Source organism: Pinus tabuliformis, chromosome 9 (genome assembly GCF_031772625.1).
Source record: "Pinus tabuliformis cultivar Carrire ecotype Pingquan chromosome 9, CPIR1, whole genome shotgun sequence".
Classification (NCBI taxonomy): domain Eukaryota; kingdom Viridiplantae; phylum Streptophyta; class Pinopsida; order Pinales; family Pinaceae; genus Pinus; species Pinus tabuliformis.
The window spans coordinates 1,834,541,906-1,834,686,084 of record NC_142307.1 but is presented as its reverse complement, the minus strand read 5'-3'; the positions used below and the strand labels follow the sequence as shown (position 1 = coordinate 1,834,686,084).

General features: G+C 37.1%; 2 protein-coding genes and 2 pseudogenes across 5 annotated transcripts; 2 read left to right on the top strand and 2 right to left on the bottom strand.

The window, feature by feature from the left end:
- The first annotated feature begins 6,005 nt into the window (after positions 1-6,005).
- Positions 6,006-11,438, top strand: LOC149156128 (protein NDL1-like). 4 transcript variants are annotated; one of them, XM_089441654.1, is made up of 7 exons: positions 6,006-6,351; positions 6,645-6,744; positions 7,795-7,872; positions 7,981-8,037; positions 8,166-8,221; positions 9,641-9,736; positions 9,834-11,438. In XM_089441654.1, exons 3-6 carry the CDS (start codon positions 7,798-7,800, stop codon positions 9,708-9,710), a joined length of 258 nt encoding a protein of 85 aa, XP_089297780.1. In that variant the 5' UTR covers positions 6,006-6,351; positions 6,645-6,744; positions 7,795-7,797; the 3' UTR covers positions 9,711-9,736; positions 9,834-11,438. The 4 variants fall into 4 exon arrangements, with proteins under 4 accessions (XP_089297780.1, XP_089297777.1, XP_089297779.1 ...); XM_089441651.1 differs by having other exon boundaries at positions 7,654-7,872; XM_089441653.1 differs by lacking the exons at positions 9,641-9,736; positions 9,834-11,438 and adding an exon at positions 8,692-9,158 and having other exon boundaries at positions 7,654-7,872.
- A 13,033-nt stretch (positions 11,439-24,471) lies between these two features.
- On the top strand, positions 24,472-88,791 carry LOC149156127 (poly(A)-specific ribonuclease PARN-like). Its single transcript, XM_089444651.1, has 5 exons — positions 24,472-24,532; positions 87,265-87,395; positions 87,513-87,627; positions 87,793-88,030; positions 88,131-88,791. Exons 1-5 carry the CDS (start codon positions 24,472-24,474, stop codon positions 88,789-88,791), a joined length of 1,206 nt encoding a protein of 401 aa, XP_089300777.1.
- Positions 88,792-103,561: 14,770 nt separating this feature from the next.
- On the bottom strand, positions 103,562-112,833 carry LOC149156126 (CDP-diacylglycerol--glycerol-3-phosphate 3-phosphatidyltransferase 2-like; annotated as a pseudogene).
- Positions 112,834-116,185: 3,352 nt separating this feature from the next.
- LOC149156125 (WAT1-related protein At5g07050-like) lies at positions 116,186-124,544 on the bottom strand (annotated as a pseudogene).
- Between the last annotated feature and the right edge of the window lie 19,635 nt (positions 124,545-144,179).

Below are 144,179 nucleotides of genomic sequence, written 5' to 3'. Positions count from 1 at the left end.
TATTACAGGTCGTAATTTCCGAACTAGATGATTCGAAAGTACATAGATACATCAGAGGCAATATCGAGCTCCTACAAAGTGAAAAAAGATGTGTAGATTTTTTTAAATTTTTGCTTAAGCTTGGTTTGAAAATTTATTTTGAAGGAATTAAAAGGGCATAGTAGAAAATTATTATCGGTAACTGATGCCCCGAGGAAAGAAAATGTAAACACCTAGTAAGCAACCTGAAAGCTCTAGCATGACTCATGAAGAAGAGGAAGAAATGCTACATGATATATCAAAATTGCAAGACTAGGTGCAAAAAATGTCACTCTCACAAAAGCTAGTAGAAGCTAAGATGGATGATTTGAAGAGAGACATGGCAGATTTGAAGACAGATTTGACAAATTTTCTACAAGAAATACTTACTAATGGTGAAAAGGTAGTAAAGGAAACACATGATGCGAACAAAAGAAATGTTAATCATGATTTCATAGACTCTAATGTGGGATCGAAGACCCATCATATTCCAAAAATCGATATGAGGAAGTTTGATGGCAAGGATCCCGCAACATGGATATTACAGATGGAGCAATTTTTCGATCTCAATAATGTGAAAAACACACAAAAGGTACGTATTGCAAATTTATATTTGGAACCAAATCAGTTTGTATGGTATCAATGGCTTTTATCTCGTAAACAAATTATCACTTGGGCAATTTTTACGGAAGAATTGACAGCACATTATGAGGATACAAAAAGAAACACTTTTTTAGCCAATTGATAAGTCTCAAACAAAAGGGTTCAATAATGGAGCACATTGAGGAGTTCCAAAAATTGAACATAAAGGTAAAAAATATTCGAAAGGAGCATAGGATTGATGTGTTCATAGGGACTTTAAAGGATAATATCCAACATGATGTTCACCTTTGGGAACCTAATTCATTAGAGAAGGCATTCAGGTTAGCAAGAAAAATGGAAAGCAAAATTATGGCAACTAGGAAGCATACCACTCACAACTATAAAGATGGAAGTGTTGTTGCCCCTAGTCTTCCACAACCTATAAGGTTGACACCACAACAATTGGAAGAAAAAAGAGCAAAAGGGCTTTGTTATACAGTTGTGCTAGCAAATACACTAAAGGTCATAAGTGTGATGAGAAGAAATTATTCTACATAGATTGTGAAGAGGAAGAAGAAAAGGAGCAAGAAAGGTCAAAAGAAGAGGATATACTCTAGGAACAAAACCTAGATAAAGAAGAAATGAATCCGACCATATATTGTAATGCATTGGAGGGAATTACCACTCCTCAAACCATCAAGATAGAAGGACAAATCAAGAAGAAAAAGTTAATAGTGTTGTTTGATTCAGGAAGTACCCACAATTTTATTCATTGTAAGGTATCAAAAGAATTGAATTGCTTCTTATATCCAGCATTAGAGTGTCAAGTGATGATTGCAAATGGAGAAACAATAAATTTCTCTGGAAAGTGCCATAATATCAAGCTATCCATGGGAGAATATGTATTGACTAGCCCAATGCTTTCCATTCCAATGAGAGGTGTTGATGTTGTACTAGGAGTCCAATGGCTACAATCCTTAGGTACAATAGCTTTTAATTTTCAAGAACATTTCATGAAATTTTCTGTGGAAGGAAAGGAATTTGAATTAAGGGGTATTGTAGGGAAACCGGGAAAGATAATTAGCTCTAACTGTATGAAAAAGCTTCTAAAAAAGGAACAAAGAGGTGTAATTGCACAATTATGTTCGCTAGATGTTTCCAAATTGGAATCATCTATTTCTCCAGATCTCCAAAAAGTCTTGGATAGTCATTCCAAGGTATTTGAGATTACCAAAGGTCTCCCACCTATTCATGATCATGATCATGCTATTCATCTGATTCCAGGAAGTGTTCCTCCAAAAATTAAGCTGTATAGATATCCCTATGCCCAAAAGAGTGAAATTGAACGTATGGTTGTAGAAATGCTAGAGGTTGGTATAATTCAACTGAGTCAAAGTTCTTTCTCTGCTCCAGTAGTATTGGTGCACAAGAAGGATGGATCATGGCGCATGTGTTCGGATTATAGGGAGCTCAACAAGCTCACTATTAAAGATAAGTTTCCCATTCTTGTCATTGATGAATTACTAGATGAATTGCATGGATCAATTTACTTCACCAAGTTGGATCTTCGTTCAGGATATCATCAAATTAGAATGAAGACTGAAGACATTCCAAAAACAACATTTAGAACTCATGAGGGTCATTATGAATTTGTGGTCATGCCTTTTGGCCTCACCAATGCACCTTCAACATTTCAAGGTTTGATGAATTCAATTTTCAAACCATTCCTTAGAAAATTTGTGTTAGTATTTTTTGATGATATACTAATTTACAACAAGTCTTGGAAGGATCATGTTGAACATGTTGACATGGTGCTACAACTATTGGAGGAGAAACAATTATCTGCAAAAAGATCCAAATGTTTCTTTGGAGTACAAGAGGTGGAATATCTGGGTCATATTGTATCTCATGAAGGAGTTAAGGTAGACCCTAGCAAAATTAAATCCATTAAGGAATGGAAAATCCCCACATTCATAAAGCATCTGCGAGGATTTCTCGGGTTGACAGGGTATTATCGCAAGTTTGTTAAGAATTATGGGAGAATAACAATACCTCTAACAACATTATTGAAGAAAGATGCATTTTCATGGACTCCAGAAGCAACAAAGGCCTTAATACATCTTAAAGAGGCAATGTGCCAAGCACCGGTCTTAGCTACACCGGACTTCACAAAAACCTTTATTGTGGAATATGATGATTCAAGAAATGGAATTGGTGCTTTTTAATGCAAGATGAAAGACCCATTGCTTTTGAAATTCGTCCAATCAAGGGAAAGTTTTTACACAAAGCTATTTATGAGAAGGAAATGTTGGCAATGCAACATGCACTTAAGAAATGGTAACCCTACCTAATGGGAAGACACTTCAAGGTAAAAACGGATCATGATAGCCTTAAATACATTTTAGAACAAAGATTATCCTCTGAAGAGCAACAAAAGGGGTCACAAAGATGTTGGGTTATGACTTTGAAATCATCTACAAAAAAGGGAAGCAAAATGTGGTGGCAGATGCACTCTCAAGAAAGGATGAGGATGTGGAAGCATTGTTGTGCGCCATTTCTATTATCCAACCAGATTGGATAAATGAAGCAAGGGAGGAATGGAAGAATGACGAAGAAGTGTGGGCACTTATTCGAAAGCTACAACAAGATTATAGTACATCTAATACAATTAGCTGGAAAAATGATTCATTATGGTACAAAGATTGCTTATACCTCTGTAAGAATTCCTAGCTAAAAAAAAAGATTCTTATGGAATTGTACACTTCTCCCTTAGGAGGGCACTCAGGATTTTTAAAAACTTACCACAGGGTTAAGAGGGAATTTTTTTGGGATGGCCTTAAATCAGATACTCAAAAATTTGTGGCAGAATGTTTGGTTTTCCAACAAAATAAATTTGAAACAATTAAGACACCGGGTCTATTACAACCTTTATCCATTCCAAGCCAATGTTGGGAGGAGGTTTCAATGGATTTTATCACAGGTTTACCCAAGTATGAGGGAAAGAGTGTCATCATGGTGGTACTTGACAGACTTACCAAGTATGAAAACTTTTGTGCATTATCACATCCATTTAAAGCCAATATAGTTTCTACTGCATTTATGGAAACAATTCAAAAGCTACATGGAAACCCAAAGATTATTGTAAGTGACAGAGATCCCATTTTCACTGGAAATTTTTGGACATAATTATTTTCTTGTCTTCGTACTCAGTTAGCTCATAGCTCATCTTATCATCCTCAATCTGAAGGGAAAACTGAGATAGTAAACAAATGTTTCGAAGGATATCTTCGTTGCTTTGTATCTGATAAACAGATACAATGGGTCAAATGGTTGCCTCTGGCTGAATGATGGTATAACACTTCCTTCCATAAAGCAAAAAAAATGACCCCATTTATGGCACTTTATGGGTATTAGCCACCATCCATCACATCATATTTAAGAGAAAATTCTAAGGTTCAAGCAATGGAACATCACATCGAACATCAACAACAAGTCCTCCAACTCTTAAAGGATAACCTCGTGTTGGCATAGAATAGAATGAAACAACAGGCAGATCAACATCGCAGTGAAAGAAGTTTTGATGTAGGTGATTGGGTATTCCTACGGCTACAACCATATAAGAAAATGTCCCTCAAGCAAGATAAGAAGGATAATAAATTATCACCAAAGTATTATTGTCCGTACAAGTTGTTGCAAAATATTGGACTATGGCATACAAATTGGAGCTTCCTGCAACTTCTTGATTGCACCCAGTTTTCCATGTTTCATGTTTAGAGAAGGTTATAGGTGACAAGCTCCTAGTTCAAACAATATTTCCAAAACTTGACGAGGAAGGAAAAATTATATTGGAACCGGAAGCAGTCACAGAAACAAGAACTCGACAACTACGAAATCGATCAATTTTGGAGTATCTTATCAAGTGGAAGAACTTATCCATTGAAGATTCCATATGGGAGGATGTGAATTTTATATAGAAGCATCCAGAACTACTCAAGCATTGAGGACAACACTTTTTTGAAGGAGAGGGGCATGTTGGGTCCCTATAATACTAGTGATTACCCCATTAGTATTGTAGTTGTACCCCTTATTAATATTGTTGTGCCCTATTGTCCCCATATTGTTATTACCGTGCCCCATAGAATCCCTCTATTATTATTTTTGTGGCTTTATATTATTATTGTTAGGTCGGCTGGGTTATATTGTGACTCCTTAGACTCCTATATATAGAAAGGAGGTTTTGTCATTTGAATCATCCAAGAATTGTTCATTTATGAATGTAAAGGAGGTTGCCCCCTTGAAGAGGCTGAATTTTAAGGTGTTGATCTATCTTTTCTATCTTTTTCTTGAGCTGGTTTCATAATAGTTAACAACTAAATTAGAATATGAGGCCTTAACTGTAGCCAATGGGGATGTATATAATAAATGGTGGTATCAATCATTTTGGAAATGGAAAGCTCCTTTAAATATTAGGGTTTTATTGTGTTAATATTTTGTGAATGGTGATCACTATGTTATGTTACATCATTGCAGGTATCATCTATGATTTATTGTGCCACAAACACACATGGAATGATTTATGATATTAGCATATTGTTTTGTACAATATTTCAATGATTTGTTTTTCACTTTTTATATATTTTAATTTCAATTTCTTAACATTTTAGGCAGAGTACCCTATGTCAGAGACACCTACATCCCATATGGCATTGCATAGAATTTGGGGGTTTCTTCCACATTTCCCTCAGATGTATTTCCCAGAGTGTAAAAAAATCAAGCAAGGTATTTCTTAGTACATGGAATGACCCATATCCTAAATCAAACTTAATAATGAAATGATGTGATAATTCATGGTCAATGGATCCATCCATGTTAAACATGATAAACAAGAATTTGTGAATATGCACACAAACTTGTGTAAGCCAAGATTAGACATTACTACCTTGAGAACTTAAGCTATTCCACCATTAAGAAGAAAAAGAAGATCATCATTCCAAATATTAATATTTTTGAAATACATTACCTTTGTCTAGATTAAGTCAAGAATCTCTAAAAAGATTATGCATCTTGTTTAGGAAGTTTGTGAAAATTTTGAATTTGTTTAAGAGGTATGAGGAAGGATTCTAGAGAATCTATTGCAGTTCCCAACCTGATACCAACATGGAAATCATCTTACTCTTCATGACACGTTTAATCAAGGTTAATTTTACGGGCGAATAATAGCCCAAAGGCGAAATTTAAGGCTTTTTATATTTTAATGGGGCGAATTTTTAAATAAAATAATAATTTTTTTTTTATATAATTAGCCCATATTTTATTTAAAAATTAATTTATTTTTTTATTTTAGCCCAGGGCGGATAAACTAACCGAATCGAATTTGATAAAAATCGCCCCATTTTGATATTTGCGGAATCGTATTTGATCAAAATCGCCCCATTTTGATATTTGCTCCTGGTTTGGGAGAGCAAAATCGCCATTTTTGATTTACAGTTTGGGTTTTCTGGTTTGGGAGTGGTTTGTGAGGGTCGATTTGGTCCTGGGAGTGGTTTGTGAGGGTCGATTTGGTCCTGGGATGTTAGATTTGTTTTGAAATGGAGGGCGGAGCTTAATTTGTTTTCAAATGGAGGGCGGCTCCCTGTTTTGACGGATTCAGCCCGCTGTTTTGGTGTAACGGATTCAGCCCGCTGTTTTGGTGTATATGGCTCCAGCGGCTCTGTTTCTGTGGATGTCGAAATGATTCCTTGGGGTGGGCAGGTAAATGCACTGTGCAGGTTTTTCATTGAGATAAAAATGCCCTGCTAATTGGATCTCAGTTTGCATTCACCTTTCATATTCGGTTCTGTAGAGATTATGTACAGGCATTGAGGAAAATTGCGAGACATTGTGCTGGGTGTCCTAAATTTTGTCTGTGAATGCCTTTTATGGGTTTGGCTTTGTTGTGTGTCAGACCAGCATTGCCACTTGGGGGTTTCTTTTAACTTTTGAACAGTTTTGCCTGCAAATGTGTCTTGGCTTACATTATTGTAATGGTGTGACTTTGAATGCAGGAGCATGTTGTGCAGACTAGCCATGGGCCAATCTCTATTTTTGTATGCGGAGACCAGGAGAAGCCTGCCCTTGTTACTTATTCGGATGTTGCCTTGAACTGTGAGTTTCATCTCTGTATCTTATTGACATGATTCTTAGCGTCTTGCAGATTGATTACGTCAGTCATTTCACGCAAAGGCAATGTTTGCGCAATTTGCATGATGGTTGTGCTTTGCTGGTAGCCCTGTATAAGTTATTGAGCCCACTGTGGGCATTTGTCATGGTAGCTTCTATTCTATTATTTGAGATAATCTGAAGCAATGATGAAATTTCCATATGTTCTGTTGCATTCGAAAAAATGACTCTGTAAACAGGGATCATCATTTGTATATTGGTGATCAACTTACGATCTCGATACATTTCCATGCCCACCATCTCTATGCCGATTTCAGGTTTGATTAATTCCTCAAATTTCCTATCATGGTGGACATGGAGTGAATCTTAGACTATATTGTATTTGTTCAATCAGCATGCTCAAAATCACTTTGTAGTTTGCCCTGATAGCATCCTGGTGTAGCAAACTCTTGATGACACCTCATTTTCGCAAGTGTCTCTTGCATTTTTTTCCATTTATGAAATCATTTGCTTTTATTGATTACCGCCCTCTTGGTGTTTCCTTTTCTCTTCAACGATACTGTTAATGCATTCAGACATGCAATGTGCATTCTGGGCTAATGAGTGAAATTATTGAACTTACTTCTTTAAAGCAGTATTTCACACCAACAAGTTTTACTAATCTGGCAAGCAATGAGTGGAAATATGTTGATGGGCTGATGCCATTTCTGTGGTTATTGTAACATCTTCTTTTTCTTCCACAGCAATACATTACATTGATGGAATAAGAATTTTGAAGTTTTGTAAATTAATGAAATCAATTGATTGACAGAACCTTGTGATTAACCGTGTAATTTGTATACTAAATTATTTGTCGTTACTAACTGGTCCGGCATCTATTTGTTTCTTGAACAGACATGTCATGCTTTCAAGGGTTGTTCTTCTTCCCTGAGGCTGCTTCGTTATTCTTTCACAATTTCTGTATCTATCATATTGATGCACCTGGACATTAGCCTCATGATAGATATTAGCCTCATGCTGATCGTGTTTTTGCAGGTGATGATGAATTTGCTTTACTTTTATGGCATGTGTGGAATTGTCAAAGAAAGTTTACTTCAACGGTATTTTAGCCAGGTAATTTAAATAATCCACTGCTTTCGTTTCTTTTTTCATGGGGTTTCCAACCCTGTTTTCATTCTGATTATTCTGTTTACACTGTTGGAACCATTGTGGGTATGGCAGGAAGTGCGCTGCAATATACAAGGCTTGGAGTCTGATATTGTGCAGGCTTGCAGAAGGGTAAGCATCCTTTGCACTGAAATATGTACTTTATGGAATTGGGGTTCAAGGTATCTGACTGTGTGGATTTCATCTTATTTACCCTTTGTTGTGGAATACTCTCTAAATTCCGATGGTTGTGTACACAGCCGCTGGATGAGAGGCAGAGCAGTAATGTTATGCGCTTTATGCAAGTGATGAGTCGGTAAGTTTCAAATTTGTGAAATAATTTCTTATGTTTTGAGAAGCAGTTTTAGGTTTGAAATTGTTGATCGAATTCCCATTGGAGATTTCTCCATATTCTACCAACTTCCTGTAGAAGAGGCTTGAGAATTTTCTGTCAATTCATTGATGGTTTGCCTTCAGTGAATGCTAGGTGTCCCTGTGAATAACGTGTGTTTTGTTTTTTCATTTTTCTTCTTGCCTTAGAAGAAAATCATCTACTTTTTCATATTGAAAATAAAAAAATATACATTACATATATTTCACCTGAAGTTTATAAAAAAACAACATCATATAAGCTGTCCATTGGTCTGAATAAAACTAGTAAAAGATATGTCTCCAAGGTAGCACCTTCCATCAAAAAGTTGATACCATGAGCTCCCTGGCCCATCACACCTGTTTTTTGATAGACAATCTGCAACTTGGTTCTAATCCCTCGTCGCATGCTGGCAGGAGCAAGACTGAAAGTGAGTCTTGAGGCCCGTATCAATCCAGCATTCCAGTGTTTCAATGAGATAATACGCCATAATCAAAGAGAAGATCCACAAGGAGAGGCGGTTAAGAAATCATGGCTTCAACTAGACACAATGTTGTGAAAAGTTAAAGACTTGTGGAGGGTAAGAAGACAAATTGCACTGTTGCTAAAGAATTAGTAAAGCTTTTGGCGCACAATGAAGATGTGCAGTACATTATAAGTTTTACTATTGCAGATCATATTGGTCCTCAAATTAGAAGTTTGATTAGTTCTTGTAAGATTTGGACTAGGATTCTCTAACAGAACAAGGATTCTCTATTCTAGGAAATGACTGTATGCATTTTAAATGATTGGTTGTGTATATCACTGTTTATACGATACGTATTAAGGATGTGCAAGATCAATTTGGAGCAGTTGATGATAGAATTGATCCTAAAGTTCGTAGTGCCACTGTTCCAATGGTTGAAAAAAATGTTTCAGCCATTTGTGACCAGTGTGAATGCCACTGATAAAGTGGCTAACTTTTTGGTGGAATGTTACTGCAGAAAGAACATTGCTGGAACAGATTCACTTAAAAGAGTGTATACCGAGCACTTACACTGAAATCACTAAGAAGAAAGGGAAGAAGTCTGCATAGAAAAGTTTAAAGGAAACTTCACAAAAAACCCTTGAAAAATGATGTTGTATCAAGCAGGGCCATTATTGCAGAGATTGTGTCAAGGCCCATTACCATAGTAAATATATATTATTTAGAACTATGTTGTAATTTTTGTCAGGGTTCATGTTTAGGTTCAACTATCACTGGCTACCCTATTCTGGAAGAGCTTTTGCTCTCCTGAAGACATCTTGATCTAACTCTTCATTCTTTGTTTTCACCTCCATAAAAAATCTCTAGTGGATTCATAAATTTTCCTTTTATTGTGACAGACTATTTTATGTGGTATTGTTGGCATACCTCCTTCAAATGGTGTTATTCCTGAATCTCCAATGCACATGAAAGGCTTAGCTACCCTCAAACATCAGGTACTAATATATTGGAATTATCAATTGCAGCTTCTCAGGGAAAAGACACAATTCAAACATTTTATAGACGAGTAACTTACAATTACTTTTGTTACAGTTGGTGCTTAGCAAGTTAGTGACAACAATCTGGAAAAGTATGCAGAAAAATTCAACCTTAGGGCAATTATACAGAAACATGCAAGAAGCCTGCGATCAAGGTCTCCAAGAATGTCACCAAGACCAGTTTCTACAAAATATCTTCAAGTATTCTTCAATGTGTTCAATAGGTAGCCCAAAGGATCTTCACAAATCTTCAACAATGATTTCAATCAAGGAGGTCTGCAACGGTTCTCCAAAGAATGTCTTCAGTTAGGCTACCCCTAGAAGTCTCCAAGGTATGCTTTAAGCCTGCTCCAATCTCAAAGAACTGTTCTTCGACCCTTCTCTAAGACTTGTTCTTCTATTTTGTTCTAAAGTGTCACAAAGGCAGCTCAATACAAATTATCCAAAGGTCTGTCAATGGCCACAGATCCATCCAACTGGTGTCACCAAGTTGTTCTAACTGATGTCATAGGTCTGAAATAATTGCCACAGGTCTATACTAGTTCGAGTTGCTAGGAGGCTACAAAATCTAATTTTTCTGGAGCAGAATGTATCTTTATGCAAGGTCGAGCAATCCTTCACATAAATGATGCCAAACCACTGTTACAAAATTTTGACCTCCAAACAGGTCCAAAGGATGTGCTACTTCATGTCTTAGATGCTACTACAAGTCTGCAATGAAATCACTGTAGGTCTCCAATAAGATCTCCACAGAACCACAAGAGTGAACCCACTGTAGGTTTGCAACAAATATGGCTCAGGTTCGAGCCTCCACAAGGGACTGTTCACAGGTTTGTGATATAGTCCAAGCTCCACAACAACTAATCCGAGCTTCTTCGGGTGACTGCCCACAGGTTTGATCTCTCCTCGAGTGACTGTTCACTAGTCCGAGCCTTTCACAGGGTCTGTCCACAATTCCAAACCCTCCACAGGTGATTGATTACAGTTCCGAGCTCCTACAGAACTGTAACTCAGGGTCTTCTTAAATCAGTAATCCAATCTTCTAACAGGTGTCTAGACAGAGATATATCAAAAAAATCCAAAGTCTGCAACAAAACGCTCACAGGTCCGAGGTCTGTTCCAAGTCTGATCCTACACAGATTTATTACAGGATTGTGTTGGAGGTCTGAGCTTTACTAGCCACAAGTCCGAGATTTTATGCCTAAACAGAATTATCCTTTTTTCCTCCTCGGCCTAAACAACAGTCTCCTTGTTCTCCTCCGCCTTCTGTCTTCTTCTGTACTTCGTATGCCTGAATTCTTGCCTGAATTGTTGATCAAAATGAATTGTTAAGACTTGTATTTATAGTGATTTCGTCTAGACATGAAGGGACACGTCTCATGGTTTATACGCCGGCTTACACAGGTAGTTATAGGTTGGCTAGGGTGACTAATATATTATATTATTTTAAAAATTCAATTTCTCCCAATCTAGAAGGAGTTAGAGGGTGTGTAATAGCTCGTTGGAAAGGGCTTGACCTCCTCTACACTCCTATGCCAATTCCACCCTTAGATAAGGTCATTTGATCATCAATAAAATAATATTTGTGAAACTGTCATCATTATTTCATGTCCCAACCATTTATGCAGGCACTTAAGGAATTGAAAGAGACCACAATTCAGTTGGCCGCAAGTACTGGGAATATGGATGCCTAGTTGATGAATCAATTTTTAATGTTGACAAGGACGTGGATGGCCTGCTTCCTGTTGAGGTGAAAGAACAACAATTGAGTAATTTGTTGCAATCTCTGATGGCGGTTGGCTGCCTTGCAGTAATGCCCATGATTAGAAAGATCCCAACTTCTGTGCTTTGGGGTTACTTTGCCTTCATAAACTTGTGTTATTGGTCTGTTTTCCCATCGGGAAAATCAATAATGCAAGGTCAAATCAGTTGTGAATGATTGATGGCATAATGAAAAGGCGAACCTTTACTCAAAAAAATAATAATAGATCATTTTTTATAAATGTAGCTTTAGAATGATCTTGCTTTGAAGTAGAGACTAAAATCAAGGAAATGATAGGAAGCCTACAATGCTGGATTAGTGCTTAGTTCAAATAAGCATGACAACGAGAGGCCTTTTGAACATGATTGTGAGGTTATTGTTGATTCAAATATTTTTTCAGCAGAAAAATAAAGCATGGAGTGAACATTTAGTGCACAAATATCCCCTGTTTTAATGGATGACTAAAACCAGGAGGCCTTACAACCATATATGTAAAGTCAAGTCAATGGTTCTACATGGTTCAATCATTTAATATACTCAAAACTTTAGCCCAAAAATTAATACAATATAAGTCTGCTCTAGAATACAACAGAAGCAAAATAGATCACATATATGCCCTTCCCACACTCATTTCTTCTGCTAATTTTGGAAACTGACTACCATTTCAGTTCTGGGCATTTTTGTGGTATTGATGTTTGGCCCAACGGATACCAGCCGAAGTCCCTTCCTTCACCATTTTGGCCCCAGCAGACGCCGCACATTTCATCTTCTTGTTAGTTGTTATAATCTGCTAATCTGGTCAAGACCACAGACTTGTTTTTCTGTGCTGTGTCCTGGTCGTTGTATGAATAATCCCACTGCTTAGGCCCATGTAAGCCCAAATGAATTTCTACGCTCATTGGAAGCCATTAATGCAATCAAATACTGTTCACACAGCGCTTCAATATTTCTAAAATAGTTAAATTGATGTTCACTAGAAGTGTAACAGAGGAACTGAAACTATGAACAGGTTGGACAATCATTGTTGATTCAAATATAACAAAAGATATAATTAATGTTTCTAGAGTAGAAGATACATTTGAGTGGAATTGTCCTTAGCTCAATTGTAATCGCAGCGCTATGTCTTTATTTAAATTCAGTGACTGCAAAAAAATATAATGGGTGTGGATGGTTTCTAAGGTTGAAAAGGAGATGTCAATATGGTGTAATAGATGGTTATCATCAAGGGGGATAAGTTAGTGCTGGTGAAATCCCTACTTGAAGCCATCCCTGTGAGCAAATGCAGACCCCAATGGTTTATCATCCTCCACCTGCCTTGGTAATGGTCTTATTTTTGAGTTTGGGTGTTTCATTTTATCTAATTTTCCTCTCCCTTTATTTATTTGTCTTGTCATGTCCCAACCATTTATGCATGCACTTAAGGAATTGAAAGAGAGTACTTTGAGACATTTGAGAAGGAAAGGGCCACTGAACTAGGTTTCTTTGGTTTTTAGTGCATTTGTTTGCATTCTATATTTGTAGAGATTACATCTCAAATTAAACTTTGAGTTGGGCTCATGCTCTAGCCATCAAAGCATTTGAATGCTGGGGGTTTTACACCCCTTTAAAGTTTTGCAGCGATCTTTTGATTAGATCTTCAATGTAAGACTTCACGGAAGTCAAAAACTGGCAGGCAGAAAAAGTCCTGCATGCTGTACTGACAATGAGATGTCTAGGGTAGTTTAAAATAACTTCTTGTTTCTTTTGAATAAATCTTCTTGTAATACTAGAGAGGCCACTCAGTTTTGGTGATATTCTCAGTGCTTTGTTTAGTTATGTGAATTCGTTAGATGCAAAACAAGTATTGGTTAATTTCATGAAAACCAATCTGCAGAATTGGAAATGTAAGCATATGTGCATGAATGTAGTAGAGAAAGGGGTACTGTTCTAATTGAAGTGGGAGTGAAAGAGACCTTTTGAAAATGTTATTGTTTCAAGCAGTTGGAACGGTATCAGTAGGAATCAATATGTAGAAATTAAACAGAATAAATGGGAATCAAGGCGAATCAAGCATTGTATTGCATATCAAATCTAATAAATTACCAATGATTCTACAGCTCTGGTTAAGTACTCAATAGTGCTTCCAAGGTTGCAGAACTTCAATCTACAGTCATAGATATTGAATGGGTGTTTGCAGTTATATTGTTCCTCTGCCAAGAACTCTGCTCTTTTGGACCTCAATTCCCCTCAAATAAAAAAGTTCTGTTTAATTGGAACTTATTTACATCCTAACATGCAGGTCGATTGCCCACGAGGCTTTGGATTGACGGTGAATGGGTGCGATGTTAAGGCACTCCTTGCGATAGGTCATCGGTTCAAATCCCCCGTGGGTACTTAGGTTAGTCTAAACTAGAAAAAAAACATGCAGGTCGATTTCTCCAAGAGAATGTACCTGGGCAACAAATGATATCCAAGTTGAAATCTTAACAATGGAATTAACTAATTATTTTCAATCGATTTCCTTCATTGTTGCTAGTTGATTTTTCCTGGGATTATCGACATCTCATTTATTGGGTTCACCTCACCCTGATTTGAACTTCTTTCATTTGAATCAACTTCATCTCTGGTTAGAACATTTTTTGATTGATTTCATTTTCCAACAAATGTGGTATTTAAGTTACTTTCTTCTTGCAAGTCGATTTTACCGTTATTAGTACACTGCTAGTAGATTTGTTTGACATGATCATTTTCTTCAATTTCAGGGTCGACTAGCTTAATGATAGTGTCCTTTTGCTTCAGCTCATGTTCATTCATCAGTTCTCAATTGATTCTCTCTGTGTTCAAAATGGATTCAAGTAGCTTAGGAATTACATCGATTTCCATGTTCATTCATCAGTTCTCAACTGATTCTCTCTGTGTTCAATGGATTCAAGTAGCTTGGAAATCACATCAATTTCCTTTTATATTGTATTAAAATGTACAGGAATGTCATAGTGGAATTGCTTTCCACAACAATACTTCTTTGTAACTATGGACTTTATCTCAACTCAACTGGATTTCATTTCTAACAAGAGATTTCCTTAATAAATTCCTCTTGACAAATTTTTCTGTTATAAAACTTTGCAAAAGCATACCCTTGGTATAGCTCACTACACAAGAAAATTCATATTTGAAGCATAATTCTTATACTTGCAACTTTCATTTCTCTGTATAGACTTTCTAGAAAATAAATTGCGTGTAAAGAGTCTATATTCCACTCTTGGATTCATTTTGTTCGAGAGTTATGTGAAGGACTAACGAACCTAGTAGTCACAGGACGAAACAAACCCTGAGGCATTAAAAATTTGTACATGGGTCCACATTTGCTCCCGTTATGGTCCTTACAGAGAGTGCATTGAAGGTAGGTATGTTGCAGTTGGTAGAATATGACGAATGTGCTCCCTTCATGTTCTCTAAGACGACAACTTACAATTATTTGACAATTTCCTCATCCAAATGATTTTGAATGAGTAATTTCATCTAAATTTAACTGATTTTCAAACTGGGATTTAGTCTTCTTAATTTAACAGATTTTCAAACTGAGATTTAGTCAGTGTTATTGAGGAGTGAAATAGAAACTGATTTTCTCTTGCAGAGAATAACAAGGATTGGTGTGAGCTTATACTCTGCCTTATAGACCTTCAAATACAAATAAGCTCCTGTATCCCTATTTCAATCACATAATTTAAATGAATATAATGTCATTTTATTAGAAAAATGCAATGAGTATGAAATAGATCATTAGAATGGCCACTGTAGCCCAGGCTGGTGAGAACTTGAGTATTTTATATCTGACTAAACACATGCACATGAAAAGAAACATCACCTGACACAGACATGAACAGGATAGAATCTAGATATTAGAATTTTGGGGAAAAACAATTGCGCCTTAATAGAGAGCTTCTTATCCTACACCACACATTTCACTCTTTCAAGGTGGAGTTACAAACTGAACATGCAATGACTGAGCTGCATGGTCACCAAAGTTGTAACACACCCAAAAAAACAATGCTTCATATCGGCTTCTCAATTATGTGTGTTTAGCATTAGTGATATAGTCTCTTCTGAACTTTTATTTCAAGTAGAAATTTGATTAAATTTCAGAAGTGCAAGAAATCACAGAAAACCCTCCGGCAGTAAATTGATAGGAGAAATGAGAAATCTTCAAAAAAACCTGGAAGCTGTCCTGTTCATATTGTCCTGGACTTTTCAGCCAAGTTAATATATCTGTAAAGAATACTATTTTATCCTAAGAAAAGATTGACACTTTGTTTATCACCAGATGAAAATAAATTAGAAGCAAAACATTAGGTTGGTGACAAATCCAAAACAAGTTGCAAGACTGTAACCCAATCTGCAAAACATCAAAAAACTGATTGTCCCAGAGTGGGATGCACTATGGGAAGCTGTGCTGTCCCATCTTTTACTAGTGTCAGCTTCATAGCACCTGCTTCCATTTCCAGCAGCTCTGTCTTTAAGAGAGCATCGGCCTCTATCTTGATAGTGTTGTCATCAAGAGATTTGTAGCTGATTTCCATTTTTAATCTTTATGGCAGCTGTTTATAGTCCTGTAGGACTGAAAGTATGGATGTTGCAAAGCTTCATTAGCTGTTATTCTTTTATTTCCATCCACTTGTAACATTTGTTTCAGCAAATCCACACCTTCTAGACACCCAACATTTTTAACAAATCTTGTGAGGGATGGGAAAGGCTTTCCCGGATTTGGAAATATGATATCCAACTGCTCCTTTACAGATTTCCCACGAAATAGCGGCTCACCGATGAACAATTCTGCCGACATGTTATTTGTTGCTTTTTTCTAGACTAGCTCTCACAAAGCATTTGAGTTGTTCCTGTTCCTGGTTGGTTTTTTTATAATTTTATAGACAAGTTCCATGTCGTGGAAATGTGAAAAAAGATAGTGATATTGCCACCATGTGGCTCTTATCATATATGGTTTTATACTTCTTCAAAAAATTCTCTAAGAGTTCACAATGCTAAAATTCACTAGGACTTTACAAAGTTTTATTATTTAGTGAAAGACTTGCCAAGTTCTTACAAGATTTTATAATTGAGTAAAATATTCGCCATGCCTGGTGAGAGATTCGCCAGAAAATTATATATACATATTATATTATTGATAAAATCGCCTTCCATTTTTCCTATATACCATGGAGATTCGCCCAATTATTATATTTATAAATTTGGGGGGGGTTCTTAAAATTTTCCCTGCGTTTAATATATGCTCACTTGTATATCCATTGATGCAGTAGAAAATATTATATCCATCTACAATAATATTCTCAACAATATATGCAACATGAGAGTACTCTAATTGGAACTATTATTCAATTTTTTTCAATTACAAGGTGTGAAACCCTTATAGTTGGTCATAAATTCTAGTGCTAGAACATTGCAATATCATTGCATCATTCAGTGACACTGAGACCATGGAAACTTATGCAATGAAGGGCTCAGTAGGTACTTTTTAAGCTAAAGCTTTTGTGGGTTGTTTCTATTTATTATAAATTCCGATACTTGTAGGCCTTCTACTGTACACAAGAAAAACATATATCCCATTCCTAGAGTCTTTGTACAACATCGTTGTTATCACCAAAAAAATGATCATCTAGCCTCATTTACTAGATGGATCGAAGTACACCATGTAAGGCCAATTTTACCATAGTAAAATTTCTTTCACTGTGAGAAATTACTTAATAAACCAAATTTGTTAAGTAATTTATAATTAAACCAATGAAGAATAATTAAATAAATCACTATTTATTTGATTTTTTCTAAGAATAATTAATTAAATTAATGATTAATTAATATTCTTTTTCATATTTGACCCAGTTATGAAAAATAAAGAGATAAATTATTAATTATCTTATTTTTCTCTAGGAATAAATAATTAATCACTAATTAATTATTATTCCTTTTCAAGTTTGACTAAATCCCTTGGGAATAATTAAATAAATAATTATTTTTTATTATTCCTTAACCATATTTCTTGAGATGATAAATAAATCATTTATTTATTTATTATTCTTAAATAAAAGTTTAAATATTTTTTCCCTCCTAATCAAATATAATAAAATATTCCAAGTAGTTATTCCCAGAATGGGGCTAATAATATTTTATTATTGGTCATTATTTGAGGATAACTCAATATTTTGTTATAAATAGAAGGGTTTTCCATTCATTATTCACTTTTGATAATAATCATAGTAGATAAAGGCCTAAGAGGGGTGAGCAAAGTGGTCAACCAACCCAACATACAACTCTTAGCAAAACCCAGAGACAGATATGGAAAAATCTCGAAAAACCCTAAAAATCGCTGGTACTGACCTGATTCCAGGGAGATTGCACTTTTTGGGCTGAAAAGTGCGCTCTGGACCTTCAGATCACACTTTTGGGCTAGAAAAGTGTGATTTATGCTCCTTGATTCCCAGTTGGCAAGTCACAGAAAATACCATAGGGTTAAAAAGCTAATAAACAACATTAATAGACTGAAAAAAGAAGAAACCCTAAACTAAAAACTGAAGGTCACCTAGGTTTTTGGATTAGAAGTAAAAACCCATTGGAGTTGCAACAGTGCAAATAATCAAAAGTGAATAATGAATGGAAACCCCTTCTATTTATAACAAAATATTGAGTTATCCTCGAATAATGAGCAATAATAAAATATTATTAAGCCCATTAACCACTTGGAATATTTTATTATATTTGATTAGGAGGGAAAAAGTATTTAAACTTTCATTTAGAAATAATAAATAAATAAATGATTTATTTATCATCTCAAGAAATATGGTTAAGGAATAATAAACAAATAATGATTTATTTAATTATTACTGAGGGATTTAGTAAAACTTTAAAATTAATAATAATTAATTAGTGATTAATTAATTATTCCTAGATAAAAATAAGATAATTGATATTTTATCTGTTTGTTTTTCAGAACTAGGTCAAATATGACAAGGAATATTAATTAATCAATGGTTTAATTAATTATTTTTAGAAGAAAATTAAATAAATAGTGATTTATTTTTTTATTCTTCATGGGTTTAATTATAAATTACTTCAGAAATGTGGTTTATTAAGTAATTTCTCACAGTGAAAGCAATTTTACTATGGTAAAACTGGTCTTACATGGTGTACTTCAATCCATCTAGTAAATTAGGCTAGATGATCAATTTTTTGGTAATAAAAATTGTTATGGCTATCATATTATAAATCTATTGGGATACTACAAAACAACCATAATACCATAATGGTCCATAATGACATGATATGTCATATCATTAGGAATTTGTGGCATCTAAAAAGAAAACAATGTGCAAAAATTGTTATATTAATGGTGGAACATTGCATAAATATATGCAAATAAATTGTATTAACACAAGTGGTACATTCATATATCTATAAAGTTAGCCTAAACCCCATATCTGAAAACCTAGGTGAAAACCTCTCACTCCTAAAAATATTTGGGTTTAAAATAGATATGTTAGTGAATCTCCTCTAATATCAAGATATATCCAAAATTATGCATCATTGGAATGAATGCAACTTGGTTGTGGAGTATTGTTGTGCAAATGATATCTGAAATGTTAAATTTTCTATGTTTTTCATGAACATTAAATGAATTAAGATTTTTTTTGTAGTCTTTCTTTTATGTTTAAATATAGAAAATAGTCTGGCAAAAATTTGTTTCACTGTTATTTCGTAATCAAACAATTTTTCTTCCTTTTGATTGCAACAAAGAAAACAACCAGTTTGAATTTTACTTTACTCAGAAAAATTTAATATTGTAGTTAGCAACATCATGGAATATTATAGTGTAATATTATTGTTTCCTTATAGTGGAATATTATAAAGGAATGTATTTTTCATTGTCTGTTGAAGTACTATGCTTTATATAAGGAATTGATCACGCTACCTTTCTTAATCTCAATATATAGAAATTTTGGATTTAAAAGAGTATCCTTTCACTACAACCAAAATATGAATTACAATATTACATAAAAAGAATAAATGTCTCTTTGTTTACTAGGCAAAGGGCGTGTTGCCAAGTACTCATGCCTTCATTGTATTGACAATAAAGCATAATCCATTCCTTCCCAGTTTGAACTAACAATTTTTTACTTGGTTGATATTTGTCCAATAGGTTGATGGGGAGTTCCTAGACTGACTATAGAGGATGGATATAGCCAATAAGTCGTGTTGTCTAACGTGTCAGGCATATTGTGTGAGAGCTCCAACAACGATCTAACCTAAAAATGAGCCAACATTGATGAGTGTTGGATTGACCAGTGGGACTAGGAGGATTGTTGCAGAGAAAATTCTCGTATAGTCTCTACCCTTAGGTAAGTTACTTGAGAAGGTAAGGGCTATGTCACTATGCTTATCCTAATCTATTCCCTCTATAGTATGAAAAGCCACTTGTCATATCTTGATTTCCTTTCCTACAACTTGACAGAGGAGATAAAAAATTGTGGCATGTAAGATTTGAAGGTTCGTTGTCTGAGTTACTCATAAGCCATTCCACTTGGGGCAAATAATAATAAGTTTGTTTCATAGAATACTTTCCTCTCGAGTTATTTTTTCAACAGAAGATACATTTTTTTCATTTGTATAGTTTCAGTTAAAATGAGCCTAAAGGTTACATTTTTTTCATTTGCATGGTTGTGGTTAGTCTATGATGGAAATGGATTTCATTATCAATGAAAACTGCAATATTGGAGCATAAATTGTAGCTTTCATTATAATAATTTTTTTTTGACATATATGATTACTTTTTAGGTAAAACGAGAATACTTATGAGAAATTTAGGAAAACATTTAATTTATTTTTTTTATGTTGTGGGGTCGGGTTGATAGGAGGATGAGGCACCCAACAAAATTCCTCCAATTCCAAACAGAGGTGCAATAAATCCTCTAGCGCCCAATAGACTTGCACAAACTAAAAAATCACAAAATTGCCAAGAAAACAATATGAAGGAACAACAAATAAGTAGCAAATTCATGCAAATGCAATGAATTCCAGTGAACAAACCTGTAAGAATTCCTTCAACGCAACAATGTGCCTGCCACAACAATGCCAAAATAAAATTTGACAGAAAATCAGTGCAAAAACTTTGCAACAGGCTCACGACCCACATATATATAGTAAGGTTTTTGGTCGAAATTTTTTTTAGGCTAAATTTTTCTTAGGCTAATTTTTTTTTTTTTTAATCAAAAAACCTAGTGGTCAGATCTACCCCCCACCATTGACCAAAAATCCATTGCATGTTATTCAAAGATTTTTTTAACTTTAACGTCCATAATTTTGGCTGAAAGTTAAATTTAAATGTTCAGCTGAAAAAAAAAAGACTAGCTCGGCCATAAAAGTTGCATAGTTCAGCCAGAGAAAATATAGTTTGGCCGAAAAGGTGAAATCACAAAATTTTCATGAGAAATTATAAAAAAAGTGTAACCTAGCTTCACATTTTCACCCTAGAGTCACTCAATGAATGTAATCATTGTATCTCTCACTCTTGCAATCCCTCTTACACTTCAATAGTAATGTTGTTGTACTCAAACTCATTACTCTTTCTTCTTTGCACAGTCTCTTAGTATCTCAGTTACTCCCTCTCACATATTCACAGTATCAACAACATTACCAATTGTTGAACCATGTAATTATACGCCATTAAATATTCCATGATCCTTTTCTTTTACCATGGGTATCAAACCATAGTATTAACCCATGGTTTTGTGCATTTACTAAGTCTCATTCTGAAATATTTCCAACACAATGAGAAATATATTTTCATACACATCATTGATTTTCTCCCTTGTTCCATTTATTGTATGTTCCCTTCTATCTTTATTCTTTTACATTTCCCTTGTGTATGACCTGAGCTAAGGACCTTAGGTTTTCTCATATGCCACTAGCTCTTGGGTTGATCAGTTTCTTTCGTGACCAATCACTATGACGAACAACTTAAACATATTCCACATTAGAAGGTTTGGCTTACAATTATTTTACAATTTATCAGTACACTGATATGCCTATAGCTCTTAGGGTTGGTCACCTTAACTTCACATGACCATGAATTGTAATTATTGGTTTATCATACCGAGCATCGAAAGTTTTTCATTATGTGCTTCTTTTCCAACTTTTTGAGAACTAAGACCCCTTAACCCTATAAGCACCACGATTTAGCTTCACATGTGCTCCCATTGTGACCTAGAGCTATGCCTTATCAGATATTGGAACAACCATATAGAATAAAAACAAACCTATTTAGTAGCTCTAATAGCCTGCAACCTAATATGGCCAACCTCACCACATCACCTACCACAGTACTTGCCACATCATTTATTGTAGCCAATCAGGACTTGCCACATGTTACTCACCATTGGTCTAGTCAGTCTTCCAAATATTTCAGAAACAGATGCCATGTGTCATCCTTCATTGTTTCCATGTCACGATCTTCGCCACCTATCATCAACGTGGATTCACATCATATTGGATCAGGTACATTTCTTGTGTTGATTACCAAGAATATTTAATCTTGATGTGGATTTGGGTTATTGGATATAGGAAATATCAATCGTTGCATCCATCACACCCATGGCTATCCATAATGTTTGCACATATTGTGAACCTATTGTAGCGGCCACAACAACCCTTCAAAAATTTTCTCATGCTTTGATTTTGGAGCCTTCCTTTCTGTTGACAAGAGGTTACATTTGACTGTCATCAAGTATTCATGATTTGATCAAGAATTATTCTTTTATCTATTCTTGTGTTTTCTTGATTTATTAATTATATGATCTTTCTAAGTCACAAGATAACCTCCTGACTTGGCCTTACCATAGTTATGGGCTTGCCTCCGTAAACTACGCAATCCATGAGGACAAGCCAACCTTGAGGATTGGAATTGCGTAATTCAGACTAGAAGTTTGGCCTTGAGCTCATAAACTATGTAGTCATGGAAGACAACCCAACACCGAGCCCATAAATTACGCAATTCATCACTAAGCTCATAAACCACGCATTGCATGAGTGAGAAAGTTTCCCAACTCCCCATAGTTGTGCAATATTTCCCAACAGTGTGCATGGCGAGTTTCCCGAAAAATGGAAGTGCTAAAAATAGAAGTTCTATTTTTATCAATTCAGGATGGATTCTTATTTTAGTCAGTCCCTAGACTAAACATAGGAAGTAAAATTCGAATTTGATACAACAGTAATTTGAAAATTAATTAATTAATTCATCTTGAGTTAATTAGTTAAGGGAATTTAATCTTGAATTCTGTGTGAGGACATGCAACAGTTTCTCCATTAATTGAGGAATTTAACCTCCAGTTAAAGAGATAAGGATGAATTGTAATATTGAGTTGTAATTAGTTGACTTAGTTTAACTTAGTCAAGTCTAGTTAGATTAATTTAATAGTTTGTTAAATTAATGAGAGTTCAGTTAATTAATGCTTGCATGCATGTAACTACTCTAATTTAGATAATTGAAGATTCACTCATGGATAACTCATGCATGTCAGTTTAGTCAAAGACCCAGTTGAGATCAGATGGAGGGACAGTGTACTATCAATTGCTAGGATATTCCTTGGTGAATATTCCTTGCATGCAGAAGGAATATTATTCCTTATGGATTGTGCAATTGGATCTGAGGTTATAGTGAGTGTGATGAGGCTAATTCACACATGTGATATCATTGGACCCCAATCAAAACTGCGCAGGGAAATAGGAGGCTTGGAGGGCTTGAGGAAGATATATTCTATGTCTATTGAGTCTATGAGTTGTATTGTTTGAGTGCAAAGAGATCATGATAGCTTGAGAGCTAATTCCTTTTGTAACTTCAACAAGATTTCCACTTGTATGATAATACAAAGTTGGGGTTTTAGGCTGGTGCTTTCCCCAGTGATATATCTTTTGTTTTATGGTTGATTACTTCTCATTCTCAGTTATATCTGTTCATTCTTGATGATGCTCATATATGTTTCAGCTTCCACAAAGTTTATGGTAAAAGTAGATCAAGTATTATGCTTTAGGACATTGCATATATCAGGTTGATCTACAGGTGAAAATTCTACAAAGCTTATGCACTTAATTCACAATGATCCATCCAAAATTAGTCAGGTATATGTTTTTACTTTCTATATCTTTTAGATGTTCTTGTTTTCTACACTTCCATAGGGTAGATCCACACTTCCCTTCACCAATTTTCACATTTCCTAGTTGGGCATTGCGCAATCTAAAAGATCAAGCTAAGGATTGGCCTCTAAGACTACATAGTGCATAGTAAAGGCTGGGCCAACTATGAATTTCACAGTTTCAAGGCTTAGTCTGTCCCATGGAAACTTATATTGCACAATGCGCAGTCTCTCCCAGTCACTTCCTAGGCTGGATTATGCATTGCGCAATCTCAAGCCTCAAGTTACACCTTGGCTGTGCCCCCTCACCTGCCCAAGAAAATTGCACAATTTTTCTCACTAATTCATCTGTTTACTACCTGATATTGTTGTGAAGATATATTTGCAAAAGGCTAATGTTTGCTTTCCATGAGTATCTTTTCTGTCCCACAAGCACCATAGTTGTTGAGCACTTCTCTCCAACAGTCACTGTTACCATGGCACCCAAGAGAACTACTTCAAAAGATACCACTGAGAGAAGTATCAGGGAAGCAGTTGAGAAAACACCAATAAACTTGCCAGTATACTCAGACACTCAACTATATGTAGAAAAAGACTTAGATCTTACATGAAACAAAGTAAATGAAGCTTTCTTGGCAAAGGATTTTGCAGCAGATCTAGAGAACTGGTAGGTATACATTAATGTCCAGAGATCGGGGCTACATAGGGTTGCATGCAGATATCCAAACTTCCCATGTGAATCACATATTGATGTGAATACCATGACTTTGAGCAGTGCTAGCAGCCGAAGGCTTGCAACTTTTCTGGAAGCATATTACTTAGGTATGTACCATTTTCTTGAGCCAGAAACATGCATGGATTTACTCTTCTATGCCACAAAAAACTATGTGGTCATAAGGGATGTTTTTAAGAGTCAGGTGAAGGAGACATCAAAGTTTCGACAAGCACCCACCAACACATATAAGACAAGGTCTCTCAGGAGGGCCTATCAGTTGCTAATCATCTTAGCCCGCAAAATCCATAGTCAGCAGAGCACATAGACCTTTCTGAAAGGGTGGGCAGTCCTTCTGAACCGGGTTGTGAACAATGGGAAGCCACTCAACTGGTCATATTTGTTGGCTCAACATTTAGAATCCATGTAAGCAACACCCTAAATCCCCCCAAGGGAGGGAAAGAGATATTTTATATGTCTATAATTTACTAGAAGAAATTTGTGCACATAACACATTTCCAAGTATGAAATGGGCCTGGTCACTTCGAGATCCTGTCATGCACATCCACTGGAAGCTACTCTCATATTGCAGCCATCAAGGATTTATGGAGAAGCTAACTGGCCACTTCCTCATTCCGTTATACAAGATGATCTTTGCGGAAGAACCACCTTGCATGTCGCATGCAGAAATGGAGGCAATATCAAAGATCGTAGATTGGATTGCCTAACCGGATGGCACCTTCCTTAGAGTGTTTGGTGAAGAGAGCCGCCACATGTTTTGCCAAGGTATGCCACTGAAAAGCTCATCATGAAATAAGTATTATATCATCTCACCACAGGGTTATCGAATTCTTTGCACAGGAAGAAGAAAGCACCCTGGCCAACTATTCCTATGCAAATTAGATTGTACGAGATAATGAACCTGAAAGTTGCGAATATTGAAGGAAAGGTGATAGAGAAGTTTGCATTTGGTACCCAAGACCTTAATCCATATGATCCGCGTAGTGTTTGCAAGAACCATTATGTGAGAATTCATTTTCAGTGGCTCATCAGGGCATTTCATTGGCAAGAGGAGGATCCATGGAGGAATTGCTATAATGCCTCCAAGACCCGTGAGTTCGTCAATTTTGCAAGGACTTCACAAGTCACTCCACATAAGGCAACAACTCCAAGAGTAGTGACAGCAGAAGGGAGCAACCCCGTTTAGGATAAGGGGAAGAGAGGTTTCTCACATTCCAAGGGGAGAAAGAACCCGCAAGATGAAAGCAGATCTAGCTATTATGAAAGTAGATTTAGAAATTGAGGGAACAAGGAAATAAAGGATGCAGAGAGAATGACAGAGGAAGAGAGAAGAGAAGCAGAGAATATTGGAAGAATAAAATCACAAGAAAGAACAAGAAGAGAAGAAGAAGCAAGAAGAAGAATAAAGGAAACACACAATCACAGAAGAAACAAAGTGAAAACAAGTTGAAGAGCAAGAACAGAATGGACAACCAACAAAGGAGGAGGGCGGAAAAATGCAGGATCAAGAGCTTAATTCTCAAAAAATTGAAAATTTGATAGATATTGATGACACAAAGGCAAAATGAGAGCCACAAAATTAGGATGTCGACCTGATGCCTAGCACACTATAGGTAACTATTCAGTCTCCACCACCTATGCTGGCATAGTTAGCTCCAAGTGAGGAAGGGGAACTTGTTCTTGTCGAAGATGATCCTGTTATGGACATGTACAATCTATCATACAATGAACTCTAGAATAATATCGTACAAGTGCATAAGAAACATTTTTCCGATGATCTCACATCTCCTACTTTTATGACAAAAAGGGTAATTGATGGCCGAGAATAAGAAAATGGCAAATAACTTGCAGGATGTTAGGCAAGAGGTTGAATAGCTCTGTGCATTAGCTCAAAATGCAGCTTTCACACAACTCCACTTGGAGGAAATGAAATAGTGATACTTAATGAAGTATCGGCACTAGGAGAGACCATGTGAGATCTTTGTGAGGAGGTTGTTACTGTGCATAAGGAACTTGTCTGTGTGCTTTGCTTGTAACAATAGTGTAAAGACTTTGTCAGAAGTCTTAGAAATGTGCAGGTTTCAATCACTACCGCTCATGAATGGACAATGTGATACAAAGGGGAACCACTTGACTTGGGTAACAAAATGAAGCCACAAGCAGAGCTAAAGATAGAAATAGTGTGGATGTTGATCCAGAACAATAAAGAACTCGCCTCATTCATTGGTAACATTCAGGCCTTGTATGCATGAATATACAACAATCTAGATTCCTTGGGGAAGATCCACAAGATCTCGTTATTTGGGTCACTCACTGAATCCAAACCCAAGAACCAGGTTAGGAAGGAGATAAAACAATACTTGGAGCAACTCAAACAAATTGCCACCAAGGAGGACTTGGAGGTGAATACATAGAGCATGCACAACTACATTGGTGGCCTTGTCCAAGTGTGAACAATGTTGATCATGCTTTGGAAGGAAGTAGAAATTGGTTCCAAATCTTTATACCTGGATGCCATGGACGTGTTATCACTCAGGTTTTCCCCAAAGTTGTAAGAAAGGGAAGGATGTCGAGGTAACCACAAATGAATATTTTAGATACAAAATCTAGCCAATCTGTATCCAGAGAGGGCTCTCTCTTTTTGATTTAGCTTTGTTTTTTTTTAAGGTGTTAGGCTAGTTATGAAGTTCAAGGGTTTTGTTTGGGTTTGGGTGGTGAGATTCAATAGAACATAGGGGTAAAACAGAATAGTTCAGTCCATTGGGCATGATGGAGTCAAAGAAGATGGCTTTCTGGATTTGGATTCTTAATAAAGGATGGCTTCATAGAGCAAGGTAGTCAAACAAGGAACAAATGAAGGATTGAAACAGATGGAATGGGCTCAAATGGGTGAAGGGCAGTTAAGAATCCTTCAACATATTGAAAGAGGGAAAATGGATGATTACTGATAAGGAGCAGTTAAGAATTCCTTAGCAAATAAACAACATGAAAGAATCAGGAAATAGGAGCAATTAAGATTTCACTGCTTATTCTAATTCTGAAGAAAACACAGAGAACAATAAAGACTGAAAACAGAGTGCAATCAAGCATATTCTGAAATTAACCTTTTTCTTTATCATTCAGATTATGAAACACAGATGATATAGTAAACCAGAAAACTGTAAAACACAAGATATAGGGGACTTATTGATCCGGAGGTTGATTCAAGAATTTTGTGACAAGTCCTCTGCTTCAATTCTTCATCTAGTAGGCCAAACAAGAGTTGATTCCAACAGTTCTTTATTCCAAAATTTCAGTATTACAGCACAGTCTAAGAAATCCACACACCACACACCACCCCAATACTCCAATGGAGGGGGTATTTATACAACAAAATATGTACAACAAATATCTCATCACAACGATGAGATAATACTTAGGTTTAACAAATAAGAGTTTACAAGTAAAATAGAAACAACTAACTGATGTTGTGCTAGACATAGGCCTTTAGGGTTCGGCTTGCAGCTGTCTTCTGTAGTAACTCTGTGTTGACTGCCTATCTTAAATGTGATCTTTAATTCTGATTTGCTACATTTAATTCTGAACTGCCACATTTTGTCATCTCTTATACAATTGAATGCTCGTCTAATACTTTTTAATGTTGCTCTGACACTTTTTAATGCTGAACTGATACCTGCTCACCGCTGTATGGAAAAATAGAACTACTAACGTGTCTCTTGATTACCTTTCCTCTGGAAAATCATGTCTCGAAAGTTCCACTGGTTAGGGTAACAACTATCCCTACATATCTTTACTTCTTTCTTCTGCAAGCCCGAAAGTCCTTCTGTTTGGTTTAAATTGTATTAGAGAAGAAGACTGTTGTAAATGGAAAGTTGGTTGAGGCTGCGAGCTCGTTGTTGGAGTCTTTCTGGTCAGGAGGTGGCTGAGAAGCTGGAGCCAATGAACTTGGTCGATTTTTTTTGCAGGAGAGCGCGGGGCGCTGTATGCAGAAAAACATAGCAAAAATGGCGTTTTTTCGATTTTATTTGGACAAAATGGACTTTGGCAGGATTTTTTTGATTTAATGGGTGAATGACGTAAGCAGTACGGATGACATCAGCAAGAGTACGGGGGCATATGACGTGGCCGGTGATGTCAGCACTAGACGAAGGACGTCAGCAGATGACATCAACGGGAGGGGTGCTAAGCGGTTTTGCCCCGCACCGCTTTTGGGGCTGGGCGATTTCAAGCTGGGGAGGAGCGATCATAGTGGGAGTGCGACACGTGTCCTTGGTACGACAGTAAAACCACTGGCCGATTGTGCGTTAACACTTGGCGGTTAAGGGGGGTGTGATACAGTTGTGGACCGTTGGATGTGAGGGCGCTGATCTGACAGCAGACGGGCAGGGAAAAGGCGAGAGGTTAACTCTGCGGGCCCAATACAATTAACATTAATAAATCATATCGGGCACAGTTTAATTAGGTCGCAGGCTAGGTTATAAATTAACCTGGATGGTTAATAAATCCCATTGTTTGCGCGGCGAGGAGGTTTAGGTTATTAATAAATTTCAAATAAATCTATTAATCCCTGTTTTATGTATAGCGAATATGGTTATAGTTTAACCGGGGCAGGGATATATAAAAATCGGGGTTTTTACAATATATTTATATAGTATGGGATGGGAATAAGTGTATGGGAATTATATAATACATGTTAGCAATTAATATGAATTTGAATTGAGCGCTAAGTTATAAAAATACTTTAACTTTTGTAGTTTAAACTTAGGCTAGAGTTGAAAAGGGTTTTAATGGAGAATTTTTATGAAACGGAAGAAGTGGCTTGTGAGTGATATTAAGCGGATCTCAACACCTTTGGGGGAGTTTAGTGAATGATTGAGGGAAAAGTATGAAGGGGAGTTAGTTATGAAACCTTGCCTCACTTGAGCTGCTTCAAGTGTAATATCCGCCTTGTACTTGTGATAGAAGTGAAAGTTAACACTTTTTTAGAAATATTATCCATCACAAGTCTCATTCTCCAACACTAATCTACCTACCCTGCCTACTTTGCCTAACATTTTTTCCTTGTTTCTTTGGGTGCACTTGGACTAGCAAAATCTCATCAACTTTTCTCTTCTTTTCATGGTACGCCTGCTTAAGTCTGCACTTATTACTTCCAAGGGCTCAGATTTAACTATTGAGCTCCTTTGCTTCTCTACCTATCTACTAATCTACCAAGATTAAACAGTCTGGTCAGATTTTATTCTCTATCTCTAAAACATGAAATTCAAACATGAACTGGCCAAGATTAAGCTATTTAGCCATTCATCAATTGTGGCATAAAGTTTGACAAGCTGCACATAATTCTTATTACATAAAATGAAAAGTAGTGACCTTTTGGACTTGCACACTTTCCTGGTCTTTCATTGTTTGGGGTTCATTTCTTCTCATTTTTTCTTTTGACCATTTTATTCTTTTTACCCTTTGATTTTTATTTTAGGGTATACCCTCTTTACATTTTTTATATTTTTTTATTTTTTGATAATATGGAAAACCTTTGCAACAAGGAAAGGGATGAACATATTACAGAGCTCAACCAGTGAATCATGAAATATGACACCTATTGGTATAGGAGTATAACAGTGGTTCCACTTGGGGATGGCTTTCCGTAGTGGAAAGTCAAGAGCAGTAGGTCATATAGCCTTCTGAATAACTCTAACTTTGCTCTGCAATTTCCTTTTTCTGGTTGCTTTATTTGTATATATGACAACACACTTTGTGAAGCTTAGGGCCTTCTCTTCGGGCTTCAACTGTAGCAAGTTGCTATCCAATTCAAACTGTGACATTATTAAGGATATAGTATGTACATGTTAGAGTCAAAATTCATCAAAAAATTGAATCAAAGTAATGTTTCAGCATTCGACCATTCAGTGGTCCTTCTTCTGTTTCTGTGCCATCCAGGCTCTTCAGAAAGTAAGTATTGTTCCCTTGCAATGCTTGGATGATAAATGGCCCTTTCCACAGGAAGTCAAACTTCCCATGTTTTCCTTTGTCTTCTCTCCTGGAATCCCACCTTAGAACTTTGTCTCCAAGGTAGAAGTCTTCTGCTTTGGTCCTTTTATCAAATATTTTCTTGAGTTTTTCTTGTAACACTTGGGATCTTTGGTGCACTTCTTCTTTGGTCTGCTGCAAATGGATGGTCTAATTTATTTTCCTTTGAATTCCATTGGGTTCCACCTGAACTTCTTGCAATAATTTCATTATAGGAACTCCTAAAGATGAAGGAAACACAACCTCCATGCCATAAACTAACTCATAAGGGCTAGTTCCAATAGATCTCTTTGTAGTAAGTTTGTCTGCCCATAGTGCATTTGTAAGCTTTTTGTGCCAATTTTTCTTGTTCTCTTCTAATAATTTATTAATAATATTAATCAGGATTTTATTGGAAGACTCAGATAGACCATTACCTTGAAGGTAATAGGCTTTGGAATGGCCTAAAGTGATATGGTATTTGTTATAGAAATGTATCATTTTCTTGTATTTGAAGATAGCAGCATTATCGGTTATGATCTTTTTAGGACAGCCAAACCTAGACAAGATGTTGGTTTCTAAGAATCGTATAATCACTGTATCATTGGCTTGTCTAGAAGGAATGGCTTCTATCCATTTGGTGAAATAGTCTGTGGCAATAAGAATCCATTTATGTTGGCTAGAAGAGGGAGGGTGTATTTCTCCAATGAAGTCCAAACCCCATTGTTGAAAAGGCTTTTCAGTGGCAATTAGTCTCAAGGGTAAGGGTACCAGTTTCCTTTTGCCTTTAAAAATTTGGCATTTGTGGCAAGCAATGAAAAACTTGCTTACATCAGCGAACAAGGTTGGCCAGTAAAATCCAGCCCTTAGGATTTTGCCTGCAGTTGATTTTCAGTAAAGGTGTCCACCGTAGTCCCCTGCATGAAATTTTTTGAGAACTTTGTCAGCTTCTTCTTTTATCAAACAATTCAATAGAATACCTTCATGATTTTTCCAAAAAATAGCATTATCTAAAACATAAAATTGTGAAGCTTTCATCTTTAAAAGCCTTTTCTTTGTTCTGGATAACCCTGGAGGAGCTTGCAGGTTTAATAATACATGAATTATATCAGCATACCAAGGTGATTCTAAGAATGTCTGGCTGATGTGTGGAGTCGCCATCTCTTGTTCATTATCCAGTTCATTAATATCCAGGGCTTGAAAGTTTGTTTCAGTCATGAGTTTAGCCAATCCGTGTCCCTTTATAAGCTTTGTAGGTTTTATCTCAATGTCATACTCCAGTATTTTAGCTATCCATTTACCTCGTTTGCCTTCAATTCCATCTTGAGTGAGGATATATTTGACAAAAGCATTTGGTACATAAGCTACTACACGGGAGTACAATATATAGACTCTGAAGTCTTGAATAGCTTTCACAAGTGCAAAAGCCTGTTTTTCCATGATTTTGTAATTCAGAGGTGCATCTCTAAGTGCTTTACTGAAAAAAGGCTATGGGTTTTTCACATCCTTGATCATCTTTTTGCAGTAAAACAGCTACTATAGTGTGTTCTGATGCAAATGAGAAAATTATGAAGTCTTTGTCAAACTTTGAACTTGTGAGGACTGGTGTTCTGGTCAAAGCTATTTTAATTTCTTCGAATGTTTGTTTGGCTTCTACTGTCCATTTAACCTTTGAATCCTTTTTTAAGATTTTGTTCAGCAATCTTGCTAGTTCAGCCAAATTAGATATGAACCTTCTCAAAAATTTAATCTTCCCTAAGAAAGCTTGAAGTTCTTTGACATTTCTGGGGTGGGGTATTTGTAGAATAGCTTCTATTCTAGCAAGATCAATTCTAATGCCATCTTTGGAGATGATATGGCCTAACAGTTTGCCTTCTTCTAGACCAAACAAAGACTTTTTAGGATTTAATGAGATACCATACTTTCTGCATTTTAAAAACACTTGTCTCAAATGATCTAAATGTTGTTGATATGATCTAGAAAACACAGTGAGGTCATCTAGATATACAACCAGAAAATCATGAATTTCTTTTGCAAAAGCTATGTCCATTGCTCGTTGAAAGGTTGCCCCTGCATTCTTAAGTCCAAATGACATTTTAACATATTTGAATGTACCCCATGGTGTTGTAAATGTAGTCTTTTCTTGGTCATCAAGATGAACCAAAATCTGGTTAAAACCTGAAAACCCATCCAAAAGTGAAATCCTAGAAGCACCTACTACCCTTTGTAAAATATGATCCATCTTAGGTAAAGGGTAGTTGTCTTTCAAAGAAACCTTTTTTACATTTCTTAAGTCAACACATAATCTGATTTCTCCTATTTTCTTCCTGGTAGGCACTAAATTAGACACCCACTCTGAAAATCTGATTGGAGCAATTATCCCTGCATCATTCATTCATTTGATTTATTTTTCAATTAAAGGAAGCAGTACAGGGTTGATTCTTCTGAGCTTTTGTTTGAATGGTTTTTTATTTTCCTTGAAGGGTATGGTATGTTGAATTACAGAGGTGTCATAAGATCTCAGGTTTTCATAGCTCCAGGCAAAAACATCCTATAATTCTTTGATCAGTTCAACATACTTAAGTTTTTGATCAGGTGGCAAAGATTTGGACAATTTTACCATTTTTGGATTCTCTTCAATTCCTATGTTGAAGTCTTCAATGTCTGCTTTTGGAGGTTCCATCTGAGGTTTCTTTGGAATATCATTGAAATAAAAGAGATCTTCCAAAGGAGTTAATCCTTTGGTCAAATGATTTTCCATCAAATTGATAATTTTAGATTCTCCTTCAATAATATCATCAACATATGTTTCTTTAAGATCCTGTATTTCCTTTTTGGTTAATTTCGTTGGATGAAGCATATGAGATGCATTTTCTACTGAAATGTTTGTTTCTATCTGATTTGTTGGATCAAATTCACTAACTGTATCTCCATCTACGTTAGTGCTGGAAAATTCCTCTTCTAGGGTTAAAAAATTGTTGATCTGATTATCACTGTCAAACACTTGCCAGTTCTTTACATTATCAGGTATGGCTGGCCTGTGTCTAATTTCTGCTCTGAATTGATGATTTGGTTCAAATGGTAATTTACAAGTATTGGCAAACATTGCTAGGCTATGAGCTTGCAAGTTATCTTTTCTCGGGATTTTGGCAAGCTGAGTTTCCAGAAATGTGTTGAGGATCTCTATAGTTGTTCCTCTGTACTCTCTCAATCTTGATCATTTCTTAAGAACTTCCCTTTTATCTATTGAATGATTAAATCAGAATCTCCCAGGACTGACACTCTAGTTTCTCCCAATTTCTTGACCAGTTTAAGACCTAAGCAGAGCTTCATATTCAGCCATATTATTAGTGCACCTAAAGTTCAACCTGTAGGCCTGGCCTTCAGCATGATTGTTTTCAAGATTGTGCACCCAAACTCCTGCTACTGCTCCTAATTTGTTCACAGAACCATCAAATTCTAAGTACCAAAGGATTTCATGTTCATACTTAGTATTTAGAGTTTCAGGGATCTGTTCAATAGGGAAATCTGGTTTTTCAGTTTCTTCTGGGTTATCTGCTGTTTCATGATTTTCAGAAATTTCTTGGATTCGGACACTAGACTTTTCATTTGCAATTTTTGTTTCATCTGCTAGAGCTTTTATTGAGTGTGGGGGATCATTTTCAACATTGTAAAGGATATAAGAATCCATATCTGAATGTACTGAGTAGATAGGGAAATTTTGAGGTTTCCCTTGACTACTTACTACATACTTCATTAAGGTTTCTCTGTATAGTCTCCTGGGTTGACCAAACATTGAAATAGTAGTGTAAGACATGTCTAACTATAGAAATCCTTGAAGCTTTGCGCCCCAAGATCTAGACAATAACATACCATACTTTGGTGGAATATCAGCTATGTTGTAAATAATACTGAGAGGGGGGGGTGAATCAGTATTATCAAATTCTTTTCAATATACCTTCCAGATTTATAATTAATTTTATTCTTCAAATGTTGACCATTAATTTATATGTCAGAACCATATAATAATGAACAGGAACAACGAAAACAGACAGTCACACCAAACAACACCAAATATAAGGTGGAAACCCAATGTGGGTGAAAACCACCCGCTGCAATATGTCTCTATATTCTTTCATTTAGAAACTTCTTTTTACAATGATTTGTACTGGTGTAGTCCTTTACTAGCACGTAGGCTACAACCTGCATAGAGCTACAACCCTCTCTCATTTTCTAGACTCTCCTGGAAGGGAGCTACAACCCCCTTAGCTCTTGTACTAGCTGAGCTACTAGTACGTAGGTGTTCACCTACTAAAGGCTTCAACCTTATCTTTTCTTCCAGGGACCACGTTTCATGAATTTTCAGACTGGATCCATGAACATCAAACAAACATCAAATACATGTGCATCAACCAATCTCCTTTCCATAATCAACTATTGAATCTACCACTAGCTTCTCAAAATGCAGTAACCAGAAAACAATACCAGTGACCAGACACCAATTCTGAACCCAGAACACTGCAGTAATAGAAAAAAGCAGCTAAAATAAGTTTCAAGAAAAGTCTGCAACTTCACCAATAGAAATATGTGGATATCTGCACTTTGTCTGTATCGAGCCTAGGGACCTCCGCACCTGCACCTATCTCTGGACTGCGCACCTCTGCACTTGAACCCGTTTTTGGACGCTGCACCTCCACACTGAACCTGTGTCTGAACTGCACACCTTCACACCTACACCCGTCTCTGAACTACGTACCTCCGCACCTGAACCTGTGCCTAAAATGCGTACCTCCACACTTGAACTCGTCTCTAGACTGCGTACCTCCGCACCTGAACCCATGCCTGAACTGCGTACCTCCGCACCTGAACCCGTGCCTGAACTGCGTACCTCCGTACCTAAAATTGTCTCTGGACTGCATACCTCCGCACCTGAACTCGTCTCTGGACTGCGTACCTCCACACCTAAACTTGTGTCTGGACTGTGTACCTCCGCACCTGCACTGTGGTTCGCCTTTGGACCTCCGAATTGAGCCAAATTATCAGTCCTCCAATATGTCCCAGACTGTCAGATCCACAGATCTGATCATGCGTCAAAGTAGATCTTCCTTCTAGTGCTCAGGTCTCTCCTTGATTTAGCTATCACTCTCCAACCGATCACCAGAATTTTAGATCTTGATTTTCTTTAGATATTTCACATTCAAGAGTGCCCAGCCAAATGATCTCCTTTCCTTTTTATAGACTAGCCCTTACTCAAACCATGGTCCAAAACCATAGAATTCCAATACAAGGGACCCAAAACTTGGGTTCAATACTTTAGAAGCAAAACCATGGACCAAAACCATAGGATCAAAAATGACGGACTAAATACCATGGATCACCCGTAAGATTTCCCACGTGCATGTGATTTTCTCTGCATTAAAGTCTGTGAACTTTAGGTCCGCACCTTTTGTTCGGAACACCTGGGAACATGTCCGCACCTTTTGAACGGTGCACTTGCGGACCCGGCCTAAGGCCGCATCTTTGTGAACAAGAACATGCGGGCCTTTCATTTTCTATATTCTTTGTAGACTGATCATCAACTTTTTTCTACTGCCTTGCTGTAGTATGATCTGTCATCTGTGTGAGTTGCCATCAAGGACAATACTTGTATCATAGTGTCAACAATCTCCCCCTTTGGACTTGATGGCAACAACACCAAATCACTCTCCCCCTTTGACACCAAGGGCAAAGGGCGAACCAAGATATTCTCTTTCCTTGATAACCATCCCACTGACTACACTCCCCCTGAGAACCTGTTGATACCTCTTCTTCTGCTGAAGTGTGCTGAACATGCTCCCCCTGACTGTAAGCAAGGTCTGCAAAAAGATGTTCTACAAGAAAGAACATGACTTCATACATGATAAGAGACCTTCCTATCACCTAAGACTCGTACATACAACTTCGAATCAAGTGGCAATACATAGTAAGCACATTACATTATCCATCCCAGGCATAGTGGGGCAACCAAGATAGGTCGTTACATGACCTTGACAAAAGAAATATAAGACATAGAGACAAAACATTAGTAGCATTATTCAGATCAACATCCATGTTCTTCTTCTGTACTTGCTCCTCCAAGATCTTCTACCATAATGCCAACAATGCATATTTAGAAGAATATATGCTCCCCCTGAACTTGTGCCAGTTGATCTCTGACCAATCCATGTATGCGTATACCCCATATGAAATTCGTGTACAACAGACAAGATTCAACAGCAAGATGATGCATCAACTACTCCCAGCTTTTGTCTAAGGTATTCAAATGTTTCCCTGGGCAGTGGTTTGGTGAGTATATTAGCAACTTGTTCCTTAGAGGGAACATACTCCAACTTGACCTTTTGTTCAAGCACTTGTTCCTGAAGAAAATGATATTTGATAGGTATATGCTTGGTCTTTGAATGCATGACTGGGTTCTTTGAAATGCTGATTGCACTTGTATTGTCACATAGGATGGAGATAGGTGGAGTACAAGTGATTTGAAAATCCTGCAAAGTTTGCATCATCCAAAGAAGTTGTGTGCAACAAGATGCAGCAGCCACATACTCTGCTTCAGCTGTAGATAATGCTATTGAGCTATGTTTCTTGTTGAACCAACATACTAATTTGGAACCCATAAAGGATGCACCACCGCTAGTTCTTTTTCTGTCATCCACGCTTCCAGCCCAATCTGCATCTGTATAAGCATGAAGTGTGAGATCTGTATCTCTAGGATACCATAAGCCATAATTTTGAGTTCCTTGAAGGTACTTGAAGATTCTCTTAACTGCCTGAAGATGAGTTTCCTTTTGATTTTCCTGAAATATTCCAACTATTCCCACTGCATGCATGACGTCTGGTCGGGTACCTGTCAAATAAAGCAGACTTCCAATCATGGATCTATAGGTTGGTTGATGCACTGCTGCTGATTCATCATTTTCACTGAGGCTGCATCCTGTAACCATAGGGGTACATACTGGTTTTGAATCTTCCATGACATATTTCTTCAAGATCTGCCTGAGGTACTTGGTTTGAGATAAAAAGATATCGCCTTCATTTTGTTGGATTTGTAGACCAAGAAAATATGTCAGTTCTCCAAGCAATGACATTTCGAATTATTTCTGCATTACCAAGGCAAAGTTTTGACTCATAGCTTCTTCATTGCTGCCAAAGATAATATCATCTACATACACAACAAGTATTAGCAATTTTTCATTTTCAACTTTTATATAAAGATTGCTATCTGCTGACCCTTTTGAAAAACCTTGTTGATCAAGGTATTTGTCCAAATGATAGTACCAAGCCCTTGGAGCCTGTTTAAGACCATAGAGAGCCTTTTTTAGTCTACATACAAGATTTGGATCATTTCGAAGGATGAAACCATCTGGTTGCTCAATGTACACTTCTTCTTCTAAGTCTCCATTCAGAAAGGCTGATTTCACATCCATTTGAAATACTTTGAATTTTTGGAAGCTAGAGAGAGCAAGGAACATTCTGATGGCCTCAAGTCTAGCAACGGGAGCAAATGTTTCTTCAAAGTCAATTCCTTCTTATTGAGCATACCCTTTACAAACCAGTCTGGCTTTATTTCTAATAACTTCCCCATTTTCATTCAACTTGTTTTTGAATATCCATTTTGTCCCTATGACATTCTTATCTTTTGGTCTATGAACCAACTCCCAAGTGTTATTTTTCTCGATCTGCTCAAGTTCTTCATCCATTGCCTTGACCCAACATTCATCTTTGCATGCCTCTCTTACATTTTGTGGCTTAGTGGAGGAGAGTAATGCCAAGTAGCTTGAAGCTTCTGCAATTGTTCTTCTTGTTTGTATACTAGCCTCTTTCTGCCCCAAAATTTGAGATTCTGGATGATTCTTCTGAACGTACCTGGATGGAGTCTTTTCTTCTATCCTTATCTGTTCTTCTGGCACCTCATGGGTTTCTTCTTCATCATGAATCTGATTTGATGTTGAAGGATAGTCCTCTTCATCTTCGAAATTTTTGGAATTTACTTGCCTAGGAATGTTTCCTTCTTCATCAACTACTACATCAATGCTGTCAAAAATTCTTCCAAGTCTTTTATTGTAACACTTATATGCTTTGCTATGGGGAGAATAACCAAGGAGAATGCCTTCATCTCCTCTAGGTTCAAACTTGCCAAGATTTTCATCATTATTTTTAATATAGCATTTGCTTCCAAAAATTTTGAAATGTTTTACTGTAGGAGTCTTACCATACCAGAGCTCATGAGGAGTTTGAGTGTTGTTCACCCTGACATTTGTCTTGTTGAGAATAACAACTGCAGCAAATGTAGCTTTTCCCCAGAAAGTTGCGAGAGTTCCAGACTCATCCATCATAGCACGAGCCATTTGTTGAACTCTTCTATTCATCCTTTCCACTACTCCATTTTGCTGAGGAGTCCTTGCAGTAGAGAATTCCCTTCTTATTCCATTTTCTTCACAAAAATTGAAAAATTCATTTGGGGTAAACTCCCCACCTCTATCAAACCTGAGGCATTTAATTTTGTGATCTGATTCGTTTTCAACCAAGGCTTTAAAAGATTTGAACTTTTCGAAGGCTTCATCTTTGTGCTTCATAAGTCCTATCCAACACATCTTGGAAACTTCGTCAATGAATAATATAAAGTATTCTTCTCCTCGAAGTGACCTTTTCCTAGATGGACCACATACATTAGTATGGACTAGTTCAAGCGGCCTACTAGCTGATCCTTCCTTCTTAGGGAAGTTATTTCTGGTTCGCTTACCAAACTGACATGATTTGCATATTGTATTGTCTCAAATTTTGATGTTTGGAAGACCACGAACTGCCTGATATTTGCATGCTTTCTTTATCTGTGAGAAGCTTAGATGCCCCAATCTTCTGTGCCATAGCCAGTGTTCATCATTCTTGCTTAGATAGCATTGATGTTGTCCTTCTTTGAATATGTATAAATTATTTGGATTTCTTATGCCTTTGATCACTGTTTTTCCTGTATCAAGATCACGAACACTACATCCATTTGATTGAAATCTTACCTCAGTTCCTGTTGTGCCCTACAACAACCCCCCATTTCATATCATCTGTATTTATAAACAATCAACATATGAAATGGGTCCCTTTTAAAAAATTAATTGGTATTAATGAATTTGTTCGAAAAAGGTATGATAATCAAATGTGTTTGTGAATTGAAGCCTTTTTCGAATAACAATGTTCCCAAAATAAAACAATCTTTTGTTATTGCGATAAAGCGATCGCAAGATCGCATATCGCAATAACAAGAGAGATGCATTTAAATGACACTTCGGTCTTTGCCGATGCAATATCGCTATCGGCGATCAACGGTATTCAATGCATACACAAAAAGAGCACATATCTTATACCCCGATGCGACGCTATATCGGCGATCGGCTATCGGCACTGCCTCTTGTGGGAAAACGCTTTAAGTTATAAACCCCGACCCGATGCGATATCGCTATCGGCCGTCGGCGGTATCCCATGCACTCTCATAAGGCGCTCAGGTCTTTCCCCGATGCGATGCGATATCGCTATCGGAAGTCGGCAAATCACTTAATATGCATCTGGTAATGTGTTCACACGCTAGTCCGATGCGATGTCGCAATCGGCGTTCGCCAGGACTACTTTCAAACGATAGTGTAACTCTTTCCCCCGATGCGATGCGATATTGTTCATCGGTAATCGACATTCTCAAAAAGTAATTGCTTTGAGCCTTAAAATTATATTTAAATCCGGTTGATAAAGCGCAGATTTCAAAATGTCGTTAAATGCAGGGATAAGGTAATGCATGCGTGTTTAATAACTTTGCCCCTTCGATTAACGAATACTTGCGTCTAAAGCATTATCATATCTGTTGCACGCGTTAGGAGGTCATTCAACTGAATAACAGTGTAAAGGTCATTTAATGGGTAGCAGGCCTTAAAAACACCATTAATGCATATGCGATCTCTTACCAGTGATTGGATCCGTAGCCACTTTTTGAAAATTAATATCACCACACTTCAAGTGATATATATCTTTCCCATTATGCTTTGTCTTCATTATTTCTCGTGTTACGATTTCTCTTGCATTTGTGTAGAGTTCGTTTGTTGAGAAAAGCCTGAACATGATGGGGAAGAAAAATAAGAGGACTGCTGGTTCCACTGCAACACCTGTTGCAGGTCAAGCTGCTACAATTTCGAAGAAAGGCCTAATCTCGGACACTACGTGCACTGGTCTTGCTAGGACCACATGGCAGGGCACATATAATCTGTTGGAGGCCGAGCAACCACAAAAGACAGTGAGAAAGGCTAGTGTAGATGTACTAAGGAAGTCTGATGCAACTCTCAAAGACTTGGCCGACTCCTTTTTACACAGAATAGCGGCCAGAGAGCAGGTTCTCCCTTACACAGATGTGGTGCGCTGGGCAATTGAAGAAATCCCCATCACTGATAGAACTTTTCATACAAGGGATGGAAGGATTTTCGGGTCATTCAAGCCTGATGACCTGAGGCGAATGTATCATCTGCCTGAACCGGAGCTAGTCTATAACAGAGCCTTCGTGGAGAAATTCGCAAAAGAAAATGAATCACCATCTGAACCCCTCCGAGATTGGAGGCAGAACCCAGCCAAACACAAGCATGAAAGTTCGGGTAAGTACTCCAACGTTTCTTTGGCTTCTCCCTATTGCTATGCGGGGATTATGATGTGTAGATTGTGGGGATTACATGACTCCGTTAATATCAATATTGACATGGTTCCCCTAATGGAAGCGGCTGTCAATAGTATAATTATGGATTGGGCCACTATTCTTTCTGATAAGTTGGTCGTAGCTGTTCGTGAATTTAGAGCCAAAACTATAGTCACCGAAAGGAAAATCCCGCCATTTTATTATACTTCTTACATTATGGATACGTTGTGTTTTAATTCTGAGTTTCCTGTCCTCGATTGGAGATGGACCACCCAAGATCCAACACCCATTCATTTATACCATCAGAAATTGTGGAAGTCCTCTTACAAGGACCATTTGTACCAAATTTGTAATGGTTTCATGGTGCCCATTTACTATTCTATTTATGACAAACCCATTCCCAGAATTTCCTATGAAGCTTCTTTTGACTTACCAGCCGTAGCGAGTTGGTTCGGGGAAGAGCATTTCACCTATATCAGAGTTTTTGGGAGTAAGGCTAGGCCACATGTCCTCCCTTTATATATCCCAGACAAGCTGTTAGCCCGGGAAATCTGCTACCAGATTATGGCCGAGAGTGTCACACAAACTCTCAAAGAGGAGAAGAAGAAAGGTTGGCCCTCTTTTCCTTTAAGAATTGGGGTTTTTACTCTGCTTAATTACAAGCATGCAGAAAAAGAAGCGACAAAACTCCAAACTTTATCCCTGGCCACTATCCCAAACAGACTCTATGATCCAAAGAAAACTGCCTACACTGCCCTAGAACAAGCAAAATTAACAAAAGTTGATCATCAAGAGGATATGTTTGATGACCTGTTCGCAGGTGCCGATACAATAAGCCAAACCAAACAGCTTGCCAGAATGAAATACAATGATGAGGCGTTGACTGAGTTTAATAAACTTAGGGAGCAGAGGTTGCAAACTCTGCCTCTAGATTTATTATCCACAACCCCAGCGTCTTCCTCAAGCGAGCCTGGTCGGCAACAGATACATCCACCTCCTGTTACAACTAAAGAACAGGATAAACAACAGGAGGAAAGGCAGAAGAAGCTGCAGGCTGAGAAGCAAAGAAAAGAGCAAGCAGAGAGGCAGCAAAAGGCACAGAAGGAAGAAGAGCAGAGGAAGAAGAAGGAAGAAGAGAAACTAAAGAAAGAACTAGCAGATAGGCAGAAAAAGGAATTGGAGGAGCAGCAGCGGAAAACGCAGGAGGAGCAGCAGCGGAAAATGCAAGAGGAGCAACAGCGAAAAGCACTTGAAGAACAACAGAAGTTAGAACAAGAAAAAGAACGGAGCAAAGCCCATACAGAGCAACATAAGCAAACCTCCACCGATCCTGAATTGATTAAACAATGGAACCAATTCGATTCCATTATCAGTGGTAAGGAAGGCTCCAAAGACACAGACACCTCTAAAACAAGCGATGCGCCCGATACCACTTCTTCTCAGGTTCTAGGAGGAACCAGCGGCCCACCCATTTCACAGGATGTCGAGGTAATCAATAAGGACCCTTCCGATCAAATTGTTCTCCAGGTGGAAGAAATTCCTCCCTTGGATATTTTCTACAGCCCAAAGCATAGAGCCGTTATTAAGCGCTCTAAGAGAAGACGAAGGCTTGATCAACCTTCTATCTTTCCTGAGCAAACAGTCACGGGCAATATGGTCTGGAAGGAGGATTTGGATCCCTCCGATGATCTAACAAAACTGTCTCAATTCGCGGGAGCTTATTCTGCAGCAACTATCGACAAAGCATCGGAGGTAAGTCTTCTGTTGAAGACTAAGGACCATGAAATATATGCATTACAGGCAGAGGTAATTGAAGCGAAAAAAAAAGTAGCACAGGTGGAAGAGCAGTTATTGGCTCAACAACAGGAAAACAATTTGTTAACCCATCAACTGCAAATTGAAAGACAAAGGATAAACCAAAGTGAAACTCTGAAGGCAAAAGAATTGTCGGAGGCATTGTCACAGTTGAAAGCATCAAATGAGCTGATGATGAAATCGAAAGATGAGCGAATAGCGCATTACTGTCTCAGATCAGACTTCTATGTCAACAACTTGCTAAGGCTGAGCCATTATGCGAAATATCTACAACAGTGTGTGAGCAAATAGAGAAGGCCAGAAATGAGCTAGATCAGGCCGAAGAAGTCATATCCGATTATCTTGAGTGGCAAGACACTGAAGAAGGGAAAGCGGCGAATTTGTCCCGAATTCATGAAGCGTACAAGGACATACTCTTCACGGAATGGAACACTCAGGTAATGAAAGCAGAAAGGGCGGCTTCCAGGTGTAAAATAATTGCCAGCAATATGATCGACCTAGTCAATGATACACTTTATTTGGCAAACATGATCTCCAAGTGCACACCTGGAAGCATAACAACAGCAGATATGCTTGAACAAACAAGTTATCATGGCTTGGAGGAACAGAGGAAGTTAATTACCGGAGTAAATACTTTAACCTATGAAGCATATTGGCTCTTTCTAGTCAAGCCACATACTCAAAGGTCTGCTCTCAAGTGTTTAACAGATGCCCTCGGATGCCTGATCCCCGACATTCAGGATGCTACATATGATGCCCAAATAACTTCGCGTCTCAACACTCCACCAGAAGTAGAGCCAATGCTGGCGATATGTCAGCTAAGGAGTAAAGGCAAAGAACCCACCGAATGAAGCATTGCCGCCAACTACCAGATCGCCAAGAAAGATGGAAAAAACATTTATTGATGCCAATTTAATAGCTTTTCAGTTGTTTAGATATTTAGATTAGTATAGTATTTATAGACCCTTTCATTGTTTTGGAAGGGGTCGTAAAATTTTGTAATAGACTTAAAGGCTGAAGTTTGCACTATTGTGCTTCAGTCTATATTCTTTTGTGAAACTCGACCAACGGTTCTTAATTTTGATTAGAAGGTTGTTTTACACAATTGCGCACGACTGTCTGTTGTTTGGAATGCTTTCTGATTTGAAGGAAGGACTGCGACATAGTGATTAATATACTGGATTGATCGAGCAGCTTACATGGTACTATTATCTGTATCTGTGTTCTTTCTTATTATATGAATTACTGTGTTATTATCTTTGCTATTGTTGAATGCATGTATGCGATATAACAACGAATCTTCATTTCGTTTCACTATTGAATGTTTTGGTGATTTGTTATCTCTTTCACCCATGCATGTATCAATGATATAAATGATTAAGTGTAGTAATTCGCTATAATCGCTCTGCATAACTAATTATGTAGAGCAATTTTAAATGGTTTAAAGATCTATGCTTAAGTGTTAGAGTCATCTATATGCCTGCCTTAAAGCACAGATCATCAAACGCTACGCTTTACCAAGTGATAAGTCCCGGGATTAGATTATAGTTATTACATTTCGCTTATAGTTTAGCTGTTCGCTTATTACCATCTTATGTCATAAGTCACTCATCCATCCCGTTTACTTATAATTCTTGGGAAACTGGTCCCATTATCCCCAGTCAGAACCACTATTCCAAACGGAAAAGGAGCTGCACTAAGGTCCGGACCGGGTGGTTTCCCCAATGTTGTTGCAACGATTTTCGGGGCATCAACAGTTCCTTGATCGCACATCTGATTGACACTCAATAGATTATCCTTTAAGCCATCGACATACATGAAATTTCCAGCTTTGACCTTTTCCTTTAACTGAACAGAATCTTTACCTTTTATGAGAGCAGGGGTGTCATTTCCAAACGAGACCTTCTTCTCCTTCTCTAAGGCACTATATGAGTGAAGTTTTTCTTTATCACCCGTCATATGTTTCAAACATCCACTGTCGATGTACCATTGATTTTCTTGCCCTTCCGCATATAAAGCTATACCACATCTCTCTGGTTGTGGTTCCTTCATTCTCCATGTTTTGGCACTTGAGGCTTGCTCCTTCTGAGTCGTCTGCCGAAACCTGCTCCTGCATTCAGAATCTTCATGACTGAAATTGTTACAAATAGAACATTATATTTCATTTTCAAGAGCATAAAATTTATTGTAGGTTCTTTTCACGATCCCATTCATACTCCTCTGTTTTTGAGCTTCTCTAGTCATGATTGTCTTATAGGCAACACATTGAGCTGCTTTGTGGCCAAAGTTATGAGAAGAGAAACATTGGCCATTGAAGAAACTCATGTGATTATCAAATCTACCAATCAAATTATTGTAGTTTCTATTGACATCCATTCTTGAGGAAAATTGAGAAGGTTTTACCTGAGGCTGGTTGTAGCTTCTGTTTGTCCTTAAAGTAGATTTCCCCCGATTTACCGGGTAGTCTTTGTTCATTCTTGAGGTAAATTGTCCCTGATTTACCTGGTGATTTCCATTGGGTCTTTGTTCACTTCTCCTTGCCGCATCAAGATAACTTTTGGAGGTAGATGGTTTCTGCGCTTGGGTTGTTTCTTCATTATATCCCAGACCTGTCTTGATTAGTGGAGAAGGTTTCACATTGATAATCTCATCTAGAGTTTCAGATCCTTTAACAAATCTAAGATTAAGAGCTTTTGTTTTCTCAATCTCTTTTCTAAGACCCACAATTTCACATTCTAACTTTTCATGATGTTTTTCCCTTTCAGCCAGTTGGAATTGCAAAGTATCAATAATCATATTTTTCTCTTCTAAACAAATTTTGAGTTTAGAAATCTCTTCATACAGACCTTCTTCATCTATAGCATCCATGAAATAATCATCTTCAAAAGCCATTAAAAGTCTATAATTATTACCTTGTTCATCTTCGTCACTATCTGAAAGTCCATCACTGTCTTCATGAGTGTAATAGCTTTTCTTATTTACATTTTGTTTCTTGTTCCATCTAATAGGTTCCTTACCTTTGTCAAGCTTATCTTTATGAGGACACTTTGCAACATAGTGACTGACTCTTCCACAAGCAAAGAATTTGAAAGCTAACTTACGTTTGAATCTTTGAGCACCCCGTTGAAGGTTCTTGACAAAATTTGATTCTTCCTCTTCTTCTGATATATGTCCTGACTCATATTAATCTCCTTTGCCTGAAGCCTTGAATGCAACTTCTCTCCTATCCGATGGTCCTCCTTTCCTCATTTCGTAAGCAGTTAAAATTCCATGCAATTGTGACATGGTAAGGTTTTGTAGATTCTGTTTTTCTTCTATAGCAGAAACTTTTGATTCAAACTTAGAGGACAAAGATCTTAGAACCTTTTCAACCACAACAATCTCTTTTATTTCTTCACCCAAGTTTTTCATACAATTAACAATCTCGTCTATACGTAGGAAATAGTTATCCACACTTTCATCATTGTACATTCTGAGATTTTCATACTAAATCCTGAGGGTTTGAAGTTTTGCTCGTTTTACTTGTTCATCTCCTTCATAGCTCAGAACGATCTTATCCCATATTTCTTTTGTGGATTTGTACTGCATAACCTTTATGAATTTTGATTGAGATAGACATCCTAATAGAGTATTGATAGCCTTTGCATTTGTTTCATATTGCTTCTTACCGGTCGGATCTATAGGAGTTGCTGAAGGAAAAGTGTATCCTGTATCTATGATATCCCAGACTTCTGTACCTAGAGATTGAAGATAGGATGTGACTCTTACCTTCCAATAGATGAAGTTGGTCCCATCAAAAATTGGTGGCCTGATTGATGCTTCTCTCTCGTAGTTGCTCATGATGAGAGATCTTCCTTCAAGCGATCAAGCTTCTTCTGAAGGACCTGCTCTGATACCAATTGTTGGAAATAATACTAAGAGGGGGGGTGAATCAGTATTATCAAATTCTTTTCTATATACCTTCCAGATTTATAATTAATTTTATTCTTCAGATGTTGACCATTAATTTATATGTCAGAACCATATAATAATGAACAGGAACAAGGAAAATAGACAGTCACACCAAAGAACACTAGATATAAGGTGGAAACCCAATGTGGGTGAAAACCACCTGCTGCAATATGTCTCTATCTTCTTTCAATTAGAAACTTCTTTTTCCAATGATTTGTACTGGTGCAGTCCTTTACCAGTATGCAGGCTGCAACCTACAGATAACTACAACCCTCTCTAGTTTTCCAGACTCTCTTGGAAGGGAGCTACAACCCCCTTAGCTCTTGTACTAGCTAAGCTACTAGTACGTAGGTGTTCACCTACTAAAGGCTTCAACCTTCTCTTTTCTTCCAGGGACCACGTTTCATAAATTTTCAGACTGGATCCATGAACATCAAACAAACATCAAATACATGTGCATCAACCAATCTCCTTTCCACAATCAACTACTGAATCTACCACTAGCTTCTCAGAATGCAGTAACCAGAAAACAATACCAGTGACCAGACACCAATTCTGAACCCAGAACACTGCAGTAATAGACAAAAGCAGCTAAAATAAGTTTCAAGAAAAGTCCGCAACTTCACCAATAGAAATCTGTGGATATCCGCACTTTGTCTGTATCGAGCCTGCGGACCTCCGCACCTGCACCTGTCTCTGGACTGCGCACCTCCGCACCTGAACCCGTTTCTAAACAGCGCACCTCCGCACTGAACCCGTGTCTGAACTGCACACCTCCGCACCTGCACCCGTCTCTGAACTGCATACCTCCGCACCTGAACCCTTGCCTGAACTGCATACCTTCGCACCTAAACTCGTCTCTGGACTGCATACCTCCGCACCTGAACCCGTGCCTGAACTGCGTACCTCCACATCTGAACTCGTCTCTGGACTGCGTACCTCCGCACCTAAACTCGTCTCTAGACTGCGTACCTCCACACCTGAACTCGTTTCTGGATTGCGTACCTCCACACCTACACTGTGGTTCGCCTACGGACCTCCGAATCAAGGATAATTTTAGGGGCGAATGTTCGCCCTTTGGCGAAATTAAGGGGTTTTAAATTTTTAGTGGGCGAATATTTTGTATCATAGTACATTTTTACAAATCACCTCAAATAGCCCACCTTATTTTAAGGGAGAGGGTAAAAAAGGTAAATTTAGCCCTTGAAATTAGGACTTACAACTTTCCATTCGCCCATTGTCAAGAATAGGTTTTATTTAAGTGAATCCATTCGCCCATTTTCAAGAATAGGTTTTATTTAAGTGAATCCTATGGGTCAAATACCATATTTATAAAAGAGGTATGGTAAATTAATAAAAATATAAATAAATGAGAGGTATGGTAAATAAATAAAACATTTTTTATATTTACTCCATAAGTCACCTTATATACATGTAAGGGTGTAAACAAATAAAAATATAAGTAAAGTGGAGGTATGGTAAATAAATAAAACGTCTTTTTATACTTACTCAAAAGGTATGGTAAATAAATAAAAATATAAATAAACTAGACGTATCGTAAATAAATAAAACCTCTTTTTATATTTAGTCCATAACCCTCGTTCTATTTATGAAGGCTCAAGAAAGAGGTTTTATTTAAGTGAATCCTATGGGCCAAATACCATATTTGTAAAAGAGGTATGGTAAATTAATAAAAATATAAATAAATGAGAGGTATGGTAAACAAATAAAATATTTTTTTATATTTACTCCATAAGTCACCTTATATATATGAACACTCAAAAAATGGGTTATATTTAGGTGAAACCTATGGCCAAAATACTATGGGACAAATACCATGGACTAGATTGTTATTAATACCATGCAAAATACCATTATTAACCCTAATATTAGAATTAATAAAAATAAAAATGGCACATGGTATTGACCCATGGTATTCACCAAAATGGCACATGGTATTGACCCATGGTATTCACCTAAAATGTAGCCTATTTAAATGGGGGAATTAAACCAGCATGTAGCCTATGCTAAGATTCACTAGGACTTTACAAAGTTTTATTATTTAGTGAAAGACTCGCCAAGATCTTACAAGATTTTATAATTGAGTAAAATTTTCGCCATGCCTGGTGAGAGATTCGCTAAAAAATTATATATACATATTATATTATTGATAAAATCGCCTTCCATTTTTCCTATATACCATGGAGATTCGCCCATTTATTATATTTATAAATTTAGGGGGGGTTCTTAACATTTTCCCTGCTCCGAATTGAGCCAAATTATCAGTCCTCCAATATGTCCCAAACTGTCAGATCCGCAAATCTGATCATGTGTCAAAGTATATCTTCCTTCTAGTGCTCAGGTCTCTCCTTGATTTAGCTATCACTCTCCAACCGATCACCAGAATTTTAGATCTTGATTTTCTTTAGATATTTCACATTCAAGAGTGCCCAGCCAAATGATATCCTTTCCTTTTTATAGACTAGCCCTTACTCAAACCATGGTCCAAAACCATAGAATTCCAATACAAGGGACCCAAAACTTGGGTTCAATACTTTAGAAGAAAAACCACAGACCAAAACCATAGGATCAAAGATGTCGGACTAAATACCATGGATCACCCGTAAGATTTCCCACGTGCGTGCGCTTTTCTCTGCATGAAAATCTGTGAACTTTAGGTCCGCACCTTTTGTTTGGAACACTTGCGAACATGTCCACACCTTTTGAACGGTGCACCTGCAGACCCAGCCTAAGGCCGCATCTTTGTGAACAAGAACCCACGAGCCTTTCATTTTCTACATTCTTTGTAGACTGATCATCAACTTTTTGCTACTGCCTTGCTGCACTATGATCTGTCATTTGTGTGAGTTGCCATCAAGGACAATACTTGTATCATAATGACAACAAGCTACTACGATGTCCATTAAGATGGTTTTGGCGGGATATTGGGCTAGTGACACACATAAATCTTTGATTAAACCCAAACATTTGACCTGACTTGAATCAAAAGAAAAAAGGTCTTTATATGGCATGGTGATGTCAAGGTCCAGTTTCTCCATTACAGATTTAGGCATTAAGCTATGGGAGGCATCAAAATCAAACATGGCATTATGAAGTATTTTATCATGTATCTTTAAACCTACATAGAAAGGAGGAACTTCTCCCTCTACTGTTTTTCCATTTACTTTAGGGCCAAATATCAATTTAGGCTGGTCATCAAAAACATTTACTGAATCTTCGTTCGCAGAGATTTTAAGTGATCTACTGATTTGACTTCTGTAGACATCATGTTTAGCTAATTCTGATAAGGGAACAACTATCTTTAGTTTGCCTACTTCTGTCTCAAGATTGAAAAGTTTTTCAAACTGAGTTCTTGTATTTCAGACAGCTGGATTTTCTGCATTTCTCTCCTCTTCAGGCGTCGGATTATGGGCTGAAGTTTTTTCCAAATCAAGTTCTAGAGGCTCTCCTACTTTTTCTTTAGTAGGAGTATAAGTGTAAGGTTGTCTGTTAGGTGGTTGATTTTCTGATACATCTTCAACAATTGGGTCATCAGGGTTAGGAGCTGTTATAGAAAAAATATGTACAGGGGGGCACTAATCTTTCCTTTGTTAGTTTGCTTGGTATCTTTCTATTTACTGGTTTCAGGGACATCTATTCTTCTGCTCCTCAGATTGAATTGTTTGTGGACTTCGTAAATGGTTGTATCATATCCCTCCCTAAAGTCAAGTGATTCACCTGACTGAGTTTGGAATTGTTCAAGGATGTGAGCTTCCTGATCCTCTGGGGTCAAGAAAACTTGTTGTTCATTGTTGAGTCCCATCAGATTAATTTGAGTGTCTTCTGTTGGTTCATCAGAAGTTGATGCTTCAACATAATTTTCTTGAAATGGGGGCCTAATATTTTGGTCAAGTCCTGTCTTTCCAGTGTTAGAATTTTGGTTCTTCCTGAAATTTGGATTTCTCCCAGTATTGCTTGGTTGACCATCCCAAGGGGATTTTCTCTCGATTGTTTCTACTCTATCTCCAAGTCTATCCATTCCTTTAATGATAGCATCTAATTTCTGCTCAAAGGCAAAAGTTTCTTCTTTGAAAGGTGTCCTTCTTTCAGCTCTGGCTCTAGATTGCTTAGATATCAGGTTGGCCTCAACACTGACAGCAATACTTTGCATCTCTTCTAAGTTTCGAGGAGCTCTTTCCCTAAGTTGGTATGTCATATCATAATAAAATGCATTAGGGAATTTAATCAAGGCCAAATCTGGAGGAGGTCTGAGATTTTGAGGAATAGCATTGTAAACATTATTGAATCTGGTACAGTAATCTTAGACAGTTTCTTGTGTGCCTCTTCTTAGGTTTTCATATTCTGATAAAATATGGAGAGCATCTTTCTTCTTTTCCCATCTATTCAAGAAGGTATAATAAAGTGCTTATGGGTCATTGATACTATTTGCAAGGAGGGCTCTAAACCAGGTTCTGACATCTCCAATTAAACTTTGAACAAATACTTTCATTCTAACATCATCATCATCAATCTCATAAATTTCAAAATAGTTGGTCATTTTATTAGTATGTTGTTGAGCTGTGTAAGTGCCAGTACCTTCAAAAGAAGGGATTTTACTTTGGTGGTCTTGGGGCAGAGCCCCTGGATTGGCAGGTAAGTTTAGGGGAGTATATCAGTTTTCCATGGTTGCAGAAATAGATGTGACAACTAGAGGAGTAGGGATAACAATGGGAATGTGTGTTGAAGATGGAAGAGTGGAAAGTGTGGTTTGAGGTGCTAATGGTGAACTTGGAGAAGTTTTAGTAATTATAGAAAGGTTTTGTATTCTTCCATAGGTAAGCTCAGATTGAATGGAGTTCTGCAAATGTTTGTCAAGATGTGAACTAGCAGAATTTTCTTGGCTCTCTTGTCTTCTAAGAATCCTAGGAATCGGATTGGGATTTTCAAACACAGGTGGAGGATTAGGATCAGGATTCGATCTGGAGTAATGAATCTTTTTTGAGGCTAGTTTCTAGGTGTGTTTTTGGTTTTTTCTTAAAATAGTTTTGACAATACAACTTTAACAGTCTTTTCTAGGAGTTTTTTAGATGTGGAAGTTTTGAACTTTCCTAAAGACTTATTCAAAAAAATGAACTGATCAAGTATTTGAAACCAAATGTTCAATCTATAAAATAGACCGGAGATAGACTGAAGCAACATTCATTTACTTATGTGATTGCAAAGCAAAAGCATTTCAAAGGCTACCTGGCTAACTTCAGGCTCCGTCTGTAGCTTATGAAATAAACAATAGTAACAAACAATTATTCAGGTCCCCAGTGGAGTCGCCAATGATGTTATCACTCAATTTTTCCCCAAAGTTGTAAGAAAGGGAAGGATCCTGAGGTAACCACAGACCAATCTTTTAGATACAGAATCTAGCCAATCTGTATCCAAAGAGGGCTCTCTCTTTTTGATTTAGCTTTGTTTTTTTTTTAAGGTGTTAGGCTAGTTATGAAGTTCAAGGGTTTTGTTTGGATTTGGGTGGTGAGATTCAATAGAACAGAGGGGTAAAACAGAATAGTTCAATGCATTGGGCATGATGGAGTCAAAGAACATGGCTCTCTGGATCTGGCTTCTTAACAGAGGACGGATTCACAGAGCAAGGTAGTCAAACAGGGAACAAATGAAGGATTGAAACAAATGGAATGGGCTCAAATGGGTGAAGGGCAGTTAAGAATCCTTCAACATATTGAAAGAGGGAAAATGGATGATTACTGATAAGGAGCAGTTAAGAATTACTTAGCAAATAATCAACATGAAAGAATCAGGAAACAGGAGCAATTAAGATTTCACTGCTTATTCTAATTCTGAAGAAAACACAGAGAACAATAAATACCGAAAACATAATGTAATCGATCATATTCTGAAATTAACCTTTTTCTTTATCATTCAGATTATGAAACACAGATGATATAGTAAACTAGAAAACTGTAAAACACAAGATATAGGGGACTTATTGATCCGGAGGTTGATTCAAGAATTCTGTGACAAGTCCTCTGCTTCAATTCTTCATCCAGTAGGCCAAACAAGAGTTGATTCCAACAGTTCTTTATTCCAAAATTTTAGTATTACAACATAGTCTAGGAAATCCACACACCACACACCACCCCAATACTCTAATGGAGGGGGTATTTATACAACAAAATATGTACAAAAAATATCTCATCACAGCTATGAGATAATACTTAGGTTTAACAAATAAGAGTTTACAAGTAAAATAGAAACATCTAACTGATGTTGTGCTGGAGGTAGGCCTTTAGGGTCTAGCACATGATTTGATTAATCAGTTAATTAGAAACATTCAATTTGTTCAACATAGACTTCTTCTTTGAGCTCTCCATTAAGAAAGGTAGATTTGACATCCTTTTGATATACTTTGATTTTTTATAGCATTAAAGAGATAATAACACTTTGATTTCCTCAATTTTGGAAACTATAGAAAGTCTCCTCGAAATCCACACCTTCCACTTGAGCATATCCTTTACAGACAAGTCTTTATTTTTTCCTAATGACCTAAACATCCACATTTAGTTTGTTCTTGAAAACCCATTTGGTACATATCACATTCATTTCCTTAAGTCTTGGTACCAACTTCCAAGTCTGGTTCTTTTCAATTTTATATATTTCCTCATCCATGTCCCTAATCCAATACTAATATTGACTAGCTTGATCAAAATCCTTAGGTTCTATTGTGGGAAAAAAAGAAAAATTGGCATGTCTAGGAGAGATTATAATATTCCTACTTGTCTTAAATCTTACTTCTTTATTTCCTAACATTTGACTTTCAGGACGATGTTTTTATATATCCTTAATATAATTTTAGTAAGTTGTAAATCAGCTTTGTCATCTTATTCTTCATGGTCCTCATGCTCTCCCTCTTCATCTTCTTCTTCATCTTCAAATTGATAGTTGATTGGAATATTTTTGGGTTGTTGTTGTTCTTTATGTATTGAAGCCTCATCAATCTTTACATCAATGCATTCAAAAATCTTACAGGGCCTCTTATTATAGAATTTGTATCCTTTGCTTCTAGAAGAATAGCCAAACAATATTCCTTTCATTTACTCTTGGTCAAAATTTCCAAGATTATTTTCATTCTTCTTAATATAACATCTGCTTCCGAAAATTTTGAACTCATTTATGGAATCTGGTCTACCATACCATAACTCATAAGGGGTTTTATTACTCTTTGTTCTTAAATGTGACTTATTTAGAATATTGACTATTGTTTGGACAAATTATCCCCAAAATCTATGTGACACTTTTTCTTCATCAAGTATTTCCTTGGCGAGATCTTGGATTGTCCTATTCATCCTCTTAATAATACTATTTTGTTATGGAGTCCTTGCAACCGAAAAATACCTCTTTATCCCATTCTTCTCAAAGAAAAAATAAAATTCATATTACGTAAATTCTCCTCCTCGGTATAATATTAGGCATTTTATCTTCAAATCCATCTCATTCTTTAATTGTTCTTTAAATATTTTAAATTTCTCCAATGCTTCATATTTTTCTTTATGTGTACCAACCTAGGTCATCCTAGTAAACTCATTAATTAAGAGCATGAAGTAGCTCTCACCTCTTGGGGACTATTTTCTAGTGAGACCACAAAGATCTGTATGAATAATTTCTAGAGGCCTTAATGTAGAATACTCTTTTTTTAACAATACTCAAGTTTTCTTCTCGAATTGGCACTACTTACAAATTTTGTTATGTTGTTTTGATATTCAGGGGAAATTTCTTACTACCACCTTTTTTTGAGTTTTGCTAAATGATCAAAGATGATGTGTTCTAGTTGCTTATGACATAACCATATTTCATCCTCCTTTTGTATATGATAACTTTCTTTGCTACCCTCTATTACATAGACATTGCTTGGAGTCCTAACTACTTTCACTATAGTTTTTCCTATATGTGCCTCTTTTACTACACAACAATCTGACTTGAATATGACTTTATGTCCTTGATCACAAATCTCATTGACACTTAGAAGATTATGCTTAATACCATCTACATATAACACAATCTAAGTGTTGGTCTTTCCCTTTTCCAAAACCACTATGAATTTTACCCATTATTCTTGTTGGTGCATTATTACCAAAAGTGACATTACCACCTTTGTCTTCATTTAGAGATATAAACTTTCTTTTGTCACCTATCATGTGCTTTTAACAACCACTATCAATGTGTCAATGGTTCCCTTGGTTTTGTGCATATATTGTGAATTCATACTCTTCTACATACATACGATTTTTCCTCCATACTTTGGTGAGTTCTTCTTTGTCATGCTTATAAGGACTGGCCTATTTTTCTTCTGTATTCATTTTCCTTACGTCCAAAATTTTTGCATTTGTAGCACTCAATTTCATCGAAGAGAGGATAAAATGAATTGTTCCTACAAACAATATTCACATAAGGACTTCTAGACCTAGACTTTAAGAACTTACCAGATCTAACATTTATATTCCTGATATATGTATATGATTTACAATTAACAAAATTATGAAAAAATTAATAACATGAAAAACAATAGCCATAAAATAGATCAGAGTACCTTGGTGTGAAAAAAATCATTGGAATGTTTAAACTTTGTGACTTGCTTTCCCTATGGACTCGAGGAGGTTTCGGCTTATGCTTCTTACACTCTCTATAATTATTCATGGGGCTAATATAAGCCTATTTTTGTTGGAAATTTACTTTATTCCTTTGTTAATTAAACTATTTCCTTGGATCTTTGAGTACATTGACACAAATTTTGGATTCCTCTGATTCTATTTTGTTAGAGTTTGATTCTCCTTTAACTGCTTCATGAGTTTCTATATATCCAAGTCCCGTTTAAATGGTTGGTGATCTGTGCTTGCTAAGGATGTCATCTAATGTTTTAGATTCCTTAGCAAACTTTAGATTTAGATATATTTGAGCCTTTGTTTTCTCTAGATATTTCCTTAGAGAAACAACCTTTGGTTCTAGTCTTTCACAAATTTTCTCTCTCTATTTTATCTAATTCATCATGATGTCCTCTATTCTCTTAGCTTCTTCTAGCTCAGTTTTCAAGAAAATTGCTGCATCATCATTAGTATTATATTTCTTCTCATTGGCTTGTAGCCATTCTTTCTTATTTTTGTTCCTTCTTCTTAGTTTGTCTATCTCATCTAAGGCACTGAGCAATTATGCTCCCATTTCTACCTCTACCTCACATTCTTCATCTTCTAGATTAGTCCTTTCTCAATATGAATTCGGATTCTCAAGATCCATGAGAAGTTTTTCATCTTGATTTTTTTAAGGATTATATTCATAGTCTTCATGATCCATTGATGAACTATTATCTTATTTTGAGTAAAAACTTTTCTTTTTAAGATATTTTCCTTTACTGTTTCTCATATACTTCTTCTTTTCTTGTCCTTCTTTTTCTTCTTTATTGGTATCTCTATAAGGACACTTAGTAGAAAAATGACCTATTCTACCACAAGTAAGCATTTAAATGGTAACTTAACTTTATATTTCTCAAAGCCTTTTCTTCAACTTCCTCACAAAGTTTGCTTCCTCTTCATCTAAGTAATGGCTAGAGCAATCATTATCTCCATGTCCTTTTGAATGATTTGTGGCTTTGAAGGCTACTCATTTTAGCTATGGTTGTACATTTTTTATCCTTATTGCATAGGTAGTGAGAATAACATGAAGTCCATCCATAGTTAACTTGTCTAGGTCATGTAACTCCTCTATTGTAGAGACCTTTGCATCAAATCTAGAGGGAAGAGATCTCAACACCTTCTGTACCACAACAACTTCTTCAACATTTTTTCCAAGGCATTTAATGGTGTTCGCAACCTAATTTACTCTAAGAAAGAAACTAGTTATATTCTCATCCTCATTCATTCTCAAATTTTGTCATCTCCTCATAACTAATTGGTAGTTTATTCCACATTCCTTTTTCTATGTCAAAATGTATAACTTTAAAAAATTATGATTCTACAAGGAAACATATGATAACATTAATTTTCTTAGCATCATTTAGGGAATCCTTCTTACTAGCTTCGTCAATTGGAGGGGTTGAATTTGAGTTGTAACTATCAACCACAATTTGCCAAATATCTGTAAAAGATACATTATATAGGCTCTCATTTAGACTTTCCAAAAGTAAACTTTGTCCCATTGAACAAAGGGAGTATAAGAGAAAGAGAACCATCTTGACTAAACCATTTTCCTTACAATAACTTCCTTCCAATTGTAGGAACCTAGCTTTGATACCAATTGTTAAATACTAAGAGGGAGGTGAATGGGTGAATCAATATTCTTATTTCTTTGTACTATTTACTTCTTGATTCACTCATTCACCCCCATCTTAGTATTTAACAATTGGTATATATATATTCCTTTTACTATCTTAAAATTAGTAGTTAATAATAATAAACACATACAACAGACTAGAATTAATGTGGAAACCCATATGGGAGAAAACCACAAAATATTTTCTTCTTTAGATGATGATTGCAGGAACCAAACTATAGTTACAAGTTTTGCAAGCACCCACTTGAAGGAGACACCTATACCCTTTCAAATTTGTAGGTTGCAAGCTGTTGGAGACACCAATCCCTAATGTTTTGTAGGAAACCACCTATAAGGAACTCCAATCCCCTCTTGATCTTTGATTTAGATAATGTTTGTTACAATCTAATTTTCTGTTCTTCTTTTTTCTCTTTCTTTGCCTCCTCGATAATCACTCCAACTATTACAGTCACTCAACACATATAATTGTTGTATCTCTCACTCTTGTAGTTCCTCATACACTTTTATAGTAATTTTGGTAGACTCAAACTCACTGCTCTCTCTTCTTTGCACAATCTCTTAATATCTCAGTTGCTCCCTCTCACATATCCACAAGATAAAAAAATTTACCAAATTTTTAATCATGTACTTATATAAAATGAAACTTTCCACAAACTTGTTCTTTTACCATGGGTTTCAACCCATAGTATCAACCCATGGTTTTTTGCATTGACTAAGTCTCATTCTACAATCTTTCCAGCACAATGAGAAATATATTTTCACACACAACATCACTTTTCTTCTCTATTCTATTGACTATATCTTCCATTCTATCTTTGCGCTTTTACATTTCCCATGTATACGACCTCAACTCAGGACCTTGGGTATGACCAGTGTTATGACTAGCAACTAATCATTTGGCTTGCATTTCTTTTATAATTTGTTGATACACCAATATGCCCATATAAATCTTAGGGTTGGGCACCTTAACCTCATGCGACCATGTGCTATAATCATTGACTGATCATACTAGGCATCAAAAGTTTTTCAATTTGTGTTTCTTTTATAACTTGCTGAGAAGTGAGACCACTTAACCCTATAAGATCCATGACTTAGCTTCACATGACCTTCCATCGTGACCTAGAACTACACCATATCACATATCAAAAGAACTATATATACCAAAAAAAACTATTTAGGAGCTCCAATAGCCTATGACCCAATATAGCCCACCTTACCACTTCACCTACCATTGTACTTTCCACATCATCTATTGTAGCCAATTAGGACTTGCCATGTGTCACTCTATTGGGTCCCTATAACACTAGTGATTACCCCATTACTATTGTAGTTGCATCCCTTATTAATATTTTTGTGCCCCTATTATCCCCATATTGTTATTACTCTGCCCCATAGAATCCCTCTATTGTTATTTTTGTGGCTTTACATTATTATTGTTAGGTCGGCTAGGTTATATTGTGACTCCTTAGACTCCTATATATAGAAAGGAGGTTTTGTCATTTGAATCATCCAAGAATTGTTCATTTATGTAATGTAAAGGAGGTTTCCCCCTCGAAGAGGCTGAATTCTAAGGCGTCAATCTATCTTTTCTATCTTTTCTTGAGCTGGTTTCATAACATTTGGTATCAGAGCTTTGGATTCTAGGGTTTTGATGCTCCAAACCAGTCATTGTGGAATTTGCGCTATAACTTTTTTTTCTGCAATGTTTCAGAAGCTAAAAAAAAAACCCATTTGAGAAGACATCGTGCTGAATCTCGGATCCAAATTTCAGAGATTTTCGCACTATATTTTAGAGATATGATCTGAGGAAGTTGGTATTTTTGCAGACTCCTGAATTACATTCCAAACAGGTCACCTGGGGAAAATCGTCATAACTTTCTCTCTGAACATTGGATTGAAATTTCGTAAGAAGTTACAAAAATAGGACAGACTTTAGTTTCTTGTAGATATTATTTAGAGCCAAAGGTTGAAACAGTGACTCGTGGCACGTCCTACAATTTTGCTCTACTGAACTAGTCTATAATCAAGTCATTGTGGGAGATTTCGCATAACTCTTCCTTGGAGAATCCAATTTGGGTCAGACTGGTGGCATTGGAAAGAGGACACAGAGGGCTACTATAGATCGCAATTTCAGAACTGAATGATAATAAAGTACAAAGATACGTTAGAGGCAATATCGAGCTCCTACAAAGTGAAAAAAAGTGTGTAGATTTTTTTAAATTTTTGCTTAAGCTTGGTTTGAAAATTTATTTTGAAGGAATTCAAAGAGAATTATTATCGGTAACTGATGCCCCGAGGAAAGAAAATTCAAACACCTAGTAAGCAACCTGAAAGCCCTAGCATGACTCATGAAGAAGAGGAAGAAATGCTACATGATATATCAAAATTACAAGAACAAGTGCAACAAATGTCACTCTCACAAAAGCTAACAGAAGATAAGATAAATGGTGTGGAATCTAAGATAAAGGGCGTGGAAACTAAGATGGATGATTTGAAGATAGATTTGAAGACAGATTTGAAGAGAGACATGGTAGATTTGAAGACAGACATGGCAAATTTGAAGACAGATTTGACAAATTTTCTACAAGAAATACTTACTAATGGTGAAAAGGTAGTAAAGGAACTCATGATGCGAACAAAAGAAATGTTAATCATGATTTCTTAGACTCTAAATCGATATGAGTAATTTTGATGGCAAGGATCCCACAACATGGATATTACAGATGGAGCAATTTTTCGATCTCAATAATGTGCAAAACACACAAAAGGTACATATTGCAACTTTATATTTGGAACCAAATCAGAATGAAGATTGAAGACATTCCAGAAACAGCATTTAGAACTCATGAGGGTCATTATGAATTTTTGGTCATGCCTTTTGGCCTTACCAATGCACCTTCAACATTTCAAGGTTTGATGAATTCCATTTTCAAACCATTCATTAGAAAATTTGTGTTAGTATTTTTTGATGATATACTAATCTACAGCAAGTCTTGGAAGGATCATGTTGAACATGTTGACAGGGTGCTACAACTATTGGAGGAGAAACAACTATATGCAAAAAGATCCAAATGTTTCTTTGGAGTACAAGAGGTGGAATATCTGGGTCATATTGTATCTCATGAAGGAGTTAAGGTAGACCCTAGCAAAATTAAAGCCATTAAGGAATGGAAAATCCCCACATCCATAAAGCATCTGCGAGGATTTCTCGGGTTGACAGGGTATTATCGCAAGTTTGTTAAGAATTATGGGAGAATAGCAGCACCTCTAACAACATTATTGAAGAAAGATGCATTTTCATGGACTCTAGAAGCAACAAAGGCCTTCGAACATCTTAAAGAGGCAGTGTGCCAAGCACCGGTCTTAGCTACACCGGACTTCACAAAAACCTTTATTGTGGAATGTGATGCTTCAGGAAATGGAATTGGTGTTGTTTTAATGCAAGATGAAAGACCCATTGCTTTTTAAAGTCGTCCAATCAAGGGAAAGTTTTTACCCAAAGCTATTTATGAGAAGGAAATGTTGGCAATACTCCATGCACTTAAGAAATGGCGACCCTACCTAATGGGAAGACACTTCAAGGTAAAAACGGATCATGATAGCCTTAAATACTTTTTAGAACAAAGATTATCCTCTGAAGAGCAACAAAAGTGGGTCACAAAGATGTTGGGTTATGACTTTGAAATCATCTACAAAAAAGGGAAGCAAAATGTGGTGGCAGATGCACTCTCAAGAAAGGATGAGGATGTGGAAGCATTATTGTGCGCCATTTCTATTATCCAACTAGATTGGATAAACGAAGCAAGGGAGGAATGGAAGAATGATGAAGAAGTGTGGGCACTTATTCGAAAGTTACAACAAGATTCCAGTACATCCTATACATTTAGCTGGAAAAATGATTCTTTATGGTACAAAGATCACTTATACCTCTGTAAGAATTCCCAACTAAAATAGAAGATCGTTATGGAATTGCACACTTCTCCCTTAGGAGGGCACTCAGGATTTTTAAAACTTACCACAAGGTTAAGAAGGAATTTTTTTGGGATGGCCTTAAATTGGATATTCAAAAATTTGTGGCGGAATGTTTGGTTTGCCAACAAAATAAAGTTGAAACAATTAAGACACCGGGTCTATTACAACCTTTATCCATTCCAAGCCAATGTTGGGAGGAGGTTTCAATGGATTTTATCATAGGTTTACCCAAGTCTGAGGGAAAGAGTGTCATCATGGTGGTAGTTGACAGACTTACCAAGTATGCACACTTTTGTGCATTATCACATCCATTTAAAGCCAGTACAGTTTCTACTGCATTTATGGAAACAATTCAAAAGCTACATGGAAACCCAAAGATTATTGTAAGTGACAGAGATCCCATTTTCACTGGAAATTTTTGGACATAATTATTTTCTTGTCTTGGTACTCAGTTAGCTCATAGCTCATCTTATCATCCTCAATCTGATGGGCAAAGTGAGATAGTAAACAAATGTTTGGAAGGATATCTTCGTTGCTTTGTATTTGATAAACAGACACAATGGGTCAAATGGTTACCTCTGGCTGAATGGTGGTATAACACTTCCTTCCATACAGCAACAAAAATGACCCCATTTATGGCACTTTATGGATATCAGCCACCATCCATCACATCATATTTAAGAGACAATTCTAAGGTTGAAGCAGTGGAACATCACATCAAACATCAACAACAAGTCCTCCAACTCTTAAAGGATAACCTCGTGTTGGCACAGAATAGAATGAAACAATAAGCAGATCAACATCGCAATGAAAGAAGTTTTGATGTAGGTGATTGGGTATTCCTACGGCTACAACCATATAAGAAAATGTCCCTCAAGCACGCTAAGAAGGATAATAAATTATCACAAAAGTATTATGGTCCGTACAAGGTGTTGCAAAAGATTGGTACTATGGCATACAAATTGGAGCTTCCTGCAGCTTCTTGATTGCACCCAGTTTTCCATGTTTCATGTTTAAAGAAGGTTATAGGTGACAAGCTCCTAGTTCAAACAATATTGCTAGAACTTGACGAGGAAGGGAAAATTATATTGGAACCTAAAGCAGTCAAAGAAAAAAGAACTCGATAGCTACGAAATCGATCAATTTCAGAGTATCTCATTAAGTGGAAGAACTAACCACTGAAGATTCCACATGGGAGGATGACAATTTTATACAGAAGCATCCAGAACTACTCAAGCGTTGAGGACAACACTTTTTTGAAGGAGAGGGGCATGTTGGGTCCCTATAATACTAGTGATTACCCCATTACTATTGTAGTTGCATCCCTTATTAATATTTTTGTGCGCTTATTATCCCCATATTGTTATTACTGTGCCCCATAGAATCCCTCTATTGTTATTTTTGTGGCTTTATATTATTATTGTTAGGTCGGCTGGGTTATATTGTGACTCCTTAGACTCCTATATATAGAAAGGAGGTTTTGTCATTTGAATCATCCAAGAATTGTTCATTTATGTAATGTAAAGGAGGTTGCCCCCTCGAAGAGGCTGAATTCTAAGGCATTGATCTATCTTTTCTATCCTTTCTTGAGCTGGTTTCATAACAAACTCGCCATTGTCAAAAATAATTTATGTTAATAATAGCAACAAGAAATTCAAATTTAATTTGTCCTTGAATTAAATTGTGGATTAAATCGAAATTATATTCTCATTGTAACTTGTAATAGTTAACTAAGTTAATTTGACTAAGTTGGAAGTATATCTAGAGTCATGTAGAGTGATTCCTAAATTTTAGGGGCCCAGGTTGAGTTCTTTTGGGTTGTAATTAATTTATTCAGTCTAATTGAGTTAAGGTCAGTTAAGCTAGTTCTAACTGTTGGAGGAACTAGTAGAGGTCTAGTAGTGAAGTAGAACACCAGTGCATCACCAGTACCACTACAGTTAACTGAATATCCACTCATAAATAACTCATACATGTTAGTTTAGAGGAAGACCCAGTTGAGATTAGAGTTCAGGGACAATGTACTATCAGTTGTATAATTTTCTGAGTTGCACAGATGGTGCATGCAATCAGTTGAGTACCTATGTTTGGATTGCGCTATTATGGAGAGTGGATTTCCCAATTAAATATGAGCTAATTACCTCAAGAATTGTGCAAGGAAGGAGGGGCTTGGAAAGTAGCAGAATTGGCTAATTGTTAGCTTGAGGTAGGTTGCGAGGCAAAGAGTTAGATTGTACTAGTGTGAGAATTATTCAGGAAGAATAAGCATTGTATTTTATTCTCAGATCTTATGGTTAATGTAATATAGATAGTCAGGGATTTTAGCAGTTTCTTTCCCCAAATAAATATTGTGTTATGTGAGAATGCAATTCTTCATTTTCTGCTTAGTGTTTTCATCAATCAATTTTGCTTTATGCTGAAGAGTAGAGTAGATTCTTGTCTTGTGTTTTAGAAAATCACATAAGTTGTTGAATCTACAGTAAAAATATACATGGTATCAGAGCTGAAGACAATATAGAAGAGGAGAATTTGAGTTTGTTGTGCAGGTGAAAATCGAATTTGCATGTTCATACTTTAGAGTCAACAATATGTCGTTCTACAACCTCAGACTTGTCAAGTATGCCATGGAGGGAAGCTCAATTTGCATAGCTTGGAAGGACATCATGGAGGTAGTGCTGGAAGAAAATGGCCTCAAGGAATTCATAGATCATGACATTCCTAAGCCTCCAGCATTTGATGCTAAAGATATGGATGAATGGAGAAAGTGTGTAGCAAAATCGAGAAGGATTATCGTCGAAGGAGTTCAAGACCACATTGTCTCGAGTCTCCACAATAAGAACACTCCATACTCAATGTGGAAGGAATTGACAGACCTGTTTCAAAATGGCAGTGACCACAAGAAGCTAGCACTAAAGGACAAACTCTAAAAGACAAAGATGGAGAATGGAAACTCAATTACGAAGTACTTGACCAAGTTCATCCATTGTCGGGATGAGCTTGGAAGTGTCAGGATTACCGTTTCCGAAGATGATATGGTGAGCTTAGCTCTTCTATGACTTCCCAAGAGATGGCACAATTACCAGGACTCTGTTAATGGGAGGGAGAAGCTACTAAATTGGGAGCGATTGTGGTCAGATTTGGTATAGGAAGATATTTGAAGGAACACCAGAGACGAATACTCATCAAACATTGATGATGAGGAGAATTGTGCCTCAGCGCGTAAGGAAAAGAAAGGAAAGGGGAAGGCATCCCATTCCAAATTAGATTTTTTTCAGGGTGACAAGAAGAAGGACATGTCGAAATTCAAGTGCTTTCAATGTCACGAGCTGGGAAATTTTTCCATAAAGTGTCCGCTCAAGAAGGTCAGTAAGAATCCCTCAGAAGGAGCATTAAGTGAGGCTCTTGCCTCACAATTTGTACTGGACTTTACCCTCATTGCATGTATGTTGTCATCTATGATGGGTAGTGTATGGTACTTGGACAGTAGAGTGTCTTTCCATATGACTGGTAACAAATAGATATTTAGTAACTTAGAGGAGAAGAATCTCCATATGAATATCGAGATGGGTGATGATGGGAGGTATAGTGTTACCGGGCTTGGTACAGTTACTTTTCATAGGGAGTCGCGTTCTCCCCTCACTTTGTGAGATGTTATGTATGTTCCTGGTTTTAAGAAGAACCTGGTATATGTTTCCATTCTGGAGGATAGAGGCTATGATGTGATCTTTAGTAATGGAAAGGGGTTCCTTCAACACATAGCCATAGGACAAGTGAAGAGGATAGGTGTTCAAGTGAAGGATCTATACAAGTTGGAGGTAGAATATTGTGTTGCCTTTAGCACGAAAGCAGAGAAGGTCCAGAGTTGAGACATTGGTGAATTGTGGCACAAGGGGTTGGATCACTTGCATCATGGCGCTTTGAAAATCATGCAGCAAATTTATACCAGTCTTCCCAAGGGTACACTTCAGTAGGCTGACACATGCAAAGGGTGTACATTGGGAAAGTACACCAAAACTTCCTTTCATGACAAAGACAGTCTAGCACAGGTGATCCTTAATTGAGTCCACTCAGATGTGTGTGGATTATTCTCGACAGTATCCATGGCCATACAAAGGTATTATGTTATATTTGTTGATGATTTTTCTCGTAATTGTTGGATCTTATTCATGTAGAAGAAAGATCAAAATTTTGCAAAGTTTTGTGAATTTAAAGCATTGGTCAAGAAACATATTGGTAGAAAAGTTAAGGCTCTCAGGAATGATAACGGCAGAGAGTATGTGTCCAATGAGTTTAAAAACTTATGTGCGGCAGAATGAATTTAACGAGAGTTGATAACACCTCATAACCCAAAACAAAATGGGGTGGCTAAAAGGAAAAACAAAAGCATAGTAGGTCTAGCACAGGCAATGTTGCATGATCAAGGCCTACCACTACACTTGTGGGCCAAGGCATGCAACACAACTATTTATTTGCAGAACAAAATCCCTCATCAAATTCTTGGGATGAGTACATTGGAAGAGGATTTTTCAGGGAAGAAACCAGATGTGGTCACTTCAGGATTTTTGGTGCATAAGTCTACTTCCATGTAAGCAAAGATGCACGGAAGAAGCTTGAGCCAAAAACAGAGTTGGGGATAAGCGTGGGGTACACCAATACACCTCACAACTATCAGGTGTACCTGCCAACCAACAGGATAACAGTGGTTCACATGGATGTAAAATTTGATGAAGAGAAGGCCATGAGATGTTCCCTCGAGAGGGAGCTTCAGCTACATTCGGTTGAGGAGATTTTAGCTCCTAAAGAGGAACCTCAGATTGATGTGGAGCAGCCACATGCAGAGGATTGGGGAGTGGAGACACCCACTCATGCATAGACTTCTGGACATGGGAGAAAGCGTGCCAGAGAGGCTGATAGGTCATTTCATGACACTAGAGAGAAAGTGGGAGCACCCACATCACAGCACAGATAGAGGAGGTCACTAGAGAGGTACACTGGATACATGGCTCTGTTGATGCCCCAAAAATCGTTGTATCAACATTGGGGATAACCACCCGGTCTGGACCTTAGTACAACTCCTTTTCCATTTGGAATGGTGGCTCCGACTGGGGATAATGGGACCAATTTCCCAATAATGGATAAACGGGATGAATGAATGATTGGTTGACTAATCTAATGATAAGCGAATAACTTAATCTATCGGTGAAATAAAAGAACTACTACTAATCCCGGGAACTATTGTATTTTTTAAAGTGTAGCACTTGATGATCTATGTTTATAAACAGGCATGTAGATGACTCTATTCAATAAACATGGACTTTTATTCATTCAGGAATTACTCTGCTTAAATCGTTAAACAAAGGATTAGCGCAATATTGCTACACTTTATACCTCATCGATACATATATGATCAAAGGAAGAGCATCGCGTAAACATCCAATAGTGGAAGGAATAGAGAAATGTTGTTAAAACACATACATATATTCGATAATAGCAAAGGCAATCAAATAACAATTCATATGAAAAGAATGAATTCAGACATAGATAATAGTACCATATGAGCTGCTAAACACTCCCAATATCAATCGCTATTTGAGATTCTTCTTCCAACGCAGAAATATTTTCAAACAAAGACAGTAGTGCACATTTGCATAAAAGCTTCCTTGTCAAAATTAGAATAACTGGTCCAGTTTTATAAAAGAATATGGCTGAAGCACAATAGTGCAACTTCAGTCCTTAAGTCAAGCACAAAACTTTACGACCCTTTCTAAAAACATGAAAGGGTCTATAAATACTTAATTAAGCTAACTATCTATGAAACTGAAATCCTACTTAATTGGTATCAATTAATTTTGATCATAATTTCCTCAGCAATCTGGCAGTCGGCGGCATGACTCATCAAGTAGGCTGTTTGCCTTTGAATCTGAGCTGACTTATCGCAAGCATCGGCTCCACTTCGGGTGGTCTGTTGAGGCGAGAGCTAAGCTAGGCAGCATAGGTGGCATCCTGAATATCGGGGATAATATACCCGATTGCATCTGTAAGGCACTTGAGGGCGGCTCTTTGAGTGTGTGGTTTTACCAAGAAGAACCAATAGGTGTCCCATGTTAAACTGTTAATTGCAGCAATTAATCTCCCCTTTTCCTCTAGATCCGGATAACATGACTACTCCAATGTTTTCATCGCTGTCAATTTTCCTGGTGTGCATTGGGAAATCATGTTTGGCAAGTAGAGAGTGTTATTAACTAATTCAACCAAATTTCTTGAAGTTGATTTGCACCTGGAAACTGCCCTCTCTGCTTTCATTAACTGGGACTGCCATTCTGTAAATAATATATCTTTATGTGACTCTAAAATTCTTGGTAAATTCACCACTTATCCTTGGTCAATATCTTGCCAGTCAAGAAATGCAGCTATTGTTTCTTCAGCTTGATCCAATTTTGTCCTAGCCTTTTCTACTTTCTCACTAATTGATGTCGTTAACTCACATAGTGGCTCTGCTTGGGCGATTTGTTGACATAGAAGTTTGATTTGTGCTATTAGTGCCGTATTTATCTGTAGTGCTTCTACTCTAAATTCAGTTATTTGTGGAACGCCCTTTGTCTTCTCAAGCTTTGCTGATAGTTGAGCAATCTGCTCATCTTTTGTTTTTAGCATTTTCTCATTTGCTGCCTTCAGTTGTGCCAAGGCCTCCGACAATTCTTTCTTCTTTTGGATTGCGCTGTGGTCAATCCTTTGTTTCTCTGCCTGCAATTGTTGAGTTAGTTGATTGTTCACTTGTTGTTGTGTCAACAATTTCTGTTCTGCCTGTTCCGCCTTCTGCTTTGCTTCAGTTAGCTGTGCCTGTAATAAGAAGATTTCTTGGTCTTTTGTTTTCAATAAAAGACTCACCTTTGATGCCTTGTCTATTGTTGCTGCTGAATAGGCTCCAGCATATTGTGACAGTTTTGTCAGGTCATCAGAGGGGTCAAATTCCTCCTTCCAAACCACATTGCCCGTGACCATCTGTTCTGGGAAAAGAGAAGGTTGATCAGTCCTTCTTCTCTTCCTCTGTCGTTTTACTACAGCTTTATGCCTTGGGCTGTAGAAGACATCCAAGGGAGGAATCTCTTCTACCTGCAAAATAATTTGATCGGAGGGGTCCTTTGGTATTATTTCTACTTCCTTTGAAATGGGTGGGCCGCTGGTTCCACTTTGAACCTGTTGTGAAGTGGTTTCCTGGGTGTCTGCTGCTTTCGAAGTTTTAGTGTTCTTTGAACATTCCAGACTGCTGATAATAGAATCAAATTGCTGCCATTCCTGGAGCAATTTAGGATCAATATTAGTATCCACATTTACTTCAATGTTGGTCTGTTTTTGCTCTTTAGTCTGGGTCTCCTCCCGCACTTTCTCCTACTCTTTAGTCTGAGTTTCCTCCTGTGGATTTTCTTGTTCTTTTGTTGTAACCGGAGGTTCCTTTGACTGTTCCCGTTCAGGCTCGCTTGATGATGTTGTTGGGGTTGTCGCTAACAGATCTAGAGGCAGAGTTTGCAACCTCTGTTCTCTAAGTCTATTGAATTCAACCAACCCTTCATCTTGATATTTCATTCTGGCAAATGCCTTAACCTGCATTATTGATTCGGCTGAGGAGAATAGGTCATCGAACATATCTTCTTTATGATCAAATTTTGCCAATTTAGCCTGTTCAAGTGCATTATAGGCGACTTTGTTGGGATCAAATTTCCTATTGGGGAGAGTTGCTAGAGTTAATGATTTTATCTTTGTAGCTTTTTTCTCTGCATGTTTGAAATCATGCAACATGTAGACACCGCATCTAAAAGGAAAAGAGGGCCAGCCCTGCTTCTTGTTTTTCTTGAGGGTCTGTGTGACTCCCTCGGCAATGATCTGATAAGCTATTTCCCTCGCCAGCAGTTTATCATGTATGTACAAGGGAAGGACATGAGGTTCGGCTTGGCTACCGAAAACTCTTATATAAGTGAACTTTTCCTCCCCGAACCATCTTCCTACGGATGTTAAGTCAATCCCGGCTTGGTAGGAAATTTTGGGATCAGGTTTATCAAAAATAGAATAATGAATGGGTAACATAAAGCCATTGCAGACTTGGTATAAATGGTGCTTAGAAGAAGATTTCCACAATTTCTGATGGTATATGTGAATAGGCATGGGGTCTTGTGACGTCCACCTCCAGCCGAGCACAGGAAATTCAGAATTAAAACACAATGTATCTAAAATATAGGCACTGTAGTAGAATGGGGGAATTAACCTTTCAGTAACACGGGTCTTATTTCTAAACTCAAGAACAGCTGTTGCTAGTTTATCTGAGAGTATAGTTGCCCAATCCATTATTTCACTGTTACATGCCGCTTCCATCAAGGGAACCATTTCTATAGTGAAATTAGCGGAATCGTGCAACCCCCACAATCTACACATCATTATTCTAGCATAACAATAAGGAGAACATAGGGAATCAACCGAGTACTTACCGGAAGATTCATGTTTGTGTTTTGCCAGATTTTGTCTCCAATCCCGGATGGGTTCGGATTCAATTTCATTCTCTTTTCGGAATTTCTCCAAGAACGCCTTATTGTACTTCTTCTCTGGCTCAGGCAAATGATACATTTGCCTTAAATCATCAGCCTTGAATGACCCGAAAATTCTCCCGTCTCTGGTGCAGAAGGTTTTGTCCATGATTGGGATTTCCTCAATTGCCCATCATACTACATCCGTATATGGGAGAATTTGTTCTCGAGCTGCTATTCGATGAAGGAAGGAGTCAGCTAAGTCCTTTAAAGTACCATCAGATTTCCGAGTTGAATCTGCAGAAGCTTGTACTGTTGTCACTTCAGGTTCTTCGACTTCAATCAAATTGTAGGTACTTTTCCAAGTAGTTTTGCCGAGACCAGAACATGTAGTATCTAATACTCAATCCTTTCTTTTTGTTTGTTGGATCAGCAACGGCTTGTCCTGTGGCTGGCGCAGCGGAAGTGACTGTGGTTTTCTTAGACTTCTTCCCCATTTTGTTTGAGTTTTCTACTTTGGAAGAATTCTGCACAGGCGTGAAAATAAGCGTAACACAGAGAATTGGTAGTGAAAATTGAATATGAGAGAGATGTATTGATCAATGTGTGATGAGGGATTAACTTTAAAGTGGCTGCGGATACAATCTATGGGAAGATTTTAGGACTTACAATTACATTAAATGGTCGTTTAGAACCTGCCAATCCTTTAAATTCCCATCATATCATTAATCGGTCGAATGATTTGTTTAAGCGTGCCTGGATGTTTTGGCGGTTGAGCGCAGGTAAATCATTGTTCGACAGATCAAGCTTTTAATATGAATTGATCATAATATCCCTCTGTCTTAACGGCTTTTTGAAAATTGTGCTTTTGGCTTTATCGCAATCGGGCGTCGGGGAAAACTTAACTCCTTATATTGATACCTTTTGAAATCCCCGATCGCCGATAGCGATATCGCATCGCATCGGGAGTGTAAGTACTTTTACGGACGCATGGATGGTATATCGCCGATCGCCGATAGCGATATCGCGTCGCATCGGGTGTATTATCTGGGGCGCTTTAAAAACATGCATAGCATATCGCCGATCGCCGATAGTGATATCGCGTCGCATCAGAGTGAATTACTTGGGGCGCTTTAAAAACATGCATAGCATATCGCCGATCGCCGATATCGCATCGGGGAAAATGAATGGGCCGTTAAAGTATGCTTCCTATGTCATTGCGATATGCGATCTTGCGATCGCTTTATCGCAATGATAAAAGATTGATTATTTCTATTATTACGATCAAAACGGGTTTATTGAAAAGGTTTTCATAATGTTTTTTCATTTCGTTTTCAGACCTTTTTTTAATAATACAATGTTAATACCAATCAAAACTAAAGGGACCCATTTCATATGATAGTTTTCCTAAATAAATTATGATATGAAATGGGGGGTTGTTGTAGAGCACAACAATTGGTGATTCGCTGGAAGAAACAGTTATCTCTGAAAAATATGGAAATACTTTAACTTTTTCAAAATAGAGTTCTCATTAAAGGGGAAAATTCTAATATAACTAGGTATATATGCATTCTAAATAAAATAAATCTATCTTTGTTAATTTCCTCTCTTGTTTAAAATTAGATACATTCTAAGTTTTAAATTGGCGTTTATTGGTTTATAATGATAAAACAGAGAACCTTTCCGAATTAGCTTTTAAAATTGACTCCTTTGTCATAGGTAGAGCCTCTGCTGCCAGCAAACGTTCATAGTTTCGACAGGGATACCTTTAAACCATATTATTGTCCATTATCCAATCCATTTGAGAGTGTGATTAACAGAATGAATTCAAAACATGTTCTCACATTTTGTATTTCCTTTCTTTTTCTGTTATTGCTAAGATAAAAATCCATTGTCTTGGTTTGGTGGCCAGCTATCGACAATTCCATTCACTGGTAGTAATCTAACCGAACAAGCTGGCTCGTGATGAGACCCCTTGTCTTATAATTCTAAGCCATTACCCTGTTTTGGTATGCAGTATTGGTAATGTCGGTTAAACTATTTCCCTATGATCATGGTAAGCAGACTTGTAATAAGACCTCTTATCTTTAATATCAAATATTTTAGAATTATACTCTGAGTAACCATAAACTTTGGTGAATGGGATCGACAATTTTCTCCTTAAGAGTAAATGGATGACAAGGTAAGAGTTAAAGATGCTGAAGTTGGATCAGTTTCTGTTCTGATATTGATAACCCTTTTTGTGGCCAATCTGAAAACATAAAATGATTTACAATACTTGTAGACTTTGAGAAGGGTTCACAAAAATTGATTTGTGATTTTGGAATGCAATTATACCTAGTTTCCTAGAAATTATCCCTCTTATGTAAGACTTCTATTATTTAAAAGTAAATATCCACACTACTTCTGTGGAGCAACTTTCAAATACAGCAAAGGTCAATGGAAGATACCTTACAACTTTATTTTCTAATGGTCCTACAAACTACAAAACTCTATTAAACTAAAAAGGAGAAGGGGTTACCTCCTCAATTAAAGAATTTCTTTAAGATAAGGCCATTAACAGGGAGAGAATCTCTCAAACCTGATAAATCTTGTAATATGAAGGTCGAATGGCCTATCTTCTCACAGATCTGAAATGGCCCAAGCCACATCTTCTGGGACTTGGTGTGTTTTCCCTTGTCCTCATGGGCTTTGTCCCATTTCAGAACTAAATCACCGACTTGAAATTGTTTTGAACCAAATGAGACTGAATCAAAGGATGACTTGATGATTTGTTGATGTTTTGCATGAATAACCTTGGCTTTTTCTCTTTCCTCTTCTAATTTTAGAATTTGGTCATGTCTAAGTTGAATAGAAGAAGAAGGGCTTTCCTCAATAAACTGAACTAAGGCTAGATAAGGAAGAACAAGATTTGTTGGTAACACTGCTTCTTTTCCATACACAAGGTTAAACGGAGAAGATCCTATGGAAGCCTTCTGTGTTATCCTATCAGCCCATAGTGCAAATATTATGGATTTGTGCCATGTTTTATGGTTCTGTTCGATAGTTCGCTTAATAATTTTAATCAGATTTTTATTTGTAGACTCTGCTAAACCATTACCCTGAGGATAGTAATTAGCGGAATATTTTAATTTAAATCCTCTTTTAATAGCGAAATCAAACATAGCATTGTCTGAAAAGTAAGATGCATTATCAAAAACAAGAGCATTTGGGACACCAAACCTGGTAATGATGAATTGATCTATAAACTCAATGATTGCCTCAGAATTTGTTGTCTTCAAAGGAATTGCTTCGACCCACTTAGTAAAATAATCGGTAGCAGTAAGGATATACTTATGCTGTTTGGTAGAATGCGAAGTAATTTCCCCAATGATATCCAATCCCCATTGCTCAAATGGCTGTTCAATGTTGACCGGCTGTAAAGGAAAAGTTGTTTTTCTTTGTCTTCCACTAGAAGTTTGACAATTTTGGCATTTCCTTACATATTCATGTGCATCTCTAAACAGAGTGGGCCAATAATAGCCAGCATGAATGATTTTATGGGCTGTTGTGTCAGCTCCAAAATGTCCTCCTGCTGGTCCATCGTGTAATTCCTGCAAAACCTTTTGTGCTTCAGGTTTTTCTAGGCACCTTAATAAGATTGAATCATAATTTCGCCTAAAAAGCACATCATCAATAATTGTGAAATTTTTTGCTTTCAATCTAATGGCCCTTTTGTTTTTGTAAGACAGGTTAGGAGGTGCATATCCATTTTCCAAATAAAATATTAAGTCAGCATATTGTGACTCAGAATCAGTAATACTTATCTGGTTGATTTCTTCGGTTTGATCTGTATCACCTGATTCTGGAATGTTTGATGCTCCTGCCAATAACCTGCAAAAACCTTGGCCTCTAACAATATTTGCTGGTTTAATTTCTAAGTCATATTCTTGAAGTGTTGTAACCCAATTTGCTCTTTTTTCACCTAGTTCCTTTTGGATCAATAGTTGCCTTACTGCAGGAAAAGGAACTATCACTTTTGTGTGATTTTTTAAAAGGAAGGGTCTGTAATGTTTGACAGCTTTATATACAGCAAAGGCTTGTTTTTCTACTTCGGAGTAATTCAATTCAGCACCCTGAAGATTTGAACTATAAAATGAAATAGGTGCTTCCACATTGTGATCATTGAGCTACATGAGTACTGCTGCATAGGACAAGTTGGATGCGATAGTATACAATGTAAAATGATTAGAAAAATTAGGAGTATTTAAGGCTGGGGTATTGATTATTGATTGCTTGATTAAATCAAACGCTTCCTTTTCCGCTGATCCCCACTTAAAGACTGAATTTTTCTTAATCATAGTTTGAAGTGGCAAAATAATTTGAGAAAAATCTGGAACAAATCTTTTGACAAAATTGATTTGGCCTAAAAATGGCTGCATGGATTTTTTATTATGAGGGAAAGGGATTTCAGAGATTTCTTTGATCCGGTCAGGATCAATATAAATGTCATCTTTAGACACAATAAAGCCTAAGAGCTTTCCTTGATCAAGAGCGAAGAAAGATTTTTTAGGGTTAAGAGAAATATCATATCTTTTGCAGCGTTGAAAGATTTGATTTAGATCATGCAAATGATTGGACCTCTCCTTAGAAAATACAGTAATATCGTCTAGATAGACGACTACTGTTCTATTAATCAACCTTTTAAAAGCTATATCCATTGCTCTTTGGAACGTCGCTCCTGCATTAATAAGTCCGAAAGGCATTTTCTGATACACATATGTTCCCCATTTTGTTCTGAATGTGGTTTTAAGCTGGTCATCAGGATGGACCAGAACTTGGTTATAACCTGAGAAACCGTCTAGAAAGGACATTAACTCAGAGCCTGCTACTGATTGGAGTATCTGCTCCATAGTAGGTAATGGGAAATTATCTTTTAAGCTCGCCTTGTTCAAATTTCTGAAATCAATACAAATACTAATGTCGCCATTTTTATTTTTGACTGGCACCATATTGGAGACCCAGTTTGAGTGCTGAACGGGAAAAATAATATTAGCTTTCAACAGTTTGTTAAGTTCAGATTTTATTTGACTCTCTAAGTTCGGATGTATTTTCCTCAACTTCTGCTGAATTGGTTTCTGATCGGGAAGCATTGGAATGGTATGCTGGATGATGGATGTATCATATGTCTTTAAATCATCATACTTCCAAGCAAAAACCTGTTTATTTTTCCTTAACAGTCTAATGAATGCCTCCTTTTCTTCCAAGGAAAGTCCTAATCCTAAATTAATGTTTTGAGGAGTTTTCTCAGTGCCAAGATTTATCAATTCAAACCTTAGGGTAGAACTTTGGAGCTTTGTATTAATCACAGGTTTAAACCTATCTTTAATATCATAAAGATCTTCAAGTTTTACCACAGGCTTAGGGATTGAATTTTCCTCAGGTTTACCTCTTATTTGAAGGTCATGCTCATTTTCCTCGATGATTTGATCATCATAGGACTTTTCGGAAGTTAAGAACTGTAAAATGTCTTCATCATGGTTGAATACTCTCCAATTAGTGACATTGTCAGGAATTGATGGCCTAAAAAGCAATTCTACTGAAAATCTATCTGGGATGTAGTCTTCGGAAGGTAGGAGCTTGGAGGCAACATTGGCTAGCAGGTCAGCTGCCGAATTTTGAGATCTGGGAATAGAAGAAATATTGAATGCCAAAAAGTGGGTAGTAAGTTCCTGTGTTAGCGATTGATAATGCTTGAGATGGGTGGAAAGACAATGAATTGTATTCCTTACCTGTTTGATAATAATTTTAGAATCTCCGAACACTTTCAAATATTGGACCTTGATGCCAATGGCTTTATATAGTCCTTGGAATAAGGCTTCATACTCTGCTGTGTTATTTGTGCATTCAAATTCTAACCTACAGGATAGCATTTTTTTTTCCTCTTGTGGGCTAATCAAAATACATCCTGCTCCTGAGCCCTCACTAGATTTGGACCCATCGAAATATAACGACCAAAATAAAGAAGTATTAACAATTTTATTTGCAGTTTTCTCAGTACCATTGAAACATCTTGACCTATCTATTTGTGAAAAATTTTCAATCTGAGATGTAAAATGGTTTACTGAGAAAGGGGATGGCTGGGCAGCGAAGTTGCCATAGAATGATTCTGATGAATAATTCCCCAAAATGTTGTTATTAAATGTTATTGGCTGGTTTTCTTGCTCAAACTCAGTGACTATATGGGTCATATGCTTTTCTCGATCGATCCTTATTTGATTTGGCTTCCCTTTATAGGGAAGCCACATATGTGACCAATCAGTAGAAATATACCCATGTAGTTTCTCAGACCAATCCCTACTCAAGATTAAACTGTAAAATTCAGGTATATCGGCTATTAGGATATCAATCCTTTGTACTATTCTGGGATCAGCAGATAACCTGATAGTTACGGAATTAATCTCTCCCAAAACATGTACTTTGGTCCTGTCCAGTTTTACAATATGAATAGCAGACTTCTGGGGTTCAATGTTCAGTTTGGAACAAACTGAAGCTGGCATTATGTTAGAAGATGCCCCTGAGTCAATCAAACAGTTGTGCAGGTTTCTATTGTAGATCTCATGGGTGAGAAGGAAAGGTGGAGTATGAGAGTTCGATCTATCTCCTATTAGGACTGCATCAGTAGCTTCAACCATACCAGAAGGTGGTTGACCTGTATCGTTAGCAGCTTTAGCACTGGGAAGAGGTGAAGTGGGAACAGCATTTAATTCTTTGAGAAGCAATTTCTGCTGATGTTTTAATTTGCTAAGTTCAAACATGGTAATGTTTGCCTTAGTTTTCTTCATATCATCAACAATATTGTAATCCATTGAATCGGATACCACCAAAGTTTTAGATGTTAAAGGAGTATTTGAGGTTGAAGGTTGGTTTTGAGGAACTGCTGCAGGTGGCTTCTTTGTAGATACTTTTTCCTTTGTTGTAGCAGCACCTGCACTCCTTTTCTTTGAAGTTGCCTAAACAGGTTCGGAGGCACTTTTACTCCTAGTAGTGACAGGAAATGCTTCTTCTTCATTATCTGTATCGAAGTTAGGCAGTATGAAATCCCACATTCCATGACATTCAACAACTTCCTCTTCTTCATTAGTAGGTGTAACTGTTTCTTCTTCTCCTTCCTTAAGATCTGAATCTGCATTTGATATAACATTTGGTGGTTTAGATTCATTTTTCTTAAAATTTCTAAAGGGTCTTTTGGTTGAGGTTTCGGCTACCTGTTTTTTGATTTCAACCATTTCGTTTGACAAAGTCTTGAGGACCTTTTGTAGACCCTCCATGTCATATGGATCTTTTGGGGTTTTCTTCCTTGAATCATCTTTGAAAGAAACTTTTTTGGCTTTTCTGTCTTCCAGAGCAGCTTTCTTTTCTAGAGCATTAATGCGTTTCTCCACAGAAAGTGCTTCTTTCATGTTTTCAGCTAAAGTAGGTTTCCCAACCCTGTCTCCAAAAATAGCTATATTGGCAGGTAGGGCGGTTATATACCATTCGTTTCGAATTTTCTCACTTGGTCTGGAGGCCGTTGGGATTTTATTCAAGAGTTTATTAAATCGGGTGTTAAATTCCTTAATCGGTTCCCTATTCTCTATCCTAAGATTGGAGAGATCGTTTAGTAATGTAGCCAAAGACCTATCATCTCCATACTTAGTAAGAAACTGCTCTTGGCAAGTGTTCCAACTGGTAATGGAACCAGAGGGTAAAGAAAAATACCAGGATCCTGCTGATCCTTGCAAGGTATAAGGGAAAAGTCTAACAACAACATCTTGTTCTGTTACTCCTTTCAAGTTGACTGCCAACATGAAGTTATTAATATGTTCCTCAACTTGGGTCCCATCATCTGGATTAAACTTGGGTAGCCATTTTTCAGGGGCATCAGGTAATGCATGCAATGGTGCAGGCATGTTGACTGCACCAGGCCTGGTCCATGGATCTGCCATTATAACAGCAGTAGTAGGTGATATTACTGTTGAAATTCCAAATGTCTGGGAAGGAAATGATATTGCGGAGTGAACAGGTTGGGGTGTTAAAGTTCCTAATCCCTGATGAACAACAATATGTAATGGGGGAGTGGATGGTTGACTTCGCACAGGGGAGAGTGAGATGGAGGATGTGGATGAAAGTCTTCACTGTCAGATCCTTCAGTATATTTCTTCGCCTTTTTTCTTTTGGGTAAAGGGAACTCAGTGGGTTCAATACCGAGCTTTTCACACTGAAGTCTGGTGAGAGGGTAAGATAAATTGAACTGCGAAGCCGCACTGCTTTGTGATACCTCAGATTTCTGTGGTGAAATCGAGAAGCTCTGAAGTTTGTGGATAAGAGACTGGACTTCAGGGGATTCAAGACTTAATTGTTCTGGAGTATGATGGGTTTGAGCAGTGGTAGTTGATTCCTCTTCTTCCTGTTTGGATACTGGAGAACCAGCATGCAATTGGGAAGTACGAGGTGATACGGAGGGAGAATTACTCTTATAATGGCCTGTAAATTTGGGTTTGCTTTCCATTCACAGTTGGCCCTCCTTCTAGCGCCAAAAATGTTGATGCCTCGAAAATCGTTGTATCAACATTGGGGATAACCACCTGGTCCGGACCTTAGTACAGCTCCTTTTCCGTTTGGAATGGTGGCTCCGACTGGGGATAATGGGACCAGTTTCCCAGTAATGGATAAACGGGATGAATGAATGATTGGTTGAATAATCTAATGATAAGCGAATAACTTAATCTATCGGTGAAATAAAAGAAATACTACTAATCCCCGGAACTATTGTATTTTTTAAAGTGTAGCGCTTGATGATCTATGTTTATAAACAGGCATGTAGATGACTCTATTCAATAAACATGGACTTCTATTCATTCAGGAATTACTCTGCTTAAATCGTTAAACAAAGGATTAGCGCAATATTGCTACACTTTATACATCATCGATACATATATGATCAAAGGAAGAGCATCGCATAAACATCCAATAGTGGAAGGAATAGAGAAATGCTGTTAAAACACATACATATATTCGATAATAGCAAAGGCAATCAAATAACAATTCATATGAAAAGAATGAATTCAGACATAGATAATAGTACCATATGAGCTGCTAAACACTCCCAATATCAATCGCTATTTGAGATTCTTCTTCCAACGCAGAAATATTTTCAAACAAAGACAGTAGTGCACATTTGCATAAAAGCTTCCTTGTCAAAATTAGAATAACTGGTCCAGTTTTATAAAAGAATATGGCTGAAGCACAATAGTGCAACTTCAGTCCTTAAGTCAAGTACAAAACTTTACGACCCTTTCTAAAAACATGAAAGGGTCTATAAATACTTAATTAAGCTAACTATCTATGAAACTGAAATCCTACTTAATTGGTATCAATTAATTTTGATCATAATTTCCTCAGCAATCTGGCAGTCGGCGGCATGACTCATCAAGTAGGCTGTTTGCCTTTGAATCTGAGCTGACTTATCGCAAGCATCAGCTCCACTTCGGGTGGTCTGTTGAGGCGAGAGATAAGCTGGGTAGCATAGGTGGCATCCTGAATATCGGGGATAATATACCCGATTGCATTTGTAAGGCACTTGAGGGCGGCTCTTTGAGTGTGTGGTTTTACCAAGAAGAACCAATAGGTGTCCCATGTTAAACTGTTAATTGCAGCAATTAATCTCCCCTTTTCCTCTAGATTCGGATAACATGACTGCTCCAATGTTTTCATCGCTGTCAATTTTTCTGGTGTGCATTGGGAAATCATGTTTGACAAGTAGAGAGTGTTATTAACTAATTCAACCAAATTGCTTGAAGTTGATTTGCACCTGGAAACTGCCCTCTCTGCTTTCATTAACTGGGACTGCCATTCTGTAAATAATATATCTTTATGTGACTCTAAAATTCTTGGTAAATTCGTCGCTTGTCCTTGGTTAGTATCTTTCCAGTCAAGAAATGCAGCTATTGTTTCTTCAGCTTGATCTAATTCTGTCCTAGCCTTTTCTACTTTCTCACTTATTGATGCCGTTAACTCACATAGTGGCTCTGCCTAGGCGATTTGTTGACATAGAAGTTTGATTTGTGCTATTAGTGCCGTATTTATCTGTAGTGATTCTACTCTAAATTCAGTTATTTGTGGAACACCCTTTGTCTTCTCAAGCTTTGCTGATAGTTGAGTAATCTGCTCATCTTTTGTTTTCAGCATTTTCTCATTTGCTGCCTTCAGTTGTGCCAAGGCCTCCGACAATTCTTTCTGCTTTTGGATTGCGTTGTGGTCAATCCTTTGTTTCTCTGCCTGCAATTGTTGAGTTAGTTGATTGTTCACTTGCTGTTGTGTCAACAATTGTTGTTCTGCCTGTTCCGCCTTCTGCTTTGCTTCAGTTAGTTGTGCCTGTAATAAGAAGATTTCCTGGTCTTTTGTTTTCAATAAAAGACTCACCTCTGATGCCTTGTCTATTGTTGCTGCTGAATAGGCTCCAGCATATTGTGACAGTTTTGTCAGGTCATCAGAGGGGTCAAATTCCTCCTTCCAAACCACATTGCCCGTGACCGTCTGTTCTGGGAAAAGAGAAGGTTGATCAGTCCTTCTTCTCTTCCTCTGTCATTTTACTACAGCTTTATGCCTTGGGCTGTAGAAGACATCCAAGGGAGGAATCTCTTCTACCTGCAAAATAATTTGATCGGAGGGGTCCTTTGGTATTATTTCTACTTCCTTTGAAATGGGTGGGCCGCTGGTTCCACTTTGAACCTGTTGTGAAGTGGTTTCCTGGGTGTCTACTGCTTTTGAAGTTTCAGTGTTCTTTAAACATTCCAGACTGCTGATAATAGAATCAACTTGTTGCCATTCCTGGAGCAATTTAGGATCAATATTAGTATCCACATTTACTTCAATGTTGGTCTGTTTTTGCTCTTTAGTCTGGGTCTCCTCCCGCACTTTCTCCTGCTCTTTAGTCTGAGTTTCCTCTTGTGGCTTTTCTTATTCTTTTGTTGTAATCGGAGGTTCCTTTGACTATTCCCGTTCAGGCTCGCTTGATGATGTTGTTGGGGTTGTCGCTAACAGATCTAGAGGTAGAGTTTTCAACCTCTGTTCTTTAAGTCTGTTGAATTCAACCAACCCTTCATCTTGATATTTCATTCTGGCAAATGCCTTAACCTGCATTATTGATTCGGCTGAGGAGAACAGGTCATCGAACATATCTTCTTTATGATCAAATTTTGCCAATTTGGCCTGTTCAAGTGCATTATAGGCGACTTTGTTGGGATCAAATTGCCTATTGGGGAGAGTTGCTAGAGTTAATGATTTTATCTTTGTAGCTTCTTTCTCTGCATGTTTGAAATCATGCAACGTGTAGACACCGCATCTAAAAGGAAAAGAGGGCCAGCCCTGCTTCTTGTTTTTCTTGAGGGTCTGTGTGACTCCCTCGGCAATGATCTGATAAGCTATTTCCCTCGCCAGTAGTTTATCAGGTATGTACAAGGGAAGGACATGAGGTTCGGCTTGGCTACCGAAAACTCTTATATAAGTGAAATTTTCCTCCCCGAACCATCTTCCTACAGATGTTAAGTCAATCTCGGCTTGGTAGGAAATTTTGGGAGCAGGTTTATCAAAAATATAATAATGAATGGGTAACATAAAGCCATTGCAGACTTGGTATAAATGGTGCTTATAAGAAGATTTCCACAATTTCTGATGGTATATGTGAATAGGCATGGGGTCTTGTGACGTCCACCTCCAGCCGAACACAGTAAATTCAGAATTAAAACACAAGGTATCTAAAATATAGGCACTGTAGTAGAATGGGGGAATTAACCTTTCAGTAACACGGGTCTTATTTCTAAACTCAAGAACAGTTGTTGCTAGCTTATCTGAGAGTATAGTTGCCCAATCCATTATTTCACTGTTACACGCCGCTTCCATCAAGGGAACCATTTCTATAGTGAAATTAGTGGAATCGTGCAACCCCCACAATCTACACATCATTATTCCAGCATAACAATAAGGAGAACATAGGGAATCAACCGAGTACTTACCGGAAGATTCATGTTTGTGTTTTGTCGGATTTTGTCTCCAATCCCGGATGGGTTCGGATTCAATTTCATTCTCTTTTCGGAATTTCTCCAAGAACGCCTTATTGTACTTCTTCTCTGGCTAACAATGTAAACTTTGAAACGGGAACTGATACTGTTACCCATTTCGTAGAGATAGAAAAAAAATGACCCGATTTTCAAAAGTGGTGATGCAGAATACACATGTTTTTTTTAGAACATGGTTTTTGGAACTTTAATTTTTTTTCATGTTCAAGGATGAAATCAAGTTTTAGAATGGTAGTGATTTTCATGCTGATTTTAAAAAGTGAGTATTCTACATCACACCCTTTTTTTAAAAGACCTATTTTTTGACTTTTAATTTTCTAGTGTGTGAAATGTAAAAAATTATTTTCTAAATTTGATAGTTTTTGAAGTCGTCATTTTATTCATATTTTCTTGTTCTCTATCTTAATTTTTTTTTTTTTTTAGGGGGGTTTTTATTGTTTTGCATTTTTAAATTAGAAAGTCGATAGTTTGAATTTTAGATAATCTACATATTTATACATCTTTAATTAATTTTTCAATCCACATGAAATAATTTTTTCTAAAAAACAACATTTTTTAACAATGCACATAAAAATAACCATTTTTAACATAAATATAACAAAAAAACTAAACGTTTTGATAATTTTTTGATAGAATTAACATGTCAAAATCACAATTTTTATACAAAAATATTAACTAAAAATGGTCAAATAATAGTTTTTTTTATGAATTTCATGTCAAAAAAATAATAATAACAACTTTTTTTTTCAAAAAATAATAATTAACTTAAAAATCAATGCGAAAATCACAATTGTGCTCTCTCTTTCTTTCACATACCAGACTCTTGATGGAAATTTCACCTCTTTTGAACTTTTCCAATCTGAGATTAGCTTCTTATCACTTAAAGCACTTGAAATATTTGTAGGCATGAGCGCAGGTGGAGTTCGTTCACCAATGTTTTTTGAAGATACACCTTTAAGACTCTTTGGTCTAGAAAGATTCACAGAAATTTTCCTTGATGCCATTTTCCTAAAAAGAAACACATAAATTAGTAAATAAAAAAACATATTAACTTAAATTAACAACAAAAATATACCATAAATTTTTTATTTGTATCAGAATTGCCCAGCCACCTCTAATGGGCAGGCGGGTCGATGGGCGAGCGGGAGGTCAGGTGAGGGATAATGAGGCTAAGTGCACAATTAGGCAAGTATGGGCGAGCCCCTACCCATGCGCCCCCCACAACCCCCTGGCGACTACATTGAAGCCCCGACCCCATTAACTTATTCCTCTCACGAGAGATCTCTTGTCTAGATTCACTACACATTAATAATTAAAGTAACACGCCTGATCCAATCTCCGAAAATGATGATGATGACAAATCCCTCGATATGATTACCAAGTTATTGTACTCCCTGTATCCATCAAATCTGTGTTTTCTCTTTGTTTCGCTCGCCAACTCTGTATTTCTTCGTGGTCCATCCTTTGCATGCCACGCTAGATGTTTGTTTTCAGCTGAATTTTATGTTTGAACGAAGCTTCCTAAGCTTGCCCCCCTCCCCGTCCCCCCTCCCCTTCCCTCACCCTACCCCCTACCGTCCCCCCACACTCCCGCGCCCCATCCCCCCTCGGCCCCTGCCCCCGCCCCCCCTTCCCCCCCAATCCCCCGAAACCCCCTACACCCCCCAACCCCTCCCCGCGGCCACCCCTCGCCACTGCGCCCACTCCTCCACCCCCCGCCCAACTGTACCCTTCCCTAGCCCTTACCCACCCCTACCCCCGTGCCCTACGCCTACCCGCTCCCCCTCCCTCCCCAACCTCCCACCAACCCCGCACCTCCCCAACCTCCCACCAACCCCGCACCCTTATCCCCCCCATCCCCTTACACCCTACCCTTAACCCCTTCCCCCCCCCCCCCTCCCCACCTTACCCCCTACCCACGCACCCCCCCTTACCCCCTACCCCCTACACCCCCCCATCCCCTACCACCCCCCCCCCCCCCCCCCCCCCCCCGCCTCACATAATGTTTAAATAAAAATTGTTTTGGTGTTAGTTGAAGGAAATTAAATAAAATCACATAATTCTATTTTATAGTTAGTGAATTGGACATACTTTTTAAAAGATATGTAGTTAAAACTATATTTTATTATTATAATTATTATTACTATTGCAATTATGCCAAAGTGGATATGTTACCATGAGATATAGGGATTAACCGTTCATCTTTATTACTAAAGAAATTCAACATTCACAAACTACTCATACTCCCATAATTGAGGGTATGTTTCCATTAAGATTTTTGCAAAACAAAACAAATACGGTGTTTATATGCATTATATTAAGTATTCGCACTTCCTTTTTTGGGAAAGTCTAAGTGCTCCAAAGTGGATATGTTACTGAGAGATGTAGGAATTAACCCTTCCATTTGATTACTAGACAAATTCAACAATCACAAGCTACCTATACATAATATACTTATAGTGTCTCTCCATTAATATGTTTTCTAGACAAGTCAAAATTGGTGTTATGCATGCATCATATATGAAGAATACCCACTTCCTTTTGTATCATACTTTATTCCTGATGAAATAGCTTAATATTTGAACCATACCTAAACACATTGATTGTATATCCAAGAATTTTATCAAGATTAAAGGTCATGTTTCCATTGCAATTATTGTTGGACAAATCTAACATATACAACTCAGTGAGATTTGTAACAAATTGAGGATTAACGCCATGAAGAAAATTATAAGCAACACCTAAAACTCTTAAGTCATGAAAATGCAAGATATCAAAGAATCTCACAAATCAATATATTTTTTTAATCCAAAATTATAATGGACCAAAGATGTACAAGTCCAAGAGATGTTATTAGATTGGAAAAGTGATCATTCAAAGAAGTGCAACTACCAAAACATTTAGGAATTGGTCTCTTTATGTTTTTGTGTGATAGATCTAAAACTTGAAGTGAAAAAAATAAGTGCATCTACCAATACCCTTAGGAATCAATCCCTTTAGGTTATTTTGTGATAGATCCAAAAACTCAGGTGAAATAAAATCATTCATTCTATTAGGGATGCTCATAGTTAATTTGTTCATATAAAAAAATAATGCCTCCAACAAATGGTGATTTCCTATCAATGTTCCCAATTAAATTATCTGAAGACAAAGTTAATCTCTCTAATAAATGGAGTTTTACAGTCAATGCTACATTACTCCTAGTTAAAGTGTTTGACGATAAAGATAATACTCCCAAAGAATGAAGTTTTCCAATGCCTTTCCAAATAGTTCCTTTAAACCCATTGAGATAGTAGAAAATGTTGGAGAGAATGCATATAGACTCAGTGTACTCCCATACATGCACATTTACTTAGCACTAAATGTAGAGAATATGAAACACGAGGGTTTTTGGCCCCTTTGTCAAGAAGGGGGATGTGGCGTGGACTGAGGATATTTAGATAGCCCAAGCCTTTTGGAATAGTCACTCTTGACGGGTTAAGTATGCCTAGACTACCAGTTAAATAATTAGTAAAATATGATACAAAGAAGAGACACATGTAAATGGTGCTAATAATAAAGGATGAATGATGTTCTCTTCATAAAATGTTGAATGTTCAAGATGCAAACTAAATACTATGGCTAAATTATAAATGCAATTATAATCTAGAATATGAATTATTCTTAATGAGATATATTAAAAACTACAATAATGAAAGCCTTCGATCTTTTAAACAAACACAGAATAATCTAGAGTTGTTTTTAGATTTCACATCAAGAATTACTATCTAGTTGTTATTTCTTGGTGAGGTAAATTAAAAAGACCGCAGTAATAATTTCTATAGTTGAATTATCTTTCAATTATTCATTTATGAAACAATTCAATAAACATATAACCAAATGAAATAATAAATTAAAAACTCCTACAACAATAACGAAATGAAATAATAAATTAAAAACCCCAACACAAGTATTAATTCAATTTGTGTAAAAATAACTTTCTTAATAATCTGAATCAGTAGAAACAATTTACAGGAACCTAAATCAAACCAAATCAGAACACTTACACAAAATTATTTTAGAGTAAGGGAGAATTTTAGAGTTTTATTCTCCTTTACTCTAAAATTCTCCCTTCAGAGCGTTGCTGGAGTTTTTTTCATGGAGTTGAAAACGAATTCTCAAAGGTTTGCATAGCTACCATTGACACTTTGATACGGCTCAATGGATTCTCTAACAAATTTGCTGATAATGCAGTGGACTTATTGATGGATATTTTAAATGATGATTCTATAGAGGTTCACATGCATACCTCACATGGTTTGCTACACATGGCTCATGTTAATCATTCGATACTGCAGGATATACGCATATATTTCTTGGTATGTTTGACAACATCAACTCTGATATATGGTCTGCTTGCAAGGAAACTTTTTGGTCGAAATAAAGCTACCCAACATATCTATGTTTAAAATGACATTTGAAACCCTTATGACTAATCTGGACAAGCATCCCCACGATGATCAAGATATTATCTTTATTATGTATTGCATGGGAAAAATCCATGGCACATATGTCTTGTGCTCTGCGAATGAATTTGTAAAACAAATAACAACGTATTCAAATGAGGATTTAGGTTTGGATCAACCTCAAGTAGCAGCGTTATTGATCATGATGTTGGCAGCAAAAGTCTCAAATGTAGGAATCCTCTTTCAAATCCCAAAAGAGATGGTATCATATGAAAAATATTTCCATGGAAATTTCGTTAGTTCTCTAGGAACAAACTGTAACTATAAAAATGCAGAGTCCAGACACTAATGTTAGAACATATAAGAGTTAAGTAAATTTGTCTAGAAGCAATTTTGCGTAGAAGAAAATTTATGAGGAAACTGTTAAAGTTAGTAGATGCCAAGCCTTATGTGTCCCTAACTATTCGACTTCTATAACTGTGAGATAAGTCTTATGTGGAGATTGATCAAATTTGTGTTTATGGCTTACTAGCTTCAGCGATTACAGTTGGTACTGAATCTATTAGTTTTAGCGGCTCTAATATTCAAAGTAGTTTATTTGGAGATTATTTACTGTAAATACTTATTTACCCCGGCCCAGCAACTCTCTGAAGGGAGAATTTTAGAGAATTGTAGTTGAATGTTTAATCAAACCTGCGGGTCGATTCCGGGAATCGACCCGCCGCCAGTCGGGCGGGGCGGGGCGGCCCCGGGGTGGCGCTGCGCGCCGGGCCGCCCCGCCCCGCCCGACCGGCGGTGGGTCGATTCCGGGAATCGACCCGCAGGATAAAGAGAAAAAACAAATCATTTAGGCGTGAGTTGGGAATTTCATATTGGTTAAGAGTCATGGCTATTCGTTTTTGCATGTACAGTTAGCCGGAATAAGCTCGGTCAAACATTCCCAGAGTAATTTAAAAACACGAAGAATAAAATTATAATTACTTAAATGTATAGGTTGTTTGTTGCAGGTGTTACGAGAGTTTTCACACAATCTTGTGCCATTGAGAAGCTCAGTTGGAGAAGACGTAAAGAAGGAAGTCAAAGTGATTTTCACAAGTTCTGAGGAGGACAAACATTTCCTTCTGGTACAACCAAGCTTGGCATTCAACTGTTTCTAGCCAGTAAGGTATATCTGTTATTTTTGTGCTTGGAGTTGACATATTAGGTGGAGATGCACACTGACATTAATCTTTTACTTCAAGAGCGAACTGCAACAGCATGTAAAAGACCAATGCAAACAGACCTTGAGATTTGAGGACGTGGTTGATGCTCTCATCAAGTCAGGAAAAACCATTGTTGGCTACAACTGCCTAACAGGTTGTTTGATACAAGCATCTGTACATTTCGTGATATTTGGATATTGGAATGGCTTTCATGCCTTTTATAGTTATGTCAGTGAGTTCATTTTCTGAGAGTAATCTTGGGTTATATCTTTATGCCTGCTAATATGTAAACTTGTTACACCTGTACTGTTCGTTGCAGATTTTACTATGATTTATTCAAGCTTCATAGCACCCTTGCCGCCAACTGTGAAGGAGTTTTTATGCTCTCTCCAAAGCATCTTTCCTCGTGTTTTAGACATCCGTCACCTACTGAAGGAGGTTAAATCTAGGGAGACCCCTTCCATAAAGAAGGCCAAAAACTTGCATGCTGCTCTCTCCTACTTGAACAGGCAGTTCTCCCTGCCTCTGGATCTGGAAGTACCCCTTGAATTTAAATGGTATTCTCTACACTGTGCATGCGGAATCACATATTAAAATTCATGTTCTTATTTCCAACATATGGGACTACATGGTCTAATAACAGATTTTGCTGTGTAGTTATGGATCCAAAGGAGCGGAAAGTCACGGCCATACTGTGCTGAGGTTGACCTATTTGTTTGCTAAAGTTTGTCGGTTATTGAAAATCAGCTCATCAGATTTGAGCATATCGATTGATGGATGTAAAGGAGCCTTGGCAAGCCATGAAAATATTCTTTACCCTGGGGCTATATGCCTCAATAAATTAAATGGGGAAGATGTGAATATAGAGAGAGATTCTTATTCTAAAAATTCGCACATAATTTTCCTCTGGGGATTTAAGATTGGCTCCTCCGCTAAGGCACTTTCAGAAATGTTAACCACCATCCATGAAATATGTCAAGAAGGTTTCAGAGTACAGTTGGTGGACAAGAGCTGTGCATATGTTAAATTCAAAAGGGCAAAGTACGCAGAGGTTTTTCTTCAAGATTTACAATCTGGAAATAAAAGTTCAGGGTTTGCGAAGTCCAGGCCCTTAGATGATTTCAGTTTTGGAGGACTGAGAGCTGTTAACTATGTTGTGTGTGAACAACTTTGTAAATCATCTTTATCGAGGACCAACTTAGCCAATTCCTTGGAGTTGGTCTTGTCTGAATCTGGTTACTTGGCTTACAATCCTACTGCAGATTTACCATCGCCCAAAAACAGTGCTTTAATTCTCGAATTAGACAACCTTTCGTGAGGAGATCGGCATGTATTTCTGATCAACATCAAAGTTTACAGCTATCCATATTTTACACACGGAAGCTTTCAGTAATCTGCCTATTTTCTCAGTTGCAAAAGGAAGTTTGCCAATAGCAATAGGTACTTGTTGTTGCTGTTGAAATGTCAGTGCTCAATGGTTCAAAGTTTAAGTTTTTAGTACGTGTTGGTTAGTATAGGCTGGCTAACAGAGGTCAGGAATATATATCTACTTGAATCATATTGTGTTTAAATGTAGAATAATTACGAACATAATGGGTTGTATCAACAAGAAATGTGCACGTCCAATGTTCATCTTTCGAAGCTGACCCAGGGAAAAGAAAGTGCTACTTTAATCTCAACAAACACATTGGCTGAATTTTGAAGTGTTTATTTGTTCACGGAAAACAATGGCTGTATTTTAAGTAATCTGTTTTACGTTGTTGCACTTGGAAAAATCAATACAGAAAGGGTTTTTGTGAACATGTTAGTACAAAAATCAATACAGAAGGGTTTTTGAAAACATGTAGTGCAAAGATCAATACAGAAGGGTTTTTGAAAACATGTGTGCAAAAATCAAGCGATCGTTAGAAAAATGAAGTAACTAGTGATTTCTGAGCCCCTGCCCAGGGTGGGGTAACTATAACATTCACTATCAGCTCATCATCAATTGGTTGCTCATCATCATAAATGATTTGTTTTTTCTCTTTATCCTGGGGGTCGATTCCCGGAATCGACCCGCCTCCCGTCGGGCGGGGCGGGGCGGCGCGGTGGTTTTAATTTAAGTTTAAATAAATTTAACACTAACACACCGGCCAAGTTTATTTAAATTTAACTAAGTGTTAACTAACATGCCCTGCCCGCCAAAACTTAGAAAGCCAACTGTCAGACATATTTCCTCCACATGTTTTAAAATTATTTAATTAAATCGATTTAAATAGCATTGGTTCATTTGGGCCCTCCATTTTGCACGCACACCAAAAATATCCTTAACATATTCACTCTCTTCAAATCTGCCCGTCCATTCACAAATAAACACAAAAATCAACAAACCTCATTACACCCAAATTTAATATATATGAACTTATTTACGAAAATCTTCCAATATAATTTTTTTTGTTGTCTTAGATTCATAACCGGGACTTGGAAGGTATTAATATGGATCAAACTCCAAAACAAATTCTTCAAAATATTATCACTGGAACCTACAAAAATAAAATATAATAATAATATAATAATTCTCTCTATATACATATATGAATTAATTATATTACATTACACATTCATATTAAATATTAAAAAAATTACGCATCTTTAGTTTAGTTTCTATATTAAAGATGCAAAACACCTATTTCTCCTTTTCTATATTAAAAGTTAATAATGTTTTTTAATATTACATGTCGACTGCATCATCTTTCGGGGGAGAAAATTGCGCAGCTCCCGACACAGTAAGCTTCTCGGTAATTTTGACGAAACAACCATCCCGAAATCAAAGCAAACCAAGTCAAACGCCGTCAAACCAGGAGTGATTCCACCGCCGTTGTTTGATTGGCAAATTTCATTGACAGTGTAATATGTAGCATATATATTATAATCATTGGGATACTTCATGATACTTTCCCGTCCAGACTGTGCATATGGTTCTGGCACCAATGATATCTTTTCTTCCACTCTTTTCATTTCTCCTTTGACCATTTGAAAACGTAATGCTGTCTATCCATATCGATTCTGCAACTATTGTTTCCCTGTGCCTAGTGGTTGCATGTAGCATGAACGCCAGTCCAAACACTTTTCAGCGTGGACATTAATTATAAATGTTCCTTAATAAATCAATTTTAAATAATAAATAAGAAGAAACAATTAAAAAACTAGGTTAGACATAGTAAAACGAATTTTGATAGCCCTTAAATTCTGAGCATTGAAATTCTGCTCCAAAAATCACGAGGTCACGTGTTGTACATCAATAGCCCAAGATTTGCTGCAGTAGCGATTTTGGGTAGGGGGAAACTAAAATTAATATATATACACACAATGGCCTTGCAAAGGAGATCATCAGCTGTTCTGTTAATGACGAAGATCATCAAGGATGGGTAGGTCTCATTGCTCCTCAAAAGAAGGACTCAACCGCGGGATGTGGACCGCCAAGGAGGATATGATTCTCTCCGACTGCATTCGAATTCATGGCCATGGTGGGTGGACAAATCTCCCCCAAAAGGCAGGTGAAGCTCAACAAATCTAAATGAGTAGTACTGATTTGTCAATGCAGATGAAATTTTGTAGTGGAGAGGTTAGATAAATTAGCGGAGAGGTTTTGTTCTGCAGGTCTCATGCGGTGTGGAAAGAGTTGCAGACTACGTTGGGTGAACTATATTCGTCCCCACATTATACGTGGAAATATTTCCCCCCACGAGGAGGAGATTATTATTCGACTTCATCGTCTTCTTGAGATTATTATTCGACTTCATCGTCTTCTTGGTAATCGGTATGTGGAAATGATTTGAGCATTTACTCACTTTGCAAAGTTCAATCATGGGTGTTTTTTTATCATGATTGCAGATTCTAACATTTTTAGAAATTTGATTAACAGTCACTATCAGCTCATCATCAATTGGTTGCTCATCATCGTTAATTATAATTTTATTCTTCGTGTTTTTAAATTACTCTGGGAATGTTTGACCCAGCTTATTCCAGCTAACTGTACATGCAAAAACGAATAGCCATGACTCTTAACCAATATGAAATTCCCAACTCACGCCTAAATGATTTGTTTTTTCTCTTTATCCTGCGGGTCGATTCCCGGAATCGACCCGCCGCCGGTCGGGCGGGGCGGGGCGGCCAGGGGTGGCGCTGCGCGCCGCAGCGCCATCCCCAGGCGGGGCCGGGCGGGGCGGGGCGGCCAGGGGTGGCGCTGCGCGCCGCAGCGCCATCCCCAGGCGGGGCCGGGCGGGGCGGGGCGGCCAGGGGTGGCGCTGCGCGCTGCAGCGCCATCCCCAGGCCGCCCCGCCCCGCCCGACCGGCGGCGGGTCGATTCCCGGAATCGACCCGCAGGTTTGATTAAACATTCAACTACAATTCTCTAAAATTCTCCCTTCAGAGCGTTGCTGGGCGGGGGTAAATACGTATTTCCAGTAAATAATCTCCAAATAAACTACTTTGAATATTAGAGCCGCTAAAACTAATAGATTCAGTACCAACTGTAATCGCTGAAGCTAGTAGGCCATAAACACAAATTTGATCAATCTCCACATAAGACTTATCTTACAGTTATAGAAGTCGAATAGTTAGGGACACATAAGGCTTGGCATCTACTAACTTTAACAGTTTCCTCATAAATTTTCTTCTACGCAAAATTGCTTCTAGACAAATTTACTTAACTCTTATATGTTCTAACATTCTTGTCTGGACTCTGCATTTTTATAGTTATAGTTTGTTCCTAGAGAACTAATGAAATTTCCATGGAAATATTTTTCATATGATACGATCTCTTTTGGGATTTGAAAGAGGATTCCTACATTTGAGACTTTTGCTGCCAACATCATGATCAATAACGCTGCTACTTGAGGTTGATCCAAACCTAAATCCTCATTTGAATACGTTGTTATTTGTTTTACAAATTCATTCGCAGAGCACAAGACATATGTGCCATGGATTTTTCCCATGCAATACATAATAAAGATAATATCTTGATCATCGTGGGGATGCTTGTCCAGATTAGTCATAAGGGTTTCAAATGTCATTTTAAACATAGATATGTTGGGTAGCTTTATTTCGACCAAAAGGTTTCCTTGTTGCAGACCATATATCAGAGTTGATGTTGTCAAACATACCAAGAAATATATGCGTATATCCTGCACTATCGAATGATTAACATGAGCCATGTGTAGCAAACCATGCAAGGTATGCATGTGAACCTCTACAGAATCATCATTTAAAATATCCATCAATAAGTCCATTGCATTATCAGCAAATTTGTTAGAGAATCCATTGAGGCGTATCAAAGTGTCAATGGTAGCTATGCAAGCCTTTGAGAATTCGTTTTCAACTCCATGAAAAAAACTCCAGCAACGCTCTGAAGGGAGAATTTTAGAGTAAAGGAGAATAAAACTCTAAAATTCTCCTTTACTCTAAAATAATTTTGTGCACGTGTTCTGATTTGGTTTGATTTAGGTTCCTGTAAATTGTTTCCACTGATTTAGATTATTGAGAAAGTTATTTTTACACAAATTGAATTAATACTTGTGTTGGAGTTTTTAATTTATTATTTCATTTCGTTATTGTTGTAGGAGTTTTTAATTTATTATTTCATTTGGTTATATGTTTATTGAATTGTTTCATAAATGAATAATTGAAAGATAATTCAACTATAGAAATTATTACTGCGGTCTTTTTAATTTACCTCACCAAGAAATAACAACTAGATAGTAATTCTTGATGTGAAATCTAAAAACAACTCTAGATTATTCTGTGTTTGTTTAATAGATCGAAGGCTTTCATTATTGTAGTTTTTAATATATCTCATTAAGAATAATTCATATTCTAGATTATAATTGCATTTATAATTTAGCCATAGTATTTAGTTTGCATCTTGAACATTCAACATTTTATGAAGAGAACATCATTCATCCTTTATTATTAGCACCATTTACATGTGTCTCTTCATTGTATCATATTTTACTAATTATTTAACTCGTAGTCTAGGCATACTTAACATAGAACATAACTTAGGATTCATGTACATATAACAATAGGAAACTTTAGGATTCCATGGTTCCTTTCTTTACAAGAGGAAGACATCCAAATGCCAACAAACCCTTTAAACCCGTCAAGAGTGACTATTCCAAAAGACTTGGGCTATCTAAATATCCTCAGTCCAGGCCACATCCCCCTTCTTGACAAAGGGGCCAAAAACCCTCGTGTTTCATATTCTCTACATTCAGTACTAAGTAAATGTGCATGTATGGGAGTACACTGAGTCTATATGCATGCTCTCCAACATTTTCTACTATCTCAATGGGTTTAAAGGAACTATTTGGAAAGGCATTGGAAAACTTCATTCTTTGGGAGTATTATCTTTATCTTCAAACACTTTAACTAGGAGTAATGTAGCATTGACTGTAAAACTCCATTTTTTAGAGAGATTAACTTTGTCTTCAGATAATTTAATTGGGAACATTGATATGAAATCACCATTTGTTGGAGGCATTATTTTTTTATATGAACAAATTAACTATGAGCATCCCTAATAGAATCAATGATTTTATTTCACCTCAGTTTTTGGATCTATCACAAAAACTCAGGTGAAATGCAGAGGGGGGTGTAGGGGTAGGGGTAGGGCGGCGGGGAGGGTAAGGGTTAGGGTAGGGGGTGGCAGGGGGTTGGTTGGGGGGGGTGGGAGGCGAAGGGGTAGGGTAGGGGGTGGCAGGGGGTTGGGGGGATGGCGGAGGGTGGGGGAAGGTAGGGGGTAGGGGTAAGGGTAGGGTGGAGGGGGGTAGGGCGCAAGGCCCATGGGGCCGGCGTTAAGGAAGGGGGGGAGGAGTTGAGATTGGAGGGGAATGGGAGTTAGGGGGTGTAGGGGTAGGGGTAGGGCGAGGGGGGTAAGGGGGGTGTGGGGGGGAGGTAAGGGGTAGGGTAGGGGGTGGCAGGGGGTAAGGGGTTGGGTAGGGGGTGGGAGGGGGGCAGGGGGGAGGAGGGGTTAGTGGGGGGTAGGGGTTGGGGGTGGGGAGGGGGGGTAGGGTAAGGGGTAGGGGGGTGGCGGGGGGTGGGGGGTAAGGTAAGGGTGGGGAGTGGGGGAAGGTAGGGGATAGGGGTAAGGGTAGGGTGGAGGGGGGTAGGGCACGAGGCCCATGGGGCCGGCGTTAAGGAAGGGGGGGAGGAGTTGAGATTGGAGGGGAATGGGAGTTAGGGGGTGGGCTTATGGGGAGGAGAGTTGTGGGGTAGGGAAGGAAGAGTTGGGGAAATGGTGCATGAGTGGGTGAGTTTGGGGTAGCAAGGGCTGGCGCATGGGTAGGGCAGAAGGGGGAAGAGGGCATGGGTGAATGGGAAAGATCGGTAATGGGTTGGGGGAAGGGGGCACGACGACGGCCTACCCACGGTTATTGGGTGATTGAGTTTGAATAATTGTTTAAGACAGTTTATATAACTGATGTATGCATCGTATCTTCAAATCAAAATTAATGTTTTCCATATTTTGTTAAATGAGAAGTTATGAAGCATTTTTATGTTGTTGGATTATGTCTTAATTATGATAAATTTTATTGTTTAAATATCTACAATGCAATATCAAATTAGAGATATAATGTCTGTTTTATTCAGTATACAAATAAAGACTTTTGAATTCATTCAGTGATATAATTTGTTCATAATGTCATGTTTTTTTAGTTTTATAGTTGAAAAAATTTCAATTTCTTTTGTATCTAGCATGTTGTGGTTGAAAACATGTTAAATTTATACTTAGGAAAGAAAAATGATATTCTACCAGAAACATTAATGTGTTTTTTCCTTAAAATTTAACTTTGTTTGAGACATAAAAAATTGGTTTTATTAGCATTTTTTAAAAAGGTTGAAAATTGACCCTAAAAAAAAAAGTCATTATTCCAGTATCAACACTTTCGTTTTGAAGCTATATTTTGCACGAAAATTTCGTAGTAAATTTCGTAGTCACTGCCATTTTTAAAACACGTTCAAAATTGACACCTAAAAAAAAAAACATCGTTCCAGTATACACACTTTTCGTTTTTAGCACTGTTTTTTATGTTTTTTTGGGGTTTTTTGGCCAGAGTTCCCGTTTTGAGTTTATAGTTCCCGTTTCAAAGTTTACATTGTTGGCTCAGTCAAACGATACATTTGCCTTAAATCATCAGCCTTGAATGACCCGAAAATTCTCCCGTCTCTGGTGCAGAAGGTTCTGTCCATGATTGGGATTTCCTCAATTGCCCATCGTACTACATCCGTATATGGGAGAATTTGCTCCCGAGCTGTTATTCGATGAAGGAAGGAGTCAGCTAAGTCCTTTAAAGTACCATCAGATTTCCGAGTTGAATCTGGAGAAGCTTGTACTGTTGTCACTTCAGGTTCTTCGACTTCAATCAAATTGTAGGTACTTTGCCAAGTAGTTTTGCCGAGACCAGAACATGTAGTATCTGATATCAATCCTTTCTTTTTGTTTGTTGGATCAGCGACGGCTTGTCCTATGGCTGGCGCAGCGAAAGCGACTGTGGTTTTCTTAGACTTCTTCCCCATTTTGTTTGAGTTTTCTGCTTTGGAAGAATCCTGCACAGGCGTGAAAATAAGCGTAACACAGGGAATTGGTAGTGAAAATTGAATATGAGAGAGATATATTGATCAATGCGTGATGAGGGATTAACTTTAAAGTGGCTGCGGATACAATCTATGGGAATATTTTAGGACTTACAATTACATTAAATGGTCGTTTAGAACCTGCCAATCCTTTAAATGCCCATCATATCATTAATCGGCCAAATGATTTGTTTAAGCGTGCTTGGATGTTTTGGCGGTTGAGCGTAGGTAAATCATTGTTCGACAGATCAAGCTTTTAATATGAATTGATCATAATATCCCTCTGTCTTAACGGCTTTTTGAAAATTGCGCTTTTGGCTTTATCGCAATCGGGCATCGGGGAAAACTTAACTCCTTATATTGATACCTTTTGAAATCCCCGATCGCCGATAGCGATATCGCATCGCATCGGGAGTGTAAGTACTTTTACGGACGCATGGATGGTATATCGCCGATCGCCGATAGCCATATCGCGTCGCATCGGGTGTATTATCTGGGGCGCTTTAAAAACATGCATAGCATATCGCCGATAGCGATATCGCGTCGCATCAGAGTGAATTACCTGGGGCGCTTTAAAAACATGCATAGCATATCACCGATCACCGATATCGCATCGGGGAAAATGAATGGGCCGTTAAAGTATGCTTCCTATGTCATTGCGATATGCGATCTTGCGATCGCTTTATCGCAATGATAAAAGATTGATTATTTGTATTATTACGATCAAAATGGGTTTATTGAAAAGGTTTTCATAATGTTTTTTCATTTTGTTTTCGGACCTTTTTTTAATAATACAATGTTGATACCAATCAAAACTAAAGGGACCCATTTCATATGATAGTTTTCCTAAATAAATAATGATATGAAATGGGGGGTTGTTGTAGAGCACAACAGGCTCTTATGATCAGATGTGAAGAGACTGATCCATCTTATTTTGAGGAGGAAGTGAAGCAACCAGTTTGGGTTGATGCCATGGTTGAGGAATATGGATCCATTGTCATGAACAATGTTTGGGATGTGGTCCCAGACTAGTGGACAAGTTAGTGGTGAGTTCTTGATGGCTTTACAAGGTAAAGGAAGCATCAAATGCTAGTGTGGAGAAATAAAAGGCCAGGTTTGTGGCTTGAGGATTTTCTCAGGTGGAGGGGATTGATTACGATGAGACCTTTGATCCTGTTGCAAGCTACTCATCAATCAGATCCATTTTGGCACTGTCATCACAGATGGGATGGAAGATACATCAAATGGATGTAAATACAACCTTCCTTAATGGCATGATTGAGGAAGAGGTGTATGTTGAGTAGCCTAAAGGATTTTAGACCTTCAACAGAGAGTTGCATGTGTGCCGGCTCAACTGAGTGTTGTATGGGTTGAAACAAGCACCCCATGCTTGGTACACTAGGATCGATGGCTACTTCACCGAGTTGGGCTTCACCAAAAGTGAGGCAGATGTGAACCTTTACCATATTGTGGTTGAAGGTAAATTGTTGATTATTGTTTTATATGTCAATGATTTGATTTTGACAGGTGATGATAAGTTGATCTTCTTACAAAGAAAACCTTGCAAGAGAGTTTGAAATGAAGGAATTGGGGCTCATGCACTACTTTCTTGGCATGGAAGTATGGAAAGTTGATGTGGAACTTTTTGTCTCTCTGGGAAAGTATGTCAACGAGATACTCAAAGGGTTTCACATGGAGAGCAGTAAACCCATGGAGACTCCTCAAATGAGGATGCTACTTCCAGTGAAGTAGTGGAAGATATTATTTATAGGTAGCTTGTCGGTACACTCATGTATTTGGTGAACACATGACCAAACATGTGCTATGCAGCTAACCAAATTGGTCAAGTGATGGTTAAGCCAACCAAGTTGTATTGGAAGGCAGCCAAGCATGTGTTGAGATACCTCAGAGGCACTACTCAGTATGGTTTACGGTACAGATGGATAAAGGGATTGAAGCTTCAAGGCTTCACCGATGTAGATTGGGCAGGGATTCCATCCAACAGGAAGAGAAAATCAGGTGGGATCTTTAGTATTGGGTCAGAAGTTGTTTCTTGGTACATCCAGAAACAAAGATCAATTGCACTCAGTTCAGCAGAGGCATAGTACATGGCTGCTAGTCAAGAAGCTTGTGAGGCTATCTGGATGAGGAAGATTCTGGTTGGTTTGTTTGGTTAGCAGATGGATCCAACTGTGATTTACTATGACAATTAGAGTTGTATCAAACTCTATGAGAATATAGTTTTTTATGATCGGTCCAAGCATATTGATATCTGGTATCATCATCTTCGAGATTGTATGCATAGGAGAATTATGTTGTTGGAGTACATTCCCACATAGGAGCAGGATGCAGATATTTTGACAAAGGCTTTGTCAAGATGAAAATTTGAGTTTCACAGAGACAAGATCGAGGTAGTTTTTAATCCCTTTCTTGTTGAGAGGGAGTGTTACAAATAACAACAAGAAATTCAAATTTAATTTTTCCCTGAATTAAATTGTGAATTAAATCGAAATTCTATTCTCATAGCAACTTGTAATAGTTAACTAAGTTAATTTGACTTAGTTGACTCTATAAATTTGAGTTGCAAGTTTATCTAGAGTCATGTAGAGTGATTCCTAAATTTTAGGGGCTCGGGTCGACTTATTTTGAGTTGTAATTAATAGTAACTCAATCTAACTAAGTTAAAGTCAGTTAAAATAGTTCTAACTATTGGAGGAACTAGTAGAGGTCTAATAGTGGAGTAGTGCTCTAGTGCATCACCAGTGCCACACCAGTTAACTAAATATTCACTCATAAATAACTCATGCATGTTAGTTCAGAGGAAGACCCAATTGAGATTAGAGTTCAGGGATAGTGTACTATCAGTTGTATAATTTTCTGAGTTGTACAGACGGTGCATGTAATTAGTTGAGGACCTATGTTTGGATTGCACAGTTATGGAGAGTGGATTTCCCAATTAAATATGGGTAAATTCTCTTAGGAATTACACAAGGAAGTAGGGGTTTTGCAAGTAGAAAAATTGGCTAAGTGTTGGCTTGAGATGGCTTGTGAGGCAGGGAGTGAATGTACTAGTGCAGGAATTTTTCAGGACAAACAAGCATTGTATTTTCTTCTCATATATTCTGGTTAATGTAGTATAGATAGTCGGGGGTTTTAGCAGTTTCTTTCCCCAGAGAAATACTGTGTTATGTGCGATTGAAATTATTCCTTTTCTTCTTATTTTTTTCATCGATCAATTTTGGTTTCCACTGAAGAGTAGAGTAGATTCCTATCTTGTGTTTTAGAAAATCACATAATATTTTGAATCTAGAGTAAAAATATATAATTTCCATTTGTCATCCCCTGCTACTACCACCACACAATATTCCTCCACCTATCTTCCACATGGATGCATGTCATCCTGGTTTAGGTGCATTCCTTGCAATAATTACTAAACATGCGTGAGACCAATATGGATTTGAGTTGTTGGATCTAGGAAATATCAACCATTGGATCCATTATGTGCATGACTATCCATAGTTGTTTTTCATGTTGTGAACCCAATGTCATTTTGGACCGTTGATCTTGTGTTTTCTCCATCATTAGATTTGTTACGCGCCCAAGCATGTTTTAAGCCCCACTTGTGGTTTGCACCTGATATCGATCAAAACCATTAATCTTGTTGGTAGTGGTGAATCCTGGTCATTGATGTTTTGTTCAATGCATATTCCATTTTACCTAGCCTCCTACTATTTTCACGTCCCGTGTTCGCCACTTGGTGCCACATTACCAATCTTTTCCTTGTTGTCATTTCTTCCATATGGTGCCACCTAGCATGCCACATCAATGTTTACACTTGTTATCCATATCACCCTTTCCAACTAGGAGTGTTTAATATCAGGTATCAGGTTGTCAGAGTGTCTTTGTTCCTTCGAACAATTTCAATACTCTATGGTCAGATTGACTCTTAGATCTTAAGCATTATCATGTTAGCCCTATGTAACCAAGAGAGATGATAAGGGGCTAACCATATTCACCTTCTCAAACTTCTCAGTCTTCTTATATTGATCTACCTGCTCGATCTACTAGGCCCTTTGTGCTTGAACTAGTTCAACTAGCTCGACCTTTTGTTCAACTAGCTTGACATACTCAGCCTCTAGCTCGGACTACCATTTGGATAGCTTGGCCTGCTTGACCATCGATGTTGAAATGATTTGACTAACTTATCCTACTCATCCTTCTAACCTTGACATCAATGAAAATATATCAACACCCCTTAGGTTGTCCCACTTCCCTTCTAAGGTTCTAGCATAAGCCATCTAGGAAGTCTAAGAGTTATGGCTCTAGGAACTCCAACAACTCTAATGGAGTTTTTAGGAACCCTCCAAGACACACCCAAGGAAACCTAAACTAGACATTTCCCCCTCTAGAAATCTATCCTTCACCAAGGAAACCTAAGGATAAATATTCTCCCAATTCCACTTAGGATTTCACAGTGTTTGGAAAGATACATGGTTCTAGTGGCTCCTTATATTGCACCAACATGCAATGGTAAACATGATGATAATGAACCGGTATTAATGCCATATCACTAATCCCCAAAGTTTATATATGCATGGCTACTTTTTTAAACATAATACTCATGGGCTCCCTTTCCCACTACTTAGGAACTTAATTTAAAATCATATTTTAGGATTTAGTAATATATTTCTATGGTTCTTTGCTTAAGTTCTCTTGACTTAGCCCCTTTATTTAAGCTCTTAAATCCCTTTCCTTCTCATGGAGTACTAGCCCCCAATACTTTCTTATCTAACTTGGTATGTAGCCATGATGTATTTTATTAATAAGAGCATGACTATAATCCAACCTATAGGCACTTCTACCTAATATCACACAAGCACTCCATCCAAAGACATATATGCATAGGCGTTATGGCTCAAAAACATTCTAGCTCACCAACTTATAAAACATTGGTACTTTTACAACCTAAGGTATTGAATTGAAATATGGTAGGAAGGTCCACACCAATTCATGAGGTCATCAAGATAGCCAAGATGAGATTAGAAATATCATGGAAGATGTATGTATTGGTACACTAGAAGGTGGATCTAGTATCTTTTAGATTGAAGGGCATCGCATGATGCGACATAATGCCCCAATGTGTCATGAAAGTGGTCTTATACTGATCCATATGGCATATCTGGATTTGATTAAAGCTTGAGAATCTATCCATGATGATATTCATTGCACGATTATCCCCATGTGTTGTACATTGCATCAAGTGCAATTGGGGGATTGCATGTGGGGAGGCAAATCACCTTGTTTAAGGGGGGGTTTGGGGGGTGCAGTTGCAAGGGATTTTCGGGGCACCATCCCCGAGTAAACTTTTTGGGCAATTTTTTTAGTACGTTTTTGGTAGTTTTCAATATATGATTTTCGCCTTTAGTGGTTTTGTGGTGCATAGTGGTTTTGACCATGGTTTTGTAGTTTTTGATTACACTATGGGTGTATTCTAATCCATGGAAAATGGATTGGAAATTTATGGATGTTATGGGATATATATTGTATTATAATACTGTAAAGAAGAAAATATATTGAATAATCTTGTTGGTTCTCCTAGTTTGGGCTTCGAGGATGAAATCCCATGTTAGTGTGTGTGTTTTCCATTGCATCTATTATATTTGATTAAGAAAATTTTTACAACAATTCATTGTATAGTGTTATAACCTACATTTGGCATAAGAGAAGTTTTGTATTCAAGTGGGTTCCTTTGTGGCTAAGGGGTTTGGCTCAGGCCTATGGTAGACATTATTACAACAGGAGATTTGTAGAATTGATTCTTATGGTGAAAGGAAATGAAAAGCAGTTCAAATATAGAGGTTGAGAATTTCAATAAGCAGAGTTTTGAGATATATAAGTTCAAAATAGAATATTTATTGGTAAACATAGATCAATGGATCATTGTGGATCTGGGTATCGCACCAATAGGGATCAACAAAATACTAGACCAAGATCAGAATACAATTGTGTCTCTCAAATTTAGTATTATTGAATGTTTCATGGGAAGCTACATCAAAGATTTTGTGGAACAAGTTTGGGGCTTTGTATTAGTCTAATTAATCAGTGAACAAAGTGTTCTTGTGGAAAAAAAAATATAACTTGAGGATGAAGGACAAAGACTTTTTGACAAAGCATCTAAGTGCCTTCAATATTGTGGTAAGTCAACTATTCTTTGTTGAAATTAAGATTTCAGATGAGGATAAGTGTATCAATTTTTTTTGTTCTCTACCAAAGTCATGGGTTGGGTTGGTTGTTTCTATAGGTATTAATACAACTACTTCAAGCCTCGATGAAACAATCTCATCCTTGTTATCAAAGGAGATTGGATAGAAAAACATGGAAATGAAAAATTGAGATGCCTTTTCTGTAAGAGGACGCTCCTAGAATAAACATAAAAATATGTCCTCGAATGGGATATCTAAATCTCAGGGAAGATCCAAATATTCATGAAAGTTCATAAAGGTATGTTGGATATGTGGAAAAGAAGGGCATTATAAGAAATATTGTAGATCCAAAATTGTTGAGAAAGGGAATGGATTTGGTGTTCCTTCTCCAGAAGAAACAAACCTTCGCAAATGAAGGAAGGGATGTGTATTTGGATTCTTCAAGTATACTTGTAGATCATGAGGCATGGTTGGTTGACTCATGATATCCTTTCATATGATATCTCACAAGGATTGGTTTTGTGAGTATGAAAGATATGATGGTGTTGATGTTTTCTTTGGAGATGAATCGATAGTCAAAATCATAGGACGAGGAAAAGTCAAGTTGAAGCTCAAGGATGGAAGGATTAAAACACGCCTTAGCATTCTACACATCCCAAAATTTGCCATAAATTTGGTTTCTATAAGTAAGATGAGCGATGTAGGTGTAAGAATAGTGTTTGAAAAGGATACTTGTAGGATTCTTTGAAGAGAATTGATATTTCTAAGGGGATTTCATATCAAGAATTTGTCTAAGTTGTTGGGAAGATTTTTTAGTTAATGGTACAATAGTTTGATTGTTCCTTAGAGTGGAGAAGAAAAAGGAAAAACTCTTATAGTCTCTAGAGAAAAGATTATGTCGTGGCATCAAATACTAGGGCATATTGTAGAGAATCTTTGGCCTTTGAGTGTTGTGTGATAATGGTATAGTAAGAGGTAATTCCTAATTTCTATGTATTTTTTTGTGAACATCGTTTATAGGGGGGTTAAAATAAGGAAAGTGCCTCCTCTAGTGCTACGAGGGTAGGGGGAATATTATAGTCGGTGCATACTGATGTGTTTGGACCTATATGAGTTCCATCACTAGGAAAATCTATGTATTATGTCTCATCTATAGATGAATTATCAAGCAATACATGGATTTATTTCCTCAGGAAGAAATATTAATTCATTGACAAATTCAGAGAATTTAAGTCTCTTGTGAAAAATCATATGAAAAAGAAAATGAAGGTGTTAAGGAAAAATAATGGCGAAGATTTCTATGGGAATGAATTCAAAGAATTTTGTAATAAGTGTTGCATAAAAAGGTAGAAGAATTCTCCATACACACCTCAGTAAAATGGAATTGTAGAAAGGATGAATAGGATGTTGATGGAGAAAGCAAGGAGAATGCTCAGTGGTGTCAGGTTGGGACAATAATTCTAGGCAGAGGCAATGGAAAATGTGTGTTATTTGGTATAGATCATCCTCGTCAACATTGGATGACAAGACTGCACAAGAGGTATGAAATGGTAATAAACCTTTTCTTAAATGTCCTACAGTATTTGGCTATGATGCATATGTACACATTTCAAATGAGAATAGGAGTAAACTAGATACGAAACATGAAAAGTGTATCTTTATTGGATAAAAATCTGGTTTGAAAGGTTATAACATTTCGAACCCATAAACTAAGAAGGTTGTGTATAGTAGAGATGTGGTATTTAGAGAAATTAAATATCTTTTCAAACAAGAAGTCCTCCCAAGGCAAAAAAACCAAAAAAAAAATAGGGTTTGAATTGTGGGATGATGAATTGGACTCTACAAAAGAACATGAATTAGAAGAAGAAGAACCACCTACTCCAATATTTGGGGGATTGATTCAAGAAAGAAGGCAGTCATAAATTTATATTCCACCTAATCATCCATTCAAAATTTCCTTTGTTTATTACTGATGATGATCTTAGAACTATCTAGGAGGTAATGGATTCAAAGGATGGTAAACTTTGGAAAAAAGTGGTGGTGAAAGAAATGACAGACTAAGACAAGAATGAGGCTTAGGATCTAATGGAGTTTATGGTTGGAAGAAATTCCATTGGCAATAAATGGGTGTTTAAGAAGAAGTTAAATTCAAAAGGAAAAACGAAGAAATATATAAGGTTTTTTAATTGGACCCATTTGATGAATGTCTTACCTCCTCCTCGACCTCATTCACAACATGGGTATATTTTGGGTTATTTTTGTTGTTGTCCATATCATCACTCTTGTCGATAAAATCCATTAGATCACTGTCATGGGCCATGTGAATCCACCATTGGTTAGTTTAGCGTATGGAAATGCCAACCTACCATTCCAATAATTATCTTGCCCAAGCTTATTTTGATAATTAGTCTGTTTTGTAAATTGAATAATAGAGTTTAGTAGGATTCATATCCCAAAATAAAAATATAAATCTTATAATAACTATAAGTGACTCGTTGTAAATCAATTCATGTTAAAGGAAACTAAACTAATTTTTATTAAAGTTGATATTTTGATCAATTGAATGAAAATTTGGTAAAGCAAACCTCACGTTACGAATGGTTAAGTGAATCCATTGAACTTCCACCTTACAAATTCTTGAGTGAATCTTGTTGAACACAATTCTAACAAAGTGAGTGAGTACAATGAGAGATTATGCTAAGATTAATTGTATGTTGTATACTTATACATTTTTCGTTGTTTTTCTATAGCCAAAGTTATTTTCTTATTAACTAAATATTTATTTATTTGAGTTTTAAAAGGACACGTGTCAATTTGATGTAACAAAAAAAATGGACTACAATTTCTATTGGATTAAATATACTGGAATAATTTCTATTAATCAAAATTTGTGTATACATTTTAGTCTTCCTCTTTTCTCCTTAGCCTAATTACACAATGATGACCTTCCATTTTGTCCTAGTGATCCTCATCCCCCTAACCTATCATTTCTCCCTCAAACCTTTATAATGAAAAATAAACACTTTTTATCTACAATAAAAAATCACTGAAAAATCTAAAGCTAATTACAATTTTGGAAAAATCTCCCTAAAAGACAAAAATCTAGAAAAAACACTAAAAGTGTCTAAAAATTAAAAATATAGAAGCCCAATTTGAGGCCTTGAATAAAAGAACTTTGGCCCTCAAAAAATGTCCATATACTAATTACATGCATTATTCTCCTCTGGTTGAAAAGAGCTACATGCATTATTCTCCTCTGGGCCTCATATAAAAGAATTTTGGCCCTCAAAAAATGTCCATATGCTAATTACATGAAGTATTCTCCTCTGGTTGAAAAGAGTTACATGCATTATTCTCCTCTGGTTGAAAATAATGTAGCTCTAACACGTTGTTGTCCTCAAACTTATACCATTTATTTTATAGCCACCAAAAGATATATCACTAATGACCACATTCCAAGACTAGTAGTAACATAAAGTGTTGCAGCACCACAAGCAGATAGATCATTAACTCCATTTTGATTACTCCTGGTTTCCAATAGAATTGTCAGGGCTAACATTTGGGAAGCAATTTTCCACTTTCCCAATTTTTCACACCATAACAACCTCACATAAATCACCACCTTGAGAAGCAGCTCACTCTTAGACTGTTGGCAATATTATCACTTGAATACTTAAAGAAATGACAAGCACATGCAATAATCATCGAGCTTCACCAAAGCAAGAAATTTCTAGAGTTGTCGTACACTAACACTAACCTGGTTACAACTATAATTTTATCATCCATGTGGTCCAAGAATGCTCCAAAAATAGACCCTGATCCCATTTCACAAGCAATATAACCATTCAACCAATTGGTGGCAGCATATGCCACAAAGATACTTCTTGTATCCATAGTTACCCCCTAACTAATAAAATAGAACACAAAAATTAGAAGTGGAACTACAATGACTCGCCCTAGTGTCAACAAATTCAACAATGTAAGAAACTTGGGCGTCAAAGAAATCAGATTGCATTTATCGCCATTTGTTAGAAAATATTTCACAGGGGCAGAGGAGAGGAGTCTAGCTCACAAAACAATTGTGGCAAGGAAATCACAATTGCACAGAGACTTAATTAAAAACACAGAAAATAACTCACGACAAAATAGAGTAAAAGAAAATGGTTGTGGTAAATCTACTCATGAAGGTTTAAGGCCACATTGCAACATAACATACTTTTGATTATAATATAAAACATAGGAAAATAGATTAGCGTGATAAATTTGGAGGCTTCTGCTCCAAGTAAAACACAAAATACTTACTGTGATTTACGTTTCACTAGGGGGTTGCAGAGTAACACACAATAAAACACAGTATTTATTATTTTTGCATGCTCACCAATATTTTCTCCATGATTTTCTCCTCACTACCTCACAGACTTTCACCCTCTCTCTCGCTCAACCATACAAATGACTCTTTACATTCATATTTATCTCAACATACAAATTTTACTTTAATACATGACAGAGCAAATCATTAAGACACAGGATGGGTGATTATACAAAATGAGGGTTTTCTTGAACTTGTAGAGGTTGCGGAGTGCAACTAAGAGTTGTGTAGTAAATGCTTGAATATACATTTTACCAACTATGTATTAAGTTCTTTAAATATCTAATGTGTTGCGAAATGGTCAGTGTTGTACTTCTGTTCAGAACTTCAGTCCTTCTGCTTGCAAACAAAATCACAACCTGCAAAATTTGACTGGGCAAGTATGGTGGTTGTCAATGTGTTTAAGGCGATGGTTGAGATTAATATTTCCAACACTCCTCCTTAATAACAACTGTCGCCATTGACAATTCCCAAACAATCTTTGAGATAAACAAAATTTTCACGTGCCAATGGCTTTGTGAAAATATCAGCAAATTGTTCCTATGACCTGCAGTGTTGCAACACTATTTCATCATTGTTAATGAACTCTCTGATAAAATGATATTTAGCATCAATATGCTTGGTCCTCTTATGAAAGACATAGTTCTTTGACAATGCAATTGCAGATGTGTTGTTGCAAAAAATAGTTGTCATTCCCTCTTGGTCGTGGTGATGATCCCTCAACATTCTTCTCATCCAAACTACTTGATAGGTTGCCACTGTTGCGATGGCATAATCAGCTTCTGTTGTTGACAATGAAACTGTCGGGTGCTTCTTGGAAGCCCATGAAATGGCTCTGAAACCCAAACGAAAAACATATCCTGACGTGCTCTTTTTATCATCGACACTTCCTGCCCAATCACTGTCAATGTAACCAACCAGCCTAAAATCATCTATTGCGGCATACAAAATACCATATTTTTTTGTCCCATTGACATACCTTAGAATCCTTTTTTTTTCTTGCCAATGTGTTTCCTTGGGTGTCTCCATGAACCTCGACACCAAACTCATGCATACATTATATCCGACATAGTGGCAGTCAAATACATCAAGTTTCCTATCATGCTTTTGTATAATGTTGGATTGGCATTGTTGTTGCAATCTTCTTTGGTCAACTTCAACCCCATGACAGTTGGAGTTGGTGTGGATATGTTGTTCTGCATATTAAACCTCTCCAAAATTTCTGCTACATACCTTGCTTGAGAAATAAAAATGCCATTTTTTGTTTGCTGCACTTCTATGCCGAAAAAATATCTTAACAATCCAAAGTCAGTCATTTCAAATTCATTCTTCATGACTTGTTTGAAATCAACGATGAGGAAATCATCACTACCTGTAAAAATCAAATCATCTACATATAATACAACAATAAGAATCTTAGCATCACTCTCTTTAATGTAGAGAGTAGGCTCATTGTCACATTTGTTGAAACCATTGTCTAAAAAGTAAGCGTCTATTCTGCTATACCATGCACACGGTGCTTGCTTCAGCCCTTAAAGAGATTTCCTCAACTGATACACTTTATCTTCTTGGCCTTCTACCTCATAACTAGGTGGTTGCGCAACATACACTTCTTCTTTTAGCACTCCATTCAAGAACGTTGATTTTATGTCCATTTGATACACTTTCCATTCATGTTTTACAGTAATCGCCACAACTATACGCACTGTCTCCATCCTCGCGACTGGCACAAACATCTCCACATAATCCCTTCATGTTGTTGCTTGTAACATTTGACAACTAACCTCGCGTTATGCCTTTCAATCTTCCCGTCGACATTGCTCTTGGTCTTATAGGCCCACTCCACTCCAATGATTTTTTTTCCTTGTAGAAGGTTCACTAACTCCCATGTGTCATTCTTTTCTATTGCTTCTATTTCTTCCTCCATTGCAACAACCCATTTTTATTCTTTGACTGCATCCTCAAAATGGATTGGATCATCCACATGACAAAACAATGCAAATAAGGAATTTAGACCAACGCTAATATCAACTTCATCTTGCTCATAAATTTCATTTAAATTTCTAAATTTTGGTCTTCTTATTCTTGCTGAGGATGGGCTTGACATGTGACTTGGTGTTGCGCTTTGTGGTGTGCTTCGAGAAGCACTTGCTTGATCGTGTGGCATTGTCCTATTATTTATTGACGGTGTTACTTGTTGCTTGCTTTGTTGCACTTGAATAGGATTAGAGGGAGTCATTGTTGAGTAATTGTTTGTTGATGTTAATTCCTCTTTGTCCTCATGTGGTATACATGCTTTGACAATGACTGCCTTCTCTAAACTTCCATCCCATGCTTCCTCTTCTATGAACTGCATATATCTGTTGATTATGACTTTCATGGTTGATGGATTGTAGAGCTTGTATGCCTTGGATTAATCTATATCCAAAAAAATTGAATTTATCCCCCTTATTGTCCAACTTCTTCCTCAACTGATCCGGGCATGCGCATATGCCACACATCCAAAAACTCTCATGTGAGTGACACTATACTTTAAACCACTCCATGCCTCTTCAGGAACTATGTTCTGGACACTTTTGGTTGGACATCTATTTAAGATATATGTTGCACAAGCGACAACTTCAGCCCAATAATCATTTGGAAAATTATTTTCCTTCAACATACTCCTTGCCATTTCCATAATGGTCCTATTATTCCTTTTCGCCACACCATTTTGCTGAGTTGTATACCTTGTTGTAAATTTCTTGTGAATTCCATGTTCCCTACAAAAACGTAGGAAATGATTTGAGATTTATTCGCCACCTCTGTCAGTCCTCAAGACTTTGATGTAGTGTCCACTTTGCTTCTCAACAAGAGCTTTGTATTGAAAAAAGCGCTCAAAAACTTCATTTTTCTATTTTATGAGATAGACCCATGTCTTCCTTGTATAGTCATCTATGAATTTCAATAAATAATGGTTGCCATCAATTGATGGTGTTTGCATTGGTCCACATAAATCTGAATGAAAAATCTCCAAAGGTGCCTTTTCCCTTACTAACTTTCTTGCTGGAAATGTCTCTCTATGTTGCTTGCCCAAGATACATCCTTCACATAGGTTGTCCAGTTTTTCTATGAGTGGCAATCACTTCACCATGCCTTTCCTATGCAACAAATTCAAACCTCCAAAGTTTAGATGTCCAAATCTCAAATGTGATAACCAATTTTCATCTTTGACCTCTGCTTGATAGTTCACTTGTGTGACAACTGCATCTTTTCTTCCATCCTCTTGTGAGTTCATTGATAGTTGTGCTTGTGCACGTTCTTTCTTCAAATCTGATCTTATTTTTAGGGGAAACATTCTATTGTTTATCATCTAAACCTTTGCAATCAACTATCTACTTGGAGGCCTATCCAAAATCGTGCACTCGTCATTCTTGAAAAATACATTATAGCCCTTTTGCATGAATTGTGCAATGCTTATGAGGTTATGCTTCAAATCGGGGACAAAGTCAACATCTGAGTTGTACTTCTTCTCCCCCTTCTTTGTTAGGATATTAACTCTTCCTTTGCCCATGACACAGACTTTGCTATCAATCCCTAGTGTAAATTCATATTTCACACTTTCATATAGATTAGAAAACATTTATATGTTCCCTGACATGTGGTTGCTACACCCTAAATCTAGATACCATATATCAATTTGTTTTTCTTGTGCTACATTACAAGCTAAAAACATGCTATCATGGTTTTGATTTTCCTTTGTAAAATTTACACTTGGTTTGTTACTAATGTCATAATGCTTATTTCTACATTCATTTGCATAATGACCATACTTCTTACAATAATGACATTGAACTTGATATTTATCATACCTCTGACCTTGTGCTTGATTTTGGCTTGGGCCTTGACTTGGATTTTGATTGTTGCCCTTCCACCTCTGTGTGGGCTTCTTCCTCTTCCTCTAGCATATGATCTTCTAGTGCCTCGACCTTTACCAAATGAAACTTGTGTCTTGAAGGCATGCTCCAATGAGGAGCTTGTTGCCCTATTAAGTCTATGTTCATTAGAAATCAATGATGCATGAATCTCATCCACTGAGAACTGTGAGAGATCAGTTGTATCTTTTATGGCCACAACAATGGCATGAAACCTTGCTGGAAAACTTCTCAAAACTTTCTCAACTATTATCCTTTCCTCAAGTGTCTCACCATGAGACCTGATTTGAGTAACCAACCCAATTAAATGTGTAAAAAATAAGTCCACATTCTCAGACTCTTTCATACAAAGTGTTTCAAAATATTTTCTCAACATTTGCAATTTTTTTGATGTGACTTTTGTCATGCCTTGGTAGGTTGTCTGGAGGGTGTCCCATGCTTTCTTAGACTTCATTGTTGTTGTAATCCTTGGGAAAATACTTTCATGAACTTCTTTAAAAATGTAGAAGAGGGATTTTTCATCCTTCTTCATGTTGTCCCTCAACATATCCCTTTCTGCTTGAGACAAGGCATTATATGCTATTGCATCTGTTAGTTCTTGAAAACCATCCTCCACCAAATCCCAAATGTCTTGAGAAGAAAACATAGCCTTCATTGTAATAGCCCAATAATCATAATTTTTGCCATTAAACTGAGGTATTTGAGGACTAGTCAAGCTTGTTCTTGATGTTTCCATTTTTTAGTGAGAAAAAAAAACTTTTTACTTGCTGATAAATATGCTAAAAAGCAATCTAGGCCTCAAAACAATTTTAATTGCTAGTAAAAACACTTGTTTTTACACTAATATAGTTTAACCTGCTCTGATACCATGTTAGAAAATATTTCACAGGGACAGAGGAGAGGAGTCTGGCTCACAAAACAATTGCGGCAAGGAAATCGCAACTACACAGAAAATAACTCATGGAAAAACAGAGTAAAAGAAAATGGTTGCAGTAAATCTACTCATGAAGGTTTAAGACCACATCGCAACATAACATACTTTTGATTATAATATAAAACATAGGAAAATGCATTCGCATGATAAATTTGGAGGTTGATGCTCCAAGTAAAACACAAAATACTTATTGTGATTTACGCTTCAATAGGGGTTGTGGAGTAACACAATAAAACACATTAATTGTTGTTTTCAAGCGCCCACCAATATTTTCTCCACGATTTTCTCCTCACTACCTCACAGAATTTCACCCTCTCTCTCACTCAACCATACAAATGACTCTTTACATTCATATTTATCTCAACATACAAATTTGGCATTAATACATGATAGAGCAAATCATTAAGACACGGGATGGGCGATTATACAAAATGAGGGTTTTTCTGAACTTGCACATGTTGCAGACGTAGTAAATGCTTGAATATACATTTTTCCAACTATGTATTAAGTGCTTTAATTATCTAATGTGTTACGGAATGGTCAACGTTGTACTGCTGTTTAGAAATTCAGTCCTTCCGCCTGAAAACAAAATCGCAACTTGCAAAAGTTGACTAGGCAAGTATGGTGGTTGTCAGTGTGTTTAAGGGGGTGGCTGAGATTAATATTTCCAACACCATTCTCCTCTACCTTGGCCTTCTTAGATGCCATATCAGAGACAATTACCATTTTGTTATTCCCACTTGTGTGAACCAAACCTTGTCATCACAATTCTACCTTAAAGCCTATGTTTTAACTTGACTTCTCCTTAAATCCATAATAGCAATGGAACCAATCCATACACCCTTTACAAGAATCATTATCATCATCATGATGCAAAATACAAACTGCTTCTACAGGTAATCCATTACGAGCATTTCTAGCTCATTTGTTTTGCAACCGCTATGAAGTAAACAACCATTGTCTTACTTGCTTCCTTCCTTGAATTCTTCTTCTTCATTTGGTTCAATTCATTCCTCAACCTTGCATTTTCCTGGGAGGAATACCTGAGTGTCTCCTTAAGATTACCTTGTTCCTAGCCTAGCAAATGACATTTTGTTTCCATACTTCTATCATAAATTTTCTTCCTCTCACCCTACTTGGAAGCCAAATATCTATTATGTTTCCACTTCCATCCATAGGTGTCGATCTTTTTACCAACCTTTTCTGATAACTCCCCACCACTTTCAGGCATATCTCCATCAGAAGATTGTTGAATATTCAGAGCTCCCTCATCGTTTTGATTTGGTTGTTGATAAGAACTGTAGATGCAGATGAGGAAATAATCCATGCCAAGGAATTCATTAGCATCGATTCCATTAGTGAGTGTATAATTCTCTATATCGTCATCACTGACCAAGGTTTCTCTCACAGCAGAGAGGTCATAAACCAAAGATTCAATCAATATACTCGAGAGATTCAATCAATTTACTCGAGGAAATAAATTATGCTTCTCCTCTTTGCACCATTAACACAACATAATATTGTTACCTTCATTTACATAACATAATCTTGTTACCTTCATTCTTTTAACAAATTGTCTTTCAAAAAACATATTCTTAGTTTTCCCTTCACCCTTAAGGGGTAGTAAGATAACTTTAGATCCATTCTTCCAAAATGTATATGTATTTTTCTCATCATCGTGCATGACTTTTCTGTCATATAACCCTGGCTAGCCCAAAAACATATGGCATGCATCCATTGGGATGACATCACACCACATTTCATCTTTGGAAGTCTTTCCTATACAAAACTTGACCTAACACCTTTTCTCTATAGTGACTTCATTCCCCTTTTTAACTTATGTAATTTGGTAAAGGATGGGGATGTTTATCACAACTTAGGTTCAAGTTATCTTCTCTCTTTCTAGAAACTAATATTCTCACAACTACAAATTTCAACAATAACTTGACATACCTTTCCCCCAAAGTGCACTTAATTCAAAAGATATTTGTGTGAAGCCAAGAATATTCATTACTTCTACTCTGTCTTTGCTCCTTTTTTGGAATCACATTTTCTCTCCTCATCATGAGATTCTCCCCCACAACTAGTGGAACTTGAGATTTAGCTCCTTCTTCATTCTTAGCTTGATCCAAGTTCAATTTAGGTTGCTCTATGTGTTCTTGATCTTGCATGTTATAATGTGGGCATTCAAATTCTCTATGGCACTCTTCACCACACTTAAAACAAACAAAGGGTCTTAGTTGGTTTCCCAATGATTTTCCACCATTGTAACCTCCACCCCTCTAAAATCCTCTTCCTCTTTGTTGATTTGGGTTATTTTGTTGAGTATCTTCTGATTTCTCTACTCCTTGGGATGATTCTCCTCTAATATAGTCCCAACCACGACACAATGGAGATGATTTACCCATCCTTGCTATTCTATTCCTTTGAAAGTATAGTTAGTTTTGTTTTTCCTGACTTATAAGGCTATTTAGTATCCCTCTTCACCCCTCTAAAATCCTCTTCCTCTTTGTTGATTTGGGTTATTTTGTTGAGTGTCTTCTGATTTCTCTACTCCTTGGGATGATTCTCCTCTAATATAGTCCCAACCACGACACAATGGAGATGATTTACCCATCCTTGCTATTCTATTCCTTTGAAAGTATAGTTAGTTTTGTTTTTCCTGACTTATAAGGCTATTTAGTATCCCTCTTCCACGTTGCTAACCCTATGCATGCTCAATTCATCTTGGATACAAAATTTGACAATTCACATACTTTGTAGCTAATTTCTCATCAATTTCTTGGTGATCCACATGAATGGACAAATTATAAAACTCCTTCGTAAGATCTTTCGTAATAGACATAATTTGCTTCAAGGTCAAGCTTGAAAGATCACAGACAATTTGAAAAACAAACAAAAATTGAATGTTACCATATTAGTAGCTTCTGACCACCAACAATTACTATGTACATATCATTTTTTTTTCATATATACTAAGAAATGATTACGCTAAAAATAATTGATGAGAGATAGATGTCGTGATTTTTTTTTAAATATAAAATTATAAATTATAAATATTAAATTAATTTGTTTGATGGAACTTAAATGGATATGATATAAAAATAAAATAGTTAATTTAATATCATGATTTTTTTTAAATATAAAATTTAGAATTATAAATATTACATTTTTTTAGAGGTGGTTCACGGGTGGCCACTACATCCACGGAAAATCTCGGAAGGTCAACCATGAAGGGAATCTTTTAAAGCCCTTCAGCCATACTAGCAGGGCTTAACCCCAAAGGTGTCGAGAAGAATTGACCCGATCAACAAAGTACTTAACAACAGGGAAGATCAACCACAAAGGGAATCTTTTAAAGCCCTTCGGCCATAGTAGCAAGGCCTAACCCCAAAAGCATAAGTACTTAACAACATGGACTCTCGACCAGTGAAGCTAACCATTAAGATTTATTATAAATATTACATTATATTGTTAAATAAACATTAAACAAACATAATATTAAAAATAAAATAATTAATTTAATAAAATATTTATTTCAATAAATTCATATATTTTTGAAAAAATTATTTAAAAATTTATATAAATTTGAAAAATAATTTTACACATACCTATTCATAAGAAAACGAAAAGAAACGCATAACGATAAACTGAAAAACGTTGTCCAGTTTTTTGTTTTAAATGAGGGGAAAATATATATACTATATAATGAACATCGAGATTTTCAGCGTATAAGATGCACATTTTATAAAAGAAAATGAGAGTGAAATTTCCTTTAGAAATTATCGTTTTAAACTCGAAGGATCACTGGAGGGGATAATTTTCCTTTAGATTTTTTATATTATTAAGAAAAATGGTATAAATAATTTTTTTTGGAAAAATGATATAAATGGTATATTTTTATATATTTTATTAGTATAGATTATCTAATCTAATTTAATATGAGTTTAGAGGGATCAAATCTTTTTAAAATGTAAAATATAATGTGTTATTTTCCGTTCTTTAAATTGTATTTTTTAATGCTAAATAAAATATATATAAGACATAAATTAGTTAAAAAAGATTTTCAAATGGTTTATTGAAATCTCTTATTGAAATATTTTTGAAAAATATAAGATTTAAGCAACTTAATCCTACATTTTTTTACTTTTATTTTTTTATTATAACGAACATTATTTTTCTATTTAAAACATAATTTTTATTTTTTATTTTTATTTTAAAAGGGAGCTGACAAACTTACACATACCCTCATACTTGGTTGTAGAATGAGCCTCTCTGGTCAATATTTTTTTCCACGTTGAAAAATAGACATGGTTTTAATAAAAACGACTAATTTTAAAGTTATTTTTTGAGTTTCTAGTGAATAAATTTGTGGCTAAATCTTAATTTGTGTTGTTTAAACTGGTTTTTTGTTTGCATATATAAATTCAGCACCCTCAAAAATTTATGGAACACTTCTATAATGAAGAATTCACCTGTCAAACTGGTGATTTCAATAAATCCCAACCAAATTTTAAACCAATTAAATCAAAAAATAAACTAAAAAACTTTCCAAAAATTACAACTAAATACGACTCAATCAAAATTATAAAACAAATCCATACCATCAAAATTATAAAACAAATCCCTACTACTCATTCGTAAACAAACGGTTGTTTAATCTCGATGGCGATGTTGCGTTAGATTACAGCACTATTTATATTTTCTGCGGATCGATTTTGTAACAATGGCCGTTTAATTTCAATGGCTATGTTGGGATCTTCAGTGATTTGATTTTGGGAATCTTCTCTTTCAGTGGAAGTGTCCGCAAGGTCACCCTGGTCGTTTTTAGCTTTGCCCCACAGCACGCAATACAGACCCACTACCACCAAAATTGCCCCCACCACACTGCACACGAACAAAACTTTAAAAGATGTAATAACAAATGTGAACCAGCTATCTGATACTAACTATCTAGTATGAAGATTATTTGGAACAATGAAATAATTCCATCTGGCAACTATTATGAATCAGGAAACGGTGGAAATATTGTTTATATACTAACCATCCTGTATAGAGATTATTTGGAAAAATGAAATATTCCATGATTGCTACTATTACAGTAGCCAATGGGCTGTAAACAGCTGAAAACATAGGCCCTTTCTGGCGTATACACCATGATTGCAGAGACATCGCAAATGCTGAACTCATCACACCCTGTAACAACCGCAACCGATACATGCAGACCGTTTCCACCCTTAGTTTACAAACTCACATATATTCTTTGAATCAAAACCATTGTAATCTGTATCAGAGTAGCAAGGTTCCACTTTATTGATCTTTGTTGTAATGAAATTCACCTAATCATCAGTGTTCAACATACTTTGGAGGGTGCAGTAATCTTTTAGTCGCCCCTGCCAAAGGCCATCATTTCATATATTGACTTTGTAATGGATATATTTTGATTATAAATATTTATATATGTGTTAATATATGTTTTTGGTTAAAATAATTTTAGCTTTAGTTTGGAAAGTAGATTAGAGGCTGTAATTGTGGCTTAAATATGAATTTTCCAAATTAAGCATGTTGTGTTGGACAAATAAGTGTTTAAATTACAAAATATTGGTCAGAAAACTATATAAACCAAAATAGTTGAAACAAGAGACACATAAACTAGATGTTATATAAAATGCAACATACCATGAGTACATGAAGAGTCTAATTGGCTGGAGAGGATGCCTTGGCTCGTGTAATGGTGGCTAACCCCTGTTGCAAAGGATGACTACCTCCATGAGTTGTGTGTGCTCATCCATGATTTGATAAAGTAGGTGCAATTCCTGTGAGCCGAGGAACAACTAATCTCTTCTTTCATTGTATTCCAATAGGACCATGCCCAACAAATTTTTGGAGTACCAATACAAGTCAATTGTGTGCATATACTAATTTTGGTGTGCTCTCAAAGTGCCCAATTTCAATTGTGTGCATATTCTAATTTTGGTGTGCTCTCAAAGTGCCCAAATTTGGAACCGAGTTTGAAACCTTTGTTATGACCTTTCAATTTGATACATCATATCTTTCATCGGCCACCTCCTGCTCAATGTCAATAATTTCATGTTGAACAACCAATGGCATGTGTTCACAATATCTGTCAGCTCAATCTTGGGTGCTATTGTGGGCACCATGGCCTCTATCCCCTCTCCTCGAGTGAGCCCTCTGGCATGGCATATTAACAACTTAGGGGAGAGTGAAAAACCAAATGAGAAACTCTAGGGATAGTACTGGCCAAGCAGCTAGAGAACTAAGAACAGTCAGGCCGAGGGAAAGGTATGTAAGAATAGTGATGTTGAGGGGAATGTGGGTGAATATGAAAAACATGAGGAGCAGGAGGCAAGAGGGAATCTAGTGTTGAGAATTGCAACTAATGATGTTGAGGAGAGGTGGCTCCCTCAAAACTAGAAGAGCCTTGTTTCTAACGAGGTCCTACTGTAGATGAGAGGGATGAAACAAAAGGAACCTTAGACAAGAGAATGAAATGCAAAGAAAGGAAGGGACCAAGCTAAGAGGGTTGGTCCTTCTAATTGCTTAGCTTCACCGAGGCGATGAATAGAATTGTTTTATGCTTGCACCCTAGAATTATCAATTCCTTGACCATAAAATAGTTGTAATGATTATAACATTCTTGATTGCCTCATAAAATCACCGAAAAAATCATTGGTACTAGCAATGCCATCATTGTTATCCTTTGTTTCCTTTGGTTTCTTCATTGAGTAGTGAATATGATGAGACCAACTTTGGTTTCTTCACTGAGTAGTGAATGTGATGAGACCAACGACTCTTCAGGTAAGATTTCGAGTGTATGAGACCAACACCTCTTCAGGTAAGATTTTGAGTGTGGTTTCTTCATTGGATAGTGAATGCAATGAGACCAAGGACTCTTCAGATAAGATTTCAAGTGAGGCAATTCCAATGGGAATGACAATAAACCTTAGTCCTATGGACCCTCCACCAAGTTATCCTCTTCAATATTAAGCGCACACAGTTGTCCCTATGTTCCTCCTTCCACATGCACACTCGGGGGAAGGCCCCATCTAGGTGTTCATTTGTGCATATTGGAATACTCCCATCAAAGATTATTAATGTATTAATCAAATAATTTTTTATTTGTGTATTATTGTATTGGTAGAGAGAATTTACATAACCAAAATTATTGAATTGAAAACAAGAAAAGAATGAAAAAGAAAATATAATTTTTCCCTAAATTAATGATTATATATATATATATATATATATATATATATATATATATATATATATATATATAACTTCTTACTGATTACTTATGAGATATATGAATAAATCCAATTATTATTAGCATGATTAATATATATAGGATAGTATCAATACCTTATTTATAATTAATAACTATTAACATGATTTTTTTTTTCAAATAATTATATTTTTCTTTTGTTTTCATGATAAATAAATAAATAATTATTTTTGACAAAAAGTACTTAGTCATATTAAATATTTCTATTCATTTTTTTTTCTTAAATTCTGTATAAGAACTATGATGTCATGCAACACTTTTTCAAAATGTAATAGATAATATTTTTTTATTTTATAAATGATTTAGGGTCGATTTAAAAGTATTAAAAAATTGAAAATAGAAGATTATACTAGTTATGAATAAAAATATAATATATAATAATGGAGAATATTTTTCGTATAACCCATTTTAAATATTTTATATTTTTTTTTCTAATTTAGCAAAACCAAGATTATAAAATTTGAAAATGGAGAAATATATTAAATATGAATAAAAATGTAATATATAATAATGGAGAATATTTTTCATATTTTTATAACTCATTTTATATATATATATATATATATATATATATATATATATATATTTATTTATTTATTTATTTATTTCAATTTAACAATAACAATAATATAAAATTTGAAAATAGATGAGTATATTAACTATGAACAAAATATAATATATAATAATGGAGAATATTTTTCATATTTTTTATATAACCTATTTTAAATATTCTATATTTTAATTTTTTTCAATTTAGCAACAACAAGATTATAAAATTTGAAAATGGAGAAATATGCCAGAATAAAAATATAATATATAATAATGGAAAATATTTTTCATATTTTTATATAATCTACTTTAAATATTCTATATTTTATTTTATTTTCAATTGAGCAACAACAAAATTATAAAAATTGAAAATGGAGAAACACACTAATTATAAATAAAAATATAATATATAATAATGGAGAATATTTCTCATATTTTTATATAACCTATTTTAAATATTCTATATTTTATTTTTTTCTCAATTTAACAACAAGAAGATTATAAAATTTGAAAATAGAAAAATATACTAATTATGAATAAAAATATAATATATAGTAATAAAAAATATTTCTATTCTCTATTTTAATTTTTTTCAATTTAACAACATAATTCTTAATTCTTGACCACATTATAATTTTTCATTAGTTAATTTTTTTCTCAATTTAACAACAAGAAGATTATAAAATTTGAAAATAGAAAAATATACTAATTATGAATAAAAATATAATATATAGTAATAAAAAATATTTCTATTCTCTATTTTAATTTTTTTCAATTTAACAACATAATTCTTAATTCTTGACCACATTATAATTTTTCATTAGTTAGATGGTATTTTTAATGTATAAATTACTTCAATCTCTTAATAATTTTGGGAGTTTTTTAATTTTACCAACTATATAACGAGTTTAATATTTTTTTGAAATTTATATTAATATTTTTTTGAAATTTATATTAAATTTAATTAAAACGGTATTAATTTATAAAATTAAAAATATTAATAATAAACTAAAATTCACGGACAGGATTGCTCGGATCTTTAAAAGGTATAATATTCTCTTTTCCTTTAGACCCCTCAAAACTATTAGTAATTCCCTCCGATAGGTTAAAGATCCCGTTAACCCCAAGGACATGAAGGGTGTCTACTTGATCCCTTGTTCTTGTGGGACCCCTACATCGGGAAACAGGGTGCTCCATCCATCAGAGGATTTGCGAACATGCAGCTGACCTAAAACATGGGAGAACCAAGTCTTCAACGCTGGCAAAGCATGTGGATAAGACCAAGCATCACGTTTGTATTGAGGAGGCTAAGGTTATTGCCAAGGTTGCCCAGTTCCATCATCGGAAACTCAAGGAAGCTATTGAGATCGAAAGAAGGCTTAACAATTTCAATAGAGATGACGGTTGGAAGATCAGTAGATGTTGGATCCCTGCCCTTTCTTCTTAATCTCCCCCCCCCCTCTTTCATCTTTTTTCGCTTTTCTCGTTCCCCTGGAACCTTCCTATCTCCTTTGGTTTATCCTTTTTGACTCTGGACTCTTTCCAGGCCTTCTCGTGTTTATTTTGTGCCGCTCCTTTTTCCCGGATTGATATTGGTATCTATTATTATAGCTAATATTTATTTACTTATTATTATTATTGTTATTATTATTATTATTATTATTATTATATATATATATATATATATATATATATATTAACGAATATCTATTATTATTTTGCTTATTTTTATTGGTGAGACGTCTCCCCTTTCCCTAATTACTATTGTTATAACAAATATTTATTTACTTATGTTTTTATTATTATTATTTATTTATTTATTAGTTCTTCGTAACTAATTTTTATATATATTATTATTATTTTATTATATACTAATTTTATTTATCTATTAAGGAATATATATTATTATTATTTTTATATATGGTTAGTATTGGTAATTTATCTATTATTTATTAACGGATATATATCATTGTTATTTTCTTATTAGTATTTACTTTATTATTTTTTTCATAACTAATTTATATATATTATTATTATTTTTATTTTTATATAGATTTTTTATTTATCTAGCCAATATATATTATTATTATTTATTTATTTACTGATTTGTATTATTATTTTTTATTTTATTTAATTACATTTACCTTCTTTATAAATAAGTTAGGTCTTCAATTTAACTAATTCCTATTTAATAAAAAAAAAAAAAATTAATTATTAAATTATACATTTTAACTAATTATTAAAGTAAACCCCTTCCTAAATTATTTCATTTATATAATTATATATTTATATATAGGTATGGTCATTACTATCTTCCTTGAAATAATTAATTTGACTTTTTGACTGACCCTAAGTCAAAGCGAGCAGTTAATCTAGATAGCTGTTGGAGGCCCTGCTCATACTATTTAACACGCAAAGCTGGATCTGTTTCTTCAACTTGTCCTCACGATGAGCCACACTTGCTGGCTCGAAACGCGTCCACAGAGGTCTTTCTATATATGATTTACGCCGAAGCTCTTCTTATAACTAAAATTCTAATTAACCATTTGAAACAAAAATAAACCTTTCTAAAATATTCACATTTGTTACTATGCTTTCGCCTATAACCAAAGAAAGAATGTTGTTGAGAAATTGTACCGAATACACGTAGCTAAGAAGCTCGATATTCCAACCAATGGCCCACACACTTGATGTTCGATGCTCAAACATCAAAGCAATTACACCAGACTGTAGTGCTCCAAAGAGGCACATGATAGTAGTAAATGATAATTCAACTGGATACTTCTTCAAAATTGGAGCCTGAATTAACAAACAAATATCAAAGATCAGCTGTCAATTTGTGTTAAAAACAGCAAGAACTTCCCTAAAAATCACATATCTAATCATGGCAAATTACCTGAAATACAATCCATGATGACCCTGCAACAACGTTCCCAGTAAGCAGTATGGAGCCCAACATCCAGCTGTTAACCTTGGAATTGTTGGCATTTAGATTGGCATCAAGTATTTTAATTACAGGGCCCTTGTAGAAGGTCATCACCATTGCACCACCTACAGAAATAACGATGCCCACAACCTTTGCTTGCCCTCTCAAACACTTAATGTCGACTTTCTCAAATCTGAAGAAATCAAAATTAAACTAGTTTGAGCATTAAATTGCATATATCATACCCAAATTTGTCAAGTTCAATAAACTTCCAAACTGAGAACTAGGATCTCCAAAAGAGGATTTTCTTTCAGAAGAATCCTATTTCTTTTCGGCATATTGATAGATCTGATTCCTCTTACCGTAGAATAACGGCCATCACAAACGTGACGACCGGGACTAAATTGGTCATTGCTGAAAGTAGAACTAGTCTAGTACAATCCCTTGAAGTAAAAGTTTTGACTGATTGTAATTCTGCAGTAGCAAAAGCAAAACTCTTCAGTTAGTACTGTATATGTGGGTTGGTAGAAAGATACAGTGATAAGCAAATGTGATGCGGTAACTTTTATCTGGATAGTGGTTTTTTTTTAATATTCTAGAAATTTGATGGATATAATTTGAATCATTGTTTATTTTTATTTTTTATCGTTAGATTTTAGATTTTTGTGTTCTATAATGATAATGAAAATGTTTTTTTATTCCTCACATCACATTTCATATTCATCAAATTTCCAAATAATAAAATTTGCAATTACTCTACAGAAAAACTTGATCTTTTCTATTAGAAATATCTAATTCGACCATGGTTACTCATAATTGAAGATCCAACTTATATTAACGCCAACAATCTTTTTATTTTTCCTCAGTGATAAAATCAAATGCTTTCTCTACTTACCCACATAATGCGAGCAAGAAAATTTGAAAAGAAATAGCCAATGTCAAAGGTGGCCGTCGATCCCTGCAACAACAGACAACATATTAACTCTTGCTATGGAGAGAACTGGTGAGTGTGCAAACAGCCTGAGAAACTGAATCCAGCCATGAGCTACTTTTGGTTTGACATACCGTTCAAGAACATAAGCGAAAGGAGCAATGGCCACCGTAGCAAAAACTTGTCTGTATGTGACAAGAACGAAGGGGTTCATTCCATCGACGAGAGCGATTCTGGTGATAATATTCAAGCCTGCATATATGACCCTAACTGTAATTTGGGCAAGATGGGGCTTGAATTTCTCCATTTTTTGGTCTGCAGATCATGGGGTTCGTCCCATATATTCATAGATTCAATAAATATCAGGTCTATTGGAAACCTAATGAAGACACACCTGCAAGTCAAAATCGAAGAAAAAATAGCGCGTGAGACTGACCGCTGTGGCATGTTCACGCTGTATGAAAGATCGATCTTAGCGCGTTCAAGTTGCAGTGGCCTGAAATTTAATATACTTCAAAGATTTTGACATTTCAGTACGTGTTGATCACTTCCAAATCTTGCGATTTAAAAATTAAGGAATACCTAACAAATTTCAACTTTATCTTCATAAATTGAAGAAAAAAACAGCGTTCAGCTCTAATGCGACTTTTTGAGATTCCGGTGACGGAATCCGGCGGAAGAAATTGAGATGAAATCATGATTTGTTGCAGTTAAAATGGTTTTTTAACTGCATATTCGGATTCAGCACCCTGAAAAACCCCTGGGACGGTTTCATTGTGCAGAAATTAGCTATCAAACTTGGATTCCAATAAATTACTGCCGGATTTTCACCGGAAAAAATCGCCGGAAAGGCTTTCAAAAAGTCGCGTTAAAGACTACTCCAAATTTAACTATTTGAGCATGTTTCCATAAATAGAACAAGAAAAACGTGGTTTCCCATGTTTGAAATGATCGTGCTTCCCAATTTTCAAACAGCGTTCAGCTCTCCCAAATTTAACTATTTGAGCATGTTTCCATAAATAAAATAAGAAAAACGTGGTTTCCCATGTTTGAAATGATCGTGCTTCCCAATTTTCAATGTTAACCATGATCATATTATGCTTACTATGACCACTGAACCACATACCGACCGGATGATTACTGCTTAGTTCGTGATGATTGCACCGCAGCTAAGTCAGCTAAGTCCCCGGGAGAGCCGAGCGTCAAAGGGAGAGTTAGCCACCTCGCAGTCATGCCTAGCCTATCAAGGATCCAATAACTGACAGGCTTAATCTTTGATCTCAGCTGTCTTGCAATTGGTTCGTGTTTTGCCCTCGAACCAACCATATCGCTCGCAAAAGTTGTGCTGCTCCAACAACCAACCGGAAACGAGCCAGCCTTATTCACTTTTGCATGGCCTTCGATTCTGTTTCATTGCCACGTTCTCCCTTCCTGCATGAAACATCCTTTGTGGCAGTCCTGAGCATGCATGGGGACGCTTGGAGGGTAAATCACGCCATCTCGAAGCTTCCCTCACTCCTTTTTAAGTTGCCCCCTGCAGTCTTCAACAGGTTTTCGGCCTTCTGGCCTCGCGGCCTTGGGGGCCTTTTGTATCCCTGGTTTTGATCGTGAAGGCATCCTGCATCTTAATCTTTCCTTGTGTGGATTGTGGTGGTTTCGTTTAAGGTCTCAAGCGCTCTCTCCCGCGGCTCTCGGTGAATTCATAGGTCAATTTCGTTCCCTATCCTATTTCTGTGTTGCTTTTCTTGTTTTCATGGTAAAGCTGTTTAAAGGACTCAGTTATAGCTGTAGAAAGATATAATTTCTGCCCTGTAAGTAGACAGTTATGGCTTAGCAATGTGGATTAAAATGGCTATGTTCTTCTGAATGCTAGCCTGAATTTCGTCGCTTCCAAAAATGCTGAAGTCCTTACTATTTAAATTAAAGAACTCTATAGTCATTTACAGTCCGTGTTCAGATTTTCGGGTTAGAATTGGCAATTGGTGGTGCATTTTTCAGTTGTACTGTTGTTGCATCAACTGTCAGGAGTATTCGAATGCTTAGCCTTCTCCTCAAAATCTTGTTGCTTTCACTCTGTTCCTATAAGGGTGAAGCCGGAATAACTAGATAATTTCCGGGACCTTTTTTCCGGCGATCTGTCAAAGGGGATTTTCAAAATTTCCTGGAGTAAATGGCTCTGTCCTAATCCACCGTGTCTTCTATACTTAATAGTACTCTCTTTCACCCGTTACAGCTTTAGAAATCTTTGTGTTCCATTTCTGGTCAAATTGACGGTGGGGAAATCGTCCTTATCTGGCATCTCTATATGTGAGATTTAGAGCTCGGGTCTTATCGCCTTCATTTTCCCTTTCTGGAGCGTTCCATTTCTTGGATCCCGAGGGCTCTCTTCGCTGACATTCTTATCTCTCCTTATCTAGTAGAGTCTTTTAGTCAGGATAGGATCTACAGATCGGATATTTCATGTACTGTCTTTCTTAATTCTCCTCATCTAGCAGTTACTCCATCCGGGGTTTTTGTTCAGAAAGGGATCTTCGGATTGGATATTTCCGGTACAGTCTCAGCATGTCTTTATGATCTCTAGGTGTCTTCTGCCTATATAGCGATCTGTCCTCCGTCTCAATGGCAGGTGGGTCCGACTCATCTGCCACGCAAGCAATGATTCAAGCCACTATTGAGGTTGAGGAAGCTCATGTGAAATCAAGGAAGTGTACAGGTTGGCAAGCCACGATGGAAGATATGATTGTCAAGCCCGCTTGGCATGGAAAGAATGGTCCTCCTCCCGTGATGCCTATTTCTGCCTTCTCGACAAAAGGGAAGGACAATTCTAGAGATGGGCGGTCATATGACCAGGCTTTTCACTTCAACAAATCCAGGATCCCGGTGAAAACTGTCTCTCCCCCAAAGGCAATTTCTTTAGAAAGCACCGTTCTAACGGAACGCATAGACAGTCTGCAAAAACTGGCTTTGATCGGGAAATGGCAATTCCCTGAAATGGGTGAAGCGGACATGAGGCAATGGTTGGCAGACAAATGGAGTCCCCTGATTGGATATACTCCTGTCATTTCCCGCCTAATGAAGGAATGGTACTCTTTCCACTTCCTAAAAGCTTCCGACTTAGAGACTGTTCTTATAAAACCTTGGGTCTTTGGCAGAAGTTTCTTGTCCCTGTTTAGGTGGTATATTGGTTTTGATCCATTAAAGAACACTCCGTCTAACAGTCTGATTTGAGTGAAACTTCCGAATTTTCCTTTGGAAATGTGGTTGACTGAAACTCTCACAGAGATAGGGAACTCCATTGGCAAGTTTATTTATGTAGACCCCTGGTGCAGAGGAGAGAAAGACAAGAGAATCGCGTGGATCCTTATAGAGAAGCCTTACAAAGGAGGTTATCCGGACCACATCGAGATAGCATGGGATAGTTTCAAAATCAAACAAAGGTTGGACTTTTGGGGTATTCCATTTAGGTGCTCCTTGTGCCATAAAACAGGACACCTGATTAAAAATTGCAGTCATCGTTTCACCCGTAGGCACAAGAGAAATTTTTGTAAATTTGGTAGGAGGTCTGATTCATCTTTTTCAGAACGTACTTCTGATACTTTAAGTCTTCCGGAGGATCCTCATAAGATAAATCGGGGTCCAGAGGCTCCCGACCTAAAGATGTCTCAAAATCTTTCTCCCCAAGAACCCCTTCTCGAGTCGGACCTCCGTTGCTCTTTTCAATCTTCTCATGGTCGTCTTGATGCTATCAAATCGTCTCCTTTTGGATGCATTTCCATTCCCGAGCCCTTGGAGGGAAAAACCCTTCCCTCTCCTCCCTCTATGAACCAAATGGATTTTGTGGTCGGTTCTCATCCCATCCAGATTTCCTCTTCATCTCCGACTCCTGTTAAATCCCATACTCTTGATTCAAAAGGAAAAGAACCTCTTCTCACGCCTACTCCTTTCAACTCGCTTGCAGGGTCCCCGGTTAATAAATTTGACAGCGATGGTGATCTCTTATTCGATAGAAAATCACTGGAACTGGAGCCATTGACTATTCATAAACCTAGAAGTCCGACCTACCCTTTCATTAGCCCTAATTCAGCAAAGAATATAACGGTCAGGAAGAAACACAAAGGAGGTAGTCGACACTTTAGAGGAAGATCGATAGCTTCTGAGCATGGAGTGAGAAATCTATCTATTATGGATGTACCAATTCTGGATTCGTCTGATATTCAGCCTCTTAGAGCAAGTATGGCTGGCGAGTCATCCAAATGACTTTTATTGTCTCAATGAATATCAGGGGCTTGGGCGCATCCCCTAAATTCCTTGCGCTAAAATAAATCTTCTACTCAGCTCATCCTAAAATCATCCTTATTCAGGAAACCATGCACCCCAGCAAGGTATCTATAGCATTCTTTAGGAGAATGTTCCCTTCTTGGTTTATGGTTGCCACTGAGGCAAATGGCCAGTCAGGAGGCCTAGCGGTCCTCTGGGATCCCGCTTGGATAAAGGCAAAGGCCTTCAGATGCTGTGCGGGAATTTTAATTTCGGCCTCTGTCAGGGGTCATGCCTTAGTCATCAACATTCTTAATGTCTACGCTCCTTATAAGAATAGGCTCTCCTTTTGGGAAGGGATGTTTGCCTCGGAAATTCTTAATATTGACTCGCTGATGATAGCAGTAAATGTGACTCTAAGCTCTGATGAATGCTGGGGTAAATGCAGGTCAAAAGACCCTCTGGCAGACATGCTCAGGAAGGAATTTTTGAACAGGAACCTGGTGGGTATTGTGCCCAATAAAATGAAGCCTACTTGGGATAACAGCGGGACTGGGCAGGCTTATATAGCCAAGAGAATTGATCGTTTCATTATTCATGCAAGCATCATTGGAAAACTAGGAATGCCAGTTTCGTCTATAGGAAACGACTTCACTTCCGACCATAGACCTATTTACCTCGAATGGCATGGTAAGGATTACAGGCTCGGCTATTCATTTAAATTCAACAAAATCCATTTAGAAGATCTATCATTTAATGAAGTCATCTCAAACAAATGGAAGGAATTACTGGAATCTGAAATGGCTCCTTTCATGACATTTCGGGAAAAGATTGCAAACCTGAGGACTGTGGCAAAGGACTGGAAAATTTGAAAGAAAAGGAAGGATAAACAAGAACTGAATGACATCCAAAAGGAGTTGGATACCCTATTAAATACAGCAGATCTGAATAGTCTGTCTCTTGGCCTCAAAGGCCTAATAAGAAATTTGGAGAAAAGAAAACAATTGCTTTTGCTAAAGGAGGAGTCTACATGGAGGCTTAAGAGCAGAGCCATCTGGCTCAAGGAGGGAGATAGGAACACGAGATTTTTTCACAATTTTGCAAATGCTAGAAGAGAGAAAAATTCTATTTGGAGGATCAGAAATGATAAGGGAGCCTTTCTCTACTCTCAGCACGATATCTCGATAGAAGCAACGAGATTTTTTCAGAATCAATACAGAAGAAACGAGGTTAACATCCAAGATACTCTCTGGGGAATCGAACTGGTTCCGGAAATGTTTGATGAGGCAGCAAATGAAAGTTTCCTTAAGCCGATTTCTGAAGAGGAACTTCTAAGTGTTATTAAAGCTTTCAAAAGGGATAAAAGTCCTGGGCCGGATGGATGGCCCATCGAATTTTTCTCTCACTTCTATGACCTTTTTAAAGAGGATCTGCTGCGGATGGTGGAGGCTTCCCGGATGTCAGGAAGTATTCATAGTGCTATTTCTTCTACTCTGATAGCTCTAATTCCTAAAAAGGCAAGGTCAGACTCATTTCAAGATTTTAGGCCTATATCGCTCTGCAATATCATGTTTAAAATTATTTCAAAAATCATAGCTAAGAGGCTGAAGCCCACTCTGAATTCCTTCATCTCAAGGGACCAACATGCGTTCTTAAAAGGCCGTATCATTTTGGATGCAATAGCCATGACTCAGGAAAGTTTGTTCTCAATGTTGTCAAACCAAATGGATGCGGCTATTCTTAAGATAGATCTGCAAAAAGCCTACGATTGCGTAGACTAGGGCTTCTTAAGAATTCTGTTGGCAAAAATTGGGTTGAAATCACAGGGCATCAACTGGGTAATGTCATGTGTCGAGAATGTCAGATATTTAGTTATCATAAATGGAATACCCTCGTCTTTCTTCTTAGCGGAGAGAGGTCTTCGACAAGGTTGTCCCCTCTCCCCTCTGCTTTTTATCCTGGTAATGAACTCTCTCAGCCTACAGATTAACAAGGCTATTGAGGAAAAGAGATGCCACCCGGTCAAGATATGCAAGAACATTTCCTTAGCTCACAACCTCTTCATTGACGATGTCCTCATCTTTGTTATGCTCTGTACAGCTTCCTGGTCTTGCCTAAACGAAATCCTTGAAAATTTTCAGAAAGCATCTGGTCTGGTTATTAATAAGGCTAAATCTTCTTTGTTTCACAATGACACAAACATGGAAATCATTTTATGGATTTCTGAGTTGATGGGCATTGCTCCGATTTCGATCAAGGAAGGGATTAAATATTTGGGATTCAACTTAAAGGCTAAGGGAAATTCCAAAGGGGACTGGCAATGGTTATTAGACAGATTCTATAAAAAGATATCAGGCTGGGAGTTTAAGTTTCTTTCTTTAGCTGGCAGGTTCATTTTAGTGCAGGCAGTCCTATCTCAACTGGCAGTCTATTGGGCTCATATATTCTTTCTCCCTGCTAGTATCATTAACAAAATGACCAGCCTTGCGGCCAATTTCCTCTGGGGAGGCCAATCAATTCAGAGCAAGATTCACTTAGTTAAGATGGCTTCAATTTCAAAACCTAGGAAGGCTGGTGGTTGGGGCCTTTTAGACATGCGCTCTTTCGGAAATGCGCTCCTTTGTAAGTCTCTTTACAGAGGCATTTTTGGAGATGGACCATGGAGCAAGGTTATAAGGATGAAATACTTGAAAGGCGGGAACTTAGAATACTGGTACAAAAGAAGATCCACTGGTGTAAGAAAGGGTTTGACAATTTGGCTAAGTCTCAGGAAAGTTCACCTTTCTTCTTGGAAAATCTAAGATGGAACCTATTCTCGAGATCCAGCATGCTAATTGGCTTTGACTCTATTTTAAATGGACAGGATTTCTCTTTTCCTCCTCCGTTGGTATGCTTCCTTCATAGAACGGGATGCTTTTCTTGGGACAAATTGATCAAATCATGGTCAGACTCTATCCCAGTATGGAAGGATGGGGAGGACTTGAACCTGCCGCAAACGCTGCTCCCACTCTGGATCTCTGTAAAAGAGTGGCTTAACAGTCTGGGGATTTTTCAATCGGGATCTAGGCATCTTTTGATCTGGTCTCTTCCAAAAGCTAAACTGCCAGTACGTGTAAAGGATATTTATGCAACAATGATCTCTGTCCATGCTCCAAGTTATGGTCTGCTTTTCCCTCCTTGCCTCTGGAAGGCAGGATGTCCTCTTAAAATGATTTTTTTTTCATGGTTGGTATTCAGAAACAGGAATCTAACATGGGAAGTCCTCCAAAGGAAAAACTGGCAGGGCCCAAGCAGATGTGTCATGTGCCATAATGCAGAGGAATCGAACCTCCATATGTTTTTCCAATGTGCCTCGTCTCTCCATATTTGGTATGATCTATCTTTGTCTTTTGGTTTTCATTACCTTATCTTTCCTTCTGTACATGATGGTTTTAAATGGTGGAGCGAGCAAAGTCTATCCTGGAGATCTTTGTTTATCATAACCTGTTGTTTTTGTGGAAATGGAGAAACGCTCAAATCTTTCAAGAATCAAAGGAGCCTCTCAATTCAATCCTACAGCGCATTATGGCATGCTACGAATCTTTTCAACGGGGCGATGTACAATCAAAAAAAGTTTGTAAAAAGATGCAGGATATCTATCCCTTTCAGGCTCCTGCTGCTTTCTTTGATGGAGCTGAACGAAACAATAGCTGTGGTTGCGGAGTCTTCATTGTAATAGATGACAGCCTACAATATTCACTATCTCGGCATGGGGGATACAGCTCTAACACTATGGCCGAGGCTCGGACACTCTCAGGGCTGCTCGCCTTTTGTGTCTTTTTAGGCATCCAGTTTATTTCAATCTTTGGTGACTCGAAATCGCTCATTGATCATGTAAATGGAATGGGCCTCATTAACAGTCCTCGCCTCCTTGGATGGCTAAGCCGAATCATGTTTTTTCGGAGCTCAATGAACTAGATATCTTTTTAGCATATCCCCCGTTCCAGGAATGTCCAGGCTGATCTCCTCTCTAAGGATGGTCTTGGCATGCCGCCAGGTCTATGCTCTTTATCAGTCATGCATGATGGAATCTCCTTTCTTATTCAGGATTTCAGTATCAACGGAATGTGACTCCTCTCCATAGGAAGGCAAGCGAGTTCTCTGAGCTTTAGTTCTATATGAATGTGACTTATCAAGTTTTCCTTAGTGTCTTTTTACTTCTACTGCTGAATGTACTGAATCTAATCTGTTAAGAAGATATGGGTAAGGTTTTGCTTCAGGGTTCCGTGAATTGGATAAATCTGTTCCACTATATAGTATCTGGTTTTGGGCATCTCATAGACCCCAAAAAAATGTAATGTATTGCAGATCTTTATATTTCCTTAACATAAATCCATGATGTTTTTTTCTCTGAAAAAAACAATGGTTCACGTGTTTATAATTTTAATTTAATTTATTCGTAACTTTTTGTTTCAAATATTGATAAGGGTATATTGATTTTTTTAAATTAATTTTGAAAATTTTAAATGGATTTTATAAAGTTTTTTAAAATTTTGAATAGAAAATATTAAAAATGAATATTTTGAAAATTAAAAAAAAAAATTATAAAATATAAATTGTTTTTTTCAATTAACTGATAGTTATTTTTATATGGTTTTAAATTGAATTATGAAATGTAAAATTTATATTAAAAAAAAAAATGGTTAAATGTCCTAACTTTGCACAACAAAATGTCATGTGAATAATTCCTATTATTTTTTATGAAAAAAATATTTACAAGATTAGAAATTTCAATTAAAAAATAATAACGAACATTTTTTTTGGCTTTTTTCTCATAAGTCTTTTTGTTTATTCTTTTTATCCTTCTTATTTTAAATTTTCTAATTAAAAAGAAATAAATAAATAAATCTTAATTACATTTATTTTGACCATATGTTTACTAGTTGCAAAGGAATTTCAAAATGTGTTAATAAAATTATATTAATATTTAATTTAATATTAATATAGTAAGTAATCAAATATAATCAACTTTATCATTCAATACATATATATGAATGATAAAGTTATATATATATAACTTTAGAAAAATAATATCTCTGGACATTTAAGGTTAAGACACTTTTTAAATTGAATATTTTGAAAATTCAAAAGTATTTTTTAATTTTATAGAGTGTAAATTGTTATTTTTAATTAGTTGATGGTTATTTTTATATGGTTTTAAATTAGATTATGAAATGTAAAAATTATATTAAAAAATAAAATACCCAAAAAAAAGTTTCTATTGGCAAAATGTCATAAGTGTGCACAATAGTATGTCATGTGAATAACTCCCACCGTTTTTTATGAAAAAAATCACAAGAATAGAAATTTCAAGTAGAAAAAAACCACTGATTTTTTTTTTCATTAGCCATAAGTCTTTTTACTTCGTTTTTCTATACTTCTCAATTTAAATTTTCTAATTTTAAAGAAATTCCTAATTACATTTATGTTCACCATATGTTTACTAGTTGCAAAAGAATTTCAAAATATATTAATAGAATTATCTTAATATTTAATTTAACATTAATATAGTATGTAATCAAATATGATTAATAAATTTTACATATATATATATATATTAAATATCTTCACCTCAAGAAATAAGTGAGAGAGGCATGGACGCATGGACGCTACCCTCCTATGATTAATAAATTAATTATATATATATATATATATATATATATATATATATATATATATATATATATATATATATATATATAATTTAAATAAATTCATATATTAAATATCTTCACCTCAAGAAATAAGTGAGAGAGGCATGGACGCTACCCTCCCACATATGGCAAGCAATTTCATTTAATATTGATGCACGCCCTCAGCAATAATTGCATGATGGCAGGAATCTATGACACCAAGTGCAAATATAGTGAAATTGGAATGACTGATGTGCAGTATTCTCAGTATTCAGTGTTGCCTACTTTGTTTAACTTTTCTGGCAGTTCGGGTATAACAAGTTTCGTTATGCAGTCTATTAGGTTGTTGTTGAAGTTCTTTGGACTTACTTATTTTGTCACAAAATCTTGAACTCTATAGGCACTTTCTCAAGGCTTTAAGGATTATGGTCTATGCCTTCTCGACCTGGGCATCCCAAACTTCATAGCTCCTTCTTCATGGGAGGATTTACATGTAGAATCTATTCTAATATCTTGGAAATGAGAGAATATTCACAAGATGTCTGACATTTGATACGTGGGGCAACACAAAGATACAATTAATATCGCTTCGGTTGAATTGGGTGGAAAAACTCCAATGTATAGCTTATTTTATTGAATATACTCGTCCTTCTTAAACTGGGGTCAAATTGCTAAAAAGTGTTGGGATTCATTCACTAGTTATTTTTTGTATGTTCTAGCTTCTAGTATGGTCCTATCCTTATTCACAATTATTATATTCTAAGTATTTCTGGCTCAATCAAGCTCTTCTAGTTTACAAAGGAAGAAGGTCTCTTATTCATGTCATTGTAGATCTTGTTTTTTCATAGTAGGCTAATCTGATAGGTCTTTCTTTCCATTAAGTTCCAAAAGCTTTATCTGTCAAATTCGGGGCTACGTCTGCTCTCCTTTCTGGTCTTCTTTTTATTGTGTCTTATTTTTTCTCACTAACCCACTCCATTACCAATGGTCCCTGACCTTTCCTTGCCTCTCCCTTCATGTTGCACTCTTCATCGTGTTGCATTAGCGCATGAGGCTATACCTTGGAGACTGGAGTAGCTATTCATAAAAAAATCATAATGGGTCATGAGTTAGAGTCACGAGTTTTCTCTTATGCTCATATTTATCACCTTTAGACTCCCCCAGATATACAAGAAAAAATGCATCATGTTGACGTTGTCATAATTAAGGGGAGAGATGATCAATCTAATTCAGAAATTGTGGCTTAAGTGGCAAACTTGGTTCTAGATCTTAGGCACACATGTGGAAGACATAATTAATGTCTCCATATTGTGGATTTTTATTCGTAGGTGAAATATTTGCTAGGTAAAGTATCTTTCAAGAGAAATTATATCAAAATGGAGATTGGACAACAACCAAATGAAATACAAAAGGAACATGAGGTTGTTACTGCATGATTAGAAAGTTTAGATAACTAATTAGCCTGCATTGAGGAGTAGCTTTGCAGCAAACCAAATTTTTCACTTCCAATCAATCTAGTCATACTAGGTGTCCTCTTGATGGTTTCAGTTAAATTATGGTTTTTAACTTCACTTGAAATCTACCCTTACATCTAGATAAGCATATAATTATGTTCTTACTATGGTAAACATTAACTTTTGTCATTAGTTTGTTTCTAGTTATACTAATCATGCAAAAGGATTTTGATATTATGTAATAATAAAAAGAAATTTCTTTACAACTAAGAAATAAATAGGAAGAACAAAAGATAAAGAGAAATGTGGGAGCTCCATGTAATTTCTTAGCCAAACCCTGATGCGAGTTAGGGTTTGGTTTTTACTCCTTGTGGAACTTAAACCACCTGCCCCGCGTTTGACCCTACTATTACGATATCAACTTGTCTGCAATTTCATTGCTGTTATCTTCCTCGCACTCATGATCGAACCTGTTTCTTGTTTACTAACCTTTGTGGTGCAGCATACGCAAGCAACGAATTACGGTTTTTGTTGGCTGCTGGCACGTCTTTTTCGAGCGGTTAAGGAATGGATCTTGACTAGGTCGATTACTCTGAGGACCTATACGCCAATGTCTCCATCTGGACGACGTCTCCTCCCCTGATAATGGAAGGTTTGTTTCCCCAAACCTCTCGCCTGCACGATGTCCTTTCCCCCTTACCTTCGATTTCGGGTCCCTCCTATCCGATCGCTTCCCTACCTGATGACCCCCTCTCCTGGCTAGTTTCTGCTACCCCCCCCCCCCATCACTGGCATCCCTACAGTTTATGGCTAGTTACATTAGCCATGACCCCTCCATTTACCCCTTTGGTTACTCTCTTCACCCTCAGGTTGACATTTCTTAACACTTTCCCTCATCTTCTGCTGTTGGAGGACCCTTAGTATTTCCTAACGGACCTCCTTTACCCCATCATTCAGTGCCTCCCTCCTCAGGCTATTTGAAGGAAATCTACTCGACTTGGAGGCGCATCCCTCTGTGCCCAACTCGGACCATCAGAATACCCCTCTGGGGGCTCAACAGGTTGAAGAATTTGTCAAGGGCCACAAGGAAGGGTGATCTAGGTGGATGTTGGTGTCCACCCACATATCCCACTTGGACCCCCACAACTGTCTCTTTCAGTTTTTCAGTTTCCTTAGTTGTAGCGTAATTTACTATTTTTAGCAGTTTTTCGGGCCCTAAACTTCTGGAGCTGTTTTGAGGCCCTAAACAACGTTTTTTGGGTAAAAGTGTGAGCAACATGGGTCATAAACCAATGTTGCTCTTCCCAAAGTTGTATTCCTTGGATAGATCTTTCTAACGAGCTATTGTGCACGTTAAATCGAGATTGTATGCCAAAGTTACCAGGAAGTTGATGTACCAATTTACCAAAACGAGGCCCACAATTTGGCGTTTCATCTCCTAAGGTTAGCTTTTTGGATGTTTAGAGTTTTCCATTGTTTCTCAACAATAAATAGGCCTTCGAGCCTCATTGTAACACAGTTCAGAGGCATGTAGCTGCCACATCTCTTCTCAGAGATAAGCTACCATCGCCCTAGCTGGTTTATTTCCATTTTTGTTTGTAAGCATATTTCAATATTTTGCATTAATGAAATGAAGTATTATTTCTACTGCATCTCTGCATTTATGGTTATCTTTGTAATTGTTGTGTTCCTCTTTAAATCCGGATCAATGGTATCAAAGCGGTCTGCTTTTTCTCTATTTTTCTTTGCATGTCCCCAATGAGGTCGGGATATAAGGATTTAGGGCTTGAATTGGTTGAACCTTTAAAAGACCAGCCTCGCAAATCCCGATGGCCTCCCGTGGCGGATGAAAAGAAGGATGAGGGGGCAAGAGATCCTATCAAAATCTTGCTCGATGAAGCCCTCGAGCGACAAAGGAACACGATGATGGACAGCTTTGCCCAGATCCTTCAGCGGCTACCCAGAGGCGACACATCGGCTTCCAACAACTACTCTGGAAATGCCACACCCTTTAAGGTACAAGTTAATTTTGAAATCCTCATCTTCAAGGGTCAAATAAACGCAGATGTTGTAGATAAATGGTTAAATCTGCTAGATGGGTATTTTTTTGTTCATGATTTTTCTAGTAGGGAAAAGATTATTTTTGCTCTTCTCAAAGCATCCCCCCACGTCAAGGACTGGTGGGAAACCTATTGCAAGTAGAAGGATGAAAGTACAGGCTCATTATTTTCAGCCGCATCCACTTGGAATTCATTCCCGGATGCCATCAAGGAGCAGTACTACCCTGTCAAAAACTATGATGACAAATACATCAAGTGGACCACGCTACGGCAAGGAAGGGACCAAGATGTGCCAGAGTTGACAAACATTTTTCATACCCTTCGCACATAGTTGGGTATCAAGGATTCTGAGCTACATTTGGTACTCAAATATCGTGGTTGTCTACATAGGTACATCCAGGAAGAGATGGAGTTCCTGAACATCTCCTCGCTTGGCATGGCATACCGATACGCTGTGAAAATTGAGTAGAAGTTTAAACAGAAGAAGCGAGACTTTGGTGTTGCGAATCCAAATACCAAAGGACAAATCCAAGGTGGGGTGAACCAAGAAAACCCGTAGAAGTCGTAAGAAAAGAAAAACACTACAAAGTTGAATAAGGACACAGGAAAGTGGTGTGAGTTCCATAAGAGCCCCGCTCACAACACAAGTGAGTCAAACCAAGTAGTCAATGGCGGCCGAGTTGAAGGCTGCAAAATCAGATGCATTTTCTGACCCTGAGTCAGAACCCGAAAAGGGGAATGACAAAGGGAAGCAAATCATCGATGTAGAGCCCAGCGCAACTGTTGCCACTGCCAAGGTCCAGAAGAATGAGCCCAAAGATCCAGAGGAGGGGGAACGTCTTTTCCACTCACAGATGTGGGTGAAGGGTTCGCCGCTACAATTCATTGTCGAAAGTGGCAGCCAAAAGAACCTCATTTTAGTAGAGGTTGTGAAACGGTTGGGCCTACTGACTACACCACACCTGCAGCCGTACAGTATTGGGTGGCTTCACGAAGGACGAGACCTTCGAGTTCACCAGTAGTGTTGCCTTCCCTACAGCATCAAACCCTTCACAAATAAGGTATTGTGTGATGGTCCACCTCTGGATGTTTGTGGTGTATTATTAGGCCAGCCATACTTGTGGAGGCGACATGCTGTGTATGAATCAAGGCCCTGTGCTATTATTATTTCTTTGAATAATTCATTATACATGTTACCGGAGGTAGCCCCACCTGCCTCCACTGCTTTGATCGCTACTAAGAAAGGCAGCAAGCTCATCTCCCAGACTAGGAAATTCATTTTCTATCTAGTTCGCTCCCAAAGTAAGGGGATGATCGTCACCACATCCATGACCCCCGCAAAGGTTTCCTCCACGCAATAGCAGCAGCAGAGGGATATGGTCATGAAAGAACATAGCAACAACTTCTCCTCACCCACAGGGGTACCACACAAGTTTCAGGTGGGCTACAATGTCTGGTTGCATCTACAGAAAGAACGCCTTACAAGAGCCCATCAGAAGCTCCGACCACTCTGACATGGTCCTTACACCATTACCAAGGCTGTGGGAAACAATTCTTTGGAGCACAGAATTCCCCCATTCCTTCGTTTGCACTGATTATTTAATGTGGACTGTCATCGACCATGTTTCCCACCATTGCTGGACACATCAGAGATTGCAGAACAGCTCACCAAGGACCAAGTTCAACAGATGGAGGAACTCAACACAATGGGGACCATTACTTCCTAAGGGGGGATGAATGATCCAGGTGGATGTTGGTGGCCACCCACCTATCCCACTTGGACCCCCACAATTGTCTCTTTTATTTTTTCAGTTACCTTAATTGTAGCACAATTTACTATTTTTAGTAGTTTTCTGGGTCTAGAACTTCTGGAGTCTTTTTTAGACCCTAAACGACGTTTTTTTGGGGAAAAATGGGAGAAACATGGGTTACAGATTGATGTTTCTCTTCCTAAACTTGTAGCCCTCGGATAGATCTTTCTAACGAGCTATTGTGCACGTCAAACGGAGATCGTATGCCAAAGTTACGACCCCGGGAAGTTGATGTACCAATTTAACCAAACGAGGCCCACAATTTGGCATTTCATCTCTTAGGGTTAGGTTTTTGGATGTTTAAGGTTTTCCATTGTTTCTCAACAATAAATAGGCCTTTGAGCCTCATTATAACATAGTTCAGAGGCATGTAGCCACCACATCTCTTCTCAGAGATAAGCTACCATCATCCAAGCTGGTTTATTTCCATTTCTATTTCTAAGCATATTTCAATATTTAACATTAATGAAATGAAGTATTATTTCGTTGCATCTCTGTATTTATGGTTATCTCTATAATTTTTTGTGTTCCTGTTTAAATTTGAATCAAAGGGAAAAAGGAAAAGTGTGTTAAGGCCAGGAATCAGAACATTTCACTTCATTTGGGTGAGGAAATATAGTGGGGAGAAGCCATGGACACTACTGGTAGGGTTTGGGTGGGCCAGGTGAGAGGACTGAACTACTCCATGGCCAGGCTCAGGCAATGGACTACTGAGATTTGGGGGCACTATCTGACTGAATTTCCATTTGTACAAACCTTCGTTAGGGGATGTTTTGTGTTGCGCTTTTCTAGGCATAACACATGGGCTTTATCCAGTATTTGGCATATCGAGCAAACCCCTATACTACTCAAAAGATGGAACCCTCTCTTCGACCCTGAGAGGGAGCAGTTGGGTGCAGGGCCATTGTGGGTCAGATTACCAGGTTTTCCCCTTCACTTCTAGTCTGAGGATATTTTCAAGCTCATTGGGAATGCCTTGGGAACCTATCTAGAGTTCGACAATTCATACCTGTCCTCAGGAAACATGGATTTTGTAAGGATCCTGGTCCATCTAGACACAAGGGAGGGTTTGGAAGAGCACATTACTCTGAAATGGAAACATTACACTCGTCTACAGATCCTGGATTATGAGGGGTTTCCTTTCCGGTGCAGGAGGTGCCACAAGGTTGGGCATTTACTCAAGGAATGCCCTTTGAACGGGACAACCAAAGTATCAAACCAAGGGAAGGTGATACCCACCAAAGTCACAGGAGCACCTGAACATCGAGTCAACACCGATGTAGAACAGATAAAGGCAACCTTTGAGAATTTGAAGAAGCGCGACAATGCTCCCATTCGGCCATCCTCTCCTCCTATGACCAGGGCCCGGGCAGTTGTAGCGGTTGCGCTCTCTTCGGGTATGTCTAATTCTACTCCTTTCTCTTTTAATTTCACTTCTTTTTCTTGTGCTTCTTCTTCTATCACAATTGCCCATCATTGTTTCGTATCTACCTGTCCGACTCCTCGTTCCTTGGCTTGCTCATTGCAGCCACCCCCCCGCTATCTCTTGCACCCCACCATACTTCCCAGAGGTGACCTTCTATGCACAATCCTCTGACTCAGAGAAAGGGTCTTGCTCTCACCCATACCAGCTCAGATCTCACTCTCGGTCAGTGCCACTTGACTCTATTAGCATTGGTATCATATCCCCTCCCATCCCTCCCAAACCTCCCCAGGGAAAACCATCCTCCCTCTCTAAGGCCAAACAACAGGCGAGTAAGGAGGTCATAACAGGTCGACAATTAGCTATTGACCAGGTTCTTAGAGCACAGAACACCCTAGTGTCCTCTCCCTCATGAAGCTGCTCTCCTACAATTGTCGAGGGTTAGCTAGTCCTAAAAAAAACTAGCATTTCGAAGGCTTCTTAGCATCGAGCAGGTGGATGTCATTTTTCTTCAGGAAACATTGGGATTAGCATATGCCATCACTCACCTCCTTCAATCCATGCTTCCCGGATGGAATTTTCATGCCCTCGATGTACACAGGAGATCAAGGGGAATTGTGATGGGTTACGACTCCAAGACTATCAAATTATGTAACATTTGGGGGGGGATCGAGCTATATTGGGGCAAACATATACTCATATATTTTAGGTACAGACATAATACTAATCAGTGTTTATGGTCCATGCCAAAATAGGGGACCCTTTTGGGAACAATTGCTCAGCTCTAGTCTCCTAAAAGTGGATAATCTTATTTTAGGAGAAGATATTAATTTCTCAATAGGATATTCTGATTCATGGGGCCATAATGCTCAGATCAATTTGCTATCAGACTTCTTCAAACATATCTTAGAGGACCATGGCCTTATTGATATACCATCTTCTAAACTACAACCCACCTAGAGGAACAGAAGGACAGGGGAGGCTAGGCTGGCCAGAAGACTAGATCGATTCCTCCTTAAAGAACGACTATTGGAAATGGGGTGTAACTATAGGCAGTGGTTTGGATCGGCAGGCTTATTAGACCACTCTCCCATATATCTTAAAATTAGTGGAGGTGTGAATAAGCCTAAAGCGCCATATAAGTTCAATTCAACATGGTTAAAAGATGTTGACTACATTAAACTTGTTACTGAATACTGGAAGTCCCATCCCCCTGTTGTGGGAGGAAACATAGAAGAAAGATTTGCCCACAATCTAAGCAATCTGAAGAGACTATCCAAAAGATGGGCACACAATAAGAGATTGATGGATGATCAAACCCTGAGAAGCACTGAAGCTGAGATAACTTCTATGGAAGATGAGCACGGAAGGGGATATATATCTCTTGATCATAAGGAGAGGCTCACTACCCTGGTAGCACAAAGAGAAAAAATACTAAAAGAGAGAGAAGAATCATAGAGGTTGCAAAGCAGAGCGATCTGGCTACTTGAAGGAGATGATAACACAAAATTTTACCATAAGTTCACCAATGGACGAAAAGCAATCAATACCATTTGGCATTTGAATAATGAACAGGACATTAGAGTGAATTCCTTTCAACACTTAGCCTCCCTTGGCACATCTCACTTCAAGCAGCTCTACAAAGCTCCCCATACCGCATCACTGGCCGAAATCATCAAAGTGGTGCAATTGTTTCCTTGGTTTGTTGATCAAGAGGATGTTGTGGATCTAAATAAGGTTGTTACATTGGGGGAGCTTGAAGCCACTCTGAAATGGTTCAAGAATGACAAGAGCCTTGGACCAGATGGATGGACAGTAGGGTTCTATATTTCTTTTTTTGAAATCCTAGGAGAAGACCTTCTCAAGGTCATTGAAGGTTGCAGAATCTCGAGGCATATGTACAAGGCTTTCAACTCCACCTTCATTGCACTCATCCCAAAATCTAGCAACCCTAGCTCATTCGATGACTTTCGTCCCATCTCCCTCTGTAATTGTATTTATAATATCATAGCCAAAATCATAGCAAATTGCCTCCATCCCATCCTTTCCTCCCACATTTCCTCTGAACAATTTGCTTTCCTTCAGGATAGACAGATACATGAAGCTGTAGGAACTGCACAGGAGGTCTTACACTCCATTCAGACGAAGAAATTAAAAGGTATGATACTCAAAGTAGATCTATCCAAAGATTTTTATCATACTAGCTGGTTATATATCAAAATGCTTTTAACTCATCTCGATTTCCCCATAGAGTTCATAAATTGGATTATGTGTTGCATAAAAAATATATCTTTCAATGTCCTTATCAATGGATCAGCGTCCCCATTTTTCCACTCGGAAAGGGGCCTTAGGGAAGGATGCCCACTCTCCCCTCTATTATTTTTTCTCATATGGAGGGCCTTAGTAAACTTATCTTAGAAGATCACAGGATGGGTAGATCACAGGGTATCAGGATCACAAAAAATTTCACACTGACTCATCTTCTCTTTGTTGATGATGTGTTTCTCTTCCTTAATGGAGGCATTGGGGACTGACAAACCTGCAAAACATCATGGCCATATTTAGAACAGCAACAGGAATGGAGATCAATAGCATAAAATCCACCATCATCGCTTCAGGTTGCTCACCACATGAAATTTAGTATTCTCTCCACAAATTTCCCATTCACTCTTCAACATTTGGATGATGGTCTTAGATATCTGGGATACAGGCTAAAACCTCACTATTACAAGATTGTCGACTGCATATCGCTGGTCTCCAAACTCGAGAGGAGACTAAACGTTTGGCACCATAAATATCTCTCCAGAGTGGGACAGTTGGTACTTATAAAAGTCGTTCTCGAAGCCACACCAGTATACTGGATATCCCTAGCATGGATTCCTAGGGGAATACTCACCAGAATACAAAATCTCTGTTGCAAATTCCATTGGAAAGGCAAACGAACAGGAAGACTATTTTCCTAGGCTTTATGGGAATTACTTGCTCTGCCAAAGAAATGGGGAGGATGGGGAATTAAGAGACTAGACCATTTTTAAACTATTATGGTTGCTAAGTTGGGATGGAAGTTGGTCACCTCAAGCAGTTTATGGACAAGGGTGGCCTACTCGAAATACACTTTTCCCCACAACATGATGGACTGAATTAGACAACCCAACTGGAACAAGGTTGGGATTTCCATCATTTGGAGAGCAGTAATAATCTCCATGCCTCTCATCCAAGATGGGATCACCTGGAAAATACATTCTGGCTCATCGATGCACATTGGTTTGGATCCCTGGATTGGCAGTGGAAACTCACACAGGCTTCCATAGGAATTAACCCTTCTTCTCAACAATTCTGGTATCACATACGTTAATCACATTGTGGATCCAGAGAAAACTACATTATTCCATTAGGCATGGAAGACTGCTCGTCGTCTACATCTCCCACAGATCTGACATCACCATTGGGTTGAGTACATCTCTGCTCTGACTGAATCACATGTCAGGATCACAGAGGGGGAAGACGAACTTATTTGGGCCCAAGAAAAACATGGCAAATACTCACCTAAGGAAGGATATCTATGTATTTATGCAGACCATCGGCCACTGATTCCTAAGCATTAGTGGAGCCAGCTGTGGAACTAAATTCACCTCCCAGAAAACGACTGTTCATGTGGACAGTGCTTAGGAACAAGGCCCCCACGAGGGACTATCTTAATAATAAAGCTTTTCACAGACCATCTTGGTGTTTTTTGTGTAAGAATAGCTCTGAATCCATAGACCATTTCTTCTTGTTCTATCCGATCATTGTGGATCTGTGGAATTCAACCCTTCATGCCATAAACATCCATAACTGATGGCAGGGCACATCTATAAAGGACACATGGCTATCTTGGTAGGCATTGGTTTTTCCAAACAAAGCCAGAAATCTACCCCTCCTATTTTGTTGGGCCATCTGGATAACCTGAAATCATTATATTTTCCAGAACATCATCCCCATCTAGCACTATATCTCTACTCGCATATTGGCCACCTATAATATCATCCCTGATGACGATGCTTCTCCTCCCTCTAGAAATATAGTTCTTGAGGCCATCAACAGAGACTACCCTTCGGCTTATTATGACGGGTCTGCCTAAGATGGAGGGTGTGGGGAGGTGCTATTCTATATCTATCTAACACACATTTCTTTAAAATTCAAATGGGTATGGGAAGGGGCACAAACAACTATTTCGAGCTTATTACCCTTAGACATCTCCTACATTTCGCCATGGAAAAAATGCAGGAATATTCAAATTTTTGG

Excerpts from the sequence above, each read along its gene's own strand:
- LOC149156127 (XM_089444651.1), top strand. The coding sequence starts at position 24,472 with ATGACTTTGAGCAGTGCTAGCAGCCGAAGGCTTGCAACTTTTCTGGAA. Across the intron at positions 87,396-87,512 it reads AGGACAAACATTTCCTTCTG|AGCGAACTGCAACAGCATGT; the intron begins GTACAACCAAGC and ends TTTTACTTCAAG. Across the intron at positions 87,628-87,792 it reads TGGCTACAACTGCCTAACAG|ATTTTACTATGATTTATTCA; the intron begins GTTGTTTGATAC and ends TGTTCGTTGCAG.
- LOC149156128 (XM_089441651.1), top strand. The coding sequence starts at position 7,735 with ATGCACCTGGACATTAGCCTCATGATAGATATTAGCCTCATGCTGATC. Across the intron at positions 7,873-7,980 it reads TTCAACGGTATTTTAGCCAG|GAAGTGCGCTGCAATATACA; the intron begins GTAATTTAAATA and ends TGGGTATGGCAG. Across the intron at positions 8,222-9,640 it reads TTTATGCAAGTGATGAGTCG|ACTATTTTATGTGGTATTGT; the intron begins GTAAGTTTCAAA and ends TTATTGTGACAG.